Source organism: Onychostoma macrolepis, chromosome 24, assembly GCF_012432095.1.
Source record: "Onychostoma macrolepis isolate SWU-2019 chromosome 24, ASM1243209v1, whole genome shotgun sequence".
Taxonomy (NCBI): domain Eukaryota; kingdom Metazoa; phylum Chordata; class Actinopteri; order Cypriniformes; family Cyprinidae; genus Onychostoma; species Onychostoma macrolepis.
Genome location: NC_081178.1, coordinates 23,190,406 through 23,334,584, shown reverse-complemented (window position 1 = coordinate 23,334,584; position 144,179 = coordinate 23,190,406). Strand labels below are relative to the sequence as shown.

General features: G+C 36.2%; 3 protein-coding genes and 1 long non-coding RNA gene across 7 annotated transcripts; 3 read left to right on the top strand and 1 right to left on the bottom strand.

The window, feature by feature from the left end:
- The first annotated feature begins 50,972 nt into the window (after positions 1-50,972).
- Positions 50,973-72,296, top strand: ccny (cyclin Y). Of its 4 annotated transcripts, XM_058765322.1 has the most exons (11): positions 50,973-53,096; positions 53,604-53,624; positions 57,468-57,502; positions 58,615-58,638; positions 58,984-59,087; positions 60,097-60,132; positions 60,432-60,489; positions 60,570-60,689; positions 64,251-64,417; positions 68,449-68,611; positions 69,709-72,296. In XM_058765322.1, exons 1-11 carry the CDS (start codon positions 52,997-52,999, stop codon positions 69,823-69,825), a joined length of 945 nt encoding a protein of 314 aa, XP_058621305.1. In that variant the 5' UTR covers positions 50,973-52,996; the 3' UTR covers positions 69,826-72,296. The 4 variants fall into 4 exon arrangements, with proteins under 4 accessions (XP_058621305.1, XP_058621306.1, XP_058621307.1 ...); XM_058765323.1 differs by lacking the exon at positions 53,604-53,624 and having other exon boundaries at positions 50,974-53,096; XM_058765324.1 differs by lacking the exon at positions 58,615-58,638 and having other exon boundaries at positions 50,976-53,096.
- Positions 72,297-74,765: 2,469 nt separating this feature from the next.
- gjd4 (gap junction protein delta 4) lies at positions 74,766-80,705 on the top strand. The gene is given in 3 exon segments (XM_058765712.1): positions 74,766-76,046; positions 77,133-77,843; positions 77,846-80,705. Coding segments are annotated over 3 exon segments (1,266 nt in total). The 5' UTR covers positions 74,766-75,982; the 3' UTR covers positions 78,337-80,705.
- Positions 80,706-83,071: 2,366 nt separating this feature from the next.
- fzd8a (frizzled class receptor 8a) lies at positions 83,072-85,707 on the bottom strand. The gene has a single exon (XM_058766038.1). It carries the CDS (start codon positions 85,354-85,356, stop codon positions 83,617-83,619), a length of 1,740 nt encoding a protein of 579 aa, XP_058622021.1. The 5' UTR covers positions 85,357-85,707; the 3' UTR covers positions 83,072-83,616.
- A 1,624-nt stretch (positions 85,708-87,331) lies between these two features.
- LOC131533627 (uncharacterized) lies at positions 87,332-131,093 on the top strand. The gene is made up of 3 exons (XR_009269177.1): positions 87,332-87,686; positions 98,512-98,581; positions 130,408-131,093. It is a non-coding gene; the product is annotated as an uncharacterized LOC131533627 (long non-coding RNA).
- Positions 131,094-144,179: the final 13,086 nt, after the last annotated feature.

Sequence of the window (144,179 nt, the reverse complement as noted above, 5' to 3'; positions counted from 1 at the left end):
AGCTAGCCCACCCATGGCAGCTGAGCTCTTGTGCCGTGAGAGGAGAAGGGTGTTTTGGGTTCGTGGGTCAGTCTGTGCCAGTCTCATGTGATGGGAGAGGAGCTGTACTGTGATTAACACTGTCCATTGTGATTCAGACAGCTGCTGTGTGAATCAGCTTTATCCCACAGAATAAATCAGAGCTCTAGTTCTCATTCTCTCATTCATGAAAAGCTGCTTCATGTTATTGTTGCTACAACATAATGCTCTGTTTTTATCACATTATCACATTGCTTATTGCATCAAACCTTAGTAAAGTATTTACCAAGCTCATTTAACAGCATTTTGTAGCATAATGGTGATAAACAATTCCTAAAAAAAAAGAACAGGTTACAGTGAGGCCCTTACAGTCAAGTGAATGGAGCCAGTTTGTTAAAATACTTAAGAGACTTATGGGGAAGGTTATGAGACACGAGCTGAGCCTCTTTTAACTTGACTGCTGTGTTTTTAGAATGCCGTTTCATGCGTGAAATTCCACGAAAGATGCAAGAAGTGAGTGCAATGGGCAGACACGACTGTCAAGCGCATGTTTACATAGACAATACTATGGAAAAGCAGTGAAATGCATAAACCTTAATTTTAGCTAGGAAATATTTAGTATTTTTCTTATTTTGTTATTAATATCTCTGAACACACACACACATATATAGGATATATATATATATATATATATATATATATATAGGATATGTTTAAGACAGTATTTGCTTTCATATTTCAAGCATATTTTCTGCAAAGATATGCAATTATTTTTTATTATTTTTTGGTTGACTAGTTAGATGTTCAAAAATCATCAAAATCGTTATCTTGAATCAGTCAGAAGTTCTAGAAAAATAATAATAATAATAATAATAATATATATTTTTTCTATATCACCCAGCCCTACCTAAAATCTTAAAATAGCAATTACAATTCAAATAGTACACAAGCTAAAAAACCTCCATAATTGGATCTTTTCTTTTTAAGAAAACGAGAGAAGAGTCAAAATGATTTTTGTGCTAATTCACGTTGTTACCAGTTCTGCAGATTGAGCTGAATTGAACCAAAATATTCTTTTAATTTATATAATTCAGTATGACAATATAGTATAGTACACTTTGGATATCCCTTTTATGTAACTCCTGTATCTTTTCAGTGCTATGAACTTCTTTTGGTAAAAGGCAAATCCAGCATTATTATTATTTCTCCCTCTGAGACTCTCATTGTAGCAGGCTGGAACCTTGATAATACGATATTGTTTCCCAATGGACCAATTAAAACCAGTTCTCTCTGTCTCCCTAAAATTGAGTATCAGCCAGCCATCAGACTCTTTCTTCTTAAAGGATAGACGGCATGTAACGGGAGAGCAAAGAGCGAGAAACTAAGGCACCTGTCTTAAGAGTTAACAGGATTATGTGTTATCTGCCATATGGTCTGCTAGCTCTTTCCTTTGCTACTCTTGATATTGTTTGAATTTTGACTGGAAACATAAAATCCCTGCATTCACACTTCCAGACACTTGGTTTGATGTTATTTCTGCACTGCAAGATCGCCGTTTATATCAGGGAATCAATATGTGTGTGTGTCGTTATGTGTGATGCAGCAATATTATTCATATTTTAATCAGAGAAGCTTTCTGTGATATTAACAAACACTTGTAAATAGTAATGTTCTAGTTTTGATGTGTTGTGGCAGTTACAGACTTTATATGACATAATTGGTAGATTTCATATGACTTAAGGAAGTTTTATTTTTAATTTTTTTTAAATAAGGAAATAAAAACATTATGATATTCAAATATTTTAATCACTGATTGGTGCACAGTAATAGGATGTCTGTATGTACAAATATCAAACTGTTTTGCATTTAGAAAAAAGATTTGTGACAGACATTTTAATAATGGATGGACTAATGCACTTGCCTTCTTTGTTGTAATCTTAAATCTCTGCATAAAAATGGAATTTAATTTACAGAAAAAGTGTGAAAGCATCTATTGACCACGTTCATCTGGAAAATGAATGAAAAGTCCTTTTATAGAACAAATTAAAGTGTTGTTACTATCACCAGGTCATTTAATTCATTGGCCTCTGGTCACCCCGCATGGTTCATGAGCTACACAATATAAATGTCCTTGGTTTAGACATTGCTTTCCACATGCTTTTACTCATTCATATGATTCTGTCCAACATCTATTTTGTTGCCACACCAGTCCTGCCATGCAATGTGACTCTAGCATGATTGAGAGTGCAGTACAGTAGGGCATTTGTTTGTGAGTACACTGCCTTAGGCTTGTGTTTAGAACTGTGATCCTCCAAATGTGTGACTTGAAGTCAGACATTAGAACTGCTGACTTTCAACCCTGCAGCGTCTGTCCAGACATCACCTCGTCTCACTTTCCCCAAGTCACCCCAGTGAATCATTAAACATGTTGCCTCCTTCGCCTTCTCACATCTTCCTCTTCATTAGTCTTGTTCCCTTTATCCAGTGAGAACATACTCCAGGAGCTCTGCTCCGTTCACCATGCAGCTACAGTATGTACTCCTGAGGCTCTCCCTTTGTTATACTGCTACATAGGAGTCAAAATCTGCTAAGGGTAATTTAACAAATAACATAAAAAGTATTTTAAGGAAAATTAAACTTAAAATTTTCTTATACAACTACATTTGATAAAAATAACCTGTCAAGTTCAAATCTATGCTTATGTAGTGTGTGTGTATATGTGTATATATATATATATATATATATATATATATATATATATATATATATATATATATATAATTGGATGACTACAGGACTCATCTCAAGATCACTCATTTAACAGTTCATCTATTGCCACAATTACAAACCCAATTCCAGAAAAGTTGGGACGTTTTGTAAAATGCAGTAAAAATCAAGAATCTGTGATCTGTTAATTCTCTTGCTCCTTTATTTAATTGCCAAACATACACAGAAACAAATTCAAATGTTTTCAATGACCAACTTAAATGTATTTTGTAAATATAAAGACATTTTAATTTTGATGGCTGCAACACACTCCAAAAAAGTTGGGACAGAGGCATGTTTACCACTGTGTCACATCAACTGTCCTTAATCGTTTGAGAATTGAGGATAGTAATTGTAAAAATTTTGCATGCACCATGCACTGACAAGCTACGCAATATCGCGTTCATATTCGAAGGCGATTCATCTGTGATAATGAACACGATATTGCGTAGCTTGTCAGTGAACTACGGCTCTGTGTATTAAATGGCGCTCTATTTGAAAACAGGTGATGGAGATTTAGCTCTAATCACAGAACCGGCTTTACTGACGAGATGCGCATGAATATCGTGTTCGATATATCGCCCAGCCCTAGCATAGTTGATGTATAGTTTTCCCCTAGAGTAACAGAGACTCAAGTTGCATTTCTTGACGCAGCAGCAGGCTGTGGGACATGACAGTGGTTTTCTGAAGTACTCCTGAGCCCGTGTGGCTATATTTACCACCGCAGCATGACGGTTTCTTATGCAATGCCATCTGAGGGCTCAAAGATCACACACATTCACCTGAGGTTTCCTGTCTTGTCCTACACAGACTGAGATTTCTCTGGATTCCCTGAATCTTTTCACAATATTATGTATGGTAGTTGGTGAAAGACTTAAATTCTTTGCGATTTTACATTGAGAAATGTAGTTTTTGATTTGTTTGACATGCTCCTTTTATACCCAAACATGATACCCTCACCTATTACCAGTTCACCTGCTTACTGTGAACTGTTTCATTTGGATGTTCTATAACCTTTTCACTTTTATTTTGCCTCTGTCCCAACTTTTTTGGAGTTTGTTGCAGCCATCAAAATCAAAATGTGTTTATATTTACAAAATACATTTAAGTTGGTCAGTGAAAACATTGGACATCTTTGCTTTGTACCTTTGTCAATTAAACAATGGTTGAAGAGAATTAACAAATCACAGATTCTTGATTTTACAAAACATCCCAACTTTTCTTGAATTGGGATTGTATGAAAACAAAAATGCTTAGTCAAGAATAAATCATCATTGAAAATATGCAAAGCACGAATGTCAGAATCAGAATGCGTAGTTTGTGCATAAAAATGTCCGTCAAAAGCAACACATGTTGAATGATGTTAACTAACTCAGCCAAGTTTTTCAACTGGATTGACATTTATTCAGTTTACCATGCAGTGTGAAGTATTTCACTGTGTGTCCTGATCATTCCGATTTAATTTCAGCGAGTGAAGAACACATTTTGTGTGTTAAGTATTATGCACGTTATTGTTTAACAGACCGCATGTTGAAGCTACTTGGGCCACAATCGTCTCCCTCTTCTCTGAAAGCGGTGCTGTAGTAAAAATATCCGGTAGTGTGTGTTTTCCAGGTGATGTGTGTACTATCTGGACTATTAATGTATTGTGCATGTTGCATTTCACAGACACTGATTTTGTGATATTCAAATGATGTAATTGTGAAAACAGATGGATCGTAAGGTAATAATGACCTTTTTTTTAGCCTAAGCCTATGAATGCATTATGTCAATGATTTTAGTTCTAATATTGCAACTGACTGCCAGCCTTAGGTTTTGACAGATGTGATAATGTGCATAAGGGTTGAAAATATGTTTGATTTTTGGGTAATTATAATACATCCTGAAGATGTTCGAAATACTTTTTGCTTATTTTACAGAATGAAGTTTATTTCATGGCTTAAATACATCATGTGTTACTCAGAGACTGACAGAGACTGCTTGTCAAGAAATGTTACATTTAACTGTTGCAAATGTGTTGACTTTTGAAAATCAAGTTCTGTTTCACCAGAAAAGGAGTGGTTGTTTTTATAGTCTCTTATGACAAAAATCTTGTATTTAAACACATGAAAATGCAGTAAATAATAGTGAAAACCCACTTTTTAAAATGGCTGTTTCATTATTACCCCTTAAGAGATTTTAACAAAATAACTGAAAGGAAACTAGCATGAAAATACACAACTCCAGAAGGTGACAATAGAGAAGTGACAAACATATTCTATTTGAAGATTCCGTTCTAAATCATCTGATGCCACATGAGCGGGAGTGAGCTCAAACAAGACTAATTTTAGCCAACATTCAGGGCTCATATTTGCACTGGCAGAAATGATAGGGAGATTTGTGTTAATTCTTGCTATTGCCACAGAGCACAGGTCTGGAGATTAGTAGTGTTTTAAAATCCCTCTGGATTAACACCGAGACGCTGGCAGTTTGGGATGCACCTCTGACATGGGCGTTCAGAACTTTGTAAAGCATATAAAATGTCATGCAGTGACTACTACGTATGTGGTGACAATTATATTGAAAATAGACCATTTGAAAGAACTGAATCAGGAGTCTGTCAGCATTGTTGCTACCGGGACTTTAAATTAGAGATCTTAAGAATGCATTCAAATTTTCGACAATCTTATGTTGCAGATAAAACATTGAATGTATTCTGTGTTTAATCCAGCTCTAGTCCAGTGTGAGATTTTGTTGCTGTTTCCTCAGATGCTTTCTAAGGCAATGACTTTAGTGGAGGAAGTATGAGTACGCCGAAGCTAGACAGGAGAGTGAATGTGGAAAGATCTGCACTGATTTGCACTGCTGACTGACTGCTTTAGCTGAAGACAAACCTCAGCAGAAATTAAAGTGCATCTACATAAAATGAGTCAGCGGTGAAAACGCTCTCTAATCGTTCTTAATCACTGTCAGTCTTAGTCATGACCCGACTCATGTTTGACATTTTCTCACTGTGATTTTGTCCTCTGAAGGAAATGACGTACAGGAAGTGCATTGGTTTCCCTGCCTCACCCGTGTCCGTGTGGTGTGTGCTAGATTGTTTCATGTAGGAGCTGCAGAAATGTGCGGGTTTGATGGGGTTTTGTGAAATATTCAAAAGCCCTTGCTAGGACATGGAGATCTAGCCAAACATGATTAATCTAAAGCCATTTTACAAGATTCAGAAGCTAAAAGTTTGTTCAGAGGTTTCTTAAAAGTTTTTTTTCTTTGGTCAAAATTATGAGGGACTTTAAAGCAAGTTTACTAAATCAAATTTAAATTTAAATACAGTAGAAATCTAGAAACAAATGACACATGTTTTAGGCTGTTTTAACTATATTTATTTATTTTTTAATATGTCCCAATGCAATATTTACTTACTGGTAGTCTGTTAAAAAGTTTGGGGTCTACTCTGTATTTTTAAATGTTTTTGAAAGAAGTTGCTTCTGAAGCAGCATTTATTTGATCAAAAAAAAAAAAAAAACCTACAGTAAAAACAGTAATATTGTGGAATATTATTACAATTTAAATAACTATTTTCTATTTGAACATATTTTAAAAGTAAAAGTATTTTTTTTTATGATGCAAAGCTGAATGTTCAGCATAATTACAGTCTTGCTAAAAAAAAAAAAAAAAATTCTTATTTTCAATGTTGAAAAAAGTTTGCTGCTTCATATTTTTGTGGAAACAGTGATTTATTTATTTATTTATTTTAAGAACAGCGTTTATTTGAAATATAAATATTTTGTGACATTTATAAATGTCTTTCCTGTCACTTTTGATTAATGCATCCTTACTGAATAAAAGTATTAATTAAAAAAAATATATAAATAAATCTTACCAACCTCAAACTTTTGAATATGTTTTACTAAAACATTTTAGATTATATAACATACCACACAGTGACTTTCATGAAAATTTTGAGCAGTGGTGGTGTTACTGAATCACTGAATTTGTTTTGAATGAAATCAGATTCACAGAAATTTAACACACGCTGCATACATTTTTGTTATTTATGAGACATAAAAATGTGTGCCATATTCATAAGTGGCTGGAGGAGTGATTGCAATCTTTGGGAAGTTTAATGGCCAAATAAAAAAGCACATTACAATCATCACAGTATTCGTGGTGTAGGTTAATGTAGTAATAATTAAATAATATTGTGTGTATGTCAAAATCACCCAGCCATGAGTCCCCACAGCTTTGCTTTGTGTCTCTTTGCTGGTGTTTTTCACAAATTAGTCTCTCGTGTTTCATGTGGAGTCCTTTTATAAGCGGTTCTACCCACATCCATGCTTATGTTTCCTTGCCTACTTTCCTAAGTAGGTCTGTAGACAGTCTGGCCTGAACTTATCTGCATACACATGGGCAGCCGACCTCTTTCCAAACCACTTTCTCAGATTCACTCTTGTAGGTCAGCTGATGCCCCTCTCTTTACCTCTCACTTTTGTGCAAGTGAATCATGATATACTGTCCTCACTATCACATTTCCTCTATTATTTTTTTCATACTTTTAGTATGACTAGGTTTTGCTGCAGGAAAGCATCTTAAAACTGATTTTCTGCTCTTAGAAAACATCAAAGATGAGCGTGACCGATTCCTCAATGGAGACGTGTGATGTGACCGACATAGATTGCTGCTTTATTCAGTATTGTAGCCCTGGAAACCGCTGATAATGCCAGCAAGGTGCTCTGAATGCTTTCATGACGTGTGGAATATATTAGCTTGTCGGCATAATCCTTCCCTGTCGATGCTGATTTGTGAAGTATTCTTAATATAAATGAATGGTTTAATACACAATCGACCGTTTAGTGACTATTTTAACACACACACATTAATGTTTAAAAGTTTAGTAACAGTATGATTTTTAATATTTCTGAAAGTCTCTTCTGCTCACTAAGGCTGCATTTATTTAATTAAAAAAAAAGTAAAATCAGTAATATTGTGAAATATTATGATTAAAAAAAAAAAAATATTCAAATATGTTTTAAAAATGTAATGTATCCCTGTGATCAAAGCTGAATTTTCAGCATCATTACTCCAGTCTTCAGAGTCACATGATCCTTCAGAAATTATTATAATTTGCTGCTCAAGACACATTTCTAATATTTTGTGGCAATAAATTTTTTTCAGGACACTAGATACAAGGGACATTATTTATTTAAAATTGTTTGCAGCATTATAAATGGCTTTGTCACATTTGATCAATTCAATTCATTTTTACTGAATAGAATTATTAATTTCATTCAATAAATAAATAACCCACAAACCCAAACTTTTGTATATTTTTGTGTAAATGACATTCACAATGCATGTTGTATTCATTCAGATGCTTAAACATGTGGAACTCGGTTGACTAGTTTCCAGATAAATGTCAGGAAAGATTAAAAGTGTGCTCTTTACAGGAAACACATAAAACTATGGGAATGGGTATGAGTCGTAAAAGCAGCAGGAGGAGGGAAGCCTGGGGCGCTGGGCGGCTCTGTTAAAGACTCGTCATTGCGCTGTGTTTTCAAAGGATGAGTTGTGTGAGATCCTCCTGTAAAGCCGTCGTGGGAAGATCAGTGAATGTGGGAGAGGGGGCATGTTCTTCAACGTGAGTCTGCACACGTGGATATATTTTTCAGACGCAAGACAAGGCCTTGAGGCAAACCTAGACCTAGCTTTGAGGAGTTTGACTCTTGACATACTACCAAATAATCAAACGTTTGAAATTTGAGAGTGTTTGATCTTTTGTGGGAAACAGACACTCTGATAATATCAGTTTTCAGATGGACTGCAACACTATATAAAAATCTTTGAACAAAGAACATACTACTCCTCCTAATGATAAAAAAAAAAAAAAAAAATTATAAATAAAAAAAAATTATATTATATTTTTTCGGGTGGTTCTTCGCCTCCACGTCGTGCATTCAAATCGTTTAATGCACAGCTAATGCACCGTTCATTATCCCTTACTTATCTATTGTATTCTATATTATATTATATTATATTATAATTAGGGCTGTCAGTCGAATTTTTAATCTAATTAATTATATGTGTCAATTAATTAATCTAATCAATCGCAAATTAAATTTGGCTGTAAAATTAGCCACAAAAGATAACTTAAAGGTATTATTGTGTTAAGTGAGAAGGTATCAAGTAGACATTACAAATAGTAGCTTTGGAAGGAATCACTTTATTTAATTCAACAAAATGTATTACACACAAACATTTAGGCTACAATGTCCTAACAAACTATGGAACAAAAAAGAAGAAAGTGAGAAACATCTCAGTATTTTTTGTTCATACAATGAAAGTCATTGGTAACCAAATCAGCTTTGTTACCAACAGTCTTCAAAATACTTTCTTTTATGTTGTGCAAAAGAAAGAAAATCATACAAGTTTGAAACGACATAAGGGTGAGTAAATGATGACACAATTTACATTTTTGGGTGAACTACCCCTTTAATATTATTATTATTATTATTATTATTATTATTATTATTATTATTATTAAATGATACTCTAAATAAGAAACTAAAACTGCCTGCAGGTGGCGGTAAATGTCTTTGAGTCTTTCATTCATTAGATTCGTTTAAACGGCTGATTCATTCAGGAATTCAGTAAACGACTGAATGGGCCTTTGAATCATCGGTTCATACGATTTATTCAAATTGTGGATTCATTCAGAAACTAAACACTGCTATGTCGCTCGGAGATGCACAACAATTCTGCTGTGGCTTTGTAATTTTGTTTTGCACAATTGTTTGCAAAATTGTGCAAAAAAACAGACAGTATTAACTTCTTATTTACTGAAATGTTGTATAAAATCACATTTAAACTTGTGATGTTCGTGACAAAAACAACTCTAGCTGCTCGTGTGATACCGCTTATCATATGATATAAATATGAGACAAAAACTTATACAGGGAGATTTTTTTTACCCCAGTATCTTGAATTTTAGGGCATAACTGCATTCATGGAGTTGTTGCCCTTCATCATATTTATCAACAGTCAGCTGTATGAAATGTAAGATAACATACAAGTCTGGGGGTGGGGCCAGTGCGTTAACTGCGTTAAAATATTTTAATCGCATTATTTTTCATAACTAATTAAGTTAATGTGTTAAACTGACAGCCCTAATTACATTACATTATATTATATTTTAAAGTGTCAATTTAAAAAAACAAAAAACATAAAATGTGTTAATAATAATTACAATAAACAATTTTTACACAAATATAGTTTGTTAGCCCATAGTAGGTGATGTTGTAGATATGTAGAGTTAGAACTAGGTATTCTATTTCAGCACATCAAACACTACATTTATTTTGTTTTCTTCTCTCTAAAGAGACATTGATGTAGTTGTTTAGACAAAAGGCCCAGCACTGAGGGCCAAATGAATCAGAATTGAATCAGAATCAGGCTGTTTGTTGTATGCATAATTATGCTAATTGCATCTACTTCAAAAGACTCAATGTACTATAAACAAATAAATCCTCTCAAACCTCTCTCTTGGTTTTGTGAGGCCAAATGACCAACATAATGAGCTGAATGCAGGAGAAGCGTTTTTCAACAGTTCTTTTAATCTGCACAGTAAACATTAGGCGTATAGGCCTTTTGCACTAGTCTGCAAATCTCTGTAGTAATTAAAGGAATAGTCCACCGCACAATGAAAATTTGCTAAGATTTGCTTACCCTCAGGCCATCCAATTAGAACAAGATCAGAACAGATTTGGAGAAATGTAGCATTCCATCACTGGGCCACTGTAATGCTCTTACTTTTTGTAAGATAATGTCATTTTGGACACGTACTGTTGATAATACCATGGTATTTTTGGTTATTTGAAGCACCCATGTAAATGTCATGGTACAGTAGGTAGAAGTACCATGGTATTACCCACTGGGCCACTGTAATGCTCTTACTTTTTGTAAGATAATGTCATTTTGGACACGTACTGTTGATAATACCATGGTATTTTTGGTTATTTGAAGCACCCATGTAAATGTCATGGTACAGTAGGTAGAAGTACCATGGTATTACCCACTGGGCCACTGTAATGCTCTTACTTTTTGTAAGATAATGTCATTTTGGACACGTACTGTTGATAATACCATGGTATTTTTGGTTATTTGAAGCACCCATGTAAATGTCATGGTACAGTAGGTAGAAGTACCATGGTATTACCCACTGGGCCACTGTAATGCTCTTACTTTTTGTAAGATAATGTCATTTTGGACACGTACTGTTGATAATACCATGGTATTTTTGGTTATTTGAAGCACCCATGTAAATGTCATGGTACAGTAGGTAGAAGTACCATGGTATTACCCACTGGGCCACTGTAATGCTCTTACTTTTTGTAAGATAATGTCATTTTGGACACGTACTGTTGATAATACCATGGTATTTTTGGTTATTTGAAGCACCCATGTAAATGTCATGGTACAGTAGGTAGAAGTACCATGGTATTACCCCACTGGGCCACTGTAATGCTCTTACTTTTTTGTAAGATAATGTCATTTTTGGACACGTACTGTTGATAATACCGTGGTATTTTTGGGAGTGTTGTAGCACTTGAGTATGGTAATCATTCAACACTATGGTATATATTTAAGTATCATGGTTTTACCATCTGTTACCATGGTTTCTCCATCTGACGTTACCATAGTACCACCGTAATTCTGACTTTGGTGTTATTTACAGCTGAATGTTTTTGTGCGTGATGGTTGCTACAGATAAAGTTCACATGTTATTTTCTGAATCTGGCAGTAGATCTGATCTGTGGTGTGCAGTTAATGGGTATCTGTTGAAGTGGAGAGTGGATCCAGCTATGTTCTAATGTAATTTAACATCTAGCAGAAGATAGAGGCTTATGAGAGTGTCATGTGACAGCAGGCAGAGCTCATGTACAGTATATGAGGTGTAGCTCATCAGTTACGCTCACTATCACATGATATTCGTCTAGATGTGCAGCATGTAAAATCAATAAGCAACATATGATCGTACTGTAGGTTGGTGCCACGAAAAGTCTTTATTTGTTTGTTTGTTTGATTTGTTTATATTCATTTCATGACACTGCCATCATTTAGTAAAGCACGATTAATGCTCTTTTCATGCATTTTAATCAAGCTGATGCTACATCTTGACCTAGAGCTCATGGTCGTTTAGTCTCTTTTCAAGACTCGGGGGTAATTTCTATAGTGAATATACATTTTCCCACTTTTCTAGATCTATTATTGCTTTTACAAGTATTTTTTTAAACTAGGTTGTATTTTATTTTATTATTATTATTTTTTTTAAATATAGAAAATCATATAGGAGTTTAAATGTCAATCAAAAATATTTTCAATACACAAATAAATATCAACAAATATGAAGGAAGGAATTTTATTTCACTATTTACAGGGTATCTGCAGAATTTTTTTAAAATATATTTAAGGCAATTTATGACCTATTTTAACAGCTGCACAAGTAAAATGAACACAGAATGAGCGGGGTTAGACAATGTCTATGGTAACATACAGTTTTGAGCCATAAAATTACATGATTTACAGTTCAGATACAGGTTTTCACAAAAACAAAAATCTTATACAACAGCGTTTCAGGCTATAGACCGTTTTTATGAAAAGGGATCAATCAAGCATATAAATTATTATGTTAATTTAAAACGTATAAATATTACTGTCTTAATTGTTTAGATTTTTAGAAGGCACATCAACTTCTTTCTCATTTACAACTTTGTGTTTGCTGCGTAAAAACATGAGTTGATATTTGCATTGATCTGACCATAAACAGCAAGAAAGGCTTATTGGAAATGCAAATTCATTCTCTGCCACGAGGTGGCGCTTTAGGAGCGCTGAAATATTGCGGTTTCACCGGAAACGCTGTACACAAAGCAGCTCCGCGCTCATAAACGCTGCTTTATCAGGAATTATAGGTAAAATTAAATTAAAATGCCAAAGACTCTTTCTGAGGACAGTCGATTCCCTTCAGATACATTCAGATAAAGACATTCGCGCCGCGTTTTGACTTGAAGCGTGCAGCGCTCGTATTTATTCAATGACATCATTGCCTTTTGAAGTTTAATCCTGCCGTATCACGACTCTTGTCTTTCCGTCCCCAACTGTAAGACCTCTTGAAATTATAATTAAGACATTGCTTATACCATTTAACATATTTAAAACTTGTTATGGCCTTAATTTTCATACAACTCACTTTCAGAGTTTTTAAGGACCCACGGGAGATCTGTATTTAAGGAGCCCGTCGGGCAGAGCAGTGATGCATTTTGGTAGCCCGACTGGAAAACACAATAGCCCCGGGACGTCGGGCTAGCGATTTTGCGAGCCCTGCAAACCATACATCGATGGAAAGCTTATTTATTCATTTTTGAAAAATTGACACTTAAGACTGGTTTTGTTGTCCAGGGTCACAGTTGACTATAACAGCCCCATTTCTTTTCCCCCATTAAATAATTTAAAAATCATTATTCAGTATCAGCAATTACAAATGTCCTCCCTTGTGCACCCTTCTAAATTAGTCTCGGGTACACTTCTGAGGATGATTTTAAGTTTGTTTAAAGAAGCACAAGTACATACCTACGTACATTGACATACGTTTATTGCACACACCCATGATCCACTGACTGCACATTGAGGAAGTCCCATATTTCATCACAGCTAGCCCACCCATGGCAGCTGAGCTCTTGTGCCGTGAGAGGAGAAGGGTGTTTTGGGTTCGTGGGTCAGTCTGTGCCAGTCTCATGTGATGGGAGAGGAGCTGTACTGTGATTAACACTGTCCATTGTGATTCAGACAGCTGCTGTGTGAATCAGCTTTATCCCACAGAATAAATCAGAGCTCTAGTTCTCATTCTCTCATTCATGAAAAGCTGCTTCATGTTATTGTTGCTACAACATAATGCTCTGTTTTTATCACATTATCACATTGCTTATTGCATCAAACCTTAGTAAAGTATTTACCAAGCTCATTTAACAGCATTTTGTAGCATAATGGTGATAAACAATTCCTAAAAAAAAGAACAGGTTACAGTGAGGCCCTTACAGTCAAGTGAATGGAGCCAGTTTGTTAAAATACTTAAGAGACTTATGGGGAAGGTTATGAGACACGAGCTGAGCCTCTTTTAACTTGACTGCTGTGTTTTTAGAATGCCGTTTCATGCGTGAAATTCCACGAAAGATGCAAGAAGTGAGTGCAATGGGCAGACACGACTGTCAAGCGCATGTTTACATAGACAATACTATGGAAAAGCAGTGAAATGCATAAACCTTAATTTTAGCTAGGAAATATTTAGTATTTTTCTTATTTTGTTATTAATATCTCTGAACACACACACACATATATAGGATATATATATATATATATATATATATATATATAGGATATGTTTAAGACAGTATTTGCTTTCATATTTCAAGCATATTTTCTGCAAAGATATGCAATTATTTTTATTATTTTTTGGTTGACTAGTTAGATGTTCAAAATCATCAAAATCGTTATCTTGAATCAGTCAGAAGTTCTAGAAAAATAATAATAATAATAATAATATATATTTTTCTATATCACCCAGCCCTACCTAAAATCTTAAAATAGCAATTACAATTCAAATAGTACACAAGCTAAAAAAACCTCCATAATTGGATCTTTTCTTTTTAAGAAAACGAGAGAAGAGTCAAAATGATTTTTGTGCTAATTCACGTTGTTACCAGTTCTGCAGATTGAGCTGAATTGAACCAAAATATTCTTTTAATTTATATAATTCAGTATGACAATATAGTATAGTACACTTTGGATATCCCTTTTATGTAACTCCTGTATCTTTTCAGTGCTATGAACTTCTTTTGGTAAAAGGCAAATCCAGCATTATTATTATTTCTCCCTCTGAGACTCTCATTGTAGCAGGCTGGAACCTTGATAATACGATATTGTTTCCCAATGGACCAATTAAAACCAGTTCTCTCTGTCTCCCTAAAATTGAGTATCAGCCAGCCATCAGACTCTTTCTTCTTAAAGGATAGACGGCATGTAACGGGAGAGCAAAGAGCGAGAAACTAAGGCACCTGTCTTAAGAGTTAACAGGATTATGTGTTATCTGCCATATGGTCTGCTAGCTCTTTCCTTTGCTACTCTTGATATTGTTTGAATTTTGACTGGAAACATAAAATCCCTGCATTCACACTTCCAGACACTTGGTTTGATGTTATTTCTGCACTGCAAGATCGCCGTTTATATCAGGGAATCAATATGTGTGTGTGTCGTTATGTGTGATGCAGCAATATTATTCATATTTTAATCAGAGAAGCTTTCTGTGATATTAACAAACACTTGTAAATAGTAATGTTCTAGTTTTGATGTGTTGTGGCAGTTACAGACTTTATATGACATAATTGGTAGATTTCATATGACTTAAGGAAGTTTTAATTTTTTTTAATTTTTTTTAAATAAGGAAATAAAAACATTATGATATTCAAATATTTTAATCACTGATTGGTGCACAGTAATAGGATGTCTGTATGTACAAATATCAAACTGTTTTGCATTTAGAAAAAAAGATTTGTGACAGACATTTTAATAATGGATGGACTAATGCACTTGCCTTCTTTTGTTGTAATCTTAAATCTCTGCATAAAAAAATGGAATTTAATTTACAGAAAAAAGTGTGAAAGCATCTATTGACCACGTTCATCTGGAAAATGAATGAAAAGTCCTTTTATAGAACAAATTAAAGTGTTGTTACTATCACCAGGTCATTTAATTCATTGGCCTCTGGTCACCCCGCATGGTTCATGAGCTACACAATATAAATGTCCTTGGTTTAGACATTGCTTTCCACATGCTTTTACTCATTCATATGATTCTGTCCAACATCTATTTTGTTGCCACACCAGTCCTGCCATGCAATGTGACTCTAGCATGATTGAGAGTGCAGTACAGTAGGGCATTTGTTTGTGAGTACACTGCCTTAGGCTTGTGTTTAGAACTGTGATCCTCCAAATGTGTGACTTGAAGTCAGACATTAGAACTGCTGACTTTCAACCCTGCAGCGTCTGTCCAGACATCACCTCGTCTCACTTTCCCCAAGTCACCCCAGTGAATCATTAAACATGTTGCCTCCTTCGCCTTCTCACATCTTCCTCTTCATTAGTCTTGTTCCCTTTATCCAGTGAGAACATACTCCAGGAGCTCTGCTCCGTTCACCATGCAGCTACAGTATGTACTCCTGAGGCTCTCCCTTTGTTATACTGCTACATAGGAGTCAAAATCTGCTAAGGGGTAATTTAACAAATAACATAAAAAGTATTTTAAGGGAAAATTAAACTTAAAATTTTCTTATACAACTACATTTGATAAAAATAACCTGTCAAGTTCCGAAATCTATGCTTATGTAGTGTGTGTGTGTATATGTGTATATATATATATATATATATATATATATATATATATATATATATATATATATATATATATATAATTGGATGACTACAGGGACTCATCTCAAGATCACTCATTTAACAGTTCATCTATTGCCACAATTACAAACCCAATTCCAGAAAAGTTGGGACGTTTTGTAAAATGCAGTAAAAATCAAGAATCTGTGATCTGTTAATTCTCTTGCTCCTTTATTTAATTGCCAAACATACACAGAAACAAATTCAAATGTTTTCAATGACCAACTTAAATGTATTTTGTAAATATAAAGACATTTTAATTTTGATGGCTGCAACACACTCCAAAAAGTTGGGACAGAGGCATGTTTACCACTGTGTCACATCAACTGTCCTTAATCGTTTGAGAATTGAGGATAGTAATTGTAAAAATTTTGCATGCACCATGCACTGACAAGCTACGCAATATCGGCGTTCATATTCGGCGATTCATCTGTGATAATGAACACGATATTGCGTAGCTTGTCAGTGAACTCTGACTCTGTGTATTAAATGGCGCTCTATTTGAAAACAGGTGATGGAGATTTAGCTCTAATCACAGAACCGGCTTTACTGACGAGATGCGCATGAATATCGTGTTCGATATATCGCCCAGCCCTAGCATAGTTGATGTATAGTTTTCCCCTAGAGTAACAGAGACTCAAGTTGCATTTCTTGACGCAGCAGCAGGCTGTGGGACATGACAGTGGTTTTCTGAAGTACTCCTGAGCCCGTGTGGCTATATTTACCACCGCAGCATGACGGTTTCTTATGCAATGCCATCTGAGGGCTCAAAGATCACACACATTCACCTGAGGTTTCCTGTCTTGTCCTACACAGACTGAGATTTCTCTGGATTCCCTGAATCTTTTCACAATATTATGTATGGTAGTTGGTGAAAGACTTAAATTCTTTGCGATTTTACATTGAGAAATGTAGTTTTTGATTTGTTTGACATGCTCCTTTTATACCCAAACATGATACCCTCACCTATTACCAGTTCACCTGCTTACTGTGAACTGTTTCATTTGGATGTTCTATAACCTTTTCACTTTTATTTTGCCTCTGTCCCAACTTTTTTGGAGTTTGTTGCAGCCATCAAAATCAAAATGTGTTTATATTTACAAAATACATTTAAGTTGGTCAGTGAAAACATTGGACATCTTTGCTTCGTACCTTTGTCAATTAAACAATGGTTGAAGAGAATTAACAAATCACAGATTCTTGATTTTACAAAACATCCCAACTTTTCTTGAATTGGGATTGTATGAAAACAAAAATGATTAGTCAAGAATAAATCATCATTGAAAATATGCAAAGCACGAATGTCAGAATCAGAATGCGTAGTTTGTGCATAAAAATGTCCGTCAAAAGCAACACATGTTGAATGATGTTAACTAACTCAGCCAAGTTTTTCAACTTGATTGGCATTTATTCAGTTTACCATGCAGTGTGAAGTATTTCACTGTGTGTCCTGATCATTCCGATTTAATTTCAGCGAGTGAAGAACACATTTTGTGTGTTAAGTATTATGCACGTTATTGTTTAACAGACCGCATGTTGAAGCTACTTGGGCCACAATCGTCTCCCTCTTCTCTGAAAGCGGTGCTGTAGTCAAAATATCCGGTAGTGTGTGTTTTCCAGGTGATGTGTGTACTATCTGGACTATTAATGTATTGTGCATGTTGCGTTTCACAGACACTGATTTTGTGATATTCAAATGATGTAATTGTGAAAACAGATGGATCGTAAGGTAATAATGACCTTTTTTTTAGCCTAAGCCTATGAATGCATTGTCAATGATTTTAGTTCTAATATTGCAACTGACTGCCAGCCTTAGGTTTTGACAGATGTGATAATGTGCATAAGGGTTGAAAATATGTTTGATTTTTGGGTAATTATAATACATCCTGAAGATGTTCGAAATACTTTTTGCTTATTTTACAGAATGAAGTTTATTTCATGGCTTAAATACATCATGTGTTACTCAGAGACTGACAGAGACTGCTTGTCAAGAAATGTTACATTTAACTGTTGCAAATGTGTTGACTTTTGAAAATCAAGTTCTGTTTCACCAGAAAAGGAGTGGTTGTTTTTATAGTCTCTTATGACAAAAATCTTGTATTTAAACACATGAAAATGCAGTAAATAATAGTGAAAACCCACTTTTTAAAATGGCTGTTTCATTATTACCCCTTAAGAGATTTTGACAAAATAACTGAAAGGAAACTAGCATGAAAATACACAACTCCAGAAGGTGACAATAGAGAAGTGACAAACATATTCTATTTGAAGATTCCGTTCTAAATCATCTGATGCCACATGAGCGGGAGTGAGCTCAAACAAGACTAATTTTAGCCAACATTCAGGGCTCATATTTGCACTGGCAGAAATGATAGGGAGATTTGTGTTAATTCTTGCTATTGCCACAGAGCACAGGTCTGGAGATTAGTAGTGTTTTAAAATCCCTCTGGATTAACACCGAGACGCTGGCAGTTTGGGATGCACCTCTGACATGGGCGTTCAGAACTTTGTAAAGCATATAAAATGTCATGCAGTGACTACTACGTATGTGGTGACAATTATATTGAAAATAGACCATTTGAAAGAACTGAATCAGGAGTCTGTCAGCATTGTTGCTACCGGGACTTTAAATTAGAGATCTTAAGAATGCATTCAAATTTTCGACAATCTTATGTTGCAGATAAAACATTGAATGTATTCTGTGTTTAATCCAGCTCTAGTCCAGTGTGAGATTTTGTTGCTGTTTCCTCAGATGCTTTCTAAGGCAATGACTTTAGTGGAGGAAGTATGAGTACGCCGAAGCTAGACAGGAGAGTGAATGTGGAAAGATCTGCACTGATTTGCACTGCTGACTGACTGCTTTAGCTGAAGACAAACCTCAGCAGAAATTAAAGTGCATCTACATAAAATGAGTCAGCGGTGAAAACGCTCTCTAATCGTTCTTAATCACTGTCAGTCTTAGTCATGACCCGACTCATGTTTGACATTTTCTCACTGTGATTTTGTCCTCTGAAGGAAATGACGTACAGGAAGTGCATTGGTTTCCCTGCCTCACCCGTGTCCGTGTGGTGTGTGCTAGATTGTTTCATGTAGGAGCTGCAGAAATGTGCGGGTTTGATGGGGTTTTGTGAAATATTCAAAAGCCCTTGCTAGGACATGGAGATCTAGCCAAACATGATTAATCTAAAGCCATTTTACAAGATTCAGAAGCTAAAAGTTTGTTCAGAGGTTTCTTAAAAGTTTTTTTTCTTTGGTCAAAATTATGAGGGACTTTAAAGCAAGTTTACTAAATCAAATTTAAATTTAAATACAGTAGAAATCTAGAAACAAATGACACATGTTTTAGGCTGTTTTAACTATATTTATTTATTTTTAATATGTCCCAATGCAATATTTACTTACTGGTAGTCTGTTAAAAGTTTGGGGTCTACTCTGTATTTTTAAATGTTTTTGAAAGAAGTTGCTTCTGAAGCAGCATTTATTTGATCAAAAAAAAAAACCTACAGTAAAACAGTAATATTGTGGAATATTATTACAATTTAAATAACTATTTTCTATTTGAACATATTTTAAAAGTAAAAGTATTTTTTTATGATGCAAAGCTGAATGTTCAGCATAATTACAGTCTTGCTAAAAAAAAAAAAAAAAATTCTTATTTTCAATGTTGAAAAAAGTTTGCTGCTTCATATTTTTGTGGAAACAGTGATTTATTTATTTATTTATTTTAAGAACAGCGTTTATTTGAAATATAAATATTTTGTGACATTTATAAATGTCTTTCCTGTCACTTTTGATTAATGCATCCTTACTGAATAAAAGTATTAATTAAAAAATATATAAATAAATCTTACCAACCTCAAACTTTTGAATATGTTTTACTAAAACATTTTAGATTATATAACATACCACACAGTGACTTTCATGAAAATTTTGAGCAGTGGTGGTGTTACTGAATCACTGAATTTGTTTTGAATGAAATCAGATTCACAGAAATTTAACACACGCTGCATACATTTTTGTTATTTATGAGACATAAAAATGTGTGCCATATTCATAAGTGGCTGGAGGAGTGATTGCAATCTTTGGGAAGTTTAATGGCCAAATAAAAAAGCACATTACAATCATCACAGTATTCGTGGTGTAGGTTAATGTAGTAATAATTAAATAATATTGTGTGTATGTCAAAATCACCCAGCCATGAGTCCCCCACAGCTTTGCTTTGTGTCTCTTTGCTGGTGTTTTTTCACAAATTAGTCTCTCGTGTTTCATGTGGAGTCCTTTTATAAGCGGTTCTACCCACATCCATGCTTATGTTTCCTTGCCTACTTTCCTAAGTAGGTCTGTAGACAGTCTGGCCTGAACTTATCTGCATACACATGGGCAGCCGACCTCTTTCCAAACCACTTTCTCAGATTCACTCTTGTAGGTCAGCTGATGCCCCTCTCTCTTTACCTCTCACTTTTGTGCAAGTGAATCATGATATACTGTCCTCACTATCACATTTCCTCTATTATTTTTTTCATACTTTTAGTATGACTAGGTTTTGCTGCAGGAAAGCATCTTAAAACTGATTTTCTGCTCTTAGAAAACATCAAAGATGAGCGTGACCGATTCCTCAATGGAGACGTGTGATGTGACCGACATAGATTGCTGCTTTATTCAGTATTGTAGCCCTGGAAACCGCTGATAATGCCAGCAAGGTGCTCTGAATGCTTTCATGACGTGTGGAATATATTAGCTTGTCGGCATAATCCTTCCCTGTCGATGCTGATTTGTGAAGTATTCTTAATATAAATGAATGGTTTAATACACAATCGACCGTTTAGTGACTATTTTAACACACACACATTAATGTTTAAAAGTTTAGTAACAGTATGATTTTTTATATTTCTGAAAGTCTCTTCTGCTCACTAAGGCTGCATTTATTTAATTAAAAAAGTAAAATCAGTAATATTGTGAAATATTATGATTAAAAAAAAAATATTCAAATATGTTTTAAAAATGTAATGTATCCCTGTGATCAAAGCTGAATTTTCAGCATCATTACTCCAGTCTTCAGAGTCACATGATCCTTCAGAAATTATTATAATTTGCTGCTCAAGACACATTTCTAATATTTTGTGGCAATAAATTTTTTTCAGGACACTAGATACAAGGGACATTATTTATTTAAAATTGTTTGCAGCATTATAAATGGCTTTGTCACATTTGATCAATTCAATTCATTTTACTGAATAGAATTATTAATTTCATTCAATAAATAAATAACCCACAAACCCAAACTTTTGTATATTTTTGTGTAAATGACATTCACAATGCATGTTGTATTCATTCAGATGCTTAAACATGTGGAACTCGGTTGACTAGTTTCCAGATAAATGTCAGGAAAGATTAAAAGTGTGCTCTTTACAGGAAACACATAAAACTATGGGAATGGGTATGAGTCGTAAAAGCAGCAGGAGGAGGGAAGCCTGGGGCGCTGGGCGGCTCTGTTAAAGACTCGTCATTGCGCTGTGTTTTCAAAGGATGAGTTGTGTGAGATCCTCCTGTAAAGCCGTCGTGGGAAGATCAGTGAATGTGGGAGAGGGGCATGTTCTTCAACGTGAGTCTGCACACGTGGATATATTTTCAGACGCAAGACAAGGCCTTGAGGCAAACCTAGACCTAGCTTTGAGGAGTTTGACTCTTGACATACTACCAAATAATCAAACGTTTGAAATTTGAGAGTGTTTGATCTTTTGTGGGAAACAGACACTCTGATAATATCAGTTTTCAGATGGACTGCAACACTATATAAAAATCTTTGAACAAAGAACATACTACTCCTCCTAATGATAAAAAAAAAAAAAAAAAATTATAAATAAAAAAAAATTATATTATATTTTTTCGGGTGGTTCTTCGCCTCCACGTCGTGCATTCAAATCGTTTAATGCACAGCTAATGCACCGTTCATTATCCCTTACTTATCTATTGTATTCTATATTATATTATATTATATTATAATTAGGGCTGTCAGTCGAATTTTTTAATCTAATTAATTATATGTGTCAATTAATTAATCTAATCAATCGCAAATTAAATTTGGCTGTAAAATTAGCCACAAAAGATAACTTAAAGGTATTATTGTGTTAAGTGAGAAGGTATCAAGTAGACATTACGAATAGTAGCTTTGGAAGGAATCACTTTATTTAATTCAACAAAATGTATTACACACAAACATTTAGGCTACAATGTCCTAACAAACTATGGAACAAAAAGAAGAAAGTGAGAAACATCTCAGTATTTTTGTTCATACAATGAAAGTCATTGGTAACCAAATCAGCTTTGTTACCAACAGTCTTCAAAATACTTTCTTTTATGTTGTGCAAAAGAAAGAAAATCATACAAGTTTGAAGCGACATAAGGGTGAGTAAATGATGACACAATTTACATTTTTGGGTGAACTACCCTTTAATATTATTATTATTATTATTATTATTATTATTATTAAATGATACTCTAAATAAGAAACTAAAACTGCCTGCAGGTGGCGGTAAATGTCTTTGAGTCTTTCATTCATTAGATTCGTTTAAGCGGCTGATTCATTCAGGAATTCAGTAAACGACTGAATGGGCCTTTGAATCATCGGTTCATACGATTTATTCAAATTGTGGATTCATTCAGAAACTAAACACTGCTATGTCGCTCGGAGATGCACAACAATTCTGCTGTGGCTTTGTAATTTTGTTTTGCACAATTGTTTGCAAAATTGTGCAAAAACAGACAGTATTAACTTCTTATTTACTGAAATGTTGTATAAAATCACATTTAAACTTGTGATGTTCGTGACAAAAACAACTCTAGCTGCTCGTGTGATACCGCTTATCATATGATATAAATATGACACAAAACTTATACAGGGAGATTTTTTACCCCAGTATCTTGAATTTTAGGGCATAACTGCATTCATGGAGTTGTTGCCCTTCATCATATTTATCAACAGTCAGCTGTATGAAATGTAAGATAACATACAAGTCTGGGGGTGGGGCCAGTCGTTAACTGCGTTAAAATATTTTAATCGCATTATTTTTCATAACTAATTAAGTTAATGTGTTAAACTGACAGCCCTAATTACATTACATTATATTATATTTTAAAGTGTCAATTTAAAAAAACAAAAAACATAAAATGTGTTAATAATAATTACAATAAACAATTTTTACACAAATATAGTTTGTTAGCCCATAGTAGGTGATGTTGTAGATATGTAGAGTTAGAACTAGGTATTCTATTTCAGCACATCAAACACTACATTTATTTTGTTTTCTTCTCTCTAAAGAGACATTGATGTAGTTGTTTAGACAAAAGGCCCAGCACTGAGGGCCAAATGAATCAGAATTGAATCAGAATCAGGCTGTTTGTTGTATGCATAATTATGCTAATTGCATCTACTTCAAAAGACTCAATGTACTATAAACAAATAAATCCTCTCAAACCTCTCTCTTGGTTTTGTGAGGCCAAATGACCAACATAATGAGCTGAATGCAGGAGAAGCGTTTTTTCAACAGTTCTTTTAATCTGCACAGTAAACATTAGACGTATAGGCCTTTTTGCACTAGTCTGCAAATCTCTGTAGTAATTAAAGGAATAGTCCACCGCACAATGAAAATTTGCTAAGATTTGCTTACCCTCAGGCCATCCAATTAGAACAAGATCAGAACAGATTTGGAGAAATGTAGCATTCCATCACTTGCTCACCAATGGATCCTCTGCAGTGAAGGGGTGCCGTCAGAATGAGAGTCCAAACAGCTGATAAAAACATCACAATAATGCACAAGTAATCCACCCCACTCCAGTCCAATAATTAATGTCTTGTGAAGCGAAAAGCTGTGTGTTTGTAAGAAATAAATCCATCAAGACATTTTAACTTCAGGCTAAATATGTGTTCACAATACATAATATTGCTTTCTCCTGTGAAAATCATCTTGTCTGAATCAGGAGAGAAATACGCACAGAACAAGCACTGTTTACAAGCAAAACCCGTCCAACACTAGTTGGACTCATTTTTATTATTATTATTTTATTTATTTTTTTATGTGTGGGAAACAGGGAATATATTTACTTTTTTCTACTGGAAATAAGAGTTCTTATTCAATAAGAACTTATATTTTGGCCAGAAATGCCTTTTTTTTTTTTTTTTTTTTTTTTTAGGAAAAGCTTTTCCCTTCACAAGATGCTAACTGATGGACTGTACGTAGTGGTGTGGATTTTGTGATGTTTTTATATCAGCCATTTGGACTCTCATTCTGACGGCACCCATTCACTGCAGAGGACCCATTAGTGAGCAATTAAAGTAATGATAGATTTCTCCAAATCTGTTGAAGAACAAGCAAACTCTTCATCTTGGATGGCTTAATTGTGAGTAAATGTTCTTTGAAAGTTATATTTTTACCTCAAAATATGTTATTAATTACTAACCATCATGTTGTTTCAAACCTTTATAATAACAAATAATGAGCTGTTTGTCACGCTTGGATATTGTATGGCTTTAGAAGTCAAGGAATATGGTGCATGAGTTGTATGCACTTTTATTCTGACACTTGGTGCTTGAGTAAATGATGATGAGATGTTCGTTTTTGGTACTCAGAATTGTTTTGGGATGAAAAGCAGGCGGCTGCATCGAATGCACGGTGGGTGAATCCATAGGGGCTATTGTTCAGCGGGTGTAGCAGACATAGACCGGCTTTAGAGCCGTGCATAAATATCACACAACCCTTTCATTAAAGCACACAGACATAAGGCAGCTGGTAAAATCCCCCGTTTCAGATCTCAGCTGTTTTCTTCCTGTCTAGCCTGTCTTCCCTCGAGTCTCCTCCTCTCTGTAACATTGCTACAGTAAGGCGTCTCCCTCCTCCCTTTACAGTGCTATGGAAACGCATCCCAGCCCTCGAGCATCTCAGAGGGCGGAGCTTGTATTCTACTAATTATGCATGGCACTTCCCGCTAATCAGTGTAGGATACGTGCCCAGATTTTTCTCCCTCCCAGCAGTTTTTGCATCAATATTTGCTCTCGGTGTTTAAACACACTTGCCGACTTTAAACTCTTCAGTCCGTTTAGCTCAAGTCTAATATTTTCCAGTGACTCACAAAGGTTATTCCTCAAGTGTTTAAATTGAAGTCACTTGAATATCAAGCATGGAGATGTTCGGAATGCTGCAGTGAGATGTTAGAAGTAGGCTACATGTATCTGAGTCTGTGCCACACACAAACAAAAACTGTTCTCAGATGATTAGTGTTTTTATGCGGTCGAGACGAGGAGGAATTATTCCCATGGCATCGCTGCAGCTGCTGTATGTTGTTGGGTGAGGAGCTGCCACATGAAAGGGAAGCCCTTATGAATATGCAAAAAGGGGTGTGGCTGCTGAACGTGTTTGGAGCGTATCTGATGACCTGAATGGAGATCGGAATTAAATTGAATTAGATTTCATTTAATTAAAAAAGTAAAATCAGTAATATTGTGAAATATTATGATTAAAAAAAAAAAATATTCAAATATGTTTTAAAAATGTAATGTATCCCTGTGATCAAAGCTGAATTTTCAGCATCATTACTCCAGTCTTCAGAGTCACATGATCCTTCAGAAATTATTATAATTTGCTGCTCAAGACACATTTCTAATATTTTGTGGCAATAAATTTTTTTCAGGACACTAGATACAAGGGACATTATTTATTTAAAATTGTTTGCAGCATTATAAATGGCTTTGTCACATTTGATCAATTCAATTCATTTTTACTGAATAGAATTATTAATTTCATTCAATAAATAAATAACCCACAAACCCAAACTTTTGTATATTTTTGTGTAAATGACATTCACAATGCATGTTGTATTCATTCAGATGCTTAAACATGTGGAACTCGGTTGACTAGTTTCCAGATAAATGTCAGGGAAAGATTAAAAGTGTGCTCTTTACAGGAAACACATAAAACTATGGGAATGGGTATGAGTCGTAAAAGCAGCAGGAGGAGGGAAGCCTGGGGCGCTGGGCGGCTCTGTTAAAGACTCGTCATTGCGCTGTGTTTTCAAAGGATGAGTTGTGTGAGATCCTCCTGTAAAGCCGTCGTGGGAAGATCAGTGAATGTGGGAGAGGGGGCATGTTCTTCAACGTGAGTCTGCACACGTGGATATATTTTTCAGACGCAAGACAAGGCCTTGAGGCAAACCTAGACCTAGCTTTGAGGAGTTTGACTCTTGACATACTACCAAATAATCAAACGTTTGAAATTTGAGAGTGTTTGATCTTTTGTGGGAAACAGACACTCTGATAATATCAGTTTTCAGATGGACTGCAACACTATATAAAAATCTTTGAACAAAGAACATACTACTCCTCCTAATGATAAAAAAAAAAAAAAAAAATTATAAATAAAAAATTATATTATATTTTTTCGGTGGTTCTTCGCCTCCACGTCGTGCATTCAAATCGTTTAATGCACAGCTAATGCACCGTTCATTATCCCTTACTTATCTATTGTATTCTATATTATATTATATTATATTATAATTAGGGCTGTCAGTCGAATTTTTAATCTAATTAATTATATGTGTCAATTAATTAATCTAATCAATCGCAAATTAAATTTGGCTGTAAAATTAGCCACAAAAGATAACTTAAAGGTATTATTGTGTTAAGTGAGAAGGTATCAAGTAGACATTACAAATAGTAGCTTTGGAAGGAATCACTTTATTTAATTCAACAAAATGTATTACACACAAACATTTAGGCTACAATGTCCTAACAAACTATGGAACAAAAAGAAGAAAGTGAGAAACATCTCAGTATTTTTGTTCATACAATGAAAGTCATTGGTAACCAAATCAGCTTTGTTACCAACAGTCTTCAAAATACTTTCTTTTATGTTGTGCAAAAGAAAGAAAATCATACAAGTTTGAAGCGACATAAGGGTGAGTAAATGATGACACAATTTACATTTTTGGGTGAACTACCCTTTAATATTATTATTATTATTATTATTATTATTATTATTAAATGATACTCTAAATAAGAAACTAAAACTGCCTGCAGGTGGCGGTAAATGTCTTTGAGTCTTTCATTCATTAGATTCGTTTAAGCGGCTGATTCATTCAGGAATTCAGTAAACGACTGAATGGGCCTTTGAATCATCGGTTCATACGATTTATTCAAATTGTGGATTCATTCAGAAACTAAACACTGCTATGTCGCTCGGAGATGCACAACAATTCTGCTGTGGCTTTGTAATTTTGTTTTGCACAATTGTTTGCAAAATTGTGCAAAAAAACAGACAGTATTAACTTCTTATTTACTGAAATGTTGTATAAAATCACATTTAAACTTGTGATGTTCGTGACAAAAACAACTCTAGCTGCTCGTGTGATACCGCTTATCATATGATATAAATATGACACAAAAACTTATACAGGGAGATTTTTTTTACCCCAGTATCTTGAATTTTAGGGCATAACTGCATTCATGGAGTTGTTGCCCTTCATCATATTTATCAACAGTCAGCTGTATGAAATGTAAGATAACATACAAGTCTGGGGGTGGGGCCAGTGCGTTAACTGCGTTAAAATATTTTAATCGCATTATTTTTCATAACTAATTAAGTTAATGTGTTAAACTGACAGCCCTAATTACATTACATTATATTATATTTTAAAGTGTCAATTAAAAAAAAACAAAAAAAACATAAAATGTGTTAATAATAATTACAATAAACAATTTTTACACAAATATAGTTTGTTAGCCCATAGTAGGTGATGTTGTAGATATGTAGAGTTAGAACTAGGTATTCTATTTCAGCACATCAAACACTACATTTATTTTGTTTTCTTCTCTCTAAAGAGACATTGATGTAGTTGTTTAGACAAAAGGCCCAGCACTGAGGGCCAAATGAATCAGAATTGAATCAGAATCAGGCTGTTTGTTGTATGCATAATTATGCTAATTGCATCTACTTCAAAAGACTCAATGTACTATAAACAAATAAATCCTCTCAAACCTCTCTCTTGGTTTTGTGAGGCCAAATGACCAACATAATGAGCTGAATGCAGGAGAAGCGTTTTTTCAACAGTTCTTTTAATCTGCACAGTAAACATTAGGCGTATAGGCCTTTTTGCACTAGTCTGCAAATCTCTGTAGTAATTAAAGGAATAGTCCACCGCACAATGAAAATTTGCTAAGATTTGCTTACCCTCAGGCCATCCAATTAGAACAAGATCAGAACAGATTTGGAGAAATGTAGCATTCCATCACTTGCTCACCAATGGATCCTCTGCAGTGAAGGGTGCCGTCAGAATGAGAGTCCAAACAGCTGATAAAACATCACAATAATGCACAAGTAATCCACCCCACTCCAGTCCAATAATTAATGTCTTGTGAAGCGAAAAGCTGTGTGTTTGTAAGAAATAAATCCATCAAGACATTTTAACTTCAGGCTAAATATGTGTTCACAATACATAATATTGCTTTCTCCTGTGAAAATCATCTTGTCTGAATCAGGAGAGAAATACGCACAGAACAAGCACTGTTTACAAGCAAAACCCGTCCAACACTAGTTGGACTCATTTTTATTATTATTATTTTATTTATTTTTTTATGTGTGGGAAACAGGGAATATATTTACTTTTTTCTACTGGAAATAAGAGTTCTTATTCAATAAGAACTTATATTTTGGCCAGAAATGCCTTTTTTTTTTTTTTTTTTTTAGGAAAACGCAGCTTTTCCCTTCACAAGATGCTAACTGATGGACTGTACGTAGTGGTGTGGATTTTGTGATGTTTTTATATCAGCCATTTGGACTCTCATTCTGACGGCACCCATTCACTGCAGAGGACCCATTAGTGAGCAATTAAAGTAATGATAGATTTCTCCAAATCTGTTGAAGAACAAGCAAACTCTTCATCTTGGATGGCTTAATTGTGAGTAAATGTTCTTTGAAAGTTATATTTTTACCTCAAAATATGTTATTAATTACTAACCATCATGTTGTTTCAAACCTTTATAATAACAAATAATGAGCTGTTTGTCACGCTTGGATATTGTATGGCTTTAGAAGTCAAGGAATATGGTGCATGAGTTGTATGCACTTTTATTCTGACACTTGGTGCTTGAGTAAATGATGATGAGATGTTCGTTTTTGGTACTCAGAATTGTTTTGGGATGAAAAGCAGGCGGCTGCATCGAATGCACGGTGGGTGAATCCGTAGGGGCTATTGTTCAGCGGGTGTAGCAGACATAGACCGGCTTTAGAGCCGTGCATAAATATCACACAACCCTTTCATTAAAGCACACAGACATAAGGCAGCTGGTAAAATCCCCCCCGTTTCAGATCTCAGCTGTTTTCTTCCTGTCTAGCCTGTCTTCCCTCGAGTCTCCTCCTCTCTCTGTAACATTGCTACAGTAAGGCGTCTCCCCTCCTCCCTTTACAGTGCTATGGAAACGCATCCCAGCCCTCGAGCATCTCAGAGGGCGGAGCTTGTATTCTACTAATTATGCATGGCACTTCCCGCTAATCAGTGTAGGATACGTGCCCAGATTTTTCTCCCTCCCAGCAGTTTTTGCATCAATATTTGCTCTCGGTGTTTAAACACACTTGCCGACTTTAAACTCTTCAGTCCGTTTAGCTCAAGTCTAATATTTTCCAGTGACTCACAAAGGTTATTCCTCAAGTGTTTAAATTGAAGTCACTTGAATATCAAGCATGGAGATGTTCGGAATGCTGCAGTGAGATGTTAGAAGTAGGCTACATGTATCTGAGTCTGTGCCACACACAAACAAAAACTGTTCTCAGATGATTAGTGTTTTTATGCGGTCGAGACGAGGAGGAATTATTCCCATGGCATCGCTGCAGCTGCTGTATGTTGTTGGGTGAGGAGCTGCCACATGAAAGGGAAGCCCTTATGAATATGCAAAAAGGGGTGTGGCTGCTGAACGTGTTTGGAGCGTATCTGATGACCTGAATGGAGATCGGAATTAAATTGAATTAGATTTCATTTAATTAAAAAATAAATAAATAAATAAAAAAATAAAAAGTTTCAAATGGACAGGAAAAGGCAATTTGAAAAGATACAAATAAGTACAGAATAATAATAATAATAATAATAATAATATATATATATATATATATATATATATATATATATATATATATATATATAATTTTTTTTTTTTTTGAAGGATCATGTGACATTGTAGACTGGAGCAATGTTGCTGAAAATTCAGCCTTGACTTAGAAATAAGTTATACTTTTTAATATATTCATATGGAAAACCATTCTTTTACACTGTGATATTTCACAATATTGCGGTTTTTACAGTATTTTTGATCACATAAATGCAGCCTTGGTGAGCAGATGGAACCTATTTAAAAAAAAAAAAATTAAAAAACTTACCTGTGAGTGTGCATGTTATAAAATAATTTATTGATTAGTTTAAAGCTTTAAACTAATCAATAAATTATTTTATAACATGCACAGAGGTTATCTCTGTTGTCTGTGTCTTCCTTCAGTGTGGAAATTGTATCTGGTTCGGTTATCATATTGGGTAGACTGTGTGTAATGCATAGTGTGCGTATTGTGTTGCCGAGTGTAAATGTCAGGAAGGCAGGGTGGCGCTGGCACAGATGGCATCACAGTCAGACCTGCTTCCTTACCAGCATGACACGCACACAAATTCTCACACACTGCAGTAGGAAAACCATTCCTCAAGTTACTCGCGTATCTGAAAATAAAGTCTCCAGGATTCACTCAAGATGTCCCAGATTAGACATGGTTACCGTTAGCTGATCCTTCACTAGAAGAACACAGTAACTTTATCAGGACAATATGTGCTACTTGCTTAACACCTTAGATTTTGTCAGCTGATAGCATCATCTGAAAACCATTTAGTGTTGAAGATGTGCTGCAAATGTTAGCGGACACACTGTATATAGTGGTGCTATTTATTTAATTTAAATATATTTTTAAAATATTTATTTATTATATATTTCAGTATTTTAAATTTAATATTGAATCGTTTAATTAAAATTAGTAATTATGTTGGCTTGACAACATGCTGATCTACTGTTTCTTCTTCTTCTGAGACTAAACTTTAAACAGTATCTCCTTTTTTATAAAATCAGTTAATTAGAGATGCTTTTTTTCAATAAATGACTGTTAAATTGTTTTTCCCTCAGCATTTAGACAGGCTCGTATAACCCCACTACTTAAGAAACCCACCCTTAACCCATCTTTTTTAGAGAACTACAGTTCCCTTCTTCCTTTCACTGAAAAAACACTTGAGAGAGTTTTTAAACCACAACCACCAAAATCAGCTCAAACTTTTGACTCAGGATGCTTTATCTTTTCCAACAGACAATCAAAACTAAATGTCCTAGAGACTTTTATAGAGGGGGTCAAAACTTTTTGTACAGTAACAGATTTACTAACAGCTTACGCCAGCGCATACAGCCTTTTGCCGTTAAAATAATATTGTCAGGATTTACTAAAGACGCGCAGTGACGAATTAGCGCTGAAAATGTGTGAACAGTTATTTTTACGCCTGACCTTATTGAATATGCATTTGTAGGAGTTTCCCTTTCAGACGCAAAATTCATGGGTGGAGAGTATTAAAATGAATCACGCAACGTGTGAAAACCGTAGTTTTGCTACTACAAATACCATTGTTAAACTTTGGTTAGTGGAGTGAATGGGGGAAACCGATTCTCTAGGATTGACCCTGCAGGTTCCTAGAACTATACGGTGCAAATTAAAGCCCCTATGGTTAAGTTGTGGTTATCATCGTTTAACTACAACAACCGTTTTTTTTGTTTGTTTGTTTTTTTCTCCATTGTTAATTTTTGTAAGGGAAAACATGCTAGTAACATGCTAAATCATGCTAGTAATTTGCTAAAACATGTTAGCAATGTTACATCATCCTAGCACCATATAAAAATGCTAACAATGTGTTGAATCATGCAATCGACGTGTTAAAAGTGCTAGAAACATGTTAGCAACATGTTAATTCATCTTAGAAACATTAGCAACGTGCTAAATCATGTGCACAACATGTTAAATCATGTTAGCAACAGGTTAAAACAGCATAATGTTAATTCACGTTAGAAACAGGCTAGCAATGTGTTAAATCATGTTAAAACAGTTAACATTGGGTTAAATCATGTTAGCTGTGTTACATTATATTAGAAACATTTTATTGACTTATGGTAAAATCTTCAAACTTAAAGCTTCTCAGAATTATTTAAAACTTTCGGACAGAGCTTTGTCAAGCAATCATTAAAGTTTGTAATCACACTTCGCTAATACGTGATTTTATTTGAGTGGGGTTTTTTGCCTTAAATGTTGTCTTTGTTTGTTTTGCTGAGCTTTCTACTGCCCATTAAATATTACAGTTATTAAATGTGTCTTACTCTAACCTTTCTTCATTGACACGCACACACACACACTCAGCATATGTGTGAAGCTTCATTGAGCTTGTGTTGTGATCAGGCACCTGTTAACACCTCAGCACTGCACAGATTCTGATCTGGGCTCTAATGCCCTCAGCAGGTGCCGCTGGCCTGTTTTCTGCCCACACATTAACACGACTCGCAGCTGCCACACCGCACTGGCACACGCCGCACTGTTTGGACAGCTTGCTCACCATCACACTCAGGAAGCTCTCTGATATCAGCCGTGCAGATTAATGAGCGCCTTTTCATTGCGTTTTAGTTGGCTGTGTGTGAGATTGTATTGATTTATATTCTTTGAGGGCTGAGTAACCCTGATCTTCAGCTAATTTTAGCTGAGAACAATAAGCATGTAGAACAACTAGCGTAGATTTCAGAATCTGTTTAAACAAACCTTTCATTTCCAAGTGCATGAGGAGCATTGATGTTTCAGAGAAGGAAATTATGCTTTTAAGGGTGAACTTATTGGATGTACTCATTTCATTTCACAGTAATATTGTGAAATAATATTATTACAATTTCAAAACACTGGTTTTCTATTCTAAAATATTTTAAAATGTCTTTTATTTCAGTGATGCAAAGATTAATTTTCAGCATCATTACTCGAGTATTCAGTGTCACATGATCCTTCAGAGATTATATATGTGAATATGAATACTTGAGCAATGATGCTTGCAATTGTTGTTGTAATTTTAAATAATTATTTATTTCCCTTTTAGCTAAAAACAATTTTTTTTTTTGGCGTGTGTTCACCTGTTAAAACACAGTAGCTCCAGCTGTCCACTTTCATGTGTGTTTGCCCAGTGATAGTGCAGAGGGTGGTCAGTGGGGAGGAAGCACTGAGGGGTCGTTCTCCTGCTGTGATGTTTCCTGATGGTCCTCATCACACAATCTCATTCATCAAAAATAACTACTTTTTCCACATCTGAAGTGACTTTTCTGCTCATATAACCATGATACAATACCCAACAATTAACCAATAATTTTCGTATCCATCTATTTTGATCTCATGATCCAATCAAATCGGGTCTCGCTCAAATCCTGATGGTTAAAATCATGTCACACCCTACCTTTAACTTTTACTTGCATACACTATATAGACAACAATATTAGACCATTACTCCATCAGGGACCTTAATGATATTGCATTCTAAATACATAAACATTAATATGGAGTTGGTCCCTCATTTGTTGCTATAACAGCGTCCACTCTTCTGAGAAGGTGTTCCTCTAGAATAAATTTAGGTAGGGCCCTGTGAAATCTTATTTTATTTTTTTATTTTTTTTTATTTTTTTTTCCAAATTCAGGTTTTTTTTTTTTTCCTCAGTTTAAATTTTTCTGATTTCTGTTTTTACTATTTTATTTATTTATTTATTTCTATACTGTTTTAATGGTTAAATTAAATTGTATTAATCAAAAAGCATGTTAAGGTAATTAAAATCATGAAACTTACAATTTACATTTAGTCATTTAGCAGACGCTTTTATCCAAAGTGACTTACAAATGAGGACAATGGAAGCAATCAAAATCAACAAAAAATCACTTAGCTTAACGCAGTACACGTAGCAAGGTTTTTTTTAAATTATATAATGAAAAGTAAACAGAATAGAAAAAGAATAGAGCAAGCTAGTGTTGGAGGCCTTTTTTGATTTTGTTAATTGTATAATAATAAAAAAGAAAACATAACATTCTGCTTTTTATCTACAAATTGTTTAAGGCCATTTCGCGATTTCAATCATCATACAGTAACCAGCATCAACCACCTCTTCCTCTTCTCATTGGAGACATGAGATGCATTACTAAACAGTCTCTCGCTGTCAGTGTTTCTTGCTTGTAATGATTTTTTGCATCTTTCTCTGACAGTTTTAAATACTTCCACACTGCAGACATGTTTGTTGCATTAGTGTGCACCTCTATTTGATCGTGTCACGTCATTGTTCGGTCTTTTCGCTTATTTCGGTTGCCGAACATTCGGTGCATCCCTAATAGAGAGCGCTAGAGTTAGAGGGTCAAATAAAGATGGAAGAGATGTGTTTTTAGCCGATTCTTGAAGATGGCTAAGGACTCAGCTGCTCGGATTGAGTTGGACAGGTCATTCCACCAGGAGGGAACATTTAATGTAAAAGTCTGTGAAAGTGATTTTGTGCCTCTTTGGGATGCACAATAAAGCAACGTTCACTTGCAGAGTGCAAGCTTCTAGAGGCACATACTTCTGAAGTAATGAATTTAGGTAAACAGGTGCAGAGCCAGTTGTAGTTTTGTAGCCAAACATTAATGCCTTCAATTTTATGAGAGGAGCTATTGGTAGCCAGTGCAAATTAATAAACAGAGGTGTGACGTGTATTCTTTCTGGCTCATTAAAAATTTGAAAGGTTAAAGGTTTGATAGAACTGGCTGGAAGACCTGCCAAGAGAGCATTGCAATAGTCCAGCCTGGACAGAACTGGGAGTTCACAAGGAGTTGTGAAGCATGTTCTGAAAGAAAGGACCTGATCTTCTTGATGTTGAACAAAGCAAATCTGCAGTTTTAGCAATGTGGTTTGTGAAAGTCAGCTGATCATCAATCATAACTCCAAGGTTTCTGGCTGTTTTTGAAGGAGTTATGTTTGATGTGCCTAACTGGAAGGTGAAATTGTGATGAAACTATGGGTTTGATGGAACCACAAGCAGTTCTGTCTTGGCAAGGTTGAGTTGAAGGTGATGGTCCTTCATCCAGCAAGAAATGTCTGTTAGACAAGCTGAGATGCGAGCAGCTATTGTTGGATCATCAGGATGGAATGAGAGGTAGAGTTGAGTGTCATCAGCAAAGCAGTGATATGAAAAGCCATGTTTCTGAATGACAGAACCTTCTGATGTAGACCGAAGAGAAGTGGCCCAAGAACTGAGCCCTGAGGCACCCCAGTAGTTAGATGTTGAGTCCTTGGAGGACCTATCTGAGAGGTAAGACTCAAACCACTGGAGTGCGGTTCCTGAGATGCCCTTTGCCAATAGGGTTGACAGGAGGATCTGGTGGTTAACCGTGTCAAAAGCAGGGGACAGTGCTGTGGAATCTGCTCTTGCCAGTCTTAGGGCTACAACAACTGAGAGCAAGGTAGTCTCGGTTGAATGTCCACTTCTGAAACCAGACTGGTTTCTGTCGAGGAGGTTGGTCTGTGTGAGAAAGGCAGAGACTTGGTTGAACACAGCTTTCTCAAGTGTTTTTGCAGTGAAAGGAAGAAGGGAACTGTAGTTCTCTTTAAAAAAAAAAAAAAAAAAAAAAAATGGGTTAAGGGTGGGTTTCTACGAGCCTGTCTGAATGCTGAGGGAAAGACAATTTAACAGCCATTTATTTAAAAAAAACATCTCTAATTTATTGATTTCATAAAAAAAAAAAATATATATATTATTTTTTTTCTAAAATACTCTGTAATAACATTTTTTCTGCTAAATAAATTCCGGTAAAAATTATTCTGGTAAATATTCCTTAAATTATGTTTTAATAATAATTGTATTATTAGTTGTAGTACTATCAATACATTAAGTAATATGTTTCTGTCACAGTTTCTTCAAGTTAAACAGAACTTTTACTTTGACGGGTTGCTGTGAAGACCTTTAAGTTTCCGTTTGTATATATGATGTTGTTTTTTTCTCAAAAGAAATGGTAAAATGCTCATGACTTTCAGATCAGTTCTGAAAACAGCAGGAGCGTCACACGCACTTTAGTATGTGTAGTAAATGAAACCGTGCTTTTGCCCCATTCATTCACACAGAACATGCAGGATTTATATATAAATCGTCTTTTTGCAGCTTAATATTAACATACACTAGTCCATATCGTGTTTTGATTTAAGTGTATTGACCTACTTTTGGATTTATTCATCCAAAAGTAGGCAAATTACATGACATTCCATGTTATACATTAAATTTTGTTTTTATGACTGGATTCCGCGATTCCGTCTACATTTTCCACATTGTAGAAATTGTATGGCCCTTTTTAGGAGTGTTTTTGTGGGAATGTTTGCCTATTCATCCAGTACAGCATTTGTGAGGTCAGGCATTGATGTTGGATGAGAAGATCTGGCTCACAATCTCGGTTCCAATTCAGCCCAAAGGTGTTTGATGGGGTTGAGGTCAGGGCTCTGTGTGGACCAGTTCAAGTTCTTCCACACCAAACTCATCCAACCATTTCTTTATGGACCTTGCTTTGTTTACTGGGGCCTTGTTTCTCTTCACTGGAAGTAAGTCCAACCCCTGATAAACAGCCCAATAGCATTATCCCTCCTCCAACAAACTTTACAGCTGGCACAATGCAGTCAGGCAGGTAGCGTTCTCCTGGCATCCATCAAACCCAGACTGACAAACAAGGAAGCATGATTAGTCACAGAACAGATTTCCACTGCTCCAGAGTCCAGTGTCGGCATACTTTACACAAATCCATCCAGTGCTTTGCATTGTACTTGGGGATGTGAGGCTTGGAAACTCATTCCACGAAGCCGCTGTCACACAGTTTTTGTGCTGATATTATTGCCAAAGGTAGTTTGGATCTCTTCAGCTATGGAATCAGCAGAGCGTTGGTGACTTTTTACGCACCATGTGTTTCAGCACTCAGTAACTCAGCTCTGTGACTTTACATGGTCAACTGCAAGTGGACGTGTTTAGGAACAGCAGCAATTTAGCCATGAAGCAGAAGACCATGGAATATCTAGCAGGGATGAAATATCACAAACTGACTTACTGCAAAAGTGGCATCATGTCACAGTACCATGCTTGAATTCACTGAGCTCTTCAGAATGGCTCATTTTCTTTTCACAAATGTTTGTAAATGTAGACTGCATGGCTAGGTGCTTGATTTTCTACACTTGTGGCGACAGGTCTGATTGAACCACCTGAATTCAACAATTAAAGGGATAGTTCACCCACAAATAGAAATTGTCATCATTAAATTGTTCCAAACCTATGTGAGTTTCATTCTTCTTTTGAGCACAAAAGATGATGTTTTGAAAAATGTTGGTGACCAAACAATTGACGGTAGCCATTGACTTCCATAGTATGGAAAAAAAAAATACAATGGAAGTTAATGGCTACCGTAAACTGTTTGATTACCAAGATTTTTCAAAATATCATCTTTTGTGTTTAACAGAAGAAAGAAGCTCATACATGTTTGGAACAACTTGAGGGTGATTAAATGATGACAGAATTTTTATTTTATTTTATTTTATTAATTTATTTATTTTTAGGGGGCATGTCCCAATACTTTTGTCCATATAATGTAAGATAAATGACCTAGAAATATAGTAGAATCTTAAACATTATTTGCTTAAAGTGACCAAATACAGTAGATGTGTTCTCATAGAGATGTACAGAGGCAGTGCTGCTAGCAGAACCATTAATAGAGAGCAAGTCCGCTATCCTTTATCTGGTGTTTCCATGGTATTGCTGCCCAGGCGACAGGCGAGGACGCAACGACAAGACAGAACAAAGTATTACCACAGGCTAATTACTGCTCTCCACCCTGCTGAACACTCAAACACACACACACACACCGCTGTTTCATCATCCATATCCAACTGTCAGGATGCTCCACATATTTACTTGATGTGGTAGTTATCCACATCATTGCACATATAGCTTATGAATATCTCAGTTTCAAAAGAATGATGACCCCTTAGGATTTGCAGTATGTTTCAGAGACTGTTTTTGAGAGAATCTTGTGAATAACAGACTAAAGTTTATGCAGTGGAGCTGTTTGAATAAAGCCTATAGTTTCTCTCTGGTGTGGGAAACACAATTGACTTTCCTTCCTCTCTAATGGCTGCAGTGCGTCAGCGTGTTCACAGCGCAATCCTTTGATTTATTTAACCCTTTTTGAAAAGCACTGCTGGAGATGAGGGTGTTGGCCGTTCTGTTGAGAATGAGTGTGTGGTTTGTATCCAGATGCAACCACATACGCTCCTCTGCTCTTTTCTTAATTTTCATTAAAGGAATAGTTGACCAACATTCAATTTATGTAATCACTTACTCACTGTCATGCAGCTTCATACCAGTATGATTTTTCCTTCTTTTTGTGGAGCACAGAAGTTTAGCAGAATGCTCAACCTGCTCTTTTCCATACAATGAAAACATACAGTGACCAGGACTGTCAGATCTGGTATTTAGTGTTATTGATATACTGTTATAGTATTTATTAATATTTCGAATTAGCTTTTATTTTTATATTTTTAAGTTCAGGAATTTTTGGGTTTAGTATTATTATTAGTAGTAGTAGTAGTAGTAGTAAATAATTTATGTATTACTTATTGAAGTTATTTTTATTTCAATTAATTTTTTTAATAGTTTTATTACTTAAAATATATTTTAGTTACACTGTAAAAAGAATGGAAATATGAGCGCTATAGTGGGCGCCAAGATGTTTAGTTAATATCACACAATTTAAGATTTAAATTGTGGTCTTGCTGCTTGAAAATATGAAAATAGAAAATTTCTAATGTGACAAAGCCTTAAAACATTTGGGCTACATACCTACAGTGTTGTTCAAAAGTTTGGGACCAGTAAGATTTTTACTTATTTTTATAAAAAAAAAAGAAAAAAAAAAGTGAAATATTATTGCAATTTAAAATACCAGTTTTCTATTTGAATATACTTTAAAATATAATGTATTCCTATGAAGCAATGCTGAATTTTCAGTATCATTACTCCAGTCTTCAGTGTCACATGATCTTTCAGAAATCATTCTAATATGGAAGGAGTCGTGCTGCTTAATATTTTTTGGGGGGAACTGTAATACTTTTTTCAGGATTCTTTGATAAATAAAAAGTTGAACAGTGTTTATTCAAAATATATTTTTTTACAATATACACTACTATTCAAAAGTTTGGGGTCAGTAATTTCCTTTTTGTTCTTTTTAAGAAATTAATATTTTAAGCAAGGATGTCTTAAATGGATAAGAAGTGATAGTAAATGCTTACATTGTTAGAAAATATTTCTATTTTGAATAAATGCTGTACTTTTTTTATTTTTTATTCATCAAAAAATCAAAGAAAAAGTATCACACATTTCAAAAATAGTAAGCCGCACAACAGTTTCAACACTGAATTAATAATAATTTAATTTTTTCTTTTCCCTGTATTACAGCCTTGATGAGCATAAGAAACTCCATTTAAAAAAAAAAAAAAAATATATATATATATATATATATATATATATATATATATATATATATATATATATATATATATATATATATATATATATATATATATATATATATATATATATATATATATATATATATATATTACTGGTCTCAAACTTTTGAATGGATTCATTCATTCATTCATTTTGTAATTTTGCCAAACAAAACAGCAGCTTGGACGTTCTGCGAAACATCTCCTTTGTGTAACACAGAACAAGTTTGCAACTACATGAAGGTTAATAATAATGACATAAATTAATTTTTGGAATGAACTTTTTAATGATTATTAGACTATTAAACCCCTCTTTCCGTGCCATCTGCAAAGCTAAAATGGATGAGGTTTTGGCCCAATCTGTTGTACTGGCTTCCTTCAATTTAAGACTTCCCAAACCATTGCGTGTGCACACAAAAGCAGTGTTTTCTTTTTATGCAGAGCACCATTGTTTACACAACAGCTTTCAATGACCGCCAAAATATTATATCCAAAGAGAGGATATGATGTCGTCTCCTGACAGGAATTGAGCTCACAGGAAGTGTGATTGGGTCATGTGGCAGGCTGCAGATGGCTCATTTGCACCAGATAATGATTCGAACAGAAATATCATCACCATCCAACTGTCTGCCCCATTAGACTTTGGGCACAAGGGCTGATTGAGGATGCAGACGCAATCTCACATATTTGTTATCATATTTGATTTATCGACAATCCATGCAGGCATGCACTGGAATAACTATTTGTGCAGTGTAAAGGTTCAGTGCAGGATTACAGTGAGGAAACAGCACTCGTCTCGGTCTCCTATATGTCACTTCCTCTCGTCTGAGGATGTTGTTTGCTGTTTGTGTTGAGTGACCACCCTGTGTGTTTGTGCATGTCCATTTTAGCCTGTTGAGGACCAGTGTTGTTATTGTTAATTGAAATTAAATCTATGAAAGATTGTTTTTGATAATTGAAATAAAACTGAAATGAAATGAAATATTAATATTGGATGTAAAACTTAAATCTAAACGTCTGAAACAAAAATAAGAAATGTTTTAGAATGCTGATGACCAGTGTTGTTACTGTTAACCAGTGTTAATTTTGGCAGGCATTTTTGATTTAGTCTTTATCTTGAGACGAAAATGCTTAATAGTCTTAATAGACGAAAAGTCATTGTATTTTTGTCTAAGTGCAGTTAACAACATTTATTTTGGTAGATATTTTATATGTAGTATTCAAACAAAAATAGGCATCAATTCTTCTCTCTTTAGACCAAATCAATTAAGCTTATGAGAAATTTGAATCAAGGATTGAATTTGGAAAAACTGGAATAAATGTAATTTTTTTTGTAGAGATACAAATTAAACTCATTTTTCAGATACAGTAGCTTTGCTTAAGTATACATTTATTTAACATCTTTTGTTGGTTAACATTTATGACACGGATACTTAGGAATGCTGTCCCTTTAAGACAGAAGGCATGCATGTAATACTGACACATTCACCCATCTTTTTACGCTCACTTAAGCCATAACTGACTGTATTTATGTGAGATACTCTGATTCTACACGATAGACACAGGACTGCTGTGTGTGTATTTGAGCGCTGAGAACTGATCGCGTGCTGTATGAGACTGAAGAAGTGGAGCGTGCGCGAGAGAGAGAGAGCACTTCTATCAGCGCGATTCCGCCTATCCCGCCTTCACTAACTTTAAGTTAATTGACAACGAATTGTGACTCCCGGGAAAAACGGGACGACTGGTCGCCCTGTCTCTCGGGTTTTGGTAGCCTATCCGTCCACTGCGGCTGCCATACTGAGACTAGATATAAACACCCCTCATCTGATTGTAATCCAATGACAGAGACGCACATTTTGAAAGACAAGACAGTTAACGTAGCCTATAGGATGTATTTTGAATGTCCGGTAGTCCTCAAATAACATTTTAGTCCCGTCTCGTCTTTTTAATGAAGACACGGCATAAATTTCGTCATAGTTTTTATCATCAGATATTAATTTTAGCTTATCAACGTCTGGTCTTAGTCACAGAAAAAAGGTTCGTTGATGAATATTTTTCGTCATCGTCTTCGTCGATGAAAATTAACACTGCTGTTAACCAAAATGAAACCCATTAAAGACTTTGCTGCAGTTGGAATTGAACTGCTGGTTTCGTCTGGCCAGAGGAGAACCGGCCCCCCGACTGAGCCTGGTTTCTCCCAAGGTTTTTTCTCCATTCTGTCACTGATGGAGTTTTGGTTCCTTGCCGCTGTCGCCTCTGGCTTGCTTAGTTGTGGACACTTCATTTCCAATTTTTGAACTGAGCTGGATGATGACATCATTGAATTAAATAATGAAATGCCTTTAACTGAAAATTGAGTTTTTAATCTTGTAATTTTACATTATTGACACTATTTTCCTATTCTGATATTGGAAAGTTGCTTTGACACAATCTGTATTGTTAAAAGTGCTATATAAATAAAGGTGGCTTGACTTGACTAAAAATTGATTTAGTTAATTGAAATAAAGTATAAACCTAATGAATATACAGTATCTCAGAGAAGTGAGTACACCCCTCACATTTTTGTAAATATTTTTATTTTAAATATACTCACTTTTGTAGCCAGCGGTTTAGACATTAATGGCTGTTTGTTGAGTTATCTTGAGGTGAACAGCAAATTTACACTGTTATACAAGCTGTACACTCACTACTTTACATTGTAGCAAAGTGTCATTTCTTCAGTGTTGTCACATGAAAAGATATAATAAAATATTTACAAAAATATGAGGGGTGTACTCACTTCTGTGAGATACTGTAGATATTCAATGGAAAAACTACCTCAAATGAAAAAATCCCTCAAACGAAAATGAGAAATATTGCCCAAGGGAGCTAACTGAAATACAAATTAAGTTGAAGTACAAAAAAAAAAAAAAAAAAAAACCAGAATGAAACTGAAATTGACAAAAAAAAAAAAGAACCTAATAAAAAAGACAAAAAGCACATAAGAAAATGACTAAAACATAAACTAATTCAAATGAAAACTGCAAATTAAAAAAATAAAAAATAAAACCAGTTTTAAAATTTGTATAATACTATAACGGTATATACATAATCTTTTAAGGATGCGAGGAAGGTGGGGTTTTTAGAAATGATCAAAATGATTCGCCATACTTTTCAGTCTGATTTTTCCATGAATCTGTCAGTCCACTTTACAAAAATGGTCTGAATGATTTGTTTAACCCAGTTTGACTCAATCATCTGGTTACAACAGTTTAGATTCATTGTAATTGCATGGGAAATTACAAGAAATTGTATTCAAGAAATTCATACATGTTTGAAACTGAATTGAAAATAAATTTAAATTTTTAAATAAACTCTTCCTTAAAGGAGTCATCGGATGCAAAATTCACTTTTCAAGTTGTTTGAACATAAATGTGTGTTGGAAGTGTGTGTACACATCTATCCTATAATGATAAAAATCCACCCAAATCAGGCTGTTCTGTGATTCCTGTCAGAATGAAGTAGTTCTGCACATTATTATGTTAATTTAAAACGTATAAATATTACTGTCTTAATTGTTTAGATTTTTAGAAGGCACATCAACTTCTTTCTCATTTACAACTCTGTGTTTGCTGCGTAAAAACATGAGTTGATATTTGCATTGATCTGACCATAAACAGCAAGAAAGGCTATTTGGAAATGCAAATTCATTCTCTGCCACGAGGTGGCGCTTTAGGAGCGCTGAAATATTGAGGTTTCCCCGGAAACGCTGTACACAAAGCAGCTCTGCGCTCATAAACGCTGCTTTATCAGGAATTATAGTTAAGATGAAATTAAAATGCCAACAACACGTTTCCGAGGACAGTCGGTTACCTTCAGATACATTCACATAAAGACATCCGTGCCGCGTTTTGACTTGAAATGTGCAGCGCTCATTATTTATTCAATGACATCATTTGCCTTTTGAAGTTTAATCCTGAAAACACAATAGCCCCGGGACGTCGGGCTAGCGATTTTGCGAGCCCTGACCTTACCTTAGACCTGCCCTGAGTGAACTGTAAACAGTCCGACCGCCATTGTGTCAACTCCGGTGCAGGGGAAGACAAGATGTCTCAGATTAAGTGATTGCGGTGTTTTGTTGTTGGATGTAATAATGAACATAGCATCTCGACATCTGAGCCGCTGAAGACGCAGAGGATTAACGTTACTTTCGTTTTGAAGGGAATGTGCCGATCCCCAATCTTCCTAAATGCGTCTATGTTCACACGAATCATTCGTGATCCAGCCTCACCTACAGAAGAAGCGAGTATAACGGTTTTTTAGGAATCTTTGGAAATCGGCTTTCCTAATAACGTGCTAGTTAGCCAGTTTCGCGGTTAAAGTAAACAGTACTGCTCGTCACCCCACGGAAGAGAGGGGTGGGGTCTGCAGAGCTCATTAGCATTTAAAGCAACATGGACTAAAAAAATGGCTTGATGAAAACGGAGCTAATTTTGGCAGGGTAAATAAGGTGTTTTTTACACTACCATTGAGAAATTTTAACCAAGGTATGTTATAGACTTTTCATTAAGACCCTAAAGAATCATATCAACTTGTGGAAAATGGGCATCCTTTGACCCCTTTAAGTAAACTGCATCAAATAGAAGAAAGGAAGGAAGAAAGTAAGGAAATTGCAAATAAAGACTTCTCTAGAAGTATCAAATGTTCCCCTTTCTATTGGTTGACAGACATGTAGTCTCGATCCAAACTCACTCTATTTGAGTCAGTGTTATGTTCAGCCCAGTTGACCATTCAAATAAACAGATTGCAGTTTCATTCTGTGCCTGTAGTGCTGTAGAAACACACACTTCACCTTTAACTCTGATGATGGAGATGAATGGCTTTGTTGATGTTATGATGGGCTTCATTTTGTCTGTGCTGTCTGTCAGGCACATCTCATTTAGTTTCATTAACTGCCCATGTCGTTTCCGGGGTTGGGAAGCAAATCATGTTTTTCCTCTGTATCAGCCAGGAGAAAAATAAATCAAGAAACAAAGTCCAGTTTAAAGTTGCATTTCTTGTCTTCACGACAGGGATCCAAATGGAATGCACTGGCTATGATTTAATTGGAATTTTGAATACTGAATACTGTGCAGTATATCCACTTGTGTATTATGTGTTTAGTCTATAGGTCTGCGCAAAGTGGTAGGTATTACATAGTGACAGCTAGCCAGCTACTGGCCTGGCATGCATGGTACAGCATTCTTAGTTGGTTTTGTGGATCCATGAGGATCATTTTGACAATGATAGACTCATCTATTGTTATATATAGACTTGTCTAAATGCAAAACTGCAAAGGAAAAACTTTTTCATTGCTGTTGTGTAAAAGTACCCTTAGCAATCAGCACTGAAATGGAGTTCATCATCTCTGTTCATGTTCATCTGTGAGAGGAATAGTCAGGCTGACACAGCTCTCTCAGACTCTGTTAGTGAACAGTCAAGATTTGCATCCTCCGGTGTGCATGAAAGAAGCAGGCTGGTGTCTTGTGAGAGTTGAGCGAGTTCAGTGAGATGTCTGTCAGCATCAGCGCAGAGCTCACTGAACACCTCCATTATGCTGGATGCACTCTCAAACACTGTTTTCTCAGAAATCTCACACCCTGGAGACTTTAAAGTGCACAGAACTGGAAGTTAAGAAATGTTCTGTTAAAAAAAGACCCTCAGTTTTAAAAGCAAATCACAATTGTGTTTAGAAAAATAATAACTTACAAAGGAGTTGCATGCATGCGAAGCATTTCAGAGGTTTAAATGTGCTTTTTTGTTTTTGTAAAGTGATAATATTAATAATGTATATTAATATAAGATTTTAAACGTTTAAATAAAAAAATAAGTTTAAACAATTTTATTAATATTATATTGTTAATAATATGTTTTTAATATTGTGGTTATTGGGTACTCCATTTTAACCTCAGATACAAAAAAAAAAATTAATAAAAAAAAATTAGTAGAGAACTTGGTAAAATGTATGCCATTGAATAAATATAAAATAAAATAAATTTATTTAAGGTTGATTCTACATTATTTGGGATTTCATTGTGTAAATATATTAATGATAAAACAAGTTTTAATGTTAGAATTAATTTAAAATCTGATTGTAATTAATCACCGAAAACTGCAATAATCAATTTAAAAAAAATAATAATTTTCAGCCCTAATTTTAACGTGTCACATCATATTGAACTTTTTTTTTTTTAAATTACAGTGGTGGCCAAAATTGGTAGAACACTTGGCACATTTAAGAGGTTTCATTTGTTTTTGTTGAATTCTCCATTACCGTACCCATAAAGGCCAATTCACACCGCACAGACAAACGCCAACAAACAAGTTGGCTCAATTTAGCTGTTGGATTTTGAATTTTATTAAAAATAACTGTCATGTTTACACTGCCCCAACAAACACCAACAAACAAAATCACAGAGAATCAAGTAACACCGTGTCTACACCGGGCGCAACAGTTGTCGCCGATGGCTGATAGACATCACGACCCCCCCCCATCCCCCCTGCAATCCGCCGCATCCCAATACCGTGTTTGGAAAGAAAATGACGTGTACTATGGAACCCCTAAAGGGAATAAATACGAGATGGGAGGAAAATACATATTTCAATACTTTGTCTCGCAGTTATATCATTGGGTAATTATACTGTATTATATATAATTGCGGGAATCAGGGAGCCGCTATTATGCCTGGCATTGAAACTGGCTTTTGAATGCACGATCGCTTTTTAGTTTCACTTTCGATATTCACGGTCACGTGTGAATTACTCTGTTTATACTATGGAGTACTTACCACACATTTTACAAGATTAGATGTTTGTCAGTGGTGCTGAGGATTTGCAAACCATTCGCCATCGTCCTCAGTCATCTCTCCTTACTCTGTTTATGTGGTAAGTGAAATTTTATGTACTGTAATGTAACAGGCAACCGTTAGGAATCGTTATGTGTTTCCCGTGTCTTTCTGAATATGGATTCACACTTCCGGCACACCCCTAACTCCCCCGCCCCGATGTCATCGTCCATCGCAACATTTCACTGTAGACATCGTCCGGTGCCAATTTTGTAGACATCACAACAACCCTATAATCAATAGAACCTCTGTTGTATTTTGTCGCGCCGCTCACGTCCGGTGTAGATGGTGTAAGTCTGACTGGGGACGAAACGAAACTGATGATCCTGTAACCACAATCAAAATTTTACTGTTATTAATGTCTTTGCGTGTCAATCTTTGCCTGAAAAGACGGCAAATAAAACGAAAGAGGCTGTGGGTGAAGCACGCTTTGAGTGAAATATGCGCATCATCATGGCAGCGGGTCATGGCCACGTCAGATTACGTCAGCGTTTGTTGGAAAATCATTTCACACTGCTCAGACATTACGACCCAACAAACGCCGATTTAAGCATGTTTAGTCGGGTGAAAACAAACTCCAACCAACGCCAACAGACGCTGACAGGGGTAACACACTGATCCAACAAACTCCAACAGACTAGTTTGTGGGTGTTTGTTGGCGTTTGTCTGTGCAATGTGAATTGGCCTTAAAATAAACTATTTCCGGAACTACCTGCGATGGAATGAATCTGCTGGAACATTGAAAATGATGGACTGGCCCCTCAAAGTCCGGACCTCAACCCCATTGAGCTAATTTGGGGAGAGTTGGAAAATAAACTGGACAGATCTATTGTACATGCAAAGGAAAGCCTTTGGCTTAAGTTACAGACTAACATTAGTGTTGAAGTTCTCAGGAAATATATTGACACTATGCCAGAGAGATGTGCTGCTGTAATTGCTGCAAAAGGTGGACATACCAAATATTAAAATTAAATGTGGATAAAAACAGTATGACTCGCTTCATCTGATATGTGCTCAGAGCAACCGTCTGCATGTGTCATGAACATTATGAAATCAAATCATGTTTTGGAGGCAAAAAGGTCAACATTTTCAGATCTGTCAGGTGTTCTAACAATTGTGGCCACCATTGTAATATTTATTTATTACAAGTTAATGGACAAGTTTAACTGATTTTCTGTGGTAACTGTGACACTGACTGAAAGTATCGTGTGAGAATTGTGTGTAACAGACCTCAACACCAAGAGAGGGATGTCAGTGAAAAAGAACAGTTATGTCTTCATAAAAAAGGAAGTACATATTTCACAACTTCCTTGAGTAGCTCATGTGACAAGTAGACTTTTTTTGATCCTATCATGTGGTTTTGTGTCAGTGTTTGGTAAATTGGTAAATGTCCAGGTGGCACTTTCCACTGAGGTGTGTGCATGCTGTGGGCATGATGCCCAGAAACTCTCCTGTTATCATGTCTCTGACACCAGCTGTACCAAACACACACGCACACACACGCTGGAGGATTTATTGTACAATTATCTTGCTCTTTTATTACTTTATTTTCATTTTGTTGTTTTGATTGTGCAAGTCTAACCATGTTTTTAAATGACTTTTAATTGAATATTGCCTTTGAAAATGAATTGATTTATCTCAATATTTATACAAATGTTGAGTTAAAATTAGCACATACTGCTTCTTTATTTTTTAAATGGTATATGGCAAGGTTGTTTTGTTTTTTTTCTTAAAGGGATAGTTCAATCAAAATTGAAAATTGTCATCATTTAATGGACCTCGTCAGTATATAAACCAGAGTTCATAACAAAATTATGACTAAAACTAAAACTATGGATGCACCAATATTATATTTATCTGCCGATTCAGATAGCTGATTATTCAGAATGATATCTGCTAATACTGATACCAATAATGATGGTTTGGCTTTCTTAAGAAAAAAAGTCTCTCCCAATTGGCCAATGACTGATAGTGTAGAGAACTGCTTTTATGGAATGATACCGATTATTGTCTGATACATTAGTTCATCCCTAAAACTAAAACCATAAAAAAATTGTACTTAAAATGTTTAGATTTTTAAAATATTTTATATCAGCTGTATGCCACGGAAACATTTATCAATTTAGTTTAACTTGCTGAACTAAAATAAACTAAAACACAAATATAAATGTAATGAAAACTAGAGACAGTAAAGTAACAAAAACTAAAAAAAAAAAAATAATGACAACAACAAAAAACCACAGCAAAACTAAAACTTAAACATTTAAATGAGAATGGAAAATATAAAAAAACCAACAAATTTAAACTAAGAAATCTATAATAATATTTCAAACGACAAGTTACGATATTATACGATATAAATTACGATAAGTAATTTTAGCATTGTTTAAAAAAAAAACATTACGAACGCGATGATCATAAACATCTCGTCAGTAAAGCCGATTCAGTGATTAGTGGTAAATCTCCATCACCTGTTTTCAAATGGAGCGGCATTTAATACACTGACAAGCTACGCAATATCGCGTTCATTATCACAGATGAATCACCTTCGATTATGCGATTCATAGCTTGTCAGTGAACTACAGCTCTGTGTATTAAATGCCGCTCCATTTGAAAACAGGTGATGGAGATTTACCGCTAATCACGGAACCGGCTTTACTGACCAGATGCGCATGATCATCGCGTTCGATATATCGCACAGCCCTAATATTTTAACAAAGTCTTTTGAATTACTCAATTATAAATGTTTTTTTTTTCCCCCTCAAACAAGAGAAAACACAGTTGACTTTCACAGATCAGGTGGGATTTGAAGAGCTGATCCTTTGTTTCATTGTGTTGTAATGCACTGCATAGTAGATCTGGATTAACTCGCTGTCATTCATGCATCTGCATGGATTCTTTCACAGTACAGCACCACAAGTAGATTTTCACATCAGTCTCTGAGAATGTGATTCACCGATGCTCTGTTCCTGCCGGCCTCAAGGCCCTTTAACACCACTGCAGTCTTAGAGGCAGAGAGCTTTTTTTAAAGCTCTTTTAAAATATTATGTAGTGTTATTTTTTATTTATTTATATTATGTAAGAAAAAAGTAATAATGATAATAATAAATTAGTGTTGTTATTGTATGCCATTTGTTGTTAGCAATTATTGTTTAAATTTGTTTAGACCACTTTCTTGTGAAAATGTGGGTATCATAAAACATCATCACATCACTTTATTATGATATGCTTATATTGATCACCCCTTACTGCAAATGTATTAAAAAATGTGCTTTTGTTGGCATAGTCAGGTAGAATGTCTGGAGTTCAGGAAGCTCTTTTTACCGGAAAACCAAAGCATCTGTCTGATTCTGCATCTTAGAGACTCATAGTAGATGGATGTGTGCAGAATGTTCTGCCCATGGTGCATAAGTGAGCGGGCATTGGCCGTCCTCTTTGTGTGGCTTTGCTTTTCTCTGCTGTTTCTGGAGTGTGTTCTCTCTCACTCACACACACACACACTGCAGGGGGATGTTGAGAGCTGTGGGTGCTGATGGCAGGGCTGAATGCCAGCCTGTGCTGAGCTCTGCTGCTGTTGCTTCCCTCATTCAGCTCACAAACATTCACTGACCTCATTCACAAATATTTAACTGTATCAACTGAACATTATTATGAGTGATTGACTCGGATCCATCATATCCTACATGTCTTCTTTACTGAAACATTCATAGAATTTAAAATACCACATAGAGAGCCGTTTAAACATAGACCTGCATCAGGTTAGATGCCATATTGAATTTAACGTGGATGAAACGGAGACCGAAATTGACAAATATATTACAGTTTTACAGAATTTTATTTTATTTCATGGTTTTTATTAAAACATCATTTTGAGGAATATTGCACCATTTCTCAGCAATTCTTTAATATAAGCTGTAAACTTTACAGTTTATGCAGCACTTTATTTAAAAAATAAATATATATAAATAATAATAAAGGAATTGTTCAGATTTCATTTTAAAATTATTTAAAGTTTCATGCATTTATTTTATTACCACCATTTTTGATAATTTTGTATTCAGTCATAAAACACAGTCCAGGTAAATTAAAACCATAGAATTTCTCATTTCACATGGCATTATTTACATTTTAATAGATAAATAATTTTCAAAAAGCAATGATAAAACAAAAATACTAATACTACCAAACTATTATAACAATATTATTATTGTTATTATTAATGTTGTTTTTATTTTTGTTTGTTTTTAAATATATACTACTATATGAATGATGATTTCTTAGTATATGTAATATACAAATAATATAACTAAAGTAATAAAGAATCTCAGATAAATCGGCTAAAATAATACAATTGATTAGACATCATTTTGTTATTAAAATTTTATTAAACCATTAAAAAGGAATTCAGGAAAAAAAACAATACGACCAAAAACAGAGTTTGGTTTAAATAAATAAATAATAAAATAAACAACTAACTAAATGAATAAATTAAAGCTTATTTATTTATTTTTTTGTAAGAAAAAAAAAAAAAAAAAAGATTGGTTTTAAATTATTAATAATAATAATAATAATAAATGCATAATAAATAAATACATATTATTTCATAGGGTCCTAAACAGTTCTGTGTGAAAGCTGTGGTGTGTTTGTTGGAAGCAGCTCTTTCCTGAGTGTGAGGAAGTGGTGGGCTGTTCAGATCAGACCCCCTCCGAACACTCGATCCCCTCTTCACAATATACAGAGGGCGGGTCACAGGAAGAGAGGAAATGACTCAATCCCATTGAAAACTCTACTGTTACCATATGTTCTGCCATGAGTGTGCACATTTTTTCAATAAGACACATTAATATTAAAGCGCATATGTCCAGCTTCTCTGAGACCGGCAGCACATTCACCGTTCTCTGCTTTCCTTTCCTTTTTTCATCCATCTTCCACCTCTCTCTCCCACACGGCTCCATCTTTTATTAATCAGTCTTTCCTCTGCACCCCAGAGTGCTCCATACGTCTCACAGTCGAGGCTCCTTTGAGATTCAAGTGGCCCTTCCGCATAAAAGACGCCGCTTCAAAAGACTGAATACACAATGCAGCGGCCGCTCACGTGGAGGCCGTTTCTGAACCAGGTTTCACTGTCACGGGTTTGTTGGATTTCACAAATCTCAGCGCGCATGTTGCAGCTGACACCTGAACACTGCAGTAAGAAATAATGATGGTGTGCTTTCAGATTGGCCGTGAACTCGGGGTTCCTGGTCAGGGTGTGTGCCCGTTGCTCTTTCCTCTGATGACATCGTGCGTGCGTGCGTGTGTGTGTGTTAGTCGCTGCAAGTTCAGGGTGGGAATTTGTGGGAAAACTGAGCAGAAGGGAAGTTTCAAGTCTATGTATTTATGATGACGAAACCAAAAATAAAGAAAATAAAAATATTGTACATTTTCTAAATATTACTATATTATCTGCCTGAAGATCTGGTTTGTACAGTAAAGTATAAAATAAAATAAATTCATTCATAAATATTACTATATTATAAGATCAGTATGGGAAAACTGAGGAAGGAAGTCTCTGTGTTGATGACGAATTGGTGGCAGACCAGCAAATATAATAAGTATATTGTAGTATAATATACTGTAAAATTAAATAAAAACTAATGGTGGAGTAAGTAAGGGTTGTAGACTGTCCTTGGATCCCACAATCACTAGGTCTGCCCCCTAGTGTTGGCATAATGGCAAATGACTATTTTTACAATATTTATGCTGTGCATATTATAGACATTTTCATTATGAAATGACGATTAAAATGCATCAAACCTTTTTTTCCTACAAAAAAGTATGGTGGGGTGACAGTATCAGATATTAGTTATATTAGATCAAATGTTTAGAAAAGTTGAAGTACTAAAATAACTAAAACTGAAAAAAAAAAAAAAGATAGTGAAAAATTAAAGCTAAAAATGACAATCACAAAATCATTAAAGCTTAAATTAAAATCAGAATGAACACTGAAAATATGGAAGGTAATTCAAAAATATAATAAATACTGTCATAGTATATAAATTATACATAAATTACACTGTTCTCAACAGTCAGAATTTTGCTACTTCTAATTGTAATTCATATTCATATATCTCTGTACGCTTCAACCACTCCGTGTTGTGGCTCACCTGACTAAATGTTTCCCATCATTCTGTCAGAAATACACAATTCTTTTTTGGGTTGTTCTAGTAATACTAGAATAGCAACTGAAGCCTCAGTCTTGAATAATAAATGGTCTTTTTCTTTCTCTCCTCAGAGCTCAACATGGAGTACAATCCTTCGGACCACCCGCGCGCCAGCACCATCTTTCTCAGCAAGTCTCAGACAGACGGTGAGAGAGACTCCATGTCTTCTGACTCGCAGGATGAGTGGGACCATCTCCCCTTAAGCCTGGATGCTAGAAGGGAACGTTAATTAAAACGAAACCGTGGTCAGGATTGCTTCAGTCTGATCCAAACGAATCAGGAGGCGACCTCACAGATGGCCCTGACTTAGTCAGACCGTACATTCCCTCCTCGGAGAAGACTTGCAATAATAGTTTGATTTAACACGATACCCCTGGGTGATGATGCTTTGTTAACGGTCAGCTCTTCTCAGTGGGTCATATTTCTACCCAGGCTAATCTTATGATATTCTCTTTGTTTCTCAGTGAATTGTTAGCGTAACGTTTTGTGACTCTGGTCTCTCAGACGTCTCGTGATTCAAGTGACATTATAAAGGGAAAGTTCAGTGAATAAAAACAAAATTAGTGGCGTATGAACTGTAAAGTCAATAAGAAGTAAATGCCAGCCTTGTTATCCATGCTCAGATTTAATTTAGAAACCTTCTTGTTTTTCAGTTCTTTTACCCAACAAGAAAGGTATGTTTGATCTCAGCGTGTTTGTTAGTCTGCTGCTGTGTTGTGTCTTTATAGATTCAAAATGTCTGTAGTTTGATTTTATGCTGCAAGCTGTTATTTGTTCAGGAATCTTAGCTAAGCTACAAGCTACTCTATGCTACTGCACTGAAGCTACACTTTGTAGTTAGCTATGCTAACAGCTAACCAAAAGTAGCTAACTACATTAAAGCTGCTTAATGGGGCAACGGTATTTTCAGACATTTACACTCAGTTTAGCGGCATTAAGGGGCTATGCATGTTGACAATGTCTGTGAATCTGTCTCATTTGTCTGGCTGCGCAGCTGTTTGTTTAGATTCATGTACGCTTTTCTGTCATCTGCAGGTCTCTAGTGCTGTAGTTTAAATTAATGGTTATGTTATTGATGAAAAATAGTCAAACTGCTAATATGTGAGTATAATCGGAGTCATACAGCAGCTTTTATGTTTGTGTGTGTGTGCGTGAGGGGCGTCAGACTCCAGAGACTGATAAAATGTCTATCCCACATGACCACACACACAATGCCGCCTCATTTTCACCTGCAGTCTCAGTTTGTTTTCTGGCTCAGGCTTTTAACACAGCACCTGTCACTCAAAGTAACTGGCCCCGCCCACAGATACAATAGTGCTAGCTTTGCACCCGATTCCCGATGGTTTTAGAGGACAATGACTCCTAGTCGCCCTCTGTCATTTCAAAAAAATATTACAATGGCGAGTGTGAATAGTATAAACGTCTCGTCCGTTTGGGGAGGTGCACAGGCAGCTTGCAGAGGTTCGGAGATGCGGAGCCAGGCAAAAGTATAAACAAGGTATTTGCACACTGGATGAAAAGCATTGTGCCACATCGTGTTCACTTCAAGAACGAATAAAGTTGCGTTGATTAGTACTTGGAAAAAAAACAGAGCAAACGGAAAGATAAAGTGTGATCTATATTATTATGGCTCTCTATATAAAGCATATGGACTGTATTAGAGCCACAGAAAGATAAACATTGTGCTGAAAGATGCACAATATTCCATCATAGGATGAAGTCATTATGTACATTTAACAATAATTTGGGACAAATATAATGTGATTTTATGGAAAACTATTTCATGGAGTGGCACATGCACTTATAGAAAACAATGTGTTCGAATTTTGTCCGGTGTGTGAACCTCTTTACTCTCACACCCAGATGCATTCCGAAATTTGGCAATTGGGAAATTTGATTTATTTAATGTGAACTGGTACTCTGTAGTACCAACGTAATTTGGTCGGTGCCCTTAAAAGTACCAAGTTCGTTACCCAACCCTAACCGCAAATACTACAGACAACTAGCACGTACATTCTATGCCTGCGTGAGAGGAAATAACTCTCCATACCAGCAGGGGGCAGTAGTCTCTATCCATCATTGAAAAAGAGAAACCTAAAGGGCTACGATTGTGGATATACAAAGCAGCGCTTACCATTTTCACACCAGACTCAGTGACCACTTGCTTTCATCATTTGGTTTGTCTTCTCATGCTGTGGCCAACTGTTGGCTTGATGCTGCGGCCTTCTATATGTAAATGACCTCTTTTGTGTTTGGTTAACCTCATCAAGACAGATGCTGATTTATAAATATCTGTGGGCTTAAGTTTATATGCTTATGGTTCTAATCTTAATATCATAACCTAAAGAACACTTTTGTGTTTTAAAGAAGCTTTCTGAGAACGTTACAGTATGTTTACGTAATAGTACATATGTGCGCATTAAACTTTGTTCTACAGTGACCAACAATGGCAAATAAATAGAAAGGTTTATGAAGCTTTGAGAGAGCATTTGAAAGTCTAAACCCTTGGCAAACATCGCCAGCACTGTTTAATAGGTTGTGCAACTGCTGCATGGTAATTTGAATGTGCTGTTTTGTGCTGACAGATTTACTCACTCCTTAAAAAAAAAAAAAAAAAAAAACTTTACTAATAAGTTTTGTTAAATTGTTGCCACAAATGAAAACAATTGTTCCCTCATTTTGATTTAATTAAAATGAAGGTACGAATTAGTACTACATGGTCATGATGTACTAAAATGAGGGAACACATTCAGTCGTAGGAATGCATTCTTAATTCAACTAAAACACAGGAACATTTTTTATTTTATTTTTTTTTAAATGAGAGAAATTCTTAATTCGTGGCCACAATAGATTTTTGTCTGAATATCATGTGCATGGCTCCATAGTTAAGAGAGAACACAACTCTTGCTTAAATGCCTTTAAAATACATTTTTAATCGCTCATAACTTATGGAGAGAAATAGTGCAGACGCTGTACAACAGGGGTCGGCAACTGGCGGCCCGCGGGCCAAAACTGGTCCACCAGCGCCCGCAGCCAGATTATTTTGATAGCGGCTGGTTCTGAAATAGATCTGTCATGACAGCAACAGTCGCTCACAATCAGAGTACGTGAGCGGAGCGGTGTGACTTTGAATGGAGGGAGGAGCAGATTTTTTAAAAGTCGGAGCATCATAGTTTTCACTCGCTCCGAGAGCGCTCCACCACCGTTCCATCCCGAGTACAATTCATGCCAACAGCCCATAATATAACTGCATATTTAGCAAGAATTCATGAGAGGGAAGTTATAGTTCTCAAGGAATTAGTTTGTTCCTTCTAGATACTGAATATTTTCAGCTGAAAGGATGATTTAAACAAGTACTACAACACTTATTCACACGCAATCGCTCTCTCAATAATGCATTTAAACAAATGTAATCGTGCTTCATCTGTATCCGATTTAGAATGAGCAGAAATCTGTAAGAAATGCAGCGATCCGTAGGTAAAATAACTCACGAAAACGTACTATTTTCATCACAAACTAAATTTGCACAGCATGTTATTAGCTTGTCATGTGGTGGGAAAAAAGTTTGCACATTGTTCCAATAAGCCACTTTGAAACTTTCCTGTTATTTTATTTTTTACTATACATTATGAACAGAACTGTGATATTTCAAACATACTGAAATACTTTAGACGCGGAGCAGTGTTTCTGATATCAGTGAGCGAAGAGTGAAGTGGGAGCGGGAAATGGTAAACCCAGAGCGGAGTGATTTATTAAATGCTCGGAGCTCAGAGCGCGGAGGGGGAATTGTTGCCACTCCACTCTGCTCACATACTCTGCCGGACTCCGCCACACAAATGCGGCTTTTTGTCAGTGACTGTCCTACAGGATTTAACACAGAGTAACAGCTCACTACCAGTCACAAAAGACACTGTAACAGTCTGTCACAGGCAATTCTAGTTGCAGTTTTCATCAATTAATTTCTTAAATTATCCTTTGACTATGTTCTGGCCCGCTATCATTGGCCCGATGCCAAACCTACTTGCCGGCCCCTGCTGTACAATGATGAAAAGTTCCAGTGCGCATGTGTCGAGCGCCTTCACACACGTGCAAAAAAAAAAAAAAAGAATACACTTTGAAAGGTTATGTCTTCGGCTCTACACAATCAGTAACCGTTTGCATCAAAACTGAAGTATACTTTGGGTTAATTGGGTCTTTCTTGGTTAGAATAACCCCCACATTGGACCAGACTTCATGCTGATAGTCAAAGCTCTCTCTAAGAGACTAACCAGCAAGATTTTTTTTTAGAGAAACATTAAGGACGGTTTAATTAAAGCACATTTTCTTTTTTCATTTCTCTGCCCCCCAAACTGTTAATGAAATACTGTCCAACAGTTTAAGACCTCAGATTGTTAGAAACATCCCTCTCGCTATTACTGACATCACTTTAATTGTGGCCCTTGCCTTTTTGTCTCTCTCTAATTAACTGTAGTGACTGCTGTGCTATAACACTACTAATTATGCGTTTGTCTTTACAGTTCGAGAAAAACGGAAAAGTCTGTACGTCAACCATGTAAGTAGCAGCAGCAGCCATGACACCAGTGGATATGCGTTTTCTGTTTTTCATAATGCTTGTGTCTGCGATGAAGATGTCTCCCCACGTGTCACAACACCCACATAACTGATCAAATCCCACACTCAACCACATGAGAATGCAGAAACCAGTGTTGCATGAGTCTCTGGGCCTGTGTTGCATCATTAACAGCATTGCTTCTCTGTTCTACTCTAGTTCATTCTATATAAATGTTTTAAAGAAATAATTCACCCAAAAATGACAATTTGCTGAAAATGTACCCTCAAGGCCATCCAAAACGTAGAAGAGTTTGTTTCTTCATTGGAACGGATTTGGAGAAATATGTGACCCTGGACCACAATTTTTTGAAATTACGTCATCTGGAAGCTGAATAAATAAGCTTTCCATTGATGTATGGTTTGTTAGATCGGACAATATTTGGCTGAGATACAACTATTTGAAAATCTGGAATCTGAGGATGCAAAAAAATGTAAATATTGAGAAAATCGCCTTTAAAGTTGTCCAAATTAATTCTTAGCAATGCATATTATTAATCAAAAACAACGTTTTGATATTTACAGTAGTAAATTTACTAAATATCTTCATGGAATATGATCTTTACTTAATATACTAATGATTTTTGGCATAAAAGAAAAATCTATAATTTTGACCCATACAATGTATTGTTGGCTATTGCTACAAATATACCCCAGCGACTTAAGACTGGTTTTGTGGTCCAGGGTCACATATAGCTTTACATCACTTGCTCATCAATGGATCATCAGTGCAGTGAATGGGTGCCGTCAGAATGAGCGTCCAAACAACTGATAAACACATCACAATAATCCACACCACTTTATCAGCTGTTCGGACGGCACTGCAGACCAAGTGATGTAATGCTAAATTTCTCCCAATCTGTTCAGATGAAGAAACAAAGTCATCTACATCTTGGATGGTCCGAGAGTGGCTAAATTTTCATTTTTAGGTGGACTATTCCTTTAATATGCATGGCTTGATTTTCTTCATTTCATTACTGCATGCTATTCATACACAATTTGCAATGAATAGCTTATGTTTTGTTCCTATTTTAATGTCTTCTATTACTTTGCAAGTTAACACACATTGCGGAGTCAAAGGTAAATATTTGCTCATTGCTCTGTTTACTTCCCTTAAACTGTGATATTATGTCTGTTTTGACACTGTAATGATTTATTTGCATTATTAATGTTGCTTATCAGTTTGAAATCTTGCATAATACATTACTGTTTACATTGTAATGGATTGGGATTCTAATCCACTAACGCACACACACACACACACACACACATTAAGCGAGAATCACTCAGGTATAAATGAGATGATAATGGCTTCTCTGGGGCTGCAGGTGGCCTAATTTTCAGCCTGTTTGCTGAAAGTGTGTGTTTGTGTGTTTGAGAATAAACGATATTCTAGTTTGCACTCTGTGTGTCCTTGTCTTTCAGCAACATCCATCTGGCCCAATGAGACGCAAATACAGCTCCTGTTCAACGATCTTCCTGGACGACAGCACCGTTAGCCAACCCAACCTCAAATACACCATTAAATGGTACTCGAACCCTTAGCGTAACACTGATTGAAATGTTTATGATTGGTTTATGACAGATATCTAAATAAGGGTATGGTAAGAGAATTGGATTTTCAAAAGGATGGCCACGGAAATTGTGCCTACGAGCCTGTTACATTATAACATTGATAAATAACCACTTGTACAATCACATGAATGGATTCAGTCTGGAAGTGAGTTTTCTGAATCATTCAGTCTAGGATTCAAACCAGTGACCAGTTCCACTCATCATATTCATTATGGATTTAATGGATTTAAGTATGTTAGGTAGTAAGCCAATAACTTTTATTTTATGGCCAATAACCAAAAAATAGTCTATACAAAAATTCTATACTATTTGAATAAATGTAATCTATATAATGAGAAGAAGAATAATTCAAATCATCATCAAAAAATATAATTCATCAAAATAAAATGTAAAATCAGTGATTAGATGTCACAACATTATAATGTACAGTACAATAACTTTCATAAAGATTTAACAATGTTAATAAATTATTAGTGTTTGTAAAGATGAGTGATGCATTATTAGATGATAGCAAAGGTAATGTTAATGAACAAAAATGATCATGCATAATCACATATGCATTAATGAACCACAAAGTATTGTGATAACTGATAAGGCACAATATATGGATGTACAAATAAATGAATTATTTTAAATGAGGCCCCTTGTAGCATTAAATTCTATGTGAATTTATTCAGGAATAGTTTCATGAATGATTTACAAAAATCCACATTGCCCGTGTTTTGCCAAACATACTGTAGTATGTTTTGGATTCCATACAATTCATTGATCTACAGATTCATAAAAAAAGAACAGCATATTCTTTTGTATGCACATTGCACAGTTAGTGAGGACAACGCAATAGCAGCGCAATACAAAGGATAAAGCTATATACAACTTCTCCTTCAGCTTGAATTTATTTGATGCTTTATCTTGTTGACTACTGTTATATCAACTTCTTTCTGGTATTTCTTCTGTTTGCAGTGTTTCCCTCGCAATATACTACCACATAAAGAACAGGTATGTTTTTCATCTCATCTACCTACCAACCACACTTTTATATCCGTCTTTTTCTCTGTCTCTGGCTTTGTGTCCATCTTTCTCTTAAACCTGTAATACCATATAAACCCTTAATGCGTTATAACCTTCAAACTCCAAGGCTTCCCAGCTGCTGAAATATAACTTTCAGACAAGGTTTTGGCAACATTGAAAATGTATCGCCACACACTTTCCTGGTTCTTTAATTCTTCATATGAATACAGCGTAGAATAAGTATCAGTCTTCACTAATCTAATTTCAATTCACCCTTCTACTTTCAGAAATGTGGACGGGCGAATGCTGTTAGACATTTTTGATGAAAAACTTCATCCACTTTCAGTAAGTGTTTCGTTTCTGCAGCTCATTTAGAAGATGTGTAATTACAAGTTTGAATGTCCTAAAACGTCCTCCTTCCACAGAAATCGGAGTTGCCGTCAGACTACGACAAGCACGACCCAGAACAGAAACAGATCTACAGATTCGTCCGTACGCTCTTCAGTGCCGCCCAGCTCACGGCTGAGTGTGCCATAGTTACTCTGGTGAGTGAAAGGTCATGTGACTTGATGTCGGACAAATGAAAGTTAATCCGTGTCTTTTTGGATTGGCTGGTAGCACAAGTTAAAATAGGGTTTACCATCGGTGAAGTGGATTTACCATCACTCAGGTGAAAACGGTTGTCATATTTAGCGCTTTATTAGTGGCCGCTAAGCCCAGCAGCTGTCAAGAGTGTGACTGCTCCTCCTCTATGATGAAATCCTTCTTTTGAAGCCTCATCCCTTCTCACTTCTCCAACCAAATTCCTTTGTGAGGTGTTATTAAACAATTTGTTGACATACAAGGGGCTGTGAATGCTTGAAAAGGGCTTAAGTGCGTGTGTGTTGGTATTTGTGGTTTACGAGGACACACATTTGTTTAATGACTCTTCACAGAACATCTGATGTATTGCACATAAAAAAGAAAGGCAAGAGTGTCCTTAAAATTATAAACTGCAATCTAATTGTTTTTATTACATTTATTATTTTTAGATGACTGAAAAATCTGACCTAAAAATAAACAGATATCCGTATGATTACTTCACTATTATTATTATCTGTAAAGCCTTTCTCGTAAACTGTTGCACTATTATTATTATTATTATTATTATTATTATTATAATTATAATAGTACCAATGATTTCAGACCTAAATTTCACATAAAATGCTAACTGTGGTAAATTACTTTAAATATCAGTCAGTTTCTTTCTAGATGGTACTTGGCCATAAAAACTGCATAGTGGACCAGACTTTATTTATATTTACAGTCAAAATCTGAAACTAATAAAAATCACACTGTTTTGAGTGTAGCTTTAGCGTAGATATTTTGTATGAGTTATCTGTAAACCGATAGACAGATTGTGTGTGTTTCTTTGTTTCTAAATGTAGATTGAGACAGATTGAGCCTGTTCCTTGACCTGTAGGGGGGCAACAGGTGTAAAGATGCTGGTAAAGTCTGATTGTCTGTTGCTGGTGCTTCAGCTATTGAAAGGCAACTATGAGTCACTGCACACAGTGAACTTCATGGGAGATTGATCGACTTGAAAAATACACCATCAAAACATTCCCACTCGAATGCCAAATAATAAATCAATTTGCCTTTTCAAAAATTGTTGCCCTAAACCGAAATCTCATTGGGCCAGTTTTGCATTCAAAGTGGACAGACAAATTTACTTTTTAGTTTAGGATACATGTAAATCTTTGTCATAGTACTGAATAATCATCTTGCGCATAATCAAATACATGGGGTAATATGGATCCCTATTTTTTTATGACAACAAAATAGTGTTTTTGTTAACTAAAACTAAATCATTTTTATTACTTGAAATAATGCTGAAACAAACATTATACATACAAAACTTAATGTTACCCTGGCAACAATAAATTAAATCAATTTAAGCTACAGTACTGCAACTTCTAAAACCAAAACTGAAATGAAGCTAAACAGAAATATGTATTTAAAAAAAATATATTAAAAATAAATATGACAAAAGCACAAAAAACTGAAAATATTCCAAATTTGAATAAATACTAATAATATAATAATATATAATTTACACTTTATGGTAACTTTATGATAATGTGCCCTCTTAAAATGTTTATGAATAAAAATTTAATTATGTTTTCATAGCTCTATTCAGGTTAATGTTTTCTATTAGGGTGCTGACCGCTGTCCCTGGAGTGTTTTTGTAGGTTGCTGATTTATAAACTGTAGGTGTGTAATTTGCCCATTTGCTGACACTAGTTCATCTTGAACAGCGTAGAGTAGATTAGCTCACAAACATACTCTTATAAGCACATATTTAATGCACAGCTTCCCACGGGTGAGCCGAAGCCCCCTGATGCAGTGGAACCAATTAAATGTGATTTCTGTCTTACACTTTGTACAAAAAAGTTTTTCTTTTTCACTGTGGGAAAACGAATATTATTTGTCATTGTTGTCCCCAATTTGTGTGCGTATGTGCATTTGCGCTGCTTAGTGCATCTACGTCTTTTTTTTACATTGCATACATCATGCGTTCTTCATTTCATAAGGACTTCTTTGTTCGCCCTACATCCATCAGCAGTGCTTATGAATGCTAAAGACACCCATGGCTATAGCATACTGTCATACACCACGTCAACAGAGCACAAACTTACAATTCAACCACTCAATAAGTAATGTTTATAACTTTTCTTTAGAAGTACACAAAAAAAAATATTATTGGAGTTACTTAGGAAACCATCACTTTTGCTAGTGATCATACTCGTTCTTTGCCATGAAACATATCAATTGCCTTTGACATGTTACTTGTCCAACAGACAGGAAGAATACATAGAATGATGTGGCATGTTAAAAAGAGGCGTGCTATTTTTTTTTCATAATGTCTAGTTGCTAAAGCAACATACTTTAAAGTGGATAAAACAGAAATAAGGGCTTGGTAATCTACCTGTTCTCCTTCAAAATTCCTGTGGTGTTTAACAGTACGTCTCAACCTTGTGCAGTCTCATAACACAGAGAACCTTTCAACAGACATGGGAAATGTGTGAGCGCCTCAGGAAGCAGTTTGATCGGAATATATTTTTCTCTCATCTTTATGGTATAAAATTGAAATCCCTGAAGGTTTAGAGAAATAATGTATCCGTGTGATTTAGGAGTCAGTGGTACAGAGTGAGTTTCTGTTTATTGAGTGTTTTTTTTTGCCTCCTTTTTCAAAAATCATGAAATATAGCAAAATTTCAGAGCGATTCGTCTTCGATTATGAACGCGATATTGCCTAGCTTGTCAGTGAACTACGGCTCTATCTGAAAGCAGGTGATGGCGATTTACTGCTAATCACGAAACCTTAAAGAGAACCAAACTCAACTAATCCAAAGGACAGCATGTATTTTGAAAGCAGCAGGGGGCCTAAAACAGATCCGTGTGGCACCCCATACTTACTCAAGTTAGATTTGCTAGGTCCACGTTTAAACAAACGCATTGGTAATGGTCAATTCTAATCTGGCTGAAGACAATGCAATTTTCTAATCAATGTAAGAGTATGTCATCACAATCTATAGTGTCAAAAGCTCTAAGCTCTAGAAAAACTGGAGTGAAATGCAGTCTTGGTCATATACTGGAAGCAAATCATTTGTAATTCTAAATGCAGTCTCTGGTCTATGATGGGCCCTGAGACCTGTCTGAAATTCTTCATAATCTTTGTATTTACATAGCATAGTTTTTTTAAAGGATTCAAGGATGTCCAAAACAAATCTTTTCTATTTGTGCTGTTACTGAATGGTGTTGGTTTGCAGTTTGTTACCAGTGAGGCTTCAGGTGTTTTTGTTGGTTGGCTGAGCATGCGTGTTTGTTTGTCTTTCGGTATTTATGCCCCCTGACCTACGTGTCAGTCTTGCAGTAATCACATATTTGCAGTGACGCTGCAGTAACCTTGCTCCAAAAACAGAAATGCAAGGGTCAGTCACAGAATCTAAAAACAAACATTGGTTTCTTTAAAGTTGGCTTGATTGACAAGATGCTTTTTTGGCATATTAGTCAAATCTCTTATTTCTAACTTAAAATTAATGGACTTTCTTTCTTTCTTTTAGGTGTATCTGGAGAGATTATTAACATATGCAGAGATTGACATTTGTCCTGCTAACTGGAAGAGGATTGTTTTGGGTGCTATCCTGTTGGCATCAAAAGTGTGGGATGATCAGGCCGTATGGAATGTTGACTACTGCCAGATCCTCAAAGACATCACCGTGGAAGACATGTAAGTGTGTCTCTTGAGCCTCCAAATTCAATAGAACGTTTCGCTCTGAGGTGCAAGTAATTTAATATGTTGGAAAAAAGAGCTACAGTGGTATGGAAGCATACGTATAGCTAAATTCAATTTGAAATGTAATATGCAGAATGGCAATGCAATATGTAAAATGGCAATGTATTTCTGTATTTAAATGTACATTTTCCCATACATATGTGCAACATGAAAATTCAATTATGCAATTTAAATTTGCCATTTTCTATGCTAGTTTTAATATGCAAATTAAAAACATATTTTAAAGCTTTATAAGTTGCAAAATGAAAATGTACTACACAAATTGATTAGATACAGTATGTCCAAGCAAAAACTGTAGCAAAATGATCATTTAAATGCTGTTTTTCCTAAATGCATTTAGACTTAGGGGTAAGACACTTGGGATTGCATTTTCATCGTGATTCCGCGTGATAATTGTAGCAAAATGCAGTGAGAATTTCAAAATGCATTCTGAGCCAAAGGTGCCGCAAAAGGGTAGCATATAAAAATGTCTTTCTATTTTTCTTAAATCCCCACGATGAATATAGTTTAAGTCATTGTGGATTTGAAAATGCTTTCTGAGCTGAGCACGCCCCCAACCTGTCAATCATTAGATCAAGGCGGGTCTCGGCAACAAGACGGACAATATCAGTATTCACCGTTAACCAAATGCTTTTCACCTGCCTGAACATCTCTCATTGTTTACACTCGGATTGATGCACATAAGCAAAGAGACAGTGCTATTCTACACTTATTTACTACCTTACCTTATAGTTTATTACTCTTTTATTTTTAATCGTAAAATAGCGTGTGAAATAGCGAGCCCCACCTTGATGTAATGATTGACATATTTATATATTAGGGCTGTCAATCGATTAAAATATTTAAATCGCACGATTGTCATGAGTTAACTCGCGATTAATCACACATTTTTATTTGTTCTAAATATACCTTAAATTAATAATTTTCAACTTTTTAATACTCTAATCAACATGGACAACAGAATGAATATGAAATAGTGATTGAAACGCGACCCATTAAGACTACATAACCAGCTGTCCTTTCCAAGATGTTAATCCTGATAATCGAGCCGTCAACTGATGAAATCAAATGCACATAAGATAAAGACAATAGCTGTGATGTGATTTTGGCTATACTTGCATGACAGTAAAATTAGAGAAGCATCATAATATCTGTGTCTAACTGAAAGCGCAGCTCCTCTCCGCCGCTCGCTGAACAGAGCAGACAGAGAGAGAGAGAGTGAGTGAGTGTGTAAAGAGGTGTGCACGCGCTGGGAAAGCAAGACCTCGCGCTCGCACAGCAGTACCAGCAAGTCTGAAGACACTAAATAAGGTTTGGGCGCTTTTTTGAAGGGGGAAAAAAAAGCCGCTAAAGGCGTTTGCAATGCCGCCAAGTTGGCAACACTGTGCATCTCCATTTCTCCAACACTGTGCTAGGCCACGGGTCAAACAAAAATGTGCGTTGCGTTAATCGCACGTTAATAAAATTAGTGCCGTTAAAATGAATTTGCGTTAAGGCGTTATTAACAATTAAAATATGTTTTGAATTTGATGCTCAGCCTTCAAACATTTCTAAGATATATGCTGACTTACAGTTGACGTAAAACGTTTATGATGTAATGGATTCTGAATGAAGCAAGATAATTACCACAAATCGTATACAATAAGGAACATGTATTAATTGTATGTAGGGTCTGTTTTAATTTTATGTTGAACACAGAGGTAAGTGCCCTCCACAAATCATGTATTGTGGTATATTTACTTTATCCATTGGTGGCTTTTCTAAGTTTCTAAGCATCTGTAGAACTGGTACTTATGATATTTTTATGACATTTTTATGACATTCTTTGAAAACTATATCCTAGAGAGCTTAAAGTACCATATACAGGTGCATCTCATAAATTAGAATGTCGTGGAAAAGTTCATTTTTTTTCTTGCAAGTTATTTCAAAAAGTGAAAATTTCATATATTTTAGATTCATTGCATGTAAAATAAAACAATTTCAAATTTTTTTTTTTTAATTGATGATTAGAGCTTACAGCTCATGAAAGTCAAAAATCAGTATCTCAAAATATTAGAATATTTACATTTGAGTTTCAAGTAATGACCATCCCTACAGTGTAAATTCCGGGTATCTCTTGTTCTTTGAAACCACAATAATGGAGAAGACTGCTGACTTGGCAATGATCCAGAAGACGATCCTCCACAAAGAGGGTAAGTCACAGAGGGTCATTACTGAAAGGTGTGGCTGTTTACAGAGTGCTGTATCAAAGCATATTAAATGCAAGGTTGACTGGAAGGAAGAATTTGGGTAGGAAAAGGTGTACACGCAACAGGAATGACTGCAAGCTTGAGAATACTGTCAAGCAAAGCTGATTCAAACACTTGTGAAAGCTTCACAAGGAGTGGACTAAAGCTGGAGTCAGTGCATCAAGAGTCACCACGCTCAGACGTCTTCAGGAAAAGGGCTACCAAGCCACTTCTGAACCAGAGACAACGTCAGAGGCGTCTTACCTGGGCTGTGGAGAAAAAGAACTGGACTGTTGCTCAGTGCTCCAAAGTCCTCTTTTCAGATGAAAGCAAATTTTGCATTTCATTTGGAAATCAAGGTCCCAGAGTCTGGAGGAAGAGTGGAGAGGCACAGAATCCATGTTGCTTGAAGTCCAGTGTGAAGTTTCCACAGTCAGTGATGATTTGGGCTGCCATGTCATCTGCTGGTGTTGGTCCACTGTGTTTTCTGAAGTCCACAGTCAACGCAGCCATCTACCAGGAAATTTTAGAGCACTTCATGCTTCCTTCTGCTGACAAGCTTTATGGAGATGCTGATTTCATTTTCCAGCAGGACTTGGCACCTGCCCACACTGCCAAAGGTACCAAAAGCTGGTTCAATGATTATGGTGTTGGTGTGCTTGACTGGCCAGCAAACTCACCAGACCTGAACCCCATAGAGAATCAAGAGGAAGATGAGAGACACCAGACCCAACAATGCAGATGACCTGAAGGCTGCTATCAAAGCAACCTGGGCTTCCTCCATGCCACGCCGAATTGAGGCAGTAATTAAAGCAAAAGGAGCCCCTACCCAGTATTGAGTACATATACAGTAAATTAACATACTTTCCAGAAGGCCAACAATTCACTAAAAATGTTTTTAAAAAAAAATTTTTATTGGTCTTATGAAGTATTCTAATTTGTTGTGATAGTGAATTGATGGGGTTTTGTTAAATATGAGCCCAAATGATCACAATTAAAAGAACCAGACTTAAACTACTTCAGTCTGTGTGAATTTAATTTATTTAATACACAAGTTTCACAATTTGAGTTGAATTACTGAAATAAATGAACTTTTCCATGACATTCTAATTTACACCTGTATAATATACCTGAAGGTAAAATTCTAAGAAATTGAGCTGACAAATATAAAGAGTGATACTTGACACTCTCAGCATGTTGTCACGTCTGCCCTTTCAACTCCTGCTGAGCACAGTTATTTTAAAGGCCGTCCTGACTAAAGATTCAGTGAAGGAGGCAGTCATATTGTCCTCAAAGCACACCGCAAACAGCATGGAGGACCATAGAGTTTGGGTTTGTGGGTGTTTGTTGCCTTTTTGTTGTCAGAGGCTTCACTGTTGGTTATGTTTAGCTGGTCGGTTTCTGCATGCGTTGGAATAATTATGCGGTTGGTAGGAAGGGGTGACAATAGATTGAAACTCCTCAAAGTTCAAAATAAACATCGTTGGTTAGAAATTTGGGAGGGAATAAAGGTATATTTTTAATATGAATGGATGATCAAGGCTTGTTGTTTGGTATTCTTGTCAGGATTGTAGTTTTAAAATGAAAAGACATTGAATTTCATTGAAACATGGTAAATCAGAATTTCCTTGAATAGCTAAACTGTCAAGATTTTCTTTTCGCTTATTTCCACCCACTGACAAATGTCAAAAGGAACATACACAAAACTAATTATCTTTGCTTTCTCTCTCCCACCAGGAATGAGTTGGAGCGACAATTTCTGGAGTTGCTGCAGTTCAATATTAACGTTCCATCAAGCGTCTATGCCAAGTACTATTTTGACTTGCGTTCGCTTTCAGAGGCGAACAACCTCAGCTTTCCACTTGAGCCTCTCAGCAGAGACAAGGCCCAGAAACTTGAGGTAAGTGGTCGATACTACTCTAGATCATTAGCACATTATATAGCTCAAGATATTTATCTCAGATTGTCACTCAAGATCTCATTCATATTCACAGTGTGTTGTGGTTTCAAGGTTTTCATGAGATATCCAATATTTCAGCAGATTGTAATACTGAATCTGTTAGCATTGTTCTAGCAAGTTAAAGAATATGGAAGTAAAACATGAAAGCTTGCGTTGGTACGGCTTTCACTATGAAGGGATATTGTGACATGTTGTATTGGTTCAGTAGCAGCAGGTCTGTGTAATTACCTCGACTGAATCCCCATGTGTGTCCTATGCCAACATTCAGCCTTGATGCTGCCCAATTACAGTCCTGACAAGACCAGGCCTATAATGATATTAGTTAGTTCAGCTGTGTGTGTGTGTGTGTGTGTGTGTACAGTTGCCTTCGGTGGCATAATAGCCCACTAGCCCATCTAGAGTCAGTGGTCTGTGGGTGGACAGCTCAATCAATCAGTGGTTTGTGATCCATTTCTTTCATGAGGACCAGCCCCCCTGCTTCCATCTTGCACTGGTCCTCTTTATACGCTCCCACACACAATCATCTGTCATCTCAAAATAACGGACACAAGTTGTATCTTGTCTCAAGAATGAAACTTTTTCCCACTTATTCTTGGAGGTTGTGGTACTTGGAAATTTGGTTCTTGCATGAGAAGGTACATGGTTTGGCCAATACTTTTTTCTGTGACACCTTCAATTGTTATCAGATGTGAATCTAGCTAATTGTATGACATTTTTAACTCTTACAAGTCAGCAGATAATGACTTACAAGTTAATAATGTAAGTATTATATAATAATAATAATAATATACTACTACTATTACTACTACTACTACTACTACTACTAATAATACTGTAGAAAAAGTAAAGGGCCAAAAACAGAACCCTGGGGAACACCTTGAGTAAGTTGAGCTTTGTGTTATTTCCACATTTGTGGAAGAAAAATAAATAAATAACATGCTGGGCCTGAAAAAGTCAAGCCAATACATTTATAAAAGCTGTTGATATGATAAGTTGTAAAATATAGAGTAATTAAATGTTTCTCATGTTTCTTACAGGCGATCTCCAGGCTTTGTGACGACAAATATAAAGACTTGAGAAAAGCAGCCAAGAAGCGCTCAGTGAGCGCAGATAATCTGGCAGTGGTCAGATGGTCGCCGGCCATCATATCCTAATAACAGTGGACATTGGGAACTTTCACGAGAGACTGAGAGAAAAAGACTGTCAGAAGAAGCGTTCTCTAAGAGGACACATACGTGCTTAGTACCTCCACAAGACTCTTGAGCCAGAGGTTTTTGTTCTAAAGGGTGTCCTTGCTGGTCGTACGGCTGCTGTATATACAAGACACCCACACAAAGATCACTTTCCAACCTGTGGCTTAGAGAAGAGAGGATGACACTGCTACTGCAGTTAAGAAAAAAAACTGGAGTATGTGAATATGAAAGAGGAAGAAAGACGCCTAATGACTGGAACAGCATTCCAACAGCTCTGTGTCATACGTGTTTGCCATTCTAGGTGAGGAAGTATTCGTACTGTGTTAATTGATCTTGTATGGTTAGAAAATTTCCACCTGGATGCTCAAGGATGTGTCGTATCAAGATCAAGAGCCAAAATCAACCACTTCAAGATATTCCCTAGTTATTCCTCCATTGCTTAAAGTATTTCTTTCCAAATGGCTATGAGCTGATCAAACTAAAAAAATACCACTGTTCTTACATACATTTATGTAACTTTTTATCACATTAAGATTTATTTTAAATTAAAAACATCCTTAATGGCGGTTACAATTATTCTAACAATGCAAATTAATGGGAAAATATACAATATGGACCTCTTTTTTTTTTTTAGTCTGATTATTTTATTGTTTGTTTGTTTTTTGTTTTTCTTCAATTTGTAATACCCGATGAATGCAGTTTGCAACATTTAGTCTTATTATATAAGAGTAAAGGAAGCTGACTTTGTATTTTCAAAAGGAAAGTGTTGCGCAGGGTTTCCATATGAAGTTTCTGGGACTTTCCTTTTGAAACACAAGATTTAATAATTGAATGCATTGAAATAATAAGTTTCAATTGAAAATGTACAATGTCAAAATGGACTGAAATTGGAAGTTTTAATACTGAAAGCAAAGGTTTTTCTTCTGCAGAGCCAACAATGACATTCCATCATCAATGACCATGAACGTGTATTTTCTTGTCGCCGTTTTTTTTTTTTTATAACCTCAACAAACGCCATATATACACATACTGTGTCACTCATTTCCAGTTCTCAAAGCAATACACTCTGTGTTCTATCTATTCCATACAATACCTGCTGGGAAGATTAGAGCTGATATTTGAAAGGCTTCTGGGGAACTTTCAGATAACATTGAGTTAAAATTGGTGTCTTGAAGTCAAAATACTTGTTATTAAAGGTGAGGCTCCTAGTGCCACTGCGATACAAATGTTTGGACTGATTGCAGTGTTTTATTTATCAATTACGATGCGTCAAACCAGAGACTGAATTGAATTGGCGAGAAAGAGGAATTCCTGCTGTATCCACTGCCATCACCTGCGGTGCCTGCGTTTAGCGGGGAAAATGGCCTTAGATGTAGAATATGAAATTAACCATTTTATCATCCCTTCTCATTAAGACAGCAAAATATGTTTTTAGCGGTGCTGTCAAACGATTAATTGCATCCAAAAATAAGCTTTTGTTTGCATACTATATAAATAAAAACACACACATACAGTATATTTAAAAAATATGTACATGTCTATATTTCTATTCATATAATTTATATTATAAATAAATTTAATATATAAAAATAAAATTTCTCTGAAATATATACATGCATGTGTGTGTATTTATATATGCATACAAAAATACAGTACACATACATATATTATGTAAACGGATGCGATTAATCTTTTGACAACACTCATTTTTAGACAGCAGAATTAGTTTTAAAATCAGTTCTTCCCAAATCAAAGCAAGTGTTGAATTATGCCATCAGATGTATGTGAAAATTATTCGTTGTTATCTGTTCATTTTCATTTGCGAGACTTCACTCAGAAACACCTTGAAAATTAGAACTTCCAAAAATATATTTTGTATATTGTACATAAACATACTTAAAAAAATAATAATAATTATGATCTTCAGATATTTATGCGAGACCAGTATTTACTTTGGTTAATTCCTGAATTAGTGACAATTATGGATTTAAAAAAATTGAAAAATATAAATATGTCAGTTGTTTTATCAGGAATAAGTAAATCTTCTGGAATCCGACACCGTTTCTAGGCACTGTCATTGAGGTGTTTTTTTTTTTTTTCTTTAGTCGTAATCCTCTGTCCTCAATTGAATTCCCAGTTGAGTATAACCTTTTTTCTGCATCACAAAAGTGGCAAAGCAATTTAACAATGTTTTGTTGACATGAATGTAGTTCTGCAATAGCTTTTTTTCTCTCCCATCTTAGCAGCAATGAAAACAGCATTTTTTTTCCATCCCCTTAGTAACTGCTTCAGATGACATCAAAATGGCCATTATTTTCAAGCAGTACAGGATGTGCTTATTCTTACATTATATATTTTTTTCTAGGTATTTGATCTCCAATGCCCAAAAGCGTCTTAACATTTTTACTTAAAAAAAAAAAAAAAAAAAAGAAGTTAAATCTAAATATAGTGCACACTTTGTGTCTTTTGTATATAACACCGTAAGTAGGCTATGTGATGCTAACATATCCGACCGGACATACAAAAGGTTAAATATTTCCTGCAAAATCAAAAGAAAAAAAAAATTATAATTTGCAAGAAGAAAATTAAGCCTATTTTAGGATGATAGTGGGCTTAATTATCTCATTCATACAATATATAATTTTTTTTATTTATTTTCATTTTGTGGTGAAATATGACCTAGACATGCTCTTGACAGGTTTTGTGAGAATCATTCCCCGAACAAAGTACTCGTGTTTAGATCCTTTTTTGTCAGAGACTAGACAAAACGTGTAACTAAAGCAGTGAACCCAGATGTCCGTTTTGGTTTACTTCCTGAAGGAAGGTTGACCAAAGTACTTCTCATGGAAGGTGTTTTTTTGCAAATGGCGGTGCTTTAGACTCCCTTTGCACATTTTAAGAGTGTTGGAAACTGTTTGAAATCAGGGAAAACGTTTGAGAAAAGTGTCTTTGGGGAGGCAAATGGAATCATGAATCGAAAGACTGATTTGAAGCATTTGAAGATTGTATTATTCTATTTATTTTCTGTGAGGATGCGGCCCAGCGTTGGATCTGAAGGCGGTGTTATAAACTCGAGTCCTGATAGGAGGAAGTAGGCAGGCGAGTGGCGAGTTTTAGCCGTGTGCACTGAACTCTACCTCTGCATAGAGTCTTTGTTTCTTATTTAATACCTCTCTCTTGCTCGTTATGTCTGTTTCTCTGTAATCTTTCTCATTTTCATTGCAATTTCTAGGAAATTACAAATTCATATCTTTCAGAACATTTATACTATAAGTGGTTTCCTGTGAAAAAAAGAACGAAAACTGCTGTAGTTGTGACTTTTTTAATTTTATGTCACTGGTTGTATACCTGTTATTATGAATAATACATTGTTGTTGTCATTTGTTTCTGTTCCAAAAGGTCAAACCCTTCTTCAGTATGTTTTCAGTGTGTGCCAAAGGCTGAATCCTATCTCCTGTGTATGATCTTAGTTGATTCTACTTTCTGTTTAACTAAGTGAACCCAGTCGCCTGCGGCCGTCCGCCCAGGAACTGGAGGCTACAATGGTCGCATGCAGTTTTTTGTTTTTTTGTTCTCGAACTATGATTTTAACTGATGCTCCCAGTTCAGAAGCAATGTTTAGAAACCGCCACAAGAATAAACTTTTAAAAGTTGCAATAAAAACTGGTCTAATGTGTTTTTAATGAGTCTCATCACATTATATAAGCTGTATAGGGAGGACTGTATAGGATATTTTTCAGGGTAGGATTTATGTATTTATTTTTTTATTTTGCTTAAAGAAAAGAAAAAAAAAAGTTACAGCTTTTGTGTTTTGTTAAATCAGAAAACCTCTATTAAAGCTTTTCAGAGACTTAAAAGTATAAAACGTAATAATTCACAGCTATTTGTTTTTTTTATTTCTATCAACTTGACCCACATATTGTCATTTTCAAAATTAGCTGTACATATGAATGAATGAATACCTGTAGTGACTATTTGCACACAGACATGCAAATTACTATATGTTAGTAATATTATTTGTCCTTTGTAGTATGCATTGCTAATTTTACATTTATTTGCCTTTGACTGTTTTTTTTTTTTGACTGTGAAACTCAAATTAGTCTCAATTTTGAGTAAACTTTAAGATTTAATTTTCTGGGGTTCTTGGATATTTCATATTTTAGTGTTTGACAAGTTACAGTAAAGTTTTCTGCTTTTTACCTGACTCTTTAGTGTTTCTCAAAGAGTTGATTTTTGCATGGAATGGGGGTCAATGTTGGAAAACAATTTACCATACTTTTCAGACTGATTTAACTAGAAACCACTGACAGAGAGAGAATAGACGTGTAAACTTTGGACCCTTGCAATAACTAAATTCGGTCTCATAAGTATTATCAAGAGAATAGCCATTTCTAAATTAAAGTCTTTTTATTATTATTATTCAGTAAATACTGTGTTTAAAATCAAATTTACTGTTCATTGTTTTAAGATATGTAATGTAGGAGCTATAAAAAGGTTTGATGCATTTTACTTGACCCAACAAATTCAGCCATAAGTTGCACTGCACCTCATTTTATGAAATAAATAGTTCAATGACATTCAAAAATAGAGCATCAACTATAACAGCAAGTCATTCTGAGCCGAGAGCATACGGCGCATGCGTTTCCATCCTAAGTCTTTGGCTTTGCACCTCTAAATGTGTCCCTGGTGAACTACACCACTGCCTGTTACTTTATCTAGCAGAGCCGGCCTGCTAATGCAATTACAGAGATACAGAGGCAAAAAAAGATAAAATTATAGAAATATTTTAGACTGTAATAAGTCATCTGGGACATACAGTACCTGTTCTAAATTGACAACCACAGAATATGAGATATGTATTTGTGTGCTGAAAAGAACAAATTTGGTTAGACTTGCAAATGCTGTACGATTTGCATCGTCTCTTCAATGCAGGCATACAATTAAACTGTTGTTCGCCTACTCGCTTTAAAAAACAGGATGCAATTTGTTGTACTCCTAGTGTAATCAATCTCATAAACACGTTCCAAAATAAGAACTAATTTCCCTACTTGACTATCCAAGACAGATTAATAATAATATTTAAGTGGGGTGCCTGACGCAAAGTAGCCTCTATTTTTGCAAATATTTCTTGTTAATGAATACATTTTCGTTCTTATTTATAAAGTGATTGCAAAATAATTATCTAACTTACAGACCTAATTTAGGTCCACCACAGTTTCCCTCTCACTTAATGTGTCAGAAAAAGTTTTAAAGTAAGTGTTCACTACCCAAGCAGCTGCCAATATAGTCTGCGTACCCGTAAGTCTCCATTCATTAGAACGCAAGTCCTTCAAACCCTCTGTCCAGATGTCCCTCATTCAGAGGTCATTTAGACAGGGCTAAAAGCTTCTAGAGATTCCACTATGATCTACTCTGATCCCACGGCATGGAGTTATGCCAAACACCTCAAGGACAGAGCTAAAGAGGGGATTCTTTTTAATAATGTAATAATATTAGAACCACCTAGCGCATCTCTAACAGAAGCCAACCGAAAATGTCCTTGTAGAATTCATATGAAACGTTTAATTAATTTGCTGCATGACCTCAAGTCAACACCCAACAAAAAAAAAAAAACTTGTATGCAAAAGTCTTCAGTATCCTAAAAGGTTCAAATAAATGAAGTTCCCATCATTGAAATGCTTCCCATCATACATGAGAACTTAATACTGTTATTTGATGCCTGATCCAGCAAGTTATTCTCCTGTAAGGACAAACAGAGCCCAAATATCACAGCAAGGCCTGCGTGCCGACATGCCTTTGGTGGGTAAGAATAGCCTCACAATGGAGCTCACATCTCTCGTCTTCTGTTGTCAGGGAACAGTTGTTGTCAGGACAGAGGCAGAGGTAAGATGGGAAGCCAAGTTGGTGGATATGCATGAGTCTTGCCGTTGCAGATTTCACCCGACCTGGTGTGTAGGACCTGACCGGGAATTTGAGTGCTTGTAAATAGGGCTTATTTTTAATGCCCACTTGGACTGAGTTTAATTCAGACTGTAAAATCTTTTTCTTGTGTGGAATCAAGTGGGCTGTGAGTTGACCAGTTGGGATATCCTGGGTTTGGAGGCCTAAATCTGCTGGCATGGCTAAACAGACTGCATCTGAAATTATCTTCATAACATTGAACCACAACCTCACCCTTATAGGTATGTGCACGGTTTTGGTATTTTAATACGAATTCATATTTGGGCACTTAAGTGCAAACCTTCATTGTCTAAATGTCATTGTATTAGATTTTCAAAACGTGTTTTAAATATAGCACATAGTGAACGTTCACATAAATATCTGTTAGATTTTAAATATTAAAACGATAGATATACTGTTGAAAAATGATGATGAAAAGTATTTGGACACTTGCTGGTTGGTAAACGTGAGTGGATGTTGCTAGGAAAAGTGTTAAACTACATCTGCTTACAATTCCTTCAAGTAAAAAAAATGGCTAATTTGTTGGCAGATGCCATTTATTTATTTTGTATCTAATGCAATGACATTTGTACATTCTGAAGTGTCCAGATATTTTTGGGGAGCCACTGTATCACTGTATATTGCATGTGGACAAATGTCATCCACCAGTTTTGACAGGTATAATGTAAAAAAATAAAAATAATCCAGGATGATTTGCCAAAACTATCTCACGACCAATTTGTACATATTTTACAAGGTTGATAATTTGTATGATTTCTGTGAGGGGTAGGTTTAGGGGCAGGGTTGTGGTGGTCATTCATATGAATTCCTATGAATTTACCACCTTGCAAAATACATCCGATTTTTCACAATTCGTACAAATTCGCACGAGCGAGGTCATACGAATTTGTACAAATGAGCCACCTCATAAAATATGCAGGAATTGCTGTGAGATCAGGTTGTGATTTGCTTGTATAAATATTCTATAATTTATTTATTTATATTATTATTATTTTTTAAGAAAATTACTACTTTTTTTGCTACTAAAAAAAGAAAAAAGAAAAAGTTTAGACAAAATCATAACATCGAGGACAATATCCACTGAATATCAAGTGTAAAACTGATATGATCCTACCAATGTTCTGCTACAGATACTCAACATCGGGCCATATCTTATATGTTGCCATTAAAGTAATATCGAAGATCAGTTAGTCAAAAGAGTACTTGTCTAGTTTATTCAATTAACTTGACAACATTAAGTCAATTTCCAAGGAACATAATAAATGATAAGTTAAACTGACAAAGAACTCTGTGCTTTTGCTCTTTAGGGAAAGCATGGCTCGTCCTGGTGGTATTCCTTAGAATCCTGGTCTTGCTGTTTGCTGGTTATCCCCTCTTCCAGGATGAGCAGGAAAGATTTGTGTGTAACACCATTCAGCCCGGTTGTGCCAATGTGTGCTACGACATGTTTGCCCCTCTTTCCCTTTTCCGATTCTGGCTGGTGCAGCTCACAACGCTTTGCCTTCCCTATGCGATGTTTGTCATCCATGTGATCCACAAAGTGAGTTCTGGTCTACCTGCTGACAGTGGAACTTCGGAGTCCATTAAAGCAGACTCCATCTATAAGATCCATCAAGAATCGTTCAGGAATGCATCTCTTTGTAAGACCGTCGTGAAGTCTGAGAAGGGGCGGGTGCAGTATTTCACAGGAGCCTACATCTTGCATCTGTTGCTTCGGATACTTGTAGAAGCTGGATTTGGAGCTGCACATTATTACTTGTTTGGCTTCCACATCCCCAAACGCTTCATGTGTCAGCAGCCACCTTGCACAACAATGGTGGACTGCTACATCTCTAGACCCACTGAGAAAACCATCATGCTGAACTTCATGTTGGGGGCAGCCGCTTTGTCCTTGCTGCTAAACGTGTGCGACTTAATCTGTGCCGCCAAGCGCTCCGTGAGGCAAAAAAGCAAAGGAAAGATGCTAGTAGAGAAGATGTACGCCGAGGAGCAGTACTACTTGTCAGGAACGGGAATCAAGTTGTGGACGCCAGCATCCAGCCGACTCAAGATGTGATGGGACCGGGAGGGTTCCGCAAAAGACGGACCAGAAACTCAAGTGGCGATGAAGCTGCTTCCATTCTTTTGGACATTGACCCTCCACCACCCTCAACTCTTGGAGGAATGCCTACAGTTGCTGGAATGCCTGGTTCCAACAACAATGACGACAGCAGCAGCTACCAACCCACCCAAGAAGAGGGGATGGTAAGAGAGGGCAGTGAAGTGGCACTGTACCCCAGTGAGCCTTTGGGGACTCCTAGATCCGTGCGAGTTAGCAAACGCAGTCGCCTCAAACCTCCACCACCTCCACGAAGAGACAAACTAGCTGCTCAAGGTGCAATTGATGTCTCGGGAGCAACAGCATTGTGTACCAGAAGAGTAGGGCAATATACTCTGGTAGAAATGACCACCGGTGAGGACGTACCAACTTGCAATGGAGACGGACAAGAAAATAGGTCGGAATGGGTTTGACTGTCTCTCCAGATGACTAAGAAGCTTTCATTTTGAAGCATTGCAAACTGATTGGGACTGGAACAGAGTGACTTGATTGGAACAGTTTACTTGGAGAAACAAGGTGAAATGAGAGGTATTATTAGATGCCAACGTCATGGATACATGCCAACCCTTGGATCAGCTCTGCCCATCAGCATTCACCTGCCTCTCATGTTTGTGTTAGCGCAGTCTGTCTTTCTTTCACAAGCCAGACGGGCCTTGACCTGCCATGCCCCTGCGACAATCAGGGGACACCGAAGGCCTTTCTAAAAACAGGTCTGTTGCAACCACCCAAGGTCTCTGAGGTTAAGCTAAGACTGACATACTTTCTGCTTCAACAGGGGCGGCCACCAAACAAGAACAACCCTGAGGGTACAAGGGGCTTTAAAGGTCCTCCAAAATCCTCCAGCCTGCAAAAACTCAGGAACTGTCGATTTTCAGTCAACTGGACCCCATCATAAAGCAATTACTGCCCAGGCTGCTTTTGTATTTATGGAGGTAGTTTGTAACACTATTTCAAGGACCCGCTGGGGTTTGGTTTGGAGCTTTAGAACAAACACTTAAAATAGAGCTCCGTAATCTGGTGTAACACGAGAGCAAGACGATGCGCGCCTTTCAGACTCTCAGAAGCGAGCCGCAACATGTAAACGATTAGACACGTTAGCTTTAGACAGTCACCTAGACTGCAGCCCTCCTGTCCTCACAATGTCAGTCATGTGTCTTACTAAACACACCAGGGACTTCTGGGATTGACTATTTATGGAGTTTCCTTATACATCACTAATGATGATTTGTAGCTGTAGTTTTTCGTCTTTTCTTTTGCTGCTATGCTAGGGATCTTTAGTCTGATGTCAAATGGTTTGCAAGTCAGTGACTCTTTGGCATTGTTTTTATTTTATTACCTGACCAAATCACACCCCCCCTTAAAAGGGCAGAGAAATATTATTAACATTTCACATATTACACAACTTTAAACTGGTGACTATTACAGAAAGGACAGACTGCACAAACTCCTGTATCTCAAAATGCGGTTTCAACTTCAGTTACATTTCATTTCATTTCATTTCAGTTGTGATAACAGCTGGATTTCAAATGGAAAAGAACCATTTCCAAGATGATAACTGTATCCCACTCATGTACATTCATGTGACCACAGAGTAACATATTACTTGGAGTCTCTAGTAATGTGCTGATGAGTCGACTCTGAGTGTTTTTGATTAGACAAATGTGTACTGTTGGTATGCCACCAGAAACAGGGTTGGTAAAACCTACCATAGAGGAACATCCTATTAAAAACTGACAAATCATGCCCTCCAGTGGACAGACATGCACAGAACTGAAGTCTGAAGATGTCCCTCACTGCTGCAAATGTTGGCACATCAATGTTTGCATTTACGCTATTTCAAATGAGTGTCTTTGACACTTCTTCAGGAGACTCAGAATGTTTAATATATGTGACCCTGGACCACAAAACCAGTCTCAAGTCGCTGGGGTATATTTGTAGCAATAGCCAAAAATACATTGCATGGGTCAAAATTATCCATTTTTCTTTTATGCCAAAAATCATTAGGATATTAAGTAAAGATCATGTCCCATGAAGATATTTAGTGAATTTCCTTCCATAAATACATCAAAACTTAATTTTTGTTCAATAATATGCATTACTAAGACTTCATTTGGACAACTTTAAAGGCGATTTTCTCAATATTTAGAATTTTTGGCACCCTCAGATTCCAGATTTTCAAATAGTTGTATCTCGGCCAAATATTGTCCGATCCTAACAAAGCATACATCAATGGAAAGCTTATTTATTCAACTTTAATAGAAATCTCAATTTCAAAAAATTGACACTTATGACTGGTTTTGTGATCCATGGTCACATATACGTTTCTATAAATACACAGTTTGTATGTATATGTAGGCCTATTGTAATACTAAAATCTCACTGTAAATGTAAACGTTCTACAATTTAATTTAGCTTTTACTACATTATATCGCATAGCATTACAAACTAGGGGTGCATTTCCCAAAAGCATCGTTAGATAACTATAGTGGCAAATTCTATTATTAGCCTAATTTGCGACCATAGTTGATTTTGGGAAACATGAAGCCTAAAGGTGTTTATAAAGACTACAACAAAGTTACAGCTTGCCAGTTCTCAAGCCAGTTCTTTTTTGGTGTGAGAATTGTCCTCTAATGGCTACAAAATTAGACTGCATGCGATTTTGAATAACGTTTATCATTATATATTGTCACTACAGTAAGTGCAAAATGTGTTTTCAGAAGAAGAAAAAAACTGAAAGCTGTATTTGAACACTGCACAATCAGTTTGTTATTGATGTCACATATTTAAGGTGAGATCTAATATTAAAATAAGAGATGTTTTGAAACCAAGCAGCCTGGAAACGTACCTGTCACATGTGCAGCAGTCACTGTTTCTGCTCTCACTGAGACTCAGCGCTCTCTGCTGGCAGGAGTTAATACTGCACTCCTCTGGCTTCAATGAATCTTTATTGAAATGGTAAGATGTTGAATTGTGGCAGGGGTCGTAAAATGGGCGTATTCTAGCGCCCCGGAAGTTGTCTTTAATTGGTCAGGTAACACTGGGCTAAATAATAATAATCTTATATTAACTCCTAAATGTATATTATATGTAAATCGTTAAGAATCGCGAACGTATTATTCAGGTGTGATATATTGTCCAGACCGCTGCTCAAAGAGGCGCGTGGACGGCGTGTCACGTGGTATCTGTTCGTTTTCTCAGCACTGTTGAGTAAAGGCAAATCATATTCATTTGCGATTACTCGATGAGGCTTTTGTTGATTAATTTAATTTGCATGTCAGATTACAATTTTAAAGATTACTTATTTAGTTTTAACATTTCTCTAATAAGGTATAAAACGTCCGGAAATTGGAGTGCTATGGTTTTATGCTTATTATGAGCACACACACACATATATATATATATATACTCATTAGGCCTACCTAACTAGGATACTATTGATAATATTAATATTCGGGCTCACCTTAATAAACAAAAACTACGCTAACAAATAGATGAGATGACGAAATGTTTCAAAATATTATTTGTATGCTTTAAACTTTAACACTTATGGTTGACTTTTATGGCATTTGACTGTCAATTTTATGGCAATTTGATGTTCTGTCAGTAAAACATTTGCATTGTAATAACGGAAGGGTTTGATATAGGCTACACAAGATTTAATTTCTAAAGAAAGCACATGCTTCCCACAAACCCACGTGTATTTGTAAATCAGTTAACAATTTTAACACACATATCCACTCTTTCTTATACAAATGTATCTACTTTCACACGCAATGCATAATGTCTATTGCTCTCGGATGTGTAGAAATTTACATATCTGCAGCTACTTAATTACAGCTACCAACTAATTGGTAAGTGAAAACAACTTAAAGTATCTGATAATGTGCAGCTATTGATGTAAAACAGTAAAATCCTGCAAGTTAAGCTTGGTAAACATAACTGTAATTATTTACATTGACCACTAGGTGGAGACACAGTACAGCAAAAAAAAAAAAAAAAGTAGTTATTGTTGTCAGAAGTTTAATAAGGAATGTACTCTAAAATGTTTTATAATAATAATTAAAAAAAAAGTTTTAAATGACATGCATTTTATTATTATTATTATGAAGGATTTTACATTGGTTTCCATTATTATTAGGTTACATTCTCTTTCAAAGTATCATGAATCCACCAAAATGTTTTGTTTGTGTAAAGGTATAGATGGAAATAAAACAGCAAGTTATTTTTTAAGTGCTAACAGAAATGGAAAAGTGTGACAGCTCATTAAAAAATAAAATATCCTTCTGGGATGTTTAAACTAACCTATTGTATCAGAATATATCAGAGTAATTGCACATAAGCACTCTTGTGTCCTTTGGCTAAAAATACTAAGTAATAGTTGTATGCAGACCATTTTACATTTGCTAAAAAAAAAGAAAAACAGAAATATTGCAACAGGACATTCCAAGTTAGAAAAATAACAAATAAATAAATAAAATAACTGGCATGCAATATGACACAAAAGTAACCATTTCAATGTCATTCTTTGTCTAAGAATCTCCATTGGAGTTTCACAGAAAGGCTCTGTGGATTACGTAAGGGACCACCTGTAGGTTTTCATTCACCGTCTCTGTGAGTGTAACTACTATTAATACAGCTGAAATTTAAAAAGGACGTTTTGATAGTGTTAAAAAAAAAAAAAAATCAAACTGTCACAGGTTTTCTCTAACAAAACATGGCTGGGGCCCCGAGCTTCAAAAAATTTCTATAACGTCGATCAAAGGACAACGGTCTCAAATTAGACATTAAAAACTTGGCGCATCAGTCTAAAGGTTCTATCTACATGGCACCTTTATTCTAGACTTTAAAAGAAAGATCAAAGTTTCCCCAGATGAAAAGGACCCGTTTCCTGCATTTAAACCCCATTCCCCAGCCCTCTTTTAGTAAATTAAGTAGCAAGCACGTGAAGGGTTCAACAATTATGGAGATTCTCCAACACAAGGCCCTTGTCTCTAATTAGGCCTCAGATAGCTAAAAGAGTTTCTCTCAACAGAACCCACAAAAGCATCTTTGCAAAGCATCTTCAATGGGAATGACCACAAAGAGCCGACGCGGAGCACTCATTACCAGGAGCTACCTATCTCAGCATTAAAGCAGCACTTGGAGAAATTCAGATTCCTCAAAAAGTTTTTATTGTCAAAATAAAAGTCATATTTGCTTTGAATGTGGCATCTACACTATATACAAATTTACAATAATCTTATAAATCATCTTTTATACACCATTTACAAGTTTATATAAATACATTTCGCAATTTAAAAAAAACAAAAGGAACAACAACAACCCGTATATAATAACAATAACAATAATAGGGCACTAAAACATTAAGGCTTGTTTAAACCATCTTTGATTGTTCAGACAATTCAAAAGTTGTCTTCCAACAACGCGTAAAAGTAAATGACACGAAATGCTGCAAGTTGGGGACATGTCTCACTCAACTAGGAACAATGTAATGCCCAAATTCTCCTTAAGAATGACTGATTGCATGTCATGTCCATATCAATAGAATGGAATTAGCGCAACGTAATTGTTTCTGCATCGCTGCATTGTTTCAACCAGTTCGTCCGCTAATAGAAACCATCAACAAGTTCATTTGTATGCAAACGACTGAAAAGACTAAGAGACCCCCCGACAATTAAGAGGGTTTTCTCGTTTCAGACCTGGGACAAAGGCATCTGCTTGGGGCAGGACACCGAGCTGGCGGTACCGGACCTCCACGTTAATCCCGTGCTCACGTCACTGTACATGGAGCCACCGGAGCCCTTGCTGCCCCAGCAGCAGCGCGTGCAGAAACTCCTCCAGGACTCCAGGGTCTTACCGGACCAGGTCCAAACTCCAGAGGTGATGCCCACCAGAAGGCACATGAAGTATTTGAGCATGAAGACGGCATAGTCCGGCCTCTTGATCTCCTGCTCCAATAAACACGAACAGTTATGAGTGATCTCCCAGCTCTGTCTGTTATGCTGCTCGTAGAAGTAACACGCCACGATGATGGTGGCGGGAACCGTGTAGAGCACCGTGAAGATCCCGATCCGGATCATCAGCTTCTCGAGTTTGTCCGTTTTAGTGCCACCCTGCTTAATGACGCTTCTGATCCTGAACAGCGACACGAATCCAGCCAAAAGGAACATGGTGCCGATGAACAGGTAGATCACTAGCGGCGCGAGCACGAAGCCCCGCAGGTTGTCCAAGTTCTGGTTGCCCACGTAGCAGATCCCGGCGACCGGGTCGCCGTCCACCGAGCTCAGCGCGAGCACGGCGATGGACTTCATGGACGGGATGAGCCAGGCGGCCAGGTGGAAGTACTGAGAGTAGCCCGCGATGGCCTCGTTGCCCCACTTCATGCCCGCCGCGAGGAACCAGGTGAGCGAGAGAATGACCCACCATATCGAGCTGGCCATCCCGAAGAAGTAGATCAACAAAAACACTACGGTGCACAACGCGGGGCCGGTGGTCTCGTAGTGGATGTGCTCCACGTCGTACTCCCGGTTACACGCCACTTTGTCGTGCCCGGCAATCAGTCGCACAATGTAGCCGATCGACACAAACATATAACACGCCGAGAGGAAAATAATCGGGCGCTCGGGGTATTTAAAGCGCTCCATGTCGATTAGAAAGGTAGCGACGGTGGCAAAAGTGGATATGAAGCATAACACCGACCAGAGTCCGATCCAGAAGGCCGTGAAAGTCCGCTCGTCCTGGGTGAAATACGGGTTGTGACACGGCATGGCGCAGTTCGGGATCTGACCCGTCTTGACGCGGTTGTACAGCGGGTGTCGGTCGCTGTTCACCGCCACCATCGGCGCGCGGCACTGGCAGCCCGGCTCGCAGGGCTTACTCGCTTTGGGTCCGACACCCGTTCGTCCGCTTTTCTTTTTGTGCGGATTGAAGGCTTTGCTGGGGTAGTTGGTGGGTTTGGACAACACCGGCGACACCGTGGTGGAGTCGGTTCGGTTGTAGTCCATGCACAGCGTGTCTGGTGCGCCCTGAACGGGCAGCAGATCGCACCTCATGCGATCCGGCCAAGGGAAGCCGTACTGCCGCATGAGCGGGGCGCAGCCCGCCTTGGCTCTCTCGCACACGCTCCGGCACGGCGGCAGGGGTTTCTTATAGTCCTCCAGGCATATGGGGGTGTACATGCTGCACAGGAAGAACTTGAGATCTGGAGAGCACTGGATCTCCACCAGAGGCCAGAACTGGTGCACCTCCAAGCCGGCTTCGTCCTGCGTGTCGTGGTTGAACTGGTTGGGCATGTAGGTGTAGTTGTAGCCGATGCCCTTGCACAGAGGAACGGCTATCTCCTGACAGGTGATCTCCTTGGCCGTGGTGCCGCTTGACCTGGGCAGCAGGGCGAGCGCGAGGAACAGGTAAATCCCCAACAGGTAGCACTCCATTCTTTTCTCCCCCTCCAGTCAACACGAGCAATGCAGCGCTGGAAACAGTTCAGTTCAGATCTTGAAGAGCAGACCCATCTCCGCTTCACTTGTTTGGCACGGACTCGCGGTTGGGTTGCATACCGAGAATAAATAGCCCTCGGCCGGGCGCAGGCAAAATGGCTGAGGGAATAAATGCAAGCGTCTCGTATTTCCTCTCCTTGTTCCCGCTCCAGCGATTCGTTCCAAAATAAAGCCGCGTTTTAATAGCCTAAACTTCTCTGTTAACAAAAACACTCCCGGTGTAAACGCGTTTTCTACATTCGTTCCGTTCACGAGAGCCTTTCTCATACAAATCAGTGCCGTGGAGTAGGACGCACCGAGTATAAAAGACAGCCGAGCGGACACGCCCCCCATGCGCCGATCGCCAATCACAAAGCGGTGAGGGCGGGTCGCCCAGACGTGTCAATCACGTTTGCTCAAGGTGTACAATTGCAGAACGTTGTTTTTGAAAAGGAACACAAATTAGATCAAAGATACAGGTTTGTGCCTGAAGGAGGCAGATCGCGCATAAAACAAATTTAATAAACGTAATTAGCGTTTGTATTGAATCTCTAATGTATGTTTTTATGTTATTTGATGTCTTTGTTTACTAGCAGTGTGTATTATGACAAAATCTATAGATTGCTGTATTGTGGCGAAAGTGGCTGCAAAACTAATTTCAAAAGGATATCAGACAATCAACTATTATTATTTAGGCCTATTTATTTTTTCTTTCTTTCTCTTAAATGTTCTATTCATTAGAATTTATTTATTTTTATTGCATTATTTCAATACCTTGACTACCAGAGAAAATAATTTCAAAAGATTACAGCATTATTTGTGCTGTAAAATGGTATTTATTTATTTCAAGGACAAACTGTTTATTGAATAGTGAGATTTTTTTAATACAAATTTACATTAATGCATAAGTTTGACTTTGATTTGACTGCTCAAAATTTTAAATCTAAATATAAATGTTAAAGCTCTTTAGCATTTCATTGAAGTATAACTGCGGTGTGACAAATGATTTTTTTTTAAAAGTACATGTGGCCATAAAACCGCATGCACAGTATTCATAAACGGCTTGTTAAAATAGTTTTATGTAGGTTACAGCATGCCACACTGCTCGTTAACAATCCATATTTAAATTAACATTCAACAGTTCGTGGCTTTGGGTCCAGCTGCAAATGTTTACTGTCCGCGCCTCATTATTTCAGCCTATTATTTTATGAAGCTCTGCATAGATACAAAATATAAAAAAAAAAAAAATACAGCAAGAGTCCATCTCATCGGGCCCCCTAATGTATTGGGGTTAATTTGTGAATGATAGGGCCCTGTGGGGGGTTGTCCCGCTGGTGGAGCGGGGAGTTGATGTTTTAATGGAGGTGTGGATGCGCGGAGCTCCTGCAGAGGATGTAATTACTGCAAACTCAAGAACAAGCAAAGCAGTTTGTTAAACAGTGGCAGCGGACAAGCAACCCCTTCCCCCAACTCATTATCACAGGCCGTCTTAAAGGAAACGCAATGTAATAGTAAAATTAGAGAGTGCAAAACAAATGATTAAAGAGCTCATTCGCAAATACTTTCATGTTCAAAAGCTACAGAAGGAGTTTTTTTAACAGATTTTATGTGCGATCTCTTTGAACTATTGTTCGGTGCCTTAAAAGGCCCATACGTCCATCAGGAGTAATTACATTTACCTAAATTTAATATGTATAAAGCTGTTTCCTCTGCTACAACTGTTTAATGATTTCCATTACAAAGCTGCGATGACGTTATGGGACATCACAAACTTGAAACCTGTTGCGCCGGTTTGTTTTTCTTCTCTTTGAGCTCCGATATCGCGATAATTATTTTACTCCTTTCTTTAGGGAAACTCGCAGGGATTTAGGAACAGGTGTGCCCTCTGAGGCTTGTGGCAAATGCGGGCAGATGAAAAGTAGAATCGCTTTCACTGATTATGTCCATTATTCCCCGAGCCATATTGATTAACAGGAAGATAGAGCACACTCTAGTCTCCAGCAGTTGGAGCGTAACCTTTTACCCTGGCTCTATCCCAGCTCCGGCCGGGCTTGGGTTACATAGTGCCCGGGCATTCCAGAGTACAAATGGAATTAGTGCATCTGTTCGAAAGTTAATTTTCAAATCACCATTGAATGAGTCTTTAGAAAGCGCTGAAATGGTGGCCGGTGGCCATCAGCCAGAATAACACGCCTTCTCGTGTATCGGGCCCAAGGATTCTTTGTGCGCTTATTATTATTTCTAAAGCGTGGATTATGAAGCTTCAGATGGGAATTAATTTTCTACAAGTAAGAGAGTCTTTCAAATAGTACTCTAACAATACAATGTGGAGCTCTGCGTGGATTTCTTTTGTAGGTTTTATGCAATCTGTTCAAATGTTTTCAGGCTATAATATCCAAATCTAAAGCTAAATGTAATTAAAGGATTTTTAAGGTCTATTTACAGTGTTTGTGGCACAATGAAATGTTTAAAAGCTATTTTCCTCAAAAGAATAATACATTTTGAGCTGCAACATGGTCTTATTTATTTATTTATTTCCCTTTTAAAATGAATATCTATCATAGATAGATATGTTTTTTATGTATTTAAGTTTAATATATATTATTATTATTATTACTTTTTCTTTTTAGCAATTTTAACAAATTTTATGTTAAATATTGGTACAGTTTAATCTGTTTGAATACATTTTTCAAAAGTTTCTTGAGCAGCCAGTCAGCAAATTAGAATCATTTCTGGATCATGTGACACTGAAGACTGCGTTGCGTCGCAGGAATAAATTACATCTGAAAATATATTCAAATAGAAAACAGTTCTTTTAAATTGGAACAATATTTCACAACATTACAGTTTTTGTATTTTTGATCAAATAAATGCAGCCTTGGTGAGCTTTTTTTTTTTTTTTTTGAAAAACATTAAAACATTTAAATTATTCCATACTTTGACCACCAGGGCACCTTACTGTAAATGCAATATATCTACTTTTTTTAAGTAAGAGACAAGTTCAGATTATTTTCTGTTTTAATGCATTATGCCATAACTGATGTGAATACAGCTTAATTTGTTGCAAACCTGCAACATTCCGTCAAGGTGTAATTATTAGTTTTCCAATTTTCACTTAACAATAATAGTTTAAGTAATCTTGTTTCCAGTAATCACCTCTCGATATAGGAATCCTAATGACATTGAGCATGTTAATGAAACTCTGTCTGTGTGTGCAGTCCATTAGCATAGTATGTATTGATTGGGTACACAGTGTGATTACATCTGCAGGAATCTTATCAGGGATGTTTACGTTTCATTAAGACTTTCAGCCAGACTAATAGAAGAGAATGTGTATTTGCCTAGTACCACACTCTAGCCCAGAGAAAACATCTATCTGGAATCTGAGTGGGAAGGTGTAAGATATGAGAGAGAGAGTCAGCCATTAATGCAGGCTGCTCAGTGGACAGGTAATGATTCACTGTGAACTGTCGCTAAACTCAGATTTATGGCTCATGCTGCAGTTATTGAGTGACAGAGTGCATGTGAAAATACTTCTTCAGGGCTAGCTGTCTTATACCTGATTTACCCGAGGTCAAGAGGAGACACTATTGAGACAATTAAGCTGTATGTAGCTGTCTGTCAGTGTGTGAGTGAACATGCGTTTTCTCCTCTACCAAATTCTGCTTCTCAACTGGAAAACAGCTCTGTTCCAAAATGGAGTAAGCTGCCTGCTTAGGAACATTGAACCAAATTATGTGTACACAGAGGCCATTCACTAAAGAACTGATGCTTTCTTGTATTCCAAAACTTGTATCCCAGAATGCACTGCAAGTTCAGTAAAAAAAAAATAATGAAAAAGTTACACAAGAAGATACCTTTGTAGATAATAAATGCACTTTAGAAACTATTTTACGCATTTTTGAGCAATGTTATTTTTTAATGTTTATTAGCATATCTCATTGTTAGCCTAGCAACATGCTAACACCAAGCTCTGAAATCAACTGTCAGTGAGTTGATTTGGCTGTTTGCTTTGCATAAATAGTGCACAAGTTAGCAGTCTAAGGCAAAGATACTCTGTAAAAAATGTCTGAAATATTTACAGAAAAAGACTGAAATAATGTTACAGTAATTGGTTAACTATAGGTTGCAATGAAAAAATGTAAATGGTTTAACATCGCATTATGTGTAATTTTACTGTAAAATACTGTCAAATGTATGCTTTTTGCAATTAAAAAAAACTATAAATTGTCAAATAATTTAAACTGAAAAAGAGTAAAAGGAAGAAGTCACTTTTGTTATTGTAATTTAGTTAATGTTTATTGCATAATTTTTTTTTGTCGTGTGTTAGACTAATGGTGTTTTGTTTGTGTGTGTGTGTGAAGCTGTGCGCCGTTTATGTAGAATCAATGGCTGTGTTTAATGGATGGGACATTTCACTCCAATTTTGCTTTCTGCTTTACCCTTGTATTATTATAGTGGTTATCAGTACACTTGAAAGTAAAAAAGCAGATCTTAGAAGCTTGGGTTGTTAATTAACATTACTTAATGAAATATATGGTAATAAGTTGTAACATAAATGGCACCAATATACCATTGCATAATACCTGAAAAACAGTCACATTATTTTATTACAGTGAATTTCTGGCAACCACATCTGACAGATTTTCAAATAAAGTTAACAGGATACTTTAAAGCCGCTCGCTATAGATTTCAGCACAGATCTAGCATGCTTTCTGACTGCCGCTAAGTCAATTAACAGCCTTGTTTTAAGGATGTGTTTAAGAATTGTTTTGCTATGTTTGTTCTTTGACTTTGCCCAGGCCCCCAAATTTCTCCATAGAGTGACGTTGGTGGGGGAGGGCAGGGCAGGGCAGGGCAGGGCACCCCATCCTCATCAGCACGTGTTTTCTTTGGGCTTGGCAGCTAATCAGTTGCAGGTGGGGCTGAGCTCCTCTTGGGTCCCCTGAGGTGGTGGAGCGCACTCCCTGGGTGTCCCCTCACCTTCACCTCATTACCTTGACAAACAGGGCCGGCCCTGCTAATCAATCCACCGCTGAGAGCACACAAGACACGACATCCTTCTCATAGATCCGCTCACTGTGTCTGTGTACCTCGAATCAGCAGGTTATTACATACCATAGAGCGTGCATCAGTAAAAACCACGCAGCATGGAGTGACGATTGACAGTGTTTTGACATAAGGTTAGGAATGTTTGTAACTTCTTGTTGCAGTTGAACAATTGCATTACACATAATATGCATTACACATAATAATTATACATATGTTAATTCATATTGTGTGTATTGCAGTGATTATTAATCATATACAGTTAATGGTAACACTTTTTATTTTAACGTCATAATACTTAATACAGAGTAATTACCTAATTAAGTACTTAGTAGTAGCCGCTGTACTTACATGAAATAAAATGTACTTACCATGTAACTAAGTTATGGAACAGCCTGTACATACAGTTTGTAATTATGTAATAGGCAGCTACTGTTATACATATGTAACAGACCGAGTCTGTTACACAGCTAATTGTACACTTAAGTACAGTCTTGATACACTTTATTTTAAGTAGCTTATGCCTGTGTAATATTCTGTAATTTTAATGTAATTAGAAAGCTATTCCATGTATTTTAGCTGTGGGTTAAATCAAACTAAGGTGCAGCTGGATAAGGTGTACAGTATAGATACACATGAAGTACACTTAAGTACAATCTTGATACACTTTAGTTTAAGTAGCTTATGTTTGTGTAATAGTATGCAATTGTAATGTAATTAGAAATGTATTACTTGTATTTAACAGTGCCTTGCAAAAGTATTCATACCCCTTGAAATTTTCCACATTTTGTCACGTTACAACCACAAACGTAAATCAGTCATTCTTGAGACATGGGACAAAACATGTCCAGCAATTGTACCTGCTATTAGGTTCAAAAATATTTTCCATTCTAAATGTTATGGGGATTAATAATAGAATGTATTTAACACAATTATCCCCTTCAATTTAATTTTATCATTATTATGTGAAATCTATGAGAAGATTATTGTCTTCTCACTACATCTAAAACAGTGTGTCCACAGAGAAGGGTTCAGTCATTCATATGCTATAAAATTGGATAAAAATGTTTTTTAATGATGAAAAAGACCTTGTTTTATGAAAAGCAACATATATCTCATATCAAAGCAAGGTTGTTTTTCGGTGACACATGCATGTTTCATAAGGTTTCAAAGTTGTGTCCCCACTGTTTGTCATCTCCATCAGACATTTATTAAAATGTAATAAAATCAGGGAATATCAGGGGCAGCTGTCACTCTAAAGGACCCCCTTGCCACAATCCTCCTCTGCAGAGTGCATCACTGTCAGACAGACTCTGGTCAGTTTATAGTTTTAGAATATTTTAAATCCTAAGGGTAATATTCCCTGTGTCACAACCATGATATGTCAACACCATCTTCCAAATTCTGAGGAAATTATTTGAAATATTTAGATTATTTTATTCTCCTGAAGCAGGTTCCATTAGCATCTAGCATCAACAGAAAAAACAAAATGGCTACTACATGAACTCTATTTGTTTTGTGAAAGAAATGCCAAATTTGTCAACACGTCATGTCACCACCATAAGAATTTGTGTTTCAAAAATGCTTAAATGTAACTCTTGAATAAAAGCTTTATGAACAATAACATACTCACTGTTTGTTGTGTTTGTTTTAATACAGTAATTGATTGATTCAATGTATTTAATAGTTAAAAAGACTACAAATTCAGGTTTTCATCCCCACCGTCAGATCTGTCACCTCCTTCAGATGAGTATTTTGATAATATTTCATTATGATATTTTATATTTGTTGCGGAATTGTTGGTCACATGTGAAAGTGTAATCTATCTGCTAACCTGAGAATGTGTTGTGAAATGTTAAAAACATCTTGAATGCTGTTAAAGATAAAGTTGAAATTATATCCACAGTCCAAGGTAAAAAGCACATTTTGTTAAAAAAAAGAGGAAAGTTGGGAGGTTGTATCAAAGCATAGCCAGAGGTGGGTAGTAACGAGTTACATTTACTTCGTTACATTTACTTGAGTAAATTTTTTGGGTAACTAATACTTTCAGAGTATATTTAAAAATGGGTACTTTTACTCTTACTCAAGTACATTTTTAGTGAAAAAACGGTACTTTTACTTCGTTACTGTGGACGACGCTCCTATCGTTACTTTATCTTAATGCAATACAAGTTAAAAATCCTTCAATTTATTCCAAACGCGCCGTCTACTTTTTTTCTGGGCAATGAGCGATGCCCGTTCGCGAATGATTCATTCTTTTGAGTCAATTCTGTTCGAAGGCTTGATCAAACCAGTTGGCAAACCAGTGAATCGGTTCGTGAATCAGTTTGAATGAATCGTTCAGTTCCCTGCCGCACGCGCTGAGTCGCCTGAAGCGGTTCTCACTCAGAGTTGTAACAGAAAGAGCGCTGAAGACGTGTCTTTGGATATTCAGTCAGTTGAAAGCAAATCTGCAAAGGCTATTGTTTGCTAGCTATGAAGATCTTTATTAGACGAACACCGCGTGTGCTGTCGATTCCACAGGTATAGATTCGATTACAGTACACGATACCACTATGACATTACCAGTTTGTACATGTACCTTACATTAAATACAATGTATAATTTATTCATTAAATAAGCTATCACAGAGTAGTCGTTGGAATACAGTCATGTGAGGAGTTTTCACTCTTTCCCGTGTCAGAGGTTATATACATATATACATTTATAATACATAATTAATATACTTTAAAATATAATTTAATTTAATTCAGTGATGCAAATCAGAATTTTTATCAGCTGTTACTCCAGTTTTCAGAGTTGTATGATCATTCAGAAATCATTCAAATATATTGATTTATTACCAGTGTTGTTGAAAAAACAGCATATGCTGGTTAGGTATGTTTTGAAGCTGAGATGATGGTTTAAGCTGGTCGGACCAGCATAAACCAGCAAAGGACCAGCTCAAACCAGCATCCCATGCTTCAAAACATACCTTACCAGCATATGCTGGTTTTTTCAACAGGAACAGTTTTGCTACTTAATATTTTTGGAACCTATGGCATTTTGTTCAGGATTGTTTTATGAATAGAATGCTAAAAAGAACAGCATTGATAATAAATCAGGCTGATAAAAATTCTGATTTGCATCACTGAAATAAATTAAATAAAAAAAAACATTAAAAGTATTTTGAATGGTAGTTTGTTTGTGTGTATATATATATATATGTATGTATGTATATGTGTATATATATATACAGTATATCTATATATGTATATATAAATTTTATCTAAATATCTATAGATCCACATAAAAATAGACTATATTCAGTATATGATCCAAAGTAACTAGTAACTAACTACTTGAGTAGTTTTTATCTGGTACTTTTTTACTCTTACTCAAGTAACTATTCAGACTATTACTTTTACTTTTACTTGAGTAAATATTTCTTCAAGTACTTTTACTTGAGTACAGTTTTTGGGTACTCTACCCACCTCTGAGCATAGCTCAGTAGCTTAGTACATATAAGATACATAAATGTAGTTTCATTTGTCTGAGTACAAAGTTTTATTTTTTTCAATTTTGCACCCTGTTTTGTCCCACTTCTCAAGAATGACTGAAATGTATTTTATTAGGATTTTATGTCATAGACCAACACAAACTGGCACATAACTGTGAAGTGGAAGGAAAATGAAAAATGGTTTTCAATTTTTATTTTTTTTTAATAAATATCTGAAAAGTGTGGCGTGCATTTGTATTTAGCCCCCCTGAGTCAATACTTTGTAGAACCACCTTTCGCTGCAATTACAGCTGCAAGTCTTTTGGGGTAGGTCTCTACCAGCTTTGCACATCTAGAGAGTGAAATTTTTGCCCAATCTTCTTTGCAAAATAGCTCAAGCTTAGTAAGATTGGATGGAGAGTGTCTGCGAACAGCAATTTTCAATTCTTGCCACAGATTCTCAGTTGGATTCAGGTCTGGACTTTGACTGGATATGCTTTGATCTAAACCATTCCATTGTACCTCTGGCTGTATGTTTAGGGTCGTTGTCCTGCTGGAAGGTGAACCTCCGTCCCAGTTTCAAGTCTTTTGCAGACTCGTAACAGGTTTTCTTCTAAGATTGCCCTGTATTTGGCTCCATCCATCTTCCCATCAACTCTGACCAGCTTTCCTGTCCCTGTTGAAGAAAAGCATCCCCACAACATGATGCTGCCACCACCATGTTTCACGGTGGGGATGGTGTGTGCAGGGTGATGTGCAGTGTTAGTTTTCCGCCACACAAAGCATTTTGCATTTAGGCCAAAGAGTTAAATTTTGGTCTCATCTGACCAGAGCACCTTCTTCCACATGTCTGCTGTGTCCCCCACATGGCAAACTGCAAACAGGACTTCTTATGGCTTTCTTTCAACAATGGCTTTCTTCTTGCCACTCTTCCATAAAGGGCAGATTTGTGTAGTGCATGACTAATAGTTGTCCTGTGGACAGATTCTCCCACCTGAGTTGTGGGCCTCTTGGCTGCTTCTCTGGTTAATGCTCTTCTTGTCCGGCCTGTCAGTTTAGGTGGACGGCCACGTCTTGGAAGGTTTGCAGTTGTGCCATATTCTTTCCATTTTCGGATGATGGATTGAACAGTGCTCCGTGAGATGTTCAAAGCTTGGGATATTTTTTTATAACCTAACCCTTAAACTTCTCCACAACTTTATCCCTGAGCTGTCTGGTGTGTTCTTTGGACTTCATGCTGGTTGTTCACTAATGTTCTCTAACAAACCTCTGAGAGCTTCACAGAACAGCTGCATTTATACTGAGCCCTCAGTTTAAATTACACACAGGTGGACTCTATTTACTAATTAGGTGACATCCGAAGGCAATTGGTTCCACTGGATTTTAGTTAGGGGTGTCAGACTAAAGGGAGCTCAATACAAATGCACGCCACACTTTTCAGATATTTATTTGTAAAAAAATTTGAAAACCATTTATCATTTTCCTTCCACTTCACAGTTATGTGCCACTTTGTGTTGGTCTATGACATACAATTCCAATAAAATACATTTACGTTTGTGGTTGTAACGTGACAAATTGTGGAAAATTTCAAGGGGTATGAATACTTTTGCAAGGCACTGTAGTTGTGTACTTGTGGGTTAAATCAAACTAAGGTGCAGCTGGATAAGGTGTACAGTATAGATACACATGAAGTACACTTAAGTACAGGCTTGATACACTTATTTTAAGTAGCTTATGTCTGTGTACGTACATTTATAATTACGTTGTATTAAGTCTGCAACACATATGTAACAATCTTTTGGTTACATAAGTAGCTGTGTAACAGACTCGGCCTGTTACATATGTGTAACAGTAGCTGCCTATTACATCTACATAATTACAAGCTGTAAGTACAGGCTGTTCCATAACTTAGTTACATGGTAAGTAAATTTTTAATTCATGTAAGTACAATGGCTACTACTAAGTACTTAATTAATCTGTATTATGGACACCTTAAAATAAAGTATATGTATAATGCAGTTCTAATTTATGTATTTATTTATTTATTTTACGATTTGTGTGAAAGGGTTGACATATCATGGTGGCACTTCAGAAAACATAAAAATAAAATTACCCATTAAAAAAAAAAAAAAAAAACTATAACAAAAAAAAAAAAAAAAAAGTTATTTGTATACAGTGGTGTGAAAAAGTGTTGGCCCCCTTCCTGATTTTTAATTTTTTTTTTGCATGTTTGTCACACTTTAATGTTTCAGATCATCAAACTAATTTAAATATTAATCAAAGATAACACAAGTAAACACAACACACAGTTTTTAAATGAAGTTTTTTATTATGAAGGGAAAACAAAATCCAAACCCACATGGCCCTGTGTGAAAAAGTGCTTGCCCCCTAAACCTAATAACTGGTTGTGCCACCCTTTGCAGCAACAACTGCAATCAAGCGTTTGTGATAACTGGCAATGAGTCTTTCACATCGCTGTGGAGGAATTTTGGCCCACTCTTCTTTGCAGAATTGTTTTAATTCAGCTACATTGGAGGGTTTTCGAGCATGAATGCACTGTTTAAGGTCATGCCACAGCATTTCAATTGGATTTAAGTCCAGACTTTGATTTGGCCACTCCAAAACCTTAATTTTGTTTTTCTTGAGACATTCAGAGGTGGACTTGCTGCTGTGTTTGGAATCATTGTCCTGCTGCATAACCCAAGTTCGCTTCAGCTTGAGGTCACAAACAGATGGCCGGACATTCTCCTTCAGGATTTTCTGATAGAGTGCAGAATTCATGATTCCATCAATTATGGCAAGTCATCCAGGTCCTGCAGCTGCAAAGCATCACACTACCACCACCATGTTTGACTTTTGGCATGATGTTCTTTTTATGAAATGCTGTGTTGGTTGTACGCCAGATGTAACGGGACACACACCTTCCAAATGTTCAACTTTTGTCGCATCAGTCCACAGAATATTTGCCCAAAAGTCTTGGGGATAATCAAGATATTTTTTGGCAAATGTGAGATGAGCCTTTGTGTTCTTTTTGGTCAGCAATGGCTTTTGCCTTAGAACTGTTTTTGACCAGTCTCTTTCTTATTGTTGAATCATGAACACTGACCTTAATTGAAGCAAGTGAGGCCTGCAGTTCTTTAGATGTTGTTCTGGGTTCTTTTATGACCTCCTGGATGAGTCGTCATTGCGCTCTTGGGGTAATTTTGGTAGGCCAGCCACTCCTGGGAAGGTTCACCACTGTTCCAAGTTTTCTCCATTTGTGGATAATGGCTCTGACCATGGTTTGCTGGAGTCCCAAAGCCTTAGAAATAGCTTTATAACCCTTTCCAGACTGATACATGTAAACTATTTTGTTTCTCATGTGTTTATGAATTTCTTAAGATCGCGGAATGATGTGTTGCTCTTTAAACATGCTTCACTTTGTCAGACAGGCTCTATTTAAGTGATTTCTTGATTCAACAGGTCTGGCAGTAATCAGGCCTGGGTTTGGCTAGTGAAATTTAACTCAGCTTTCTAAAATAATGTGGTTAATCACAGTTCTTTCATGATTTAATAGGAGGGGGCAAGCACTTTTTCACACAGGGCCATGAGGGTTTGGATTTTGTTTTCCCTTCATAATAAAAAACTTCATTTAAAAACTGCATGTTGTGTTTACTTGTGTTATCTTTGATTAATATTTAAATTAGTTTGATGATCTGAAACATTAAACTGTGACAAACATGCAAAAAATTTCAATATCAGGAAGGGGGCCAACACTTTTTCACTCCACTGTATATACAGTTTATACTGTATAATGCCAACCCCAATATATATTTATTTATTTTGTAAGATTAATACATGTTTAATCTATATGAAGTATATGAATTTACTCTCTGTTAAACTTTATTTATTTATTTATTCATTTACTTTTTGTGCAGCTGCTTTTCAGGTCCAGCTCTCAGTTCACTTATTCTCTGTTTATCTGAACTATGGTGTATGAGGTTACGGCACTTTGTGTTTAAAGGTTGATTCCTGTCACCAACCATTAGAATAAATAAATATTCAATACTGTGAAAAATACATATTTCAAACTGTGAAATAAATATGATTGTTATTATTTAATTAAAAAAAAAAAAAAGTTGGTTGATTATTATGCCTTAAGAGACTGACAACACCATTTTAATTAAATATACCTTCTATTCACAGGACATTTAGATAAAACATGTCATTGCAGAGCATTACATTCAGTTTTTAAGTTTCCAAATCACAGCCTATCAACCAAAAATTAGATTTTCCTTCTGCTTTTTATAGAAGTGAGGACTATAAAAAAAGGCATTCACAACCCATTTACCTTTCAAAATGTAATGCATATCTGAGTAAAACACACTATTTAATAAGACTAGGGTGGGAGTGTAGGGTTCTATCCATTGGGAATTTGTTGGGTCTTGCGAAGTATGTGTTTAACTGCAGAATGGAATTATATCTGAATGTTAATGAAGTAAAACAGTGTCTAAATAGTTATAATAGATATAATAGTAATAGATACTAGTTGACAGTCCTGCATAAATGACCCAACCCTGCTCTCAACTTAACTGTCTTCATTTCAGGACAGCTGAACGATGGACGAGAGACACATGGGGGGGACGGACCGAAAGAAAGAGAGAGAAGAGCAAGAAGGTAAGGAGGAAACACCTCACACAGAAGTTGAAGCAGCAGCAGCACAAGAAACATCCGGAAGGCTTGAAGCAGACGTATAATAAGACGGCCTCGCAGAGTGTAGCGCATGCAGGCGTATTTGTTTTCTTGCTTCATTCTGTCAAACCTTTCCTGCTCCGTGGGCAAGAACCTCCAGCAGATCCACCCCGGGCCCCCTCTAATGCTCATTAGCAAGAAGATTAAGACATGTTTATTTACACGCTAAAAGAGTGAGTGGGTAAACAGGGGGGCTTATTTATTAATTTACCCTTAACGTTGAGTGCACTTGACAGGCTGGATAAGAGGGAATTGATGCGAGGATACAGGCTGTGTTTGAAGTCTGCATGGGGATATCTGCCGAGGGTTGCGGTGCCGGGGTGATGGAAGTAAAGTAACGTTCCCGGCGACACAAAGGCAGGGGGGTCAAGATAGGCCCATCCTTAGGAGACCCACAATCGCCTACGATCATGCAGCGTTTCACCCAGGAGATGAAGCCACCTCTGGATTTCTGTTTCGTTTTCTACGCCCACATGGTCTCAAGTGGAAGCTTGTTGATGGATCTGGCATCTTTTGAATAATACATGCCCTGGATAATGACTAGCGCAAAGACCCATTCGAGTATTGTTGATATGACTGTCTCGCTCTCATCTTTCGCTAATTGCCGGTAGTTGCGTCTTACAGTACGGGTACTGATGAGATAAGAGACGAAACGTTATAGATTTACTCTGTGTTATTGCTGGGTGAGCGAGGGTTACTGAGGAAAGGTGTGAAAGGAGGAAGAAAAGGAGGAATAAAAGTTGCCAGGGTGGAGAAAGTTTACAACTTCAGGTGTATTTCTCGACCTTTAAACAGAGGGAACAATAAACGTTCACCTTCAGGTTCAGCAAGCGTGACAGTCACGCATTACCAAGCTATGGTCGGTTGGTTCAAAATCAATTTTTAAACGAAACAGACTGCTTTACATTTACAAACTCATTAAGCACATCAACCAGAACAAATGAGGAATACTAAAACACAATGAATGCACTTTTCTTCCATGTAGCGAGGATTGCGTAACTAATTCAACCCAAGAGCGGCAATAGACCGAGTCTTGAACTCGATGATCTGTTCATTCCTAAAAAATAAAGTTTCCCAAAGGGGGTTGCCATAGAAGAACCATTTTGGGTTCCTTAAACAACATTTCAGTGAACAGTTCTTAAATAAGCCATTTTTTCTTAAAAGTCATCTTCAATAATCTAAAGAACATTTTTCTAAAGAGCCTAAAGATTCCATTGATGTTAAAGGATCTTTAGATGCCAACAAAGAACTTTTATTTTTAAGAGTGTTAAGCAGAGCCTTTTGTCTTTGAACACAATCCATTTCTCGAGAAACTGTTCACTTGCTGCACAATGATAAGCTTAGCACTCTATAACTATGTTTAATTATGCCATAGTAATTTAGTATGGCATTTGCAGAGTTGGCACTTTTGCTTTTTATGTATGATATAATTTAACCATGGAGGTACCCAGACATTTAAGACTGAAAGTACATTTGAATGTCATAATGAAGAGCAAACAATGTCGTAATATTCCTTTAAGAAGATAAAACTCCATATTAACCCATATATTTTGAATAGTAGAGGGTTGTTTCCCCACCACAATATCTATAATATTTATGGCCCTGAATTTGACCTGGTAAATGCACCACAGAGAACTAATAAAGCCTATAGGGACATCTTGATTTTTGCACTTTTTAATAAATGCTACATTTCAGTATCAGCATGATCATGCAAGATTAATGAAACGCACGCTGCACTGAGAAAGTACAAAACACACAGAGACAGACAAGAACATACTAGATTAAAGCAGACTGCTTCGAATTCACCCTATTGTAATTTGGCAGATGATAATTAGGCCATTTCAATTTGCATAACGACAGGAGGTGTTTATGTTGTGTGTGGTGTTGGCTAAATTAGGTTAGCAAATGACAGTGGCTTCCTTTGAGTGTTTTAATATGGTGTGATTTCATCAAACGAGAGGAGAGAAAGTGACTCATTTAAGACAATAGATCTTATCTTTTAGAGATACGAGTTGGCCTCAGCAGTCACACGTCATATCTTTGTGTATTTATTGACTTGAACTAAGGGCAAGATTGTCTGTTTGAAGCAATGGTATGTCCTGTTAGCATTAACTGTGGCTGTGGTTGTGCTGAGGAAAAAAGAAAAAATAAATCAAATTAAACCCTCAAACTGACTATTTTGCCTCATGAAAGATATTTAATACATAATTCCAAGCCTATAATAGCAATGCATTACATATACCACTTTGTAGTTGTTTTTTTTTTGTTGTTGTTTTTTTTTTCTGTCCGAACCCAATTCCAGACTGTAATACACCCATAAAAGACACATTTATCTTCTCAATCTGATCAGATCTCCATATATATGTCCAGAACAAATAAAAAGTACACTAGTTACGCAACCCTCCCTTTTCATTTATGTGCTACACCTATGATTAAATCATATATATGCATGCATTTTGCTTTGCCATGATCAACACAGGGCAGTATGGCAGACAGAAACCTCAATCCTGACCATGGAACAGGAAAGTCATGTATTTTTTTTGTATTTTTACAATAAGTAATGAAAGAGAAGGGTAAAATGTCTCAACCTCAAATCAATAATGCAAATAGGTAATAATGAATTCAATTTTATAACCACTTCAGTTGACCACTGGAAATGTGGCAGTATGCAGTCAGGTTTGGTACTAAGCCCATGCTAAATTTGAATACCACAAAAAAGTGACTAGTCTGAAGGTTTGGGATTTGAAAGAAAAAAAAAAGAAAAATAATAATAAAAGCTTGTCAGGTGACCTAAACAATTGCTTGATGTGGTCTAAATTAACATGAAATTATGTTGTCATGTCTAACGCAATTTATACTCGTGAAAAAACGTGTACAAACCACACCTGGGATTAATAAAAAATAAATAAATAAATAAAATACAATTGGAGCTTCCACTCCTTTCCCAGCATTTCTTTTATTTAAAGGAACAGTTCACTCAAAAAACGAACTAACTAACTAAATAAATAAATAAATTGCCAAAACCCTCAGGCCAACCAAAATGTAGATGAGTTTGTTTCTTCATTATTTTTGTAATAAACAAATCCATTATTAAGATATTTTAACTTCAAATTGTTGATTCTGGCTAAAACCTCATAATATTAATCTATCAATTCCTTTCTGAAGTGAAAAAAAAAAGTTTTCTTGCCTGAATCAGGAGAGAAATATGCAAAGATCAAGCACCATTTACAAGCAAAAACAATAACAGTTCTAAACAAATGTCGGTTTTGATGTGAGAGGACAACAGGAGCTGAACTTTTTCACTGAGGAAGTTCTATTATGTATTATGGAAGCTATGGTTTAAATTTAATTAAATTATTATTTAGTTTTTATTAATTTTTTTTTGCTTCACAAGATGTTAACTGACGGACTGAAGTGGTGTGGATTACTTGTGGATTATTGTGATATTTTTATCAGCTGTTTGGACTCTCATTCTGACGGCACCCATTCACTGCAGAGACTCCATTGGTGAGCAAGTGATGTACCCCTACATTTCTCCAAATCTGATGAAGAAACTCATCTACTTTTTGATTCTTGCATGACCTGAGGGTGAATACATGTTCAGCAAATAAAAATTTTTGGGTCTTTAATTATTCTTTAAATGTATTTAAATTAGGGGTGTCAACGTTAACGCGTTAACGCATGCGATTAATCAAACAATTTTAACGTGTTAATATATATATATATATATATATATATATATATATATATATTTTCACGCAAATTAATCGCTTGATAAGGTTTGACCCCAACTTCTTCCCGTCATCGCAGCGTCGAAGGTTATCTATCATTGTGTGATGAGGGTACAGCGAACCAGTGTTGCCAGGGTAACAGCACAAGTGGGCTATTTTGAAAATACAGTCGCGGAAATTACAGAGCCGTTTTGGGCTACTTTTTTAATGTACCGCGGCCGCCCAAAGTGTATATAGACAAATACAAATTAAAAAGATCCTTTTACTAATGTGTATTATACTTGGGATGATTCCCTGGCAACTTAAGAACGGAGAGGCGGTTGTAACATCACAAACAACGTGAGTTTCAGCAGAGCGTACATGTTAAGGCTTTTACACAGCAGAAATAAACATGACAACAGCCACTATAGATTATATAAGATAATAAACACACGATTACGATAGATATGGTCTGTATGTGATTTTCTTGAGAGAATGTGTACATCTGAAATGCTAATTTGTGCAGCGATATAAAAGGCTATAAATAGCATATTTTAACAACAGTAAACGACCAAATTCCACATGTGATCGCAAAAGGAAGTTATTACAAACACTCAATGGTGGTTTGAAGTGAGTTCTGAGTAAAAGTGTATTATTAATTTCATAAATGGTCTTATGAAGCATGATGCTAATGAACGGGTCCAATTCTTCTTCATAATGCATTTTGTCATAATACTTCACGTAAGGTCGCAAAAAATGTTTTGTTGTATTTATTTAGAAACACTTTTGATAATAGTTGGGTAAATGTATACTGGGATTGAAGCGATGTGGCTTGGTAAACGTTTTATTGCCAGTTTAAAGGCTGATAATGGCTGAATAAAAACAAAAGAATAATGATAAAAGAATAATAAGGATTATGTCTCATAGCTGGCGGAGGTGTGGAAGGTTCTGTTTCCTTAAACTAGTTTGTCATGAATTTCTTTATTTCAACACATTTACAGGTAAATCCTAGAATTTTAAATTTGCGATTAATCATGATTAATCACAGTCCATGACTGATTAACGCGATTACATTTTTTAATCGATTGACAGCACTAATTTAAATATTAACTACTACTGTTTCAAATGTTTATTATGGGATAATGCCTTGTGTTTCACTTACTGTTTTAAGGAATAGTATGCAGTAAACAGTGTATACTGCACAGGATTCAGTATTCCATTTCACTTCGGCTTTAATGAGATTTGCTCCACACTTCCACACAGACAAGAAACAGTGTGATCTGAAACGAAAAGTGTTCTAATCACAATACAATGTACACTTGCTGCACTCAGGTGCAAAACCACAGGCCCGCGAGCCGTCAGCGTAGCAATAGAATCTTGATTGACACCGAACACGGCGGATTCACCCGGGGGCCCCTGACCCCGCTCTATGTGTGAGAGCCTGAAACCTGATGATGGCCAAATCCAGTTTGGAATGGCTGCAGGCAGTGACCTGCACTAGAGGGGGTCACAGAGAAACAAAGAGCATTCAGGTACAGAGCGAGACGCTCTCCTGCTCTGATAAGAAGAGCGAAGAGGCTAATGTACAAGAGTTTGCATTGTTAGCAGCACTGAGCACAAAGATGAATGAAGCAGAGGGGCTTTTTTCGGCTGTGGAAAAAGGGTGACGGAGGTGATTGACAGGTGCGTAAACACTCCAAATCCGAATAGACATTCCAGAAATTGCTAACAGTATTGAAAATATGCCATATGCGGCAGCAATAATCCTCTTTTGTGTCTACGAAGCTAACGCTAATTCACTTCTCATTCACAACACCTGACAATTCACCTTTTCACCAAGTAGGATTGCAGTCTTTTCAGAAAAAACACACACTTTGGCTCTCTCTCTCTCTCTCACACACACACACACACACACCAAATTCGGGCCTCAATGACATCATTCTGCACCCTAAACTTGTTGTTTACAGGGTTAGCATTAGCGACACAAACCGCGGCGAGCATTTTTAAATGCATAGTTGAGCTGGGATTTGCGTGTGGTAGTTTGTTTTGTGCCCAGACTGTAGTCAAAGAAACCCCGGATTACTTTGTACATATCCAGTTACACAAAAGAAACAGATTAGCTTTTCAGTGTGAGCTGGTGAGTCATATGGTTCCAGAGGAACCTTTCTCAAACTTACATTGAGAAATGAGTTTTTGACTCCTATACAGGTGAACACAGGTGGAATACTGCCCTGCTGTCGCTCCAGCCGGCAGCTAGTAACGACCGGAACGCCTGCAGGAAAATATCAGACATCAGTGAAGCGGGGAACGGTCACGTGCTGTGATGCTAGCCAAGCTTGGCCATTTAATGAGGGTCAGACTGATAAAGTTCACGCTGCTGTTTTGGAGTGATAATGTGTTGCAGTTATGTGACATGTTATCATGTCGACTGCGGTTAAGGAAGTGTTTTGTATATATAAACAAGGTGTTTAAAGTGACTTACTGAGCAGACAGTGAAGGTATTTCCGTGTTCATAGTAACATTGAAGATGAGACATATTGTTCTTTACTATAGATTTACTCTTCCAGCATTGCTATGAGTTAGATGGGCATGGCCGATAAAACATTTTTATCTTGTAACTTTTAAAGGAACTGTTCACTCAAAAATGAAAATTTGCTGAATTTATTGAATTGAAAATTTACTTACCTCCAGGCCATCCAAAATGTAGATGAGCTTGTTTGTTCATCGGAACAGATTTGGAAAAATGTGGCATTACACCACTTGCTCACTAATGGATCCTCTGCAGCGAATGGGTGCCGTCAGAATGGTAGTCCAAACAGCTGATAAAAACATCACAATAAGTAATCCACTCTTTAAACTCTTGCCTCTGGCTGAAATACCAGTCAATAATCCATAATAATGCTTTTTAAACATTATTAATATGTTATCATTTACTTTATTTAAAAATGACGCCCAAAATTGTAATTTAATGTAATTTATTTTATTTATATCTGGTTTTAATACTGGTTTCATTGTAATTACTTTATTTGCAAATTTGCCATTTATTAAAGTTATGAAATTAGATTTTTTTTTTTTTTTTATAAATTATGACTTGTCCAGAAAGCCCTGGTAGAACCGTGGTACTCTTTGGCCCCATTCTCGTTTCTTGTTTCATCTATTTTATTTTATTTATTTTTTCCTTTTTATTTTACTGTAGGATTCTATTTCATATATTCTCTTCTGCCTGACTTTCCTCACTCTCTCTCAGTTTATCACTCACTCTAGGGCCTAATTATGAACTAGCTTGAAATAAATACATTTATTTTACAAAACAACCCTGCCGAGTGCTGTTTTTTGGTACAATGAGGCACAGCTCTATAGTCTCTAGTGCGCTCAGCCTGGGTTTGTCGGGAGCGCTTTGGGATTGACTGGCCAGAGATTTGCTGGGTGCAGTAATTGTGTCTCATTAATTCTTACAGTAATGCAGGGGAGCTATACAGGCTATGCAATTAGCAGGCTGAGCCCTGAATAGAGCAGTTAATCAAGGGACAAAGGCAAGAGCTCAGCAGCCATTAGGCACAGAGGATGTCGGCCCATTGTCAGGGACATAAGGAATGCATGCAGACGTGCCTTCATTTAGGACAACTCAGGCAGGGGAGAATCCAAGCCCTCTCCAGAGCTTTTCACCTCCCTACTTAAGCAAACTTCCTGCTTTTTCACGCATTTCAGAAATAATGCTTTGACAAAAAATGGAAACGCCTTCCTAAACTGACAAGTCAGGAGAAAAATCAGAAAAGAAACTTTATTGTAATAATAATTATTGATTAGCTTATGATGTTATTTATTTTATTATTTTTTTTAATGCCACCATACATTTTATTTTATTTTATTTTATTATTTCTTTTTTTATATCCATTGCCTTTTCTTTTCTTTTTATTATATTTCATTTATTTTTTTTTTTAACATTTGAATATAAAAGATAATAACAAAATTAAATATCTGTTTAACTTAAGTTTTCTCTTAGGGGTTGGGTTATAGAGTTTTATAGACAGTGTAAGTGGTTTATCAAGACATAGGTGTCTTTGGTATGTCCTCATTTCGATTCTAGATAAACATACGTGTGTGTTTAAATGTGTGTGTGTGTATTTTCACCCCAGTCCACAGTACCAAGGCTATTGCAGTCATATCTGTCGACTCAGTAGTTTGTGAGACCTTTTACCACCTCGGAAGAGTGAGGGAGGAGGAAGCGAAATCACCAGAATACTCTACCTTATCTTCCCTTTCCGCTCTCTCTCCGCAGTCCCTTTATCTCCCACCCCAGATAATCACTCACTCGGCAGCGTAGAGTAAATGAACCTCTCCTGGCCATTAAAATTAAGCATTGAATTATTGACATGTAATTAGCATGTCTGTCCTAGCAGGGCCACTGTAAAGTTTCCCCCTGCAGTTCCAGTGAAAAGCTGTGCCTTTCACTCATTGTAGCTCAGATATAATAGCATAGCCATGTTAAAAGAAAAAAAAAAAAAAAAATGTATGATGAAAAGTGCCTTAAACCACAGACTCGGAAATCCTATTTATCAAATAATACAGCTGCTAAAACTTTATCAGCATTTATTCTCACAAGTAATGCTGTCTCCCGCTTGTTATCTTAGTCGTTATGGAGGAGACGGCACAGCGTTTGGATTAGGTTTTGGATTATGCAAACATGCCAAAATACATGTGCGTAATGAGCTGCAAGATTCTCTTTCAAGACAATTATGACTACAGCGCTCTTATTTATTTAACGCCTCATGTTTAAATTATTATTTTTTTTATGCTGAGGAATTTTGGTAAGTTTCTTTTTTTATATATAATCCACAATCAGCGTACCACAACAATATGCAGTTTATTAATAAATACATCTCACACGACTCTGAGAAAAAAGGTTGCTTTTCCATTGCTGTTGTCAGTTCCCCTGACAAATTCCTCTCGAAGCTGAATTCCACTGAATACTAACCCGCGGATTAATTCCTCTCTTACTTATGCATTTTTTCTCAGTTTTACAGACCTGTGGTTTGACAACCTGTTTATATTAAGCCTAAGTAAATCAAATTCAGAAGTTGCCTGGTAATCTCATTTTGTTTACAGCAAACTTTAGGAACAGCAGCTTCCTGTCTGTCTGACTTAATTTCGTCTGTTTGCAGACAGGCTTTCGATTTAATGGGGAGTAATAAGAGATAATTTTTAGTAACCTACATTCTGTGGTGCTGGCATCATCCTGTCACAGAAAGTAGGTTGTAGACACTGGGAAGGTAGTGGTGGGAGTGTTGAGAGCTTTGGCAAAACTTCCGTCACCCACTTGTGTGTATGAGATGCAGGCGAGAGACACTTAAAAGCTCACCCAAAAATGAAATTTCTGTCATTATTTACACACACTCATGTTTTTTCAAACCTGTATCTTGATACTGGTTTGGTGCATCATAAAGGCAATTAAAAGTAAAAAAATCACTATTCCTTTAAAAGTGCTTGAAAGGGCAGAAAGGTGGACCAGGTTGTGTTAGACAGATACATGCCATTGAAACTAGTCATTGGATTGAGGGATTACTTTCAGTAATCTTTAACCTCCCAGCTTCAATTCAGACTCTTTTTTTGTGAAGCAACATCTGCCACCATTTTGTTCCCAGTCCTGGCAGGAAGAAACACAGGTGAGAGGAACAGCCAGCATCCTTTGCATTGTTGGCTGGCTTGTATCAGGATTGAAAGAAAGTAGTATCATGTCTCGTTTCTCTGAAGGATCTCCTGGCGGTCTCCAGTTTCAGAGAGTGACCATAGAGCTGTTTCCCAGCGCCTCTGCTCCATGCCTCATTGAACAGACATATCAGTGCCCTTTTGTGGAGGTCTCATACTTCCGGACCCTTTCCGCCACACCCCAAAACAGGCCATACAGTTTATCTGTCGCTACTTTGCATGTCATTTTCAGACTGCTTTCATAATCAAATTGCACTTATTAGTGGTGCTTGCTAGTTCAAACAAATAGTGATTCTTGACGTATCAAGCACCGCTGAAAAGTATAACAAGTTTATTTTTGCTCATACTTGACTATTAAGCTCAAAATAATATTCTGCATGAAATTTGGTCTGTTTTTTTTTTTTTTTGTCTGCCAAATGGATGGATGAAAATGCAAATTCACTTTCTGACAGTAGGTGGTGCTTATGGAAATGTAGAAATGATCTAGTTAAGCCCAAAGTATATACTTTGTTTTTATAGTCGAACACGTAGCCTTTCAAAGTATACTCCATTTAATGTTGTGCATGAATGCGAGCTGTCAGCACATGCACTCTTGAAAACTTTCTTCATGTCCAGTGTCTGCTCTGTTTTTCCCCATAATTTATAACAATAACAAATATTTATGAACTCTTTTAAATCAAAGCTGGGCTATCCCGTACCCTCTCACTCAAGTGTTTGTCAATGCAGCTGTCTGTTGCAGTCTCCGCTGTTTTGTTGTTGTTGTTTCGTCTCTTTAGTTTTGTTTTCTACTGTGAAACAACGGCCCGGGCCAGTGTTGCCACCTTGTGGAAAAACTGATTACTGCAAAACAAATTCAATGTGCATTGTGCGACCTGGGCGTACAAAAATCGGGTGGTGCATGTACAGTATGCATGTGCTATTCTGATGACGAAATTTGCGTCAAACGCACTGTATGCTGTCCCTCGCATATGTGTAAAAATTGAAGTATACTTTGGGCTTTACTGTACACAAATCGGTTTTGCGTAACTTTCCATTTCGGACACCTTCTTGTCATGAAAAAGAAAGAAAGTCAAACAGTGTTTTCAGCCATTCAATTTTTTGTATTCGCTATAGTGTTTATCAGATAACACCAAACACAGGAGTACTATGATGGTATTCAATTAGCTTAGCAATAGAGTCTCATTGAGTTGTAGTTTTATGTAACAGCAGCGGCTCTGGGCATGTCACTAAATATTCAAAACTTATTTGGTTGGAAAGTTGTCTTCATAGTGAGCTATAAAAAAATCTGTCGCATTGATGCTATGCAAATGTACGTGTTGGTAAACAGTTGCATTATCGCTCATTCAAATGAAAATGTTTTTTTGCACCAAACATTCATCTTGGAATTAAATATTGGTTTATAATTGACATTTCATTGCTGAAAATATGAATAATACCCCAAATTATGATGCTCAATGAGGTGTCAGATTTTCACCTGTGGACAAGACAACATTTAGACTGAAAGAGGGATCTGAGCCATATTGAGGGACCAGAATATCATAGAGACTTGTGAATGGACTCTTTTAACCTGGGCAGGTAAGGAACCTCATAGCAAGATGCTTATGGAAACCCCATAATAACATTAGCTTAGTATTGTGGAAGTGAGTTTTGCAAGGGCAAGTAGCACTCATGTTTTCCTCAAAAAATGTAAAAGTCTAGTTTGGGAGATGCTTTTTTGGTTTGACATAGTGGCCAGACACATTGACATGGGAATGGTTTATGGATTGTTAAGGGTAATTTGGAACAAAACAACAGCTCTGATAGTATTTAAATGTACATTTTCCCCAAATACAGCTCACAGACTAACAATGCAATGTGTATTCCTGTAGCTAACAATGCACCTCAAGGATGCAGATGTGTGTTTTGTTTTTAAAAGCAGAGAATTAGGGGATACTGTTCGTCCTCATTATTTTGACCCTCCCTTCAACCTATTCTATTGTTGTCTGCAGGTGCTAATGATTATGTGGCCCACTAAGTACACCAGCTCATTTGCTGAGGTGGAAATAAATGACTTCTTTAGAAGTCTTCCCTGTTGTATCCCTAATATAATTTAGTTTGGGATGAGGGTTTGACACTCTGTTAAAACCTTGAAGATGTTGGCCCAGTCTCACTAAGAAAACAATGTTGGTTTAATTCTTGAGGCTGCCTGGCCACCTGGCTCCTACAGAAGGAAAAACTCACAGAGTTCCTTTCATAAAACCAAGGGAAGTGTCTTATATTGCCTTATTGGTGTGGTTCCTGTGCTTTGTGTTTGTGTTGGCACCGTATATCCTGTAGGGTGGTTTTTCTGTATGCACTGGTATGTAAGGTCTATGGCGGACGTCTCCAATCACATGTTCTCTGGTGATGATGGAATGGACAGCAAGATTTTTCCACTCATGTCCCAGCTTGACTGTCTCACAAATTGTGTCTTAGAATGTTCAAACACTAACTCACGATGACAAAAATGTGCAAACACTTTAATACGTATATACACATTGTGATATTGGCACTTGCTGTGTGTGTCTATCATTGTAAGGGCTGGAGTATAAACCTGGAGACTGGTTCTAGTGCCCTGGGGTCTCAGATTGCTAGGGGCCTTTAAAGCCTTAGGCCAAGAAGTCCAAGAGTGCCCTTGTTGCATTTTAAAATGTAAGGTGACCACTAGGGCTCCTTGGCACATACAATGCAAGTTGACTACTAGGGCCCTCAGGCCTTTCAGTTCATATATCGCAAGGTGACGGCTGGGGCCTACAGGCCCATTGGCAAATGCAGCTGACGACTTGGGCCCTTGGGCCCTTGAGCACATATGTTGCAAGTTGATAACTAGGGCCCCCTGACACTTTGGCACATACAGCACAAGCTGACCACGAGGGCCCTCAGGCCCTTCACCACACACGTCACAAGTTGACCACTAGGACCCCTGGGCATATGTGGCACAAGATGACAACTAGGGCCCCTAGGCCCCTAGCTGACCGCTTGGGCCCTGGGCTTCTTGTTGCTCACAGTGTGAGATGACCACTAGGGACCCTGGACAACTCAGTAAATACCGCACAAACTAGCCCTTCAACACATGCATCATGAGCAGAACACAAGCATAAAGCAAGGCCCCCTCAGAGTGCAAGCTGAACCCCAGAGACCCCAGTGCACACAGTGCAAGTTAATCACCAGGATCACTGGCCTCCTCAGCACATACAGCTGAGGAGTTCCTGATTGGCAAATTACGGTATGAACCCATCGCATAATCCCCTCAACCCAAAGACATGAGCCCCAGGCAGGACCATAATCCAGCCCTGGACATGGACTGCTTCCAAAACAGGTTATCTGCAGAGTCCACTGAAAATGCTGAGCTCAGCACACCTCATACATGTTTGCTTGCTGTACTCTCACAACTCACAGTTCAGCTTAGGGAAAGGGTGTTCAAGCAAAGGAAAATTAAAACACTGAAGGTTGTCACGTCCCTGTAATCCCAGTATCCAACTTTATCAGGGGGCAAATCATATGAGCTCCAGTGTTTTAACTTCTTGATAGTCACCACATCAGCTCATGTGCATGAAGTTGAACTTTGCTCAAGTTGGTTGCATCATCAACAGTCACTGTTGCTCATGGTGTCACTGAAAATTCAGCTACACATATTAAAGGGTGGAGCGGTGGCTCGGTGGGTAGTGGCCTCACGGCAAGAAGGTCTCCGGTTTGAGTCCCAGCTGAGCCCTAAACTCTTGGTGTAAAGTTTGCATGATCTCCCCATGCAGGATAAATCATTTGCTCATAAATGGACTGGGTGATTGTGCATTTAATGTGTTTCCCTGCAACCCTGCATAGGACAAGTGGTTTAGAGAATGGATTCTTATTGCAGTTTTTGTAAACTGAATTGAAAACCCAAATATCTAAATATCCACTATGCAAACCAGGTACACACATTCCACTGCAACTGGTTGTATTTATGTAATCACTCTGATAACAATGTGTCTAGTGGATAGAGGAATGTTTGTGAATGTGAAAATAGATCGAGATAAAGAGGGAGTGAAAGTGTGATATGATAAAGGGACAGAAATATATCAAGCTTTGTTGATGGGTGATCTTTGCACCTGGCGTTGGCCCAGGAGACATGGACAGCGACAAAAGACATCAAAAACGACAACAAGCTACACAGTGTAGTCGCAAATGTCATCGTTACCCAAAGTGTGAGATGAAGGGAGAGAAGACACCATAAATGAGTGACATGTCCATTTGGACTTTTGGTCATTTTTTTTTTAATTCTCAGCTTTCATGTCATGTTCTAATATTTTATGCAAAACCAATTTCAGACAACACAGTGGAATCTCAGCGCGACAGGTTAAAAATTAATGAGCCTGTCAATGCGGGAACATTATGTTACTGTTTAACCGCACACTTCGTTAAATATTCAATCTCAGGAAAGCAAACATTGGATCCCTGAACTTTTAGCTTCACCTCCCCCTAGTGTGTGTGTGTGTGTGTGTGTGTGATTTTATGTTTGTGTGTGTTTACTCAGATGTTTTGTCTTAATTGGAATTGTTTCTACAGGACTTTCAGGTGGCGTGCTACACCAGTGTAGACTAGCTCATACATTGTTTTCATTATTTTCACAGTTGCCCGGAAAATTGAGTTGTGGTGTCTTATTAAGGAACCTAATTTAGAGGGTGAACACCTAACCAATTATATCTAATTGGATGATTATCGCACAGCCTTCAAAAGACACCTTTCTGACACTGCCACCTCTGGAGACAATTTTATTGGACTGTGAATCGCTGAATACTTTTGACCCCCAGTTTGCACTCAGCAGATCATGATTAGCATTGTATGAACCACAAACAAGCTGTGAAATCTTGGCAGTGGGTTTCATAACTGCAAACACAAGACAATTTAGAGGTGTAACAAACATCTTGATTTATTTATTTATTTTTTTTTCAGTCACTTTGTTGGTGTTCTTTCTCACCCCAAACAAGAAGTGTTAAAAGCTATGCTAGCTGATGATTAGCAGTAAGAATTAAAAAGACACTAATCAAAATGTGTCAAACAAAATGAAAATGACTGTTAGCAAACGTGCGCACCAGTGCAGGGACGACCAACGATGTGTAATATAAAACTGAGCGCAAAGTCAGTAACGCTTACCATCTGAAACATTTGAATTCGACATTGAGCAAACATCCGGCCGCTTGGCTACGGAGCACACCGCCACCCCTGTCAATCTCTGGTGGTCGACAAAAGACTTTAGTAATATCTATTGTCACTTTACAACTGTGTCCTACATGCCGTATGGCCTGGCAGCAGTGACAGATGAGGTGAACATGGTGGGGCTAATTCAGCATGTCCTCTCCCAGCAGGCCTTCTTACACAACACTAATAGGATGGGACCCATTGTCTGTGGGCCAGGACCACCATGCTCCTCACCATCCACACAAACACAATGACCCTCGCTGGGCCTTGTCTCAGCGAGTGAGTCTTTTCAATTCTAGAACAAGAGAGACTGATGAGGGCGTTCATGCATTGAGGAATAGCGTTGAGCTAGCGTCGTATATTCACATATGGTGGATGTACATTTTAAAGCCCATGAGAATATCTGCATGTACTACTCATTTTGACTTTTTTATTGCAATGAATTAATACTTTGTAATCTGCAGGGGCTGGCAGCTAATTAGGTGTAGCTCATTAGCATGTTAATACAGTTGCTAGTGCAGCTTGCAAAATGCATTTTTTTTTAGGCAAAATCAACTTGTGTGGCAAAGTTAGCCACAATCACCAATGACTGACTGACTAACTACTTGTGCAATCATCTGATACTCCTTGTAAGCTGAGCTCAAACATACTGTAGCACATTGTGGCCTTTCTCTTAGTTTTGCAATAAATTTGCAAGTAAATTTAAACCAGCATCTTTATGCCATAACATACTGACTTGGATGTAACAGTGAGGAATTATTTAAATATAGAATGAAGTATTTATTTATTATTTATTTATTTGTTTGTTTAAAAATATTGTTAATGTTAAAAATGTTATGCTCTAATGTGTATATTTGTATGTTTCATGAATCAAATCAAAATATATTTTAGCCTTGAAAGTAACAGTCAGGAAATATTTAAATATATAAATTATACAAATCTGATTTATTTATTTACTTGAAATATTGTTATGACGTAATAAAAATTTAATGCAGTAATATGTCCATTTGTTGTTTCATGAATCAAATGAATAATTAACCAATAAATAAACACAAAATAAATAAATTCTAATAAAATATTAATAGAATGTGAATAATAATAATAATAATAATAATAATAATGTAAGAGTCAGGAATTATGTAAATATACAACAAAAATTATTGGTTTGTTTATTTTGTGTAAGTCATTTTATTAAAAAATAACACTCAAATATATGTTTTTCAATCAATCAGTCAATTGATTGATAATAGTGACGGTAGCCTTTGACTTGTATGTAAAGAATCACCAAGGACCATGATTTCAGCAAAAACAAAAAAAAATATTTACTGTTCTACCAAAACAAAACAAAATAAAACAACTAAAAATTATCTACATATTAGACGGCCTGAATGTGAATAAATTAACAGCTAATTTTTACTTTTGGGTGAAAAACCCCAAAAACAAAAACAGACAAGTTGCGATGTTTGAGAATGATGTGATTATATTATCATGGCTAAAATATTAATACTTTTTTGAGTTTGCAACTGTCACACCATCTCCAGCTGTTTAAACAGCAAAATGTCAGATTTCTTCGTTCAGAAAGTAACAACTGGTTCAATAGTCTTTCTAAGGTTATAATGTGATAAACTGTTGGCTATCACTTTACATATAGATTGTGGACCAGTTATATGTACTCACAAATGCTTGAGGTTTTAGTTTCAGAATGCGAAAGCCGTTTGCGAGGTCCACACAGGTGTTTGTTCAACAGGAGAGACACCACTGCTGACCTCTGTGCTTTCAGCCAATCACAAGCCTGCAAATCGCTTCAGCTCTAAAGCTATAGGGAGACACAGAGCGAGTGTGTGAGCGTGAGAGAGGCATCTGGAACAGAAATCTGAATCCAGAGTGGAAGATTAAAGCAGACTCGTATCTGGCGCCGGTACTCAGAGAAATCCATATCGTTGCTCAGCGCTAATGTTTCCTCCGCAGAATCAAGCAGGGCTTTGCTATCTGATTGGGCGCTCATTCTGCGATGGAACGGGATGCGAGAGAATGCAGACGAACCTTTGAAATGGCCTGATGTTCTATTAGCAATTCTAAACAGCTCTCTCTGTCACAGTAGCACTTTTCCCACATCAGCTTATATTTCACGTTGTGCCAGAGAGCGTATGCGCGTATGCATTCCGGTTTCAGACTGTTCTTGATGCAGTTCAGATGCACCTGCCTGGCCCAAGCAGAGACATGTGACAATCCCAGAGATACATGCAGCTGCAAAGCTTTTCAACACATTGAAATCAGAAACTGTGATTTTCAAATAATAAAATTATATTAATTAAATATTTCATTAATAATAATATTTTAGTAATTATTTAAATAGGTAAAGTTATTTTTACGTCGCTTTAATTATCAATAATGTGTGTGTGTATATATATATATATATATATATATATATATATGTATGTGTGTGTGTGTGTGTATGTGTGTGTGTGTGTGTGTGTGTAAATATGATGTAATTCTATTCAATTATTTATATTTAATAATTAATTATTTTATCATTTTATATCCGGTTACTTTAGGGGACTTGTTTTATGTATGTATGTACAGTATGTATGTATGTATTTATTTATTTATTTATATGATTCAGATCACATATGCAAAATATAAAAATATAATAAAATTAATTATATTTCATAATTCATATATAATATATTATATACAATATTTAATTAATTATCTCATTTGGTTTCTATGGGCAATCATTCTTGTTCTCATTCTTAACATAATATATACTGTATGCAAAATTAAATATTTGACTAATTTAATTTATTATTTAAATTAGTATCAAAATCAAGATATTTTGGGAAATGTATCTTGATGTATCAAATGTAAAAACAAACAAACAAACAAACAAAAACATTTATAATAATTAGTTGTTTCATTTAGTATCAAGTTACTTCATGGCACCTATTCTCATTTTACATGTGTAAGAAATAAAAATATAATAAAGTTATAGTTCATATTCTATTTTTATATTGTATTAATATATATTTTTTATATTTTATTAATTATTTTAGTTAGTATAAAATTATTTCAGGTAGCTTTATCTTTCTATATTATGTTAAATTTAAAACTATATTAAAATCAATTATATTTAATATTGATTATTTATCTCATTCAGTATCAGGGACTGATTCTTATTTTACAGATTATATATGTCAAAAAAAAGTAAAAATGTAATAAAATTAATTCTACTTCAATTTTCAGTTAATTGTCTCATTTAATATTAAATTATACTCATGCTTATATTAGTTTTATAGATTATATACATGCAATTGTGCTGTTTATTCCATCAATTTCATTTAAACAATCTCAGATAAACTAGCTTTCTGCCTTTAATGGAAGTCAGCAGGTCGGTGTGTGGGAGTGAGTGAGAGTGAGTGTGTGTGTGTGTGTGTGTGTGAAAGAACATAGTAGTGTCCGTGTGAATGTGTTTATGGTTTGTATGACAGATGGACACCGGCTCGGCCCTTTTGCGAGTGGAAAATTGAAGCCACATCCCCTCTGACCTGATTACCATGGTAACCTTTGACCCAGAGGTCATCTGCACACAGAGCCTCATGCATTCATGCAGCCTTTCAGCAGCGAAACAAACCCCTGCAAGACGAACCCAACAAGAAAAACATTGTCTCATTTAAAATTCATAGTCCGAGGGCCCTCAAAACATACATTTAACATGCACTTTTGTATGGCAATAACCATACGACCAACAGGCATCATCGCAGACGTGCCCAGAGTAAAAATATTGTGAAAATAGCAGCGGAGGCGCCGTAATTCTCCACTGACAGGAGCGTGTGGAAGTGTTCTAGTCCCAGGGCGGGTCTCTGACAGTCTAAGTATACACTAGAGCAGGTGTATCTGAGCCATAACAAACCCACTCATCCTAGTCAAACAACAGCCACGGGAAAGAATTCCTGGAGTCGGATCATTTAGGAAGGGAGGACAGTTTAAGGTAATTGCATGGTGTGTCACATTGCCCATCCTTATTTTTTTACAGGCCTAAAATATAACCACAATTTATATCGCCTCAGGAAGAGTCAGCTTGGTTGAAGCATTTTTCTCATGGTGATTGCTGTTTAATGGGTATATGTATGTGCGCTTGAAAATAATCTAGTATGGCTCTCAGTAGATGAAAATAGTCCTGATTATTTATTTATTTATTTGCTTGTATATATTTTTAACCTCAAATTTTGATGTTGCAAAAAAATTGGCCCATATATATGTATACGTATATACATTTTTGACAACAAACAATAATGTTTGGTCCCACTTTATATAAGGTGGCCTTAACAACTATGTACTTACATCAAAAAATAAGTGCAATGTACTTATTGTGGTCATATTGTATTTCAAAACACTATTGCTGTTATTGAGGTGGGATACGGGTAAGGTTAGTGACAGGTTTGGTGGTATGGGTAGGTTTAAGGGTGGGTTAAGGTGTAAGGGATGGGTCAACAGTGTAATTATAAATGTAATTACAGAAATTAATTACAGATGTATTTACATGTAGGTATTTTTAAATATATAAGTGCAATGTAAAAACATGTATGTACACAATATGTGCATTGTATCAAATGATTAATTTAAATGTAAGTACATATTAGTTAAGGCCACCTAATATAAAGTGGGACCTAATGTTTTCTAATTTGAGTGGCACGGGTAGGTTTTCGCGGGAAATTCGAGCATGGCACTGCGTCATTACGTCACGTCTGTAAATATAAAGAAGTTGTCCCGGCTAGTAGGCAATCGCATGTGAGGATCCTGCAGGTGACGGATCGTTTATAGCAGGGATAGGCAACGTTGGTCCTGGAGTGCCGATGTCCTGCAGAGTTTAGCTCCAACCCTGAAAAAAAAAAAACTCACCTGCCTGTAGCCCTAGTGATCCTAAAGACCTTGATTAGCCTGCTCAGGTGTGTTTGATTAGGGTTGGAGCTAAACTCTGCAGGACAGTGGCACTCCAGGACCAATGTTGCCTATACCTGGTTTATAGCCTTTTCTCACAACAGCTAGAATAATTAAATGTATCATTTTGATGGCAGATTGTAATCTAGAAAGGATTATGTGTTTATGAAACACATGTGAATGAAATTAAATTATATTCCAGTTTTAAATGTGCTTCTGATTACAGAGAGCCTGGGATTACACAAGATTTGTATTTGAAAGAAAACCAGTTGGAAGGGAGCATTGTTTGCTTTTTGGGTTAAAATAATTTCTTAATATGAAATTCGAATTGTATTACAATTAGATTATACTGTACAGAAATTGAAATCTACACGCTAATACACACTATACTCATTGTCACGCAATGCTGATGTTGTTAACATTAATAATTTGAGAATAAAGTATAACAATACACAGTGTGATGTGATATGAGCTAACCTATCGTTAGATTTAATCACCATTGGTAGCACAATTTATTGTAATGCTTTTTTCCTCAGTTGGGCAGAACAAACTTGGCAGACTTGTTACTTACTTGTTCAGATGGCAATATACGGTGAAAATTATTTTTTAGGTCAAATATTCCAAGACGTAGGCTAGAATCTGTGATTGCGAAATACAGTAAACATCCACACCGGTGCAGTGACTGACAGCTACACATACTCCTCAAAACATTAGATTCATCAGCCCACGCAAGCAAGATAATTCTGTACACAGCTGCAATTCCAGGTTTTCAAACAGAGATGGCGACAAAGAGGCCAAATTTACGGACTGCAGCTTTAAAGGAACACTCCACTTTTTTTGGAAATAGGCTCATTCTCCAACTCCCCCAGAGTTAATAAGTTGAGTTTTACCGTTTTGGAATCCATTCAGCCGATCTCCGGGTCTGGCGATAGCACTTTTAGCATAGCTTAGCATAGATCATTGAATCCGATTAGACCAGTAGCATCGCGTTCAAAAATGACCAAAGAGTTTCAATATTTGTCCTATTTAAAACTTGATTCTTCTGTAGTTATATCGTGTACTAAGACCGGCAGAAAATGAAAAGTTGCGATTTTCTAGGCTGATATGATTAATAACTATACTCTCATTCCGGCGTAATAATCAAGGAACTTTGCTGCCGTATCATGGCACAGTGATATTACGTAGCGCCTGAAAGTAGTCCCCAGCTATATTATAACTAGGTACCTAGCTGGGGACTACTTTCAGGCGCTGCGTAATATTACTGCACCTGCTGCGGCCATGGTACGGCCATTTGTATGAACGATATTCATGAGCCTGTGCTAAAATTAACTAGCATTTAGTTGTATTAGTATTTGTTGTATTTTTATTAATTAATGTTAACAGATATTTATAAATACTAAAACAATGCATTACTAATTGGACCTTATTGTAAAGTGTTACCAGATATAATAAATATAATATTTTAGAAATGTTGAGCTTCAGTGATATTTAAATTTAGCCATATAAACATCAAAAATATACTTTAGATTTTAATTAATTTAAATTTTTAATTATTTGGAATGTAAAGTAAATTGTTTATATATTATATATTTTGTATGTAATATAATATAATATAATATAATATATATATATATATATATATATATATATACACATACATACATACATACTATACACATACACACATACATTATATTTTCAAAATAAATATTATATATTAAATTACATAGAAAATCCAATGCAATTGTATGAAAAAGTATATAATATAATATAATATAATATAAAATAAAAAAAAATATATAAAAGTTATATATTACATTCCATATAAATTCTGATGCAATGTTATGACTTAAGAAGACTCAAACATACCTGGTTTTTGGTGTTTTTTGTCATTTTTGGAGCAGCGTTCATTCACATCGCCAACCATCCTGCACATTCTGCTAAACATCTCCGTTTGTGTCCCATGAAAGAAAGACATGAGGATGAGCACATGATGACATAATATTAATATCCCTTTACCAGCCTTGCTACTAACTTCATCTACAGTGTCACTGTTTGGTTATATACAAGTTAATAAAGTTGCAGCAACAAGCGTTTTGAGCTGTCATATCTCGAAGTGACTGCAGCTCCTCTGGATTTAATGCCCATCTGTTCAGCCATACACCGTCCAGGACCGGCTTGGCATGCAGAGCAGCGTGTAGCTGTCACAGAGGAGCAGGGTTTTGTGTTTGTGATGGGGAGGCAGTTCGTCTTGTTAATTCTGCAGATGGACAGGGGTGAGGATTTGCCCCGTGGTAAAGTACGCTCACTGGCACTGGATGTCTCGCTGCTGCTCGGGAGTCAGTCTCAGACGGGCAGACGGCCAGACTAGATGGACAGACAGCCAGACAGGCAGACGGACAGACAGGCTAAGATATCGCCTGCAGTTATTCAGGACCCTGCAGTCTGGCTGGAGTGAATTTGACTGGAGGCAAGAGGCAGAGCAAGGATTGCTGAGGAAACAGGAACACCACACACACACACACACACACATTGCTTATGCTTTTCTTTCTCTCTCTCATTTCTCTTTCCATTCCTCTATTCTTCCCGATATTCTGATCAGATATGCAGAGCTGTTGCGGATCCCCCCACGGACTCCGGAGTTTCTCATGTCAAATCACTTTGACTGCATAAGAGTCATGGCAGGGTGGAAGCCCTGGTGATCAGACCTCTCCATCTCTCTACGCTCACTTGCAATCGTTTGCAATTTAATGATTGCGTTTCTGATTCTGATGCACTGGGGATAGTTCACCCAAAAATGAAAATTCTGACTTATCCTCCACTTGTTCCAAACCTGTATGAGTTTCTTTCTTCTGTTGAACACAAGAGAAGATATTTTGAAGAATGTGGGCAAGCAAATCATTGACTTCCATTTTTGTTTTTTGTTTTTCCATACTATGGAAGTCAGTGGCTGCCATCAGAAATCATAAATAAACATTCTGTCATCATTCATGTCATTCCAAACATGTATGACTTTTGTTTCTTTCATAGAACATAAAAGGAGAGATTTTAAAGAATGCTCATGCTGCTCTTTTCCATACAATGGAAGTGAATGGGGATTCAGGTTGTTGTGCTTCAAAATGACAAAAAGCACCATGAAGCATCAGAAAATATTAACTTGTGCACAATTTTCCTATTCATCTGAAGTCATATGATAGTAAAATGGATACAAAAATGGCTCCTTGGTTCCTAATGCTGTTGGTATGTATCATGTGACAAAACATCACTGAAATGGTGCAATGCTTAATTTGTTCCTCAATTCTGTGTATTGTTTCTTGCACTGAATTTAAAATATTTTCTTTGGTTTCAGTCACAATAAAATTATTTAATGCAAATCATAATTTAATACAAAACTGTGAATGTACACTCAGAGTCAGTAAGATTAGTATTTATTTATTTTTTATTAATTAATACATATTCAGCAAGGACAAATTAAATTGATAGAAAATTACAGTAAATAAATTTAGTACAGAAATTGAGATTTATATTTGACATACATGCTGTTCTTTTAATTTTCTAATCATGAAAGAATCATAAACGTATATAGTTAAAAAACCCAAAACAAACAAAAAAAAAAAAAAAAAACCTTTTCAATAATAAATATTTCTTGGGAATCAAATCAGCAGTTTATGCGACACTGAAGACTGAGTAATGGCTGCTGAAAAAATTAAAATAAATAATAATAATAATAATAATATATAACAATAGAAAACAACTATTTTAAATAGTAATAAAAATCCACAATATTACTGTTTTTATTAAAAATGCAGCCTTGGTGAGGATAAGAGACTTTAAAAAAAACATTTAAAAAATCTTACCTCGTCCCCCAACCTTTTAACGGCAGTTTATGTTTTTTTTTTCACTACAATTGTCATATGAAGCAACTAAGCAGTAGCTAAACTAAAGTAGCTCAATTTAAATCTTATGAACCTGACGAATATCAACCTGATCTCATGAAAGTGCGTATAAATAGTACGTTAAATAAAAACGAAAAACTTGTGGTATTTATACGCAAAAATGGACTTTGGCGTGTATATGCTATGCGATGGGTAGGATTAGAATGGTGGGGTAGATGCATATCATATGTACGCGAAAACTGCGTATTATAGACACGCCAAACATGTTCATAACATATATTTTTGCGTATCAATACCACAAGTTTTCGTTTTTATTTGGCGTACTATTTAGACGCATTTTCATGAGACTGGGCTCCGTATGCATACAGTAACACACAGTTCTTGGTTTAATTCACTTTGAAATGAGCGAGTCTTCTTGACCAATTCATTAAAATGAATTGCTAAATCAGACTACACTGGTAGTGATCTTTGTTGCAACCAGTGAGGACAAAACAATATAATTTGGTCCCACTTTATATTAGGTGGCCTTGTACTTACATTTAAATTAATCATTTGGTACAATGCACAATAATGTATGGGATATACTTCACCACAATATCAAGAAACAAACTAATTTAAACCACTTCGCCATTTCTCATTATTGTAATGAGACAACAGTGGCTAAATAATGCAAAAACAGTATTGCTTCTAAAACTTAAGTCACTTAATATTAACTTCAGTCACACTATTAACAAACCATTAACTACGACTTTTGCCTCAATAAACTGCTGTTGCTTATTAATAGATAGTAAGGTAGTTGTTAAATTTAGGGGTCCCACTTTATATTAGGTGGCCTTAACTACTATGTACTTGCATTTAAATGAATCATTTGGGACAATGCAATTATTGTGTACATACATGTGTTTACATTGTACTTCTATTTTAAAAGATACCTATATGTAATTACATCTGTGATTCATTACATTTATAATTACACTGTTGACCCATCCCTTACACCTTAACCCACCCTTGAATGAATGAATGAATGATGCATTTATATAGCGCTTCATTGTGTATTGCTGTACACCCAAAGCACTTTACAATCATGTGGGGGGGTCTCTCCTCAACCACCACCAGTGTGCAGCATCCACTTGGATGATGTGACGGCAGCCACAGGACAACGGCGCCAGTGCACTCACCACACACCAGCTACAGGTGGAGAGGAGAGAGAGTGATAGAGCCAATCAAGTGGATGGGAATTATTAGGAGGCCATGATTGATAAGGGCCACCCTTAAACCTACCCATACCACCAAGCCTGTCCCTAACCTTACCCGTATCCCACCTCAATAGCAGTAAACGTGTTTTGCAATACAATATGAACACAATACGTACATTGTACTTATTTTTTTGATGCAAGTACATAGTAGTTAAGGCCACCTAATATAAAGTGGGACCTATAATTTTTATTGTTTTTGTATTATTTGCTGAAGCCCAGTATTTATCTCTCATCACTTTTTCAATTCACATAAATAAGAATTCCCCACAAAAAGTTCCTCGCTTGTCTCAGGAAATACAGAGATGCTGAATCATGGTAATTGGGGCAGAATGAGAATTAAAGTGTGAGAGGAAATTTTCCTTCCTCCGCCCACAGACACAAACATTCACACAAAGCTGCAGCTCTTGCACTGTAATCTCATCTCCGGATCTGCTGCGAAACAAGATAAACTGAATTAATACCACTATTTTACAGGACCGTTCCTCCCACTGACTAAAGCTAAAGAGAGATGAGATGTAGCGGTGCTGTAGATCAATGGAAAACGGAACAACCTTACAGCCCTTTGAATTATGGGATAAAACGGCCACATTCAGGACCAGGTGTTCATTTTATATGGCGTTTAATGAGGCAAATCTGAAGCGCAGATTTTTATTTCCGCTGTATAATATATAAAATGTTCTCAAACATTCATGAGTGGGTTGTCTGTTGCACTTCTGAACAGGAAATATTATTGGTCAGATGTTGCTCTTTCATAGCTCAAGAGTATTTGAAGTATTTGACTATTAGTTTCTTGCCAAATCTGGGCACAATATGAGAAGTTGTTGAGATATTTTGTAAAATATACAATATAAAAGTTTGGAAATGCTGCAATTTTTGTTTTTGAAATAAGTCTCTTAAAATTATGAAATATTATTACAATTTAAAACATATATTTTAAAATGTAATTTATTTCTGTGATTCAAAGCTAAATTTTCAGCATAATTTCTCCAGTCTTCAGTGTCGCATGAATACTTTCATTCTGATATTTGCTGCTCAAGAAATATTTTTTATTATAATAAATATTTAAAAGTTGTGCTGCTTATTATTTTGTGGTAAAAAAAAATAATGTGAGATTATCTGTGTATTTTCTTATTTTTATAAATATGCCTTAGAAAAAAAAAAAAAAAACTTGAGATAAAACAAAGGTACTTATATATTTTAAGATCAGTCAGTGCAAGTTTCTTTCAGTTGAAACAAGTCAGACTTACATTTTAGTCTGGGACTAGGCTTAAGCCTTGTCTGTGAATCTGGGGGATAGTGTCTTTTAAAAATTGCTTGTAAATCTTGGATTTTTTCTTTTTTTTTCTTTCAGTTAGCACGTTTTTGTATTTCTTTTTGGAACTGATTGATCATAGGCCTCACTGATCTGAGCTTATGCACCTCAGTGTTTGATTAAAAGAAAAGAAAAGGAAAACAAAACATTATTGATGGATAATTTTGGCGAAGTTCACTTAAGAACTAAGGTGCATAAGCTCAGATCAGTGAGGCCAATGATCAATCAGTTCCAAAAAAGAAACACAAAATGTGCTAATGAAAGAGAAAAAGTTGATAATACTGATTCAAAGATTTGGCGACAATATAGCATAACGAGAGATATACAAGCACCGTTTTGTAGGGCAATCATTTTTGACCGGGGACATCATGTGTAACAAGGTGGGAAAATCCCCCCAAAAATACAACAAATATAAACATTTTTAAGTTTGTATACCTTTTTTTGAGCAAAGTCAGTAAGTTTTAGTCCATTGTGAAAACATTAACTAGTATTAACTAGCAAAAAAAAAAAAAAAAAAGGTAGCGACGGTAGCACTTTATCTTAAGGTGTCCTTGTTATACATGTTACATGTACTTACTATTAATAACAATAAATTATACATAATTGCATGCAAGTAACCCTAAGCCAAACCCTAATCATAACGCTAACCATATGTAGTAAGTATATTACTCAGTACTTAAATGTATAATTACACTGTAACAAGGACACCTTAAAATAAAGTGTAACAAAAAATAAATAAATAAATAAAATCTCTCTGGGTCAAAATGACCGGAACACAACATAAAGGTTAATAAGTCTCCATTCAAACTAGCAGCCGTCTAGGAGAGACAATTGAGAAATTAAAGAGATTTTTCTTTCCTGTGGCAGCAGACATTATGTGCCATTCCAACACTGAACACTCCTACACAACAACCTTAGAAAGTCAGTAGCTATTTTTTTGTGCTATATTTTGTGGCCCAGTGTTGACAGCAGAACACACGTCCTAATGACCATTTGTAGAAAATAACATCCTTCTCATGTTTGCTAAGAAAAACTTCCCTTTCAAATTCAGCAAGCTGAAAATAGCTCTTCTTCCTGACAGCGCTTGTTTGTTGATGGTCCCAGTCATTCTTAAAGCACATTAACAGTATTGAGAAGCAAAGATGAGTGATTTCCTGGAAGTCTAAAGAATGTGCAAGACATACAATTCACAGTTCATTAACTCTCAACTCAGACCATATAAATAACAGAGAAACACTGAAGACGGCATAAAAACAGACAAACGTCGCATTCATTATGATAAAAAACATCCTCCTTTGACAGCAGCTTTTGACCAATCTTTGACAAAATGGAAAAACTCAAGTGATGCTAAACATCTGTCCTCTTGGATTGAATCATCTACAGAATGAAACACACACGATTCTTACCTTCTTTAAAGAAAATGTGAGTTGTTGTCATACAAATGTTCCAGTGGTTGCTATTATAGATATCTCAGGTCAAAGAAGGCCTCTTTTAAGTCTCTTCTGGTCAATGTAAGTCAGTCTAAGTGTGTTTGGAGCAAAGTTACATGCCAAAGTTTAATAATCACATATCAGTTTGATTCTTTATTTAATAAGAAAATAAATTATGCAGTTGTCACAAACGACTTTGGATCATAACAAATCTGCCCGGAGAACTAAATATATCCTCCTGTGCATGTGTGTGTGTGTATGTGTGTGTGTGTGGAGACCACAAGTCTGTTTGGAGACTGAAAGCAACTGGCAAATGTCCAATACAACCATTTAAACCATAATGATCTGAGCCTCTGTTTCTCTTTGTCATTGTGCCATGTTGACTCACAGAGCGAGTAGTTTTCTATCTACTGGAATTCTCTTTCTCCCTCTATCAGCTGTAAAAACATTGCCATGACAATTAGTAGCTGGTACTGGACCTGTCTAAATAAAGTGAAAGCGAAAAAGATGAAGACTTGGAAAGAGAAGGTGGTAGAGATTTGGTGCAGATAAAATGATCTTCATAGGATAGTTGAACAATAAATTCAAATTCTATACAAAATTACTAAAATATAAAATAATTTGACTTTTTTTTTATTAAGGTTAGTTGTAAAATGCCATGTGGTGCAACTGCTAAAAAATGTAATATTACATTTGAAATAATATTTATGAATTAATACTTGTAATACTTGTAAAAACAAATATATATATATATATATATATTAAAACATTATTGATAATGATTAAGGTGTGTCCATTCAAAGTATTCAAGGTATGAGGAAAATATGTTATTACATTTTAATTCATGGTTATGCCACATGACATTTTTTAGAGTCAGCAAATGTAAACTGGTCTGTTGCTCACACTCAAATCGTACAACTTCAGGACTATAGAATATGTTGTGGTGCCTTTTTTATGAGATTATACTTTTTTGGAACATTCTTTGTATGGAAAGGAGCAGCTTGGACATTCATTAAAATATCTGTTCCACAAAAAAAAAAAAAAGATTTGGAATGACAAAAAATGATGACGGAACTCAACTGTCAGTTATAATAAATGTACTGTTTAGCCGTAGAAGTACTGTTCTAGTAAAACCTTTCACAGTTTACTTAAAATGATCATGTTAATTATGTCACTTAATTATGCCGTTGAAATTATTTCCATATCCTCAGGCCATTTCAAATGTAAAACAATCGCTTCTGTGGTTTATAAAAAAGCTATGTTAAATCAGTATGTTTGCGCTTTATATTTCAACAGCTCATTTTATTAACATTCAAAGGTTTACTTGAGAACGAAGCACAAACAGCTCCCTTTGGCTCTGTTTGGATTGGGGAAAAAGGTAGATCAGCCCATCTCGTCACCAAATCAAACAATCTGCTTCTCTTCCAAGTAAAACTGATGTAATCTCATGGGCACCATCTAATGTGCTTGTCCCTCGCTACCTCACACCTGTTGCTTTCTCTCTGCCTTTCTTCTTTGATGTTTTTTTGATTCGGAGCATCCAAGAAGCGAGAAACAAACGGAGCGCCGGGGTAACAAGAGGACTGAAGGAAATCAAAGGGAAATGGGCAGAGTGTTTATCGGAGAGGGAGGGATGGGGGTGGTTTGGCTGGCACGGACGGAGTCTGAATATTCAAGCAAACGAGACCCCCACCTCACACTCCTGCAAATATTGTCTTATCCATTAGTGGGAGCACGGGAAGAAAAGGGTAGTCTGTCATTGTGGGGCTCATGAAGGAGAAGTCAGGGGAGGAATTCTTTTCAAAACCTCTTCTGCAGTGCTCAGTGGACAGGGCCATTTGTTTGGCCCTATTCAGACGCCGTAGACCGTAGCAACAAAGAGCGCTTTCAGTGCACCTCACTGTAAAAGCATGTGAAAGAGAAAAGCAGGGCAGAGGAAAGAGAAGAAAGGCGAAAAAAAGAAGAAAACAACTTGAGCGAGACAGGGAGGACTTGTTAAATTTAGATGTGTTTATACGGACCTTTGCTTGTGTGTTTGTTTTTTCCTCACGCCGGACAAGGCAAAGCGTTCGTGGCGAAACTAATAGAGTCGAACGGTATTGAGCCTTGAAGGAGAATGTTACCCAACACTCGCCTTTAAAAATTGACACCGGGCTGGCTCGCCGAGAACTCAACCGTGGTCTGGGACACCCGAGAACACCGTCGGCATAAATCCTACCTGACGTGAGCTAGCAGAGACGCTGGCCTGTGTGTTTATGTATTTACTCCGATGATTATTGCTTTAGCAGCTCCCTTCTGCTGAGTGGATCAGCTCACCTCGCCGTGGGACGTGCAAACGCTTCCAAAATGCATCCGGGGTGAGCGCATGTCGCTCGACATAACTTAATCATGCAGCAAGCCGAGCAGCTTCCTGTTTAGAGGCCTTCGAACTTATAGTTCTCCCAGAAATAAAGATTCTGTTGTTATTTACTCAGCCTCATGTTGTTTCAACGCCCGTTTCAAAGTCTTTCTTCTGTGGAACACAATGGAGGGTGTTTTGAGGAATGTTCACGCTGTTATTTTACATACATACAAGTTCATAGTGACCATGGATGTCAATCTAAAAAAAAAAATAAAAAAAAAATAGAGCTTCATAAAAGTAGTCCATATGACTTGTGAACTATATTCCACGTCATATGAAAAACATATGATGTAAATTTAAACCACTATTTGCTGAAAAATTTTCCTTTCTCCAGAGTTTTCTAATCTGATTCACACCTACTTGATGTTCAGTTAAGGAAAGAATTGCGCTAGATTTGATGCCATTGACATCCAGCTCCATTGTTTTTGCATGTCATGCCACATGTCTGAATATGTGGAACTGCAAATGAGATATGGGATGCTCAGTGAATAACCTAGTGCGATGAGACCAGTTGCAAGCTTCAAAGAATGTGTCTATTGAACTCAAAGAATTGAACTCTATTGGTAACGACAGAACTTGCGACCATAGTTGCTTTTGAGAAACGCACCCCTGCTCGTCACTTCTCATGGGTATGTAGAAAATGTTGCTGTTTCCCCCACAAAATGTTATTGCACGGCTTTAGAAAACTTCAATTATAGCGAATTTATGTTTAGGGCAGGAGTTTTCAAACTGGGGTCTGGGGTTCGCCATGCAGGGGTCCCCTAAATAAGTTTAGAGAAAAATAACTAAAATAAAAAAATAAAAATGAATGAGTTACATAGGGGGTACATTTTCAAAGTGGGGCCTGTAAAAATGTTAAGAGAAAAGGCTTAAGAAATGATAATTAAATATTGTATTATATTATATAGACTTTAGATGAATGAATGAATGTATAAGTAATAAGTAGAAAAAAAAAAAGGATTTTCAAACTGGGGTCCACAGTGAATAAAAAAATAACAATAATATGAAAAATAGATTGAAATTAATAAATTAACTAACACAGTACTATAATGAGTGGAATAAATCATAATCATGTAACTTAAAAGAACATATGAAAAGGATGATCATATTTGGGGGATCTGTGGTCCCTGCTTTAGGGTGTTTTTGCCCCATTTTGAGCTTGAAAGCAGTGGTTCCTAAGAAATTGTGTTGTATATGGTAAAGAACTGTGTGAAGATTACTCAAAATTTATTTTTCTGTGCTCCACTGATAAAACAACAGCATACAGGTTTGGAACGACATGACGGTGAGTAAACAATGACAGAATTTTCATTTTTTGCTTAAAATATATATATATATATATTTTTCAGTAGAAGAAAAAAAAAAATATTCTTTTCATTTGCTTTATTAATCCAGTATTTTCATTTCATTCTCCTCTCTCTCGGATCCCGGGCACGCCTGCGGTATGGAGTGGGTCTAACCAAACAGCAGTGCTCTCATAAAGATTATTTTTCTTGGAGTGGAGGCGAAGGAAAGTAGGACAGGTTTTCATCAGTATAGCTCGCGACGTGTCAAACGTATTACGACTCATCATAAAAAATATGGAACTTTCAGGTAATTAAAAGTCACGGCGTTCATGAAGGAGTAGGTGTAGGTGTGCGAGCTTTCATCTGTACATCTGTATGTTTGTGTGTACGTGTCTCAGATAGATCGATGGCTTGGTGATGAAAACAGCGCGCTTGGTCTGTTTCCTTTTTTTTCGTCTACTGCCAGCTGCTTTATACCGTGGATGGAGCCATAGCTTGACCAAAATAAACCTGCCAAAGACAGAGATGGAGGGAAAATATGCCCCCCCCCCCTTCCGCTAGATATGGCCCCTGTCCAGACAGCCTTATAATCACATTGTTCATTTCTATTTTATTGACAGATGCAGCATGTAGGGTTGGAGAGAATACAGAGTGGAAGGATGGAGTGGTGGACCTGCATGAAATATTGTGTGGATGGCATTATTGTACTTGGACCAGGCACTGTACTCTCAAAAATTATGTGAAAATATACATGCCATTATATAGGAGCATGTGCTACACTTGTATTTAGTAAAACTGTCAGTACACTGACATTAAACAAGCCCTTTCAATCGCAGGTTCTCTCTCGAACTTCTCAAGCCACCCTGATGCAAGCTAATGTGTTTAACAGAATCAGAAACTGAGGAAACCGCACTATGAAAGCAGCAGCTCTCCCAGATTTTATGACTGGATTATACTGAACTGTGTGTATACCACTATCAGCAATAAATAGACATTAACTTAATACACTTTCTGTAAAAGGTCTGTAGTTGCAGTATATTCACAAAAAGAAAATGAATTCCCTTACCACTGTAAATTTGCTACTATAATAAACTATAAAACCATGGTAACTTAAATGTCAGAAAATTTCTTACACAAAAGTTTCTTACACTGTACTATATGGACGTGTGGTTTGACAGTGGTACAAAACTGTAGAAGAATTACAAAATGAATAAAAATAAAGTTACAAATTCAGATTTTTTTGTTATGGGTTACTATCAAATATTTTAGCAGGTAGCGTTTTATAATATTAAAATTACATAAAGTTCAAAGGTCTGGGGTCTGTTATTTGTTGGTTGGTTAAAATATTTTATTCATCAAGGGTGCATTAAATTGTTTAAAAGTCACAATAAACATATCACAATTGTTTTCAACATTGACAACGATCAATGAATATATATATATATATATATATATATATATATATATATATTAATGCATAACTTACTAAACTTTTAAAAATGTCTTCAGTTATATTATTGTTTTTACTGTAATTTTGATCAAATAAATGCAGCCTTTGGTGAACATAAGAAACTTCTTTCAAAAACATTTGATTGGGAGTGTTAGCACTATTTTTTATATTGTATATATATTTTTAAATTATGTTCACATTCAAATATTTTTATATTTCACATATAATTTATTATATTATTTAATGTTAGCATTTATTGTATATACAGTGTGCCTAAAATTATCTATTTATTTATTTAATGTTTTTTAAAGCTTAAACTAGCCTGAATGAGTTTGGTGGTCTCCCAGGCTAGCTTGCTAGGTTTAACTAACACTAGCTTTCTTTTTTTCTATTCTATCTACTTGTTTCTTAAAAAAAAAACAAAAAAAAAAAGTACTACGTGTACTGCGTTAGGCTAACCAACCAAGACTTGTCATTGCACTTGCATGTTGTTGCTCTTTTGTTGGCTTTGCTTGCTTGTATTGTCCTCATTTTTAAGTCACTTTGGATAAAAGTGTCTGCTAAATGACTAAATGTAAATGTAAATAACTAAATGTTTAAGGTTTCTGGGCACTTGTCTTTTGGCCAGGCTGGGAGACCGGTGAGACCAGCTTAACACAGCTAGGACTAACAACTCTATAGGGGAACCAATATATACTTAATGCATAAAGCATGAATGCTAGAATACCTGGATTATTACTGTACCAAGACATTTATTTTCCGAGTGTGTTCACCTCTGACAGGTGGGGATCATAAAATAGCGCCTCTGTGTCTCTCCTAGAAGTCAGTCTCAGAGGCCACAAACACACATGCACACACTTTTTGCAGATGTGCTCCCTGTGTGTATTTGGTCAGCGCATGTCATCCATGAAATCCTCACATGAATAGGAGGAAGTGAACAGAGCCAAAGTTATCCTTAAGGAAGGGAGGGAGAGGGATGGTGACAGATGGAATGAAGTAGTTGACTTCTTTATTTTAAGGACTTGATTTCCTTGCAGCCTGTCATTTATATGCTCTCGCTTCTTTACAGAGCACATGTATAAACATGCAATTGCATGAAGGCACATGCACATGCACGCACACTCATGCAAACACAAATGCACACATGTGCATTGCTTTGTCTGGAAAGAAAAATAAGCAGTGCGGTCTCAATCACTCAGCTCTCCGCAAACGCACAAACCTTTCTTTAAGCTTGGTGGAGAAAGCTTGTTCCAAAAATCCCAGTGAGTTTTCAGCTCCCAAGGTGAAAGAAACCCATAATGATAGCTAGTCCAAAGACTCAACTGCCAGTTATACTCAACAAATCTGTCACACTGCTGCCAAAGAAAGAAAGAAGTACACAAATGGTTATGAAATAAGAATTATGTTTGTTGTTTTACTATATACTATTATAGTTTTAAACAATATTTTTAAAAATGCTATTTTTATATTTTCATTTTTAATTCACTTATTATTATTATTATTATCGCAATTTTGTTATATGATTTTTATATTTTTGAAAGCTTTTTTAAATTACAATTTATGTTTATTTTTTTATTTCAGTTTAATTTAGTTTCTTCAATTTAAACCTATTTATTATTATTAAGTTATATTAAGTTATTAAAAGTTATTAATAGTTAACGTATTAAGTTATTTGCCAAGGCAAGTTAGTTAGTTAATAAAAACTAACCTTGATGCATATGTACTTAATGAACTCAATGAACTCATTTTACTCAATGGACTCTTAGAAAACTTAGAAATTAACAATCAACATATGACCACTACTGTTAACATATCAGAGCCTATTTATTATTTTACCCAACTATTAGGCAATGATAAAAGAAGTTATTTACAAATAGGATTCTTAAAGTTGCAGTAGTACAAACAGCTTGTGTAAAGAAAATGTTTAGTCAAAATAAAATATATTAATAAATAATATATTTAATATTAATAATATAAATATTTAATATATGTTAATATATATATATTTTTATTCATGCATTTTTATTAAATTATTATATGGATGAGAGGAGTGTGAACATTCTTCTACAAAGGAAATTTGTATGGGCTTGGAACATGGTGGAGTAATGGTGAATACAAATTGCAGAATTTTCAATTTTGAGCAAACTGTTCCTTTAAGAGTCAGAGAGAGGGTGGAAAATGGTTGTATAAACCTAAATTATGACTGTCTTTAGTGAAAGAAACCTTGACTAACATAATGAGTGAACTTCTTGGAAAAAATGTTTCAACATACAATATGTCCAATATGATGTGTCATTGCTTTATTGAGGATATTTAGGGAGTGTCTTGTCTGAATAATAGAGCTCTGAATAATACAGCCACTGAAGACCATTGTCCCAAGTGTTGTTATTGTGACCCAAGTGTTGTGAATAGGACCCAAGCAACTATTCTAACCATAGATGTCTTAACCCGGTTAACTATCCCAACTCCTACAAGCCAATAAAATGCATTTTGTCAGCCAGTAGAAGCCTTTGCAGTAAATTTGTAATTCTTTTCTCGGTTAAGTGACCAATTCCTGCCGAGCTGAGCAAGCTCTCTTCATGATATGTATCCAAACCTTGACAGGAAGCATATTTCAGTGTGCAGGATTCATGTGGTGACTAATGTTTGGTCGTCTACCAGCCCTCCCTTCGGCTGTTAGAGCCGCTGCTGAGAAGGGGGAAGAGAACGAGTGCGAGCCAGCTTCCATTAATGTTTTTCCACTTAAGGGTAAAAGCTCAGCCAAACCTGAGAACACCTCCTAAACCCACTTCCAGTGTTTGCTGCCACTGCGAGCGCTCAAGCTGACAAACACGCCAATGCCATTTCCTTCTGGCAGCCCCTCCTCTTAGAAAAAACTCATTTTGACAGGAAGTTGGTACACGTTGGTCATTTGAGGTAGCTTGTATCAAATCCATTAATAGCTTCTTGTTGAGCGTACATGGGTGTTTTGACAAATTGTGACCTTTGGATAAGTTGAACAATATTCTTTGCGGTTTGCCTCAGTTTTAATGGAGCCCGAGGCTATGAAAGACTGAGATAATGAAACTAGGGCTGATGTTTAAAGCTGTCAGTTAACCAGGACAGGTGCACAGTCATGAGCAACAATGTAACCCCAGGCAAAGCAGACTAATGCAGGTTTGTTAACACAAGCAGACAGCTTGCTTGTCGTCTTCTCATTCAGAGGGTTTGTAACCCTTCCTTACCTGCACTGTTCATTACTGGGATTTGAATAAACTGCTAACACTAAATTTTAAATTTAATGTCCGGAACACAAGCATGTAAAGTAGGAGTTTGCAGCAAAGTCAATATATGGATTTGTTGCAATGGTAAAAAAAAAAAAAAAGATTGTATAAAATTTTTTTTTTTTTTATTCCTTTCATAGTTGACACATAATAAATATGCTGTGTGTATGCATATATAGGCCTATATTCTGATAAATTCTCTAGTTCCCACAAATTTGTTGGGTTTCCAGCATCTCTTGCATATTTGAACCCTTTCCAGCAGTGACTGTATGATTTTGAGATCCATCTTTTCACAATGACGTTAACTGGGGATGCATACGCATCTATTACAAAAGGTACACATATTCACTGATGATCTAAAAGGAAACACAATGCATTAAGAGCTGGGGGTGAAAACTTTTGAACAGGATTAAGTTTTGTAAAAAATTTTTTTTTTTTTTTTTAATATAATATTTTTTCCCCATTTAGTACTGCCCTTCAGAAGCTGCAGAAGATACTTACATGTTTCACAGAAGGCAAAATAAGCTAAATTTACCCTTCAAATTATAAAAGTTTCACCCCCTGGCTCTTCATGCATTGTTTCTTTAATTTAATTAAGTTCATTGAACAGGCAATTTTGAGTGTATAATGTGTATATTTGGGGTCTCATGGCATCAAAAACTTTGAAAACTTCTGATCCAAAATACGCAGAATAGCATTCTTATGGCAAGTTTTGCAATGGCTCCTTAGAAATCACACTTAGAAATCACACTCCTTAGAAAATACAAAATACGGTTAACTGTTTATATATTTAAACCTAAATGAATATGTACAGCCTGTCTTTCCGTGCACTCATCGGTCTGTCTGCCTGTCTGTCCCAAAGCCAGATTGTGTGCATATCTGTCTCCACACAGGACCTTCCCTCCAGCCATGAATAAATTATGCCTGACATGTTGCAGGAAGTTCCTTTGGCAGCAGATACTTCCAAACACTCAAGTATACACTCAGCAGTACCACCGTACTGGCTCTTCCCAAGTTTTCCAAAGTGAGTGCGTCAGATCTTGGCAGAGTGGAACATATCATATGAGCTGTGTTATTATCAGCAATCTGCACACGTTCAACAAAAAGATGCCTAGCTATTGGTAAACCGATCGCTTCTATTTGATATCTCTGCGAATTAGCTGCGCTTAGTCAAAATGACACGTGACAGCAGAGCAAAGCCAACAGGAAATGTCACGCGTTAGTCGGCACTTGTCAGGGATGTCTTCTTGAGCAGCGCCCAGGCCAAGAACATAACAAGACTTGATGACTTACAGACAGAAAACAAGACATTATACACTTTAACATCTCTGCTAAGCCTGAGTGAGGGCAAGATTGCTCTCACTTTCCGTTTAGCTGCCATAATAGCCTCAGATTCCACTCAAATGACTTAATTGTGGTGTAGTTTTACAAATGCTGATTTTCAGGTAAATCGAGATGGTGTCATCGTCAGGGCTGGAAAGCAATTCTCACCCCGCAGGCTTTCATCAGATCCAACGGAAGGGCGTCTTGCCCTGTTTCTAGACTAGCGCTGTTACCAAGGAGGCCAAAGAGACCCAGGTAACTAAGGAAAATTGACACACAACCAGCCACCCACACTTAGACACATTAAAAAAGGGGAAAAAGTTGCATAATTGTAGAGAATGTCAGCCAGCGAGAGCGCTCCACATCCTCTAGAGTATATCCTGTTCTTTCAGAAGGGGTTTTCTCTTTGCGCTCCTGAACAAATGGCAGGAACTGGGCCTGGAGACAGGGAGGAGAAAGAGACAGGGGATGCATGGGCTTTAGACTCTGTGAACAAGCTTTTAACGCAACATGTTGAGACGGATTACTCTTCCGAGCCCTCGGGGGGAAGCTTTTTCTGCAGATCACTTGCTCATATCTCCTTCTATGGAGTTTTGTATGCAGGTATAGCTCGTAAATCATTGGGTTTTCATGAGTGGGGAGGAAGAGCTACAGAAAATCTGATTTCAATTGATTCACTTTCAATAGGTGTCAGGTGTTCTTGGTGTTGCTACACAGGTGGGTCAAAAACCATGAAAAGTATGTTCTTTTGGGACAGTGAAAGAATGTAGACAATTAAAATTATACATTGTTTAAATACAAAAAACTTAATACATAATCATCCCTGTTATTGAGTAATTTTAAAATTGTGACACAAAAAGTATCGTTTGGAAATGGTCTTATTTTGTTTTTACACATATAGTGTTGTGTGTATTTGTCAAACTCAACCTTTCAACCCTGTTATTATAAGAAAAAAATGATCAAACAAAAGTTTTCTTTAATTTAAAGAAAATGTATGGTTAACAATAACTACATGCAGTATTGATATTTGTTACCAAACCATCTAGCCACAACTAAATGATAGCTTAATTGATGTTAAATATGCAACCCTGTTACCCACTCTTTCTTACTTACTTACTTACTTAATTACTTACTTAAGCACATTTTCTGAAATCTATACATTTTATAAATGATAGTTATTTTTGTACATTTCTAGAAAAAAATGTGGAGCAAGTGTTTTTGTTAGTTTCAGCCCGACACAGTTCTCATTTTCCCATCCTGTGCCGCGTTGTTTAAATAGCAAACGCGTTTGCGCCCATTTGTGTGCCCATGGGCGTGCTGCTCTAAAAAAGAGGTGTGTTCAGGCTCATTATTGGCACGTTGTTATTTTGAGGAACTGAAAATAGACTAGACAAATATATCTATCTATCTATCTATCTATCTATCTATCTATCTATATATATATATATATATATATATATATATTGTTATTTAAAGAGCGTGTTAGTAGAAAATGTGCCTCTGGGCGGGTCCACAAAGCGCGTTCACTTTGCTTATTACACACATGCCACATATTAAAATTTTAAAGATTACAGTGTAAAATAATATTATTGTGTAGGCTACATAAATGTAAAAATGTCATACATGTCATAATGGATAGTTATTGAGTGTATCAGAATTAGCCTACCATATTTGCTCGTGCATGAGCAGATCCGTTTGCTCTCTGGATACGCATTCAGTCTGTGTGCCTTAAAATTCCGCCGTTTAAATAGCGAATTCGCCATTCGTCAATGGGAGATGAGACTCTGATTGGCTTATTGCACGTTATGCCCAAAAACACACCCATTACTTATTAAGAGAATAGGGATAACCCTTTTTGACCATGCGCCGGGAGTGCTGACAGTTTTTCCCGTCGTCAGAATCTACCTTTCAACCCTGTTATTATATATATATAAAAAAAGATCAAACAAATGTTTTAACTTAAAGAAAATACTGAGGGGTGAGAACCAGAAAGGCGTAAGTGAAATTTCACCAACTTTACAGGAGAGCCAAAACAAAAAAAAATACCATAGTTTGATCTGACTTTGTGTACTGATTTCAATTGTTTGTAATAAAAATGTGTACACTCATGGATAACAGTACTTTTGCCAGTAGAAAGAGCTCATTAAGAGCTTTCATTTGATATATATATCTCAATTTCACCTAAAAAATGTAACTTACGCCTTTTGGTTCTCACCCCTCGATATATGGTTACCAGTAACTACAAATCAGTATTTGATACCAAACCATCTAGCCACAATTAAATAATAGCTTAATTTAGGCTAAATATGCAACCCTGTTACTATTTCTTTCTTTCTTTCTTTCTTTCTAATTACTTACCTACTTACTACTACAATAATACAATTAAACAAAATAGGATTTTAAACTGTATTTAGTCAGGTCCTAAATTAAAGTAACATGGTTAAAAATGCAAACCTCATTTAAAATAAGTATAGAAAATAAAACAGCTCATTTAAAATGTATCATTTTAATTTATCTACAAGACAGCAAATGATCTCATTTTGTTTTTACACAGTGTTGAGTGCATTCGTCAACCTCAACCTTTCAACCCTGTTATTAAAAGAAGATTTTGAAATGAAATATTAAATGAAAATATAGGAAATGAAATATTTTCTTTAATTAATGGGAACTATGAGGTTTTTAGTAATTCTAAATAACTAAATCACTCAACTTTGTGTTTTGAACTGTTTTAGACAAGTCCTACATTAAAGTAACAGAGTTGAAAAAAATTCAAACATCATATTAAACAAGTGAAAAATAAAACTGTTCATATATAAAATTAATTTGACCTCCTGTGGAGACAAACAACCTTTTCTGAAGGTGAAGAATCTTCTTTCAGTGACCCGTTTTTATTTTATTTTTTAAAGAAAAGACAAAGGTTCAAGCCCCATTTTGTATCCTTTTGTGTAAAGCAGCCCTTATTTTTTGTCCTCATCTTCCTTAGAAAGGGGTTTGGGTCGAGAGCACGAGTGAATGAAACTCGTGTCTTTCTCCAGATGTGGCCTCATCCACAGTTTCTGTCACATAATAAATATTCTGTCAGTCAGGAATTAGCTGGAGGCTTTAGAAAAACCTGAGAATTCTTCCCAGTCAGCTCTCTGATTCAACACGAAAAACAGAACACATAGCATCTCAGTGGCCTGACTCCCTAATTAAGGCTCAAACCCCCAATACAAGTGGCAACACACAAGCTCGAGTGCATTTACCATTAGAGACGTGGCTTGTTGGGTAGCACACTTGTTCTGACACGTTGTCCAGTGGCCCTTATACAACCCGAGTTCGAGTCTGACTCGGGTCATTTCCCGACCCCCTCCCTTCCCTCTTCCATTTCCTGGTACCTCCATGGTTGTCCTGTCTATAAACTGGCGTCAAATTACCCAGATTGTTCATGTTATATGAGTAATGTTTCAACACTGTTTCCAAACAATCTTTCAGTAGCTACTAAATGCAACAGTTACAAGTTAGTAAGAGTGCATATTTTCACTTGCCACCAAATAAACGCAAATGTCCTTGGCTAAGTGCACCTTGTGAAGTTATAAACGTACAGTATGTGCCTGGAAGCATGTGGGAATGAATCCCTCTTTAAATAAATCGTGAGATGATTAGCTGTAACAGCCTTGAAAGTGGGGGGTGTGACACCATTGAGGTTTTCATTGGTGAATTGGCCATGCTAATGTTTGCTGACTGGATTTGCCGCCAAAAAGCCCAGAAACTCCTCCACATCATGGCCTGACTGTGTGGTCTCCCAGTATACCCTGTTTCAGGCTTTTCCTATGACTGAAAGCACCATATTACTCTCTCGCCAGACCTTTAAATGGAACTATGGCCTTTAAGATGGTCGTGGCGGTGTGATTTTGGTCCGTCCCAGCATATGTTAGGTTTTATATTTCAGAATCACACTGCTATCATCTCAAACCTCAGTATGATTCCGATTCCCATTCCAAGCTTGAATGAAACTGCATTAATATTTTTTGCCCTACAGTGCGTCTGGCTTGCTAACTGGAAGGCCAAACAAAATAAAAAGTAATTGCATATTCTGAAAATGAGAGCTATAATGCTGTAGTAGAACAACTCTTTATGTTGTTGTTTTTCTTGGCGATATAGTTCACTTTTTGATTTAAGTTTTAATAGTAATAAATTGTGGTGATGGTAAGTACCAGTGTGTTTGGCTCAGACCCACGTTCCCAAAGCCTCTTAGTGGAGAAGCTAAAATAAGTCATGGTTTGTTAAGGCTGTGGAGGCTGCCATTATGTGGTTTGATAGATCCTGTTAGCGCTAAATTTACGCACAAATGAAGTACCTCATCAGAATCTGTGGCTGTAAGACAACAGCACACTCCAAACGTGGCCAGACGACACTTTTTCATTTGTTATTTACAATCTGGCACAGGTTCAGGATCCGTAGAGGAGCCAAAGAGCACATCGAATGACACATAGGCCTAAAGATATTAAAAAGAGCAATGCTAATGTTAACTTTGCAAGTGTTTTATTGTCAACAGTGAAGACTCCAAATTGCAAAGCATAAACAATGCTATGGAATGCTAGCAATAGTTTTTCAGGTGCATGACTATCAACAAATATGATCATTTGCTTTCTTCACATCTCTGACAATTGGGTTTTATCCTCATATGACCTAGGAACTCACATTTATTGCATTTTATTAGTTTAAAACAGTTCATTTGATGTTGTTAACTAAAATTGAAACTTAATAAATGATATAATTTATAAACTTAATGAATAAAATAAAAATAAAATATGAATATTATATGAAAACTTGGTAACACTTTATTTTAGGGTCTCTTAACTAGTTGCTTATTAGCATGCATATTACTAGAATATTAGCCATTTATTAGTAGTAATTAAGCACATGTTAATGCCTTATTCTTCATGACCTTATTCTACATCCCTAATCCTACCCAACACCTAAACTTAACAACTACAGCACTAACTATTAATAAGCAGCAAATTAGGAATTTATTGAGGGAAAAGTTGAAGTTAATAGTACATAAGTGTTACCGAAAACTTTAATAGAAATTAAATATAAATTAATTTGAATAATTAACAAGAAACTAACTGAAATAAAATAAGTTTAAGGAGAGGTATTCAACTTACTAAGAATAAATCTGAATATTGATCAATCAATCAATCAAATTACTTAACTAAACTAAACTAATAATAATAATATAGAAATAAAGAATATATATATATATATATATATATTAATGCATAACTTTCTAAACTTTTAAAAATGTCTTCAGCTAGGTCTGTTGGCTGGTTTTATAGGGGTTTTGGCCACTTTTTAGCTGGTCAGGCTGGGAGACCAGTTTAAACCAGTTAAGACCAGCAAACTTTCAGTGGTTTAAGCAGGTTTTCTCAACAGATTTAGCATCAGCTGTGTAGATCTCTGTTTGCATGACATCACACACTTGTATCTCTGTGAGATCAGAGTTCTAGATTTTCCGCACAAGTTTCCAAGTTGGAAGTCCAACTCCAGTGTCACACTATTGTACTTTTTCAAGCAGGAACTTGGAAATTTTGACTTTAAGCATAGCCGGCAAAACCACAATTTACTACTTATTTAGTAGCTTGAGACAGGAGAGAAGGAGACATTCTTATTCTAGAGATTAATTTTTGAACACAATAATGTATATTCATTTTCAATATTTTATTTAATTTTCCTGGAATAGCAAGACTGTCAATTTTTATCTTCAAATTATTATTATTTTTTCCTTACATTTTAGGAGTGCACTAGATGACCTGAAAGCTAACAAACGCTAACTAAACACTCCTGTTTAAACAACTATGGTGAAAGCTCTGAGGTGAAGTTATTCCTGCAGTAAGAGGAGCAGCTCAACAGCTGGAAGCAGAATGGAAAAGATGTTGTTTGAATTGACTGTGTTGTTATTGAACAATTGCCACTAATTTGCCATCTGGTTTGAGCTCCATTGTGGTGAGTTTAAAAGAACATTAAGCAGGCTTTTCAGGGATGGGCTGACGTGAGTGTGTGCTACGGTTACGGTGTCTGTGTCTGTGTGTGTGTGTGTGTGTGAGAGAGAGTGAGGAGGTTTCAGGACACAGAGGTTACAACCACAGCAGCACCTTAATAGCAGGCCATGAGAGGTGCAGTATTCAGTGTCAATGAGATGTTCTCCTCTTGTTGTTAGTGAAAGACTGAGTCTGCACCTGCCTGTCAGAGTGTGTTCCTCAAGTAGTGGTCACTTTAAAGAAGTCTTCATTGTGTAAAGTGGAAAAATCTTGCTCTTCAAGTTGTCCAAGACAATTCATTTTTGAGGAGTTTAAATTGTGTGAATTTATTTGAATGTTTTCATTATGTTTTGATATAAAACCACCAGTGTTGGGATTGAAGCATTACAAGTAAAGCAAGTTACACAATCAGTTTACTTTTTCAAGTAACTAGTAAAGCGACACATTACTTTTAAATTTGAAAGGGCCTTTACAGTTGCCAAAAATATAACTTTTTGATTTTTTTTTGTTATTAAAAATAAATAAGCAAGCCCAGCCCAGGTGACAAAAACATAATGCATTCCTTTCCATAAAAATTAACTAAGTAACGCAATTATTTAATTTTTTGGAGTAACGCAATGTTGCAATGCATTACTTTTAAAAGTAAAATTTGAACACTAAAAACCACTATGCGCATGTTTGTGCTTTCTTTATCCTTGATTTCTTTTTCTTAATTACCTAAATCATTTATTAATTAATCATTTATTTGGTGATGTATGTTTATTTATTGAGTGATTTATGGCATATTGGTAAAATGAGAAATCAGGAATTAATTAAATCATTCATTCATTCATTACATATACATAAAACAGTGTGGTAATCGGAATCAGAAATTAATTTAATCTTTATTTTTTTTATTTGTTTGTTTGTTTGTTGTGATCAAATTACCCTTAAAAGTAACTCATAATAACAAGACACAGAAATAAAATAATAAAAACCTTTATACATCACCAAACTTTTCAATTTCATGTGTTTGTTAACTTTGTCTCAGAAGTTTGTTTTTCTATTTATGAGAAATTTAAATGGCAACAAATATGGCTATCAGTGACAAACATGAGATTGAGTATAACATGAATAGGTACTGTATAAATGAATTTGAATAGTGTAACTCAGTTCAAGCGGTCTTGGGAGAGATTGCAGACTTGTGTATATGCAATCTGAGCATTATTTGAGACAGTTAAAATTCAGATTTCTGTGGTCTTTTTCTCCGCAGAAAAAAAAAAAAAGAGAGAAACAGGATATTTCAGTAAATTACCCAATTTACTGGTCTCTGTTTATTTATTTTTATTTATTTATTTATATATATTTATTTTTCTTTTTTGCTGCCTAGGAGAAACAATTGAGACTTAAGACTTAACTTCTCTTTCTTATTTGTGTGTGTTTGTGTGTGTGTATTGTTGTTGTGTCCAGTTTCACTGAGCTGATGACTAACTGAATTTCAGCACACTAATCAATAAACCCCTTTCACCTGCACACACACACACACACACACACACACACACACACACACGTCCATCTCAGAGACAGGGAGAGAGATCCCTAAGGTATTAGGCAGGTAATGCATTATTGAAGAGTGCATCTTGCCAAGCAGACTGTCCTAAAATAGTGTACTACACTGCAGTCAAGCACACAAAAACACTGACCACAGCTAGATTTTCCTGATTCTCAGCTACTTTCTAAACCAAGGTAAAACCTCCGGCTCTCTCTGACAGAGCGCGGAGATGCTCTGCTGTTGCTCTGTTCATCTAGAGAGTCAATAACAATGTAACACTGCGTTTATTTTAAAAACCATTAATAATGCATGGAATTATAGGTTTGTGCCAGAATTGTTTATGGTGAACGCTAAAATCAATCCTACATATGAAGTGGAGCTCGATGGTAAATATAAAAGATAAATATATCAATGTTTTATTCAGCAAGGACAAGACCATGAGGAATTAAAGTTGTGTGAAAGACATTATTTTTGAGAAGCAAAATACTGTAGAATCTTTTCAAGGTGTTTTATGTCTTTTGGATTATACAACTTAAATATCTATATTTAAGTTTATATATACTGCATACATGTATGCATACATACATACATACATATACATACAAAAAATGGGGACTGTTGCCTTAGCAACTAACTGAAATAAAATTAGTAAATAAAGTTAAACTAATTAAATAAAGATAAGCAAAATAAGTAAATTACTTGATAAAGTAAAAATAAATGAAAGCTAAAATATGAAAAAAACAAAACAAAAATTTTTTTTACTAAAATTAAAATGCAAACTGAAAATTTAACAGTAAAAACT

Coding starts and splice junctions, on each gene's coding strand:
- ccny (XM_058765322.1), top strand. CDS start 52,997: ATGGTCTTTTTCTTTCTCTCCTCAGAGCTCAACATGGAGTACAATCCT. Junction 58,639..58,983: donor CACACATTGCGGAGTCAAAG/GTAAATATTTGC, acceptor CTTGTCTTTCAG/CAACATCCATCTGGCCCAAT. Junction 60,690..64,250: donor AGTGTGCCATAGTTACTCTG/GTGAGTGAAAGG, acceptor TCTTTCTTTTAG/GTGTATCTGGAGAGATTATT.
- fzd8a (XM_058766038.1), bottom strand. CDS start 85,356: ATGGAGTGCTACCTGTTGGGGATTTACCTGTTCCTCGCGCTCGCCCTG.